We start from the raw sequence: 144,179 nt of genomic DNA on the forward strand, positions 1-144,179 counted from the left end.
TTTCCCTCTCACTGACCTCCTGCATATGCATGAGGCCCAGGCGGTGTGTGAGGCAGCTCACTGTCAGCCTGGGTTGAATGGGCAAGGACGTGGTGGAAGAGAGAGTTGCCGCATGTCAGTGAGTGTGTGTGTGTGTGTGTGTGTGTGTGTGTGTGTGTGTGTGTGTGTGTGTGTGTGTGTGTGTGTGTGTGTGTGTGTGTGTGTGTGTGTGTGCCAGCCTCTCCTCCTCAACACTACAGTATACCTGTCAGACCAAACATCCACATCACATCACACACACACACACACTTAGTGCAAGACAGTTAAACACATGGATATACTTGCAGAAATATGCACAGGAAAGAGCGTCCACACCCCAGGCTGCATACTCAAACACACAGATGTGTGCGCACATGCAGACACACTTTAATTCGATGATGTGAACTGTGATGATCACAGGAATTAAAATAGAAAAATCACATAAGGGGGGGCTGGGGATAATGAGATATGTCAACTTAAACAACCAAGGCTAATGTGTGAAATAAAAACATTTTCTATGGTCATACATTTCTAATCTGCTCTGCTGTGGGGTGCTCTGTGTACGAGACTGAGCAGAAAGAAGAGTCTTAGTACTCTAGAACAGATGTTCTCTGCCCATACAGATTCAGTCAAGCTGTAGAAAGATGACAGTTTGATCAGGTTGAACTGAAGGATGACTCCGCTCAGCTGTATCTAGACATCTGTCTTCCGTCTGATTGTGTTGTCACTTGCTTTCTTGTTGATTAGCAGAATGTTCAGTGATTAAAACAAAGCTGGTGGAGAGCTGAAGAAAATGTCTTTGGCCTTGAGAACTTAAAACTTTCTGCAGTTTAACTCCGATATGAAAACCCTGCTGCAGACGCAGCTGATCACATACAGTATGTAGATGTCAAATGCAGGCTGACAGCTAAATGCTGTCGGTGAGTATTAGCACTGACTGTGAGGAATATGAATAAATCTCCCACTTATAAATCTTGTGAATGATCTGTCTATAAATGCAAGGAACATCTGTCTGCTCCCCACATAACTGTCCAATAGTTCATCTAACAGGCTTCAAACATGGTGGGTGACTTACTTTGGGCACCAGTGTGTGCAGCGCCATCCAAGGTTACAACAGTTTTGGATTTTTCATTTTAAAATGAATGAGTTTTAATTCGTTTTTAGAGCAGGTTTGCTAGTTTTTTATTAGATTACATTACATGTCATTTGGCAGACGCTTTTATCCAAAGCGACTTACAATGGAATTGAGTACAATCAGCCAGAGACGAACTTGCGACCATTGCAACCATGATGTCTTTCGCACACAGAGTACCGGTCTTAACCACTGAGCCACTCCACCCCAATATTAGTTTTTATCTTTTGTAAATGCTTAGTTTTGGTTTAGTTTTTATTAGTTCTATTGTTAGGTTTAGTCTTTTGTAATATGGAGTATTTGCCAGGAGCAAGATTCAAAAAGGTGATCATAAGTATTGTGTCTCAAATACAACTTTTCACAAGAAAATATCGGTAATATTAAATGATAAATGCCTGTTTTTAGTTTTGATGACCACTCAAAGCTGCTTCACACTAGTTTTGCCATTCACTCATTCACTTCCACTCATCACACTTTCATACAGTGCACCTATGTACATCACTTTTTTTCTATCACGTTTCATTCTGCTATTCACACGCTGCCGGCCCAGCCATCAGAGTGTAGTGATGAAGTGTATTATCACAAGTGAAGTGGCGTGAAATAGCCATGTGTTATTATTCACTAATTCTTGCTTCAATAAATAAATGACTGACTTATCATCTTAGCTCTAATTCTCCAGATATGCATCTAACAAGATAACGTTTACATTTTTGCAAATCATCTTCTCAAGTTGGGTTAACATGTTAGTTTCAGTGTAGAGTTTCATTTATTGAATGAATAAATGAATGAATGAATCTTCAACTTTGTCATGTGGCATTTGCAGTTAAAAAGTAACAAAGTCTGACATTTGAGATTCAGTCTTTGTTTTGAAATAATGAAAAACACTCATTAACAGCAGGCCAGTGGGTCATCAGTTGGTCAGTGATGAAATTACACCTTACCCTCATTACAGTAATAGATTGAAAAAATAATTGCAACTGGAATCATGTTGATATTGAAACACACATGTGCGGCTGCAGGTGAGATAAAGAGTTTTGTTGAGTTTTGTGAGCTCATATTTTACAGTGTGTGTTCATCAAGAATGTTTTCCTGAATTCCTCTCTGAGGACATTCTCAACAAAACTTTGCAACTTCTCCTGCAACTAAACCTTGGAAAAAAAGTTTTCTGTCTCTCTTTCACTCTCTACTTCTCTTTCACACACACATGAATGTTCAAACATACAGAGGTACAGTGCTTCAGTCAAGCAAACACAAAATGACCATACACACGCACACATATCAGCCACACAGAAGCAGGTCAGCTTTGATCACTGACACACACACACACACACACACACACACACACACTGAGCTGTCCGCGTTCCCCAGTGCTGATATCTTCATATCTTGCCACAAAAGTGAGTGTTTCACCTTTCACCATTCGGCCTGGCTGATCTGGGAAGTGTTTTTTTTCATAGTTTGATGCTGTTGCTGCCCTTATTACTTTTCTGGTGCGCTGCCAAGCCAACCCCGTCAATCCTTGAATTTAGGTCACCTTCTGCAACAGTCCAGGGAGGAGGAAAAAGGACAGATAGCTTTCTTTCTTTCGAATCTTTCATTCTGTCTTCACTATAATAATGATAGTAAAGCAAGTGAAGATGCTGATGAGACAAAGTAATGATACACAGTCACTGTACATTTCATTGTTTTATTGTATTAGAATTTTAAACGACCCCATACTAATGACAGGAACAGGCTCATGTGATACTTTAAATTATTATTTTTTTGCCTGCCAAATGTTTTACAGTGACTTTTGTTGTTGGATAAAAGTTGTTTGTAAAATGGTTTTGATAGACTCTCGTTGGTTGTACTCAGTTGTTTCTTGTTAATTTTTGCAAAAACCTTTATTACATTGTGTTGACTTTTTGTGTGTTTGACCCTACAGTGCATATGTTATACAACATTTAAAATGTACGTCATGAATGTATATAGTAACAAAAAAAGATCCCGACACTACAGAATCACAACAGTCGGTTCATCAGGCCTTGTGTGTGAATTATTGTCGCAAAATAAATCACAAAGGCTTGATGAACACATGCACATGATGCAACCTACCCCTGGGTGTTTCTTCGCATGTTGGAGTATGGTCTTAAACATCTTTGTTGTCCTTGAAAAAGCAATCCACCAAAACTTAAATCGAAATCATGTAAGAAGAAAAACTGACCGCTAACGACCGATGTGAGTGAATGTCTGTTAGCTGGAGTACAGTGTACAGTGTACAGTGCAGTGCGGGGAAACCTGTTGCCAGTCTCTCGCTTTCTCCTCACTCCCTCCCATTGAATAAGCAGGAGGGTCAGAAGGGAGACGGAGAAGGGAGGGAGAGGGGGAGACACAGTCCTAATCCTTATAATCCTATTAGCTCAGGACACTGTAAGTTTCCAGTGTGGTTAATTTGGTACTCTAAAGTTTGCAGATGGGTTTTTTTTGTTGTTTTTTTATGCAACACTAAAGCTGCAGTCATTGCAAGTCCTATTTTTACTCACTCATCAGATACAGACAGATATTTTCTCAGCATTTCCTCAGCAGTAGAGCAGCCAGCTTCTATAATGGATTCACATTTAAACCACACACCACATTTTTTCAGACTCTTAAAGTCACTCTCAGACTTTCGAACCAAAAGAGGGGTCTTTATATGTGGTTGAGCATTTTTGTTCTGTGTAAAGTAGACACAATTGAAGCAGTGCCCCAACACGTCCCTTGGGTTGAGACCTTTGTCTCTGGTATGATAATGGAAATTGATTAGTCAGTAATGCAACATCTGCAGAACTTTCAGGTTCTTTAACAACACTCATGCCACCTAATGTAATTAACACCAGAATGCTACGCTGCTAAAATGGTGCAGGTCATTACTATTACTTATTTAAAGTACCCGTTGTTTTCCCACCATTTATCTTGCTTAAGTTGATTAGAGACATAGGAGTTTCACTCTTAGCCATGCTGGCCCGAGGCAACATGAGTCTGTTTTGGACGTGGCATGAATTTTGGTATGCACCTTCATCTACTCAAGATGGCCTACAAGAAATGATCTGCAAATCTAATAACCGTCAAATCTAAAATATGAGCATGTTGTATCCTCAATTGTCTGTGGTAGTAGGTAGTAGATGTTTGGTTGTATGTACCCTAACTCTGTCAGTGTGGACTTGAGGAAGAACAGGTTTTAGCCATTTAAGAAGGTTCACCACTATATACCACTTACTCCCAACAGCAGCTTCGTTTTCATTTACCTGTTATAAGACCAAGTGGCAGCCAGTCATGACATCACCCATAAGAATCTGAAGTTTGTTGATGTTTTCCAGGGGCGTCACCTGCAACCAGGCATCCATTGGACAACATCAACTGTCAACCACGCTGGAGTCCACACATATCTGTCATGCCTTGTCTAGTTTCTAGGAATATATTAATATTTAATGATTTAAATCAAGTGAAAAGTACACTCATTTTCCCACTGACTTCCATTCAAACTGACCTTTTCATGCAACCAGCGGAGTTGCTGTTCAGTATATTTTTACTTCCATATTTGCTTCCTCAGGAGAATTGGAAGACTACGCCCACTTTTTATATACAGTCTTTAAATTTGGGGGAAAAGCAATAGCTATAAACTGTATGTACAGCACAGCAGTTGCATTCTTTTTATTGGAGCTGTATCACCCTTATTCAAATACAATTCTATTCCACTTAATACATTGTTATGTCATTATTATTATTAGCCATTTGTGAGCCATCAGTGTAGCAATCAGCATGAGATTAATAACAGTTCCTTCATGTAGAAGTTCAGTTTGTACATCCTGCTTCATTTGGGATCATATTCCCCAACTTTTAACTCGTCTTTACTCCAGTATTTTGAGGTGATTAATGCATTGGTTCCTGCATCCTGCAGTCGTGTGAGTCACCCTAAGTTGTTTTACCTGACATTTGTCAGTGGAAGGACTGCTATTTCTGTATACCACATGACAAGGGTAATGGGTGCAATATTTCACCCAGCAAGGATAGAGAGATTGATGAAGGTTGATGGGGAAGGAAGGGTTTTCAACAAAAGAAGTTGGGGGGGGGATGAGGTACATTAAGACGAAATAGGGGAGAGAAAAAGTAATCCATTGTTCCCCATAACAGATTGCTGGCCGAGTGTTTAAAAGAAAAGACAGTGTAAGAGTGCAATATCGGAATCGGAATTTGGTGCAGCAAAGAGGAAGAGTGGCTGTAATGAGATTTTCTTTGTAAGTATGAAAACAGTAGACTCGAGTCCAGACTGGACCCAAAATCAAAGTGCCACAACATTTCTGCACTTGCGTGTTGCCTATAGTCCCTTTGCTCTGCTGCCCAGAACAAGGTTTCAGGCTGTTAAGATTCATATTTATCACACAATACCATCAGTGTAGTGTGGATGACATCATCCAATGGCACCACTGGGCCCAAACAATGTGGCAGCTACTTCCCAAGCACAGTCATAAAGAACATTCTGAAAGAGGGGTCCTGCAACAGGTCCCCACAGAGCCTTTATCTCATCATCGAGTCAGTCCGGGTTAGAATGAAGAGGCATAATCCACAGAGAAAGCCTAAATCCACAAATGGACTGTGGCAAGTTTAGCTTGGCTAATGTCTGACTGTATCTCTATCTCGCTTTGAATATATACAAAAGCTGCTGGAAGTCGCCTCTCTGTTGTCATCACGTTTAGCCTACCTCAAGCACACCACAGGTTTATCTGCAGAGTAAAATCAAATCCCTGACAGACTCTCCTCCCAGTACACCCAGGCTATGGCAAGTTCATAGACTAAAAATTGATTCAGTCTTACCATTTGAAAAGCGAAGCCCAGGAAGTAGGATGGAAGTAGCAGTTGGCCACCAAGGGGTGACTCTGGGTTAAAAATAACTGTGTTTGAATAGAAATATTTGGGAAAAGTAGCCCACTTCAAGAGGAGTTTATGGGCCCAGTTGCTAGATTCTTCTTTATTTGCCAATTTTATAATGTAGAATTTAATTCATCCCCTTAGGGAAAGTATTCCTCTGCATTTGACCCATCCTAGAATTAGGAGCAGTGGGCTGCCATACTGAGTAGCGCCTGGGTAGCATTGGGGGTTGGGTACCTTGCTCAGGGGTTCCCCAGCCCTTTTTGGCCAGGTGGGGATTTGAACCGGCGACCCTCCAGTTACAAGTTAAGTTCCCTTTCCACTTGGCCACGGGCTCCCCAAAGTAGCAGTAGTAATGTATAGAAACGGCTGAAAAATTACGGCACATATGAGTTGACACCAGTGTGGCTGGCACTAGGTGCAGTAACCTTTCAATAGGATCCCGGTTGCAAAAACCTATGCTGGTCAAATAGTGACTCTTGAGGCGTCAAAACTTTATTTTGCAACCATTTTTATATGTAGTCTATTGGCAAGTGCTACAAGATTCTTTGATCTGTATTTACACATTACGTGTTGCACTAAAGCATCATGTACCGTAATCAAATTTGCATTGTTGACAACAATTCCCAACCCTGTTTACAGATATATAGAGAACAGCATAGATGTAAACTTAGATGTCACATTTTTGTCACTGTTTCCATTGCAACATCTGCCAGTCAAACAGTCTTTGTGACTGAGGCTGCTGTCATCCCTGCCACAACAATGAACATGCTTTCAAAGACACTTAGATGGTTTCTTCTTGTCAACTTGACACACACACACACACACTCCTGCCCATGTGCACGTGCACACATGCGCACAAAAATAATGTGTTCTTTCAACCAGACATTAACAGTCTTAATGTAAATATAGGATTCATTAACAGCTCTTACCAGTGAGGCCAAGACACCTGTTGTGTTCCAAAAACCCACAGTGTCTTCACACACACACACACACACGCAGAATACATTTCCGACATGTTTTTCTTTCATCGAGTAGAGAGTAATAGCGAGTCCTCTCTGTGACACATGTGGCCCCGATACTCTCAGGAGTCTTGTCAATTCCTGTCTCCACCCCTGTACAAATAAGTGCTGACCCCAACGTGTGATCCCGCCAGGATAGCTTTCAAATAATAGATAGCTCTGTTACTGATTCCTCTTGTCTCATGACAATAGTTGATTTTGAATTTCAACGTCTATTTCCAGCGAGTAGACACAGGAACATTAAATGCTGGTCCTCATAAGAAGATGAGACACCTTTCTCTCGACTTTGACGTATGTAATTTTTACAAAAATGCACTGTCACTCAGTTATTATTTTGCTTATTTTAACCTGGAAAGAGTAAATGTTCTTAAAATATTTGATACTACGCTGCATTTTCTTACATGGACCACAGAGGCGTTTTTTCTCCTTCCACTCTTGGGAAATCATGTACTTTAAGGTGTAAGGTGTGTTTTGTTTTTTTTCACTTCTAATATCAGGTGCACGGTGTGTTGCAAAAGTTGCAATTTATTTTTAATATCAGATAACAAGGCTTAGTTGTGAAGACTTTGCAATGACTAATTAGAAATAAAACTTAGTACATAGAGAATGACAGAGAACAGTCTGGTCATTCATTAACATTACCTGGGTCTGTAGCTTTCACTAACCCTCGGAGCAGAAGAGCAAGTAGCAGTAAGCTAGTTTTTTCCAGTGGCTAATCCACAGACTCAATAATTAGGATTGTGTCCTACCTCCTTTAAACAAATGCAACAGACCTCATTGCAGTGAAAAAACTGATACGCCTTAGAGGCCACCTCTTCAGGTTGTCCTCCCATCCTGCAAACACTGTACATTTTACAGTGTTAAAGTAACACTAACCGTGTCAATTAAACACCAATTCTGATATGGACAAGGTACAACCAGGGTTTGTGTTAAATTGAATTGATTTAATATTAGCATGGCATTAAAAGTTAAATATAAAGAGTAAGATTGACTCTTTTTGTGTTACTTTAACACCAAAGTATTTAAGCTGTAGTAGATTTATTGATTAGTAGTTTCCTGCTTTTTTTTGTCATGTACAGTTGGGCTCTGGTTATTTTAAATGAATATCAGTCTATGGTATTAAGAACACTAGAGCAAGCACAGTGGGTGCAAACCTTGTCCACGGTCACTCAGTTTCCTACAGTGTTGATGCAGCCCCATGTGCCATTAGGTTCATTTTTCTAGAATCTAGATCCTTTTTAAAATTTTAAACTTATTCAGTCTCAGAATCTGGATCCGTATCCAGGTCACCAGGAAAATCTAACAGAATCTGCCTTGTGCCATGACCTACATCCACAGAAAATGTAATCAAAATCCACCCTTTCACTTTTTGAGTTGTGCTGCTCACAGTGAGACAGACAAACAAACATGGCCAAAAATATAACCTCCTTGGCAGAGGTAATAATAGCTGCAACAATCATGAAAATGATTCAGTTCCAGTCCTAGTTTTCATTTATGCATTCAAATAATACCTATCACAAAAAAAACATAATCACCTTAACAAGCAAACCATCTCCACTGAAAATATTGTGTATACTGCAGTGCTGCTAACAAGGAAGAGAACAGGTACAACAGTGGAAATGACAAGACTGTCTCTCAAAGTCTAGGCCAAGAATTATAAAGTTGAATGAAGTGCAAGACATCTGTGGTTAATTGTCCATCTGCAGTAAGTGCACGTGTAAAACGCGTCATATTGGACTGAGGCCATCGTTGTTTGTGCTTTCTCCGGGTGGAAGAGAACGTTGTTCTCAAAGCAGAAGGCATTTCAGCTGATAACCATGTGTGAATGTAAACACTAAAAACAACACAATCTGTTTCCAGGTTTGGAGGCATGGAAACTACCAGCACACACACATAAGCATGCACACGTTAACTCGGGAACATCGACAGACATTAGAGGAATCTGTGTTGCCATGGTGGGGCAGTGCACTCATTTTTATTATTAAGTGGCACAGTAGCACATTTCAAACCCTCCACTATGAGCAGCGGCTCCCTTCCACCCCTCACTAGCAGTGAGGTTTGGATGATGGTCACGACTTTGTGTGCCCAAACCCAGTCCCACGAGTTCTGCAAATGCTTTGATGCATTTTTCAAAAGGGCTGTGACATGAATGCCAAAAAACACATAGATTCCATTTTCTCCAGACAGCGCACAGTATCCCCACCATTTCTCCTTTGTCACACTTTCTTTGCCGTGCTGGAATTTTTGTTGCAATAATATAAGTTCTGTAGACTCCACTATACTGTACATCCACAGTAGCAGCTGACAGAATTGTGGCAGTGCAGAAGTTCTGTTTGGGTACACTGTTATAAAACTCTTCCCCCCCCTCCTCTTTTTCAGTTCTCAAACGTGTTTTGTAGTTGAGACTTACATTCTGTTCTTTCAAACCTCTGAACAAATATTGTTTCATCACAGTAACTAACATTCAGTGTCATTTTCTTTCTTTTTTTTTAAACTCATCATTCTAAGCCCATTTCCCACCATTTATTTTAGAGACATGGGTTTTATTTAAAACTGTTCTGATCAATATTATTTTTTTTTTCAACCATGCATCTTCTTTTACTTCTGGTTCTGGTATAACAGGCCAAATGAACCCCTGTCGACAATAAACCTGGGTATAGTTTGGCCAAGGCCAGAGTAATATAAACCATAATATACCTGGGGTATAATCTAGCATAGGCCGCTTTAACCCTGGGTTTATTCTGGACTGGGGGAATACTATGCCCTGTTACCAAAAAAAAAATACAATGTTCTACTTTACTGCCTGCAACTATTAATTGATTTAATCCACAACCGCACCAAAAAAAAGTTCTGTGATTTCATCTCCTTAAAGGTGAATAGCCGCTGGTTTCTTTGCTATTCCATATGACAAGTAAACTGACTCTGTGGTTTGATAAGAAAAACCAATTAAGAAACTAATTGATTAATCGAGAAAATAATTGACAAATTAATTGATAGCGAAAACAGTCGTTAGTTGCGGCAATTAAAGTCACTGAACTATGGCCAAACTCTGTAGCTGCTAAAACAAGAGTGAATATTAACTTATTAAGGGAACTATGTCCCGTGTGACCAGAAATATGATCAGTCAGTGCAATCTTCTTTGCCATGCGTTTGAAATGTTTGTGTTATTGTCTTGAAGAATGAAGAAGAGCAAATTCACACCTAGTTAAGGGAAGACTCTCACAGGTGGTGTTTGTTTGCAAATTCAGCACCAGCATTTTTAAAACCATATGTATGAACCCTTTAACGCCGAGTGTATCGCAAGTAAGCGCACTTTGTATTACTGTAATTATGCGACGGTTTGTGAAAACGTTCCCGTGGTTTCTGAAAGCTGAGAAGTTGTGCCGTTGCAGGAAGCCAGAGAATCAGCGTCCTTGTCTAAACAGATAAGAGATTTGAAAAAAACGCCTGTACATAAGTTTCAGTTCATTTTTTGGTGTTCATGTACAACTACCCTGTTTAAAATAATAAATAAAAAAAAAAATGTTAATACACTATTTTAACATGTAGTAAATTGTAAATAACTGCCATAAAAGTTATTCTAGAAAAAAAATGGGCAAACACACTTAGTTACAGGATATTGTCTGGTCCATTTATGGTTAAAATAAGCAAAAAAAAAAAAAGTCAAGACGGACATTTTAGGCTTAGGTGTTAAGGTGTTAAGACAAGGCAAAAATAATCATGTGAAATTGAAAGGTGGAAAAGAAGAGACTAAGTGAACTTCCATCTCCCCCTATCATCCTAATGTTAGGCTGCAGTTTGTGTGGTTTTGGGGGTTATTTCTAAAACCATAAATGTTTATCTCTGTGTGAGTTCAGCATGAAGCATGTTAAAAGTGTCTGGTTTTGTCAGTGGGGAAACACTACACCAGCCATATGGATTGACTTTAGTTGGCATAAATTCTGCCAAATGGCCTAATGTCATAATATTAGAGGCGACACCATATCTGAATATGAGAGGAATAATAGCTTTTCCTCCCTCTGTCAGCAGGTCTTGATGAAAACCTCATTTTATTGCCATAATCATAATGGAATTATCTCCAGGTGTGATGGGGGCATTTAATGAAATCAAAGGATTACTTGCTCTTTTTTTTTTTCATGGGCTTATTAAAAGGACCTATGTGATAAAAGGCGGCGTGAGAGAGGCTTTTTTCGAGAGACGTTTTGTTCCTCTCTGAGTGATTGTGTGTTTGTCAGTCTGGCAGTCGCACCATTTGTGGCTGGCATAAAAGCCTGCAGGGAGCCACAAGATCTGATTGGGAATCTTGGAGGGAAAGAAGAGGAGAGGAAAAAATGGAAAAAAAAAATACATTGGTTGGTGCAATTTTGTACTGATGTGTTTGACACACAGAGCTCTCATTTTCATGCCCTCAAAGCACACATAAAAATGTTTTTTTCAATAAACCCTGCACTTTGACGCATAGTTTCTGTGCAATAATGGACTTTCTCTTTCTTTCTTTCTTTCTTTCTTTCTTTCCTCTCCCTCTGTTTGGGTGCATCCGCTCTTTTGCTTCTCCCTGCTCTTCACTTTCTGTTTCTCTTCATCTCATCCCTCTTCTCTCCGTTCTTCTGCTTGGTTTCCAACAACCTCCTCAGGCTTGACCACCTTTATGAACTGTCATGTGACTCCACTTCTCTATGGTATTGAACTGTATTTAACCTGTCCCTGTAAATCTCATTGCTGGGGGGGGGGGGGCACACTATGGATGTTAAGTTTAATGAGCAACACAGGCAAATCACAGTAGTATTGCTGTCCATAATTCTCTTTGATTGAGTTCTGAATTGTAAAATCAATGCCACTTTGCCTCCTTTTCACTTGTAGTTAATATTTCTCCATATGGCAAAGCAACTTTGATTGTTCCTTCATCAACCAAAGGTGGCCTGAAGATCTTCAATACATCACCATGTGATGGCAAATAATAACTCAAAGTGTTCTCCTTTATTGTTGTTATCAGCATTGCTGTTATGTCCACCAGTATTTCTTTTCTCATCACACTTGAAGCGAAACTGCTCATGGAAAGTAACTAATGGCGCTTTTCCATTATAGAGTTCTAGCACTACTTGGCTCTACTCTACTTGACTCTACTCGCTTTGGTATCGGGCACGTCGTTTTCCATTACTATAGTACCTCCTCAACGTGAGCAGGGTCCTCATAGTGCGGCTGCGCGAAACTGCACACAAACACACAAACTAGTGACGAACAAAGCAGTTGTTTTCACTGTAACTGAATCATTAGAGTCCGTTAATTAAAAAGAGTAGTTCAGTACTTCCTGCATGACTGGAGTGCACAGTCACAACTGAAATATGGCTGAACGCCCATTGCCGGCTTTCAGCAGTGCTGTCGCTAAATACATACTAATTGTAGAAATGTCCATGCTAAATGTGGGTGATAAATGCATGTGTTCAGTGGTTTTTGAGTCTTTTTAACTGATCTACAGTTCGGCATTGTTCGGTTTGATCCCTGTGTTGGACGCCGTGCTCATGACTCTTTCACTGACACTCTCTGACCAGTCAGTGGCCGGCAGGGCACTAGGGTATTATCCCCAATGGAAAAGCAAAAAAACAACAAAAACAGTTGAGTCTAGTTGAGCCGAGTAGTGCTAGAACTGTATAATGGAAAAGCGGCATCAATATTATGTATACCAAAAGTGTCCGCCCTGCTGCTGTAACCCATCTGCTTCGAGATTTGACATGCTTTCAGAGATGATCTTCTGCATACATCGTCTGTAACGAGTGGTTACTTAAATGACTGTTGCCTTTTGTAATCTCAAACCAGACTGGTTATTCAGCTCTAATCCCTGGCTTCAACAAGCAATACTCGCCTCTCCTCTGCTCGGTTTGGTATCAGGACCATTCACTCATACTGTATGGATGCTTTATCATCTATTGTAACCTAAATGTTAAATCTTGAACACTGAGCGTTTCGCAGACGTACAAATCCAATGTATTATATGTAATTATATGACACTTGTTTCCTGCATAATTAGCCCTGTTAATTCTGAAGCTTTCTCAAACTTTTCTTCATTTCTGTAAAATCAAGTTGGGTGGCTGACTCCTATTGTGCCACTAAAGGGTAAACAATGGTTACTTTCATGGCTGTTGTCAAGCTGTGATGAATGGCCGCACCTTACGACTCCGGAAAAAAATGCTTAAAACAGAAAATTAATCCAAGTCGTGAATAAATGTATGAAACGTTTGTGTTGTGCCTGGTCAGCACTCATTCAAGTTCGCCAAAGGAAGGAGGGGAAAGTGAGGAATGGTGCGGGAGTGAAAAGACGAGCAAGGCGAGTGGCAGTGGTGTAGTGGCATAAAATCAAGCACTCAGCAGCTCCACAACACCCCATTAGTCTTCATTTTCAGCGGGACGTGCAACAAGGCTGTACGTCTTGGGGAACAAACTAAAATTTATTGGACCGACCAGTTTGGGCTAATTGAAAGAAATTGTGTGTCTGTTTGCTTTCTATTACATTTGTAAAAGGTGGCAGTTTGGGGCGGGGTGATGATCTGGGGCCTGAGCTTGTTGCCCTCCACTCCTCACCCCAGCCTGGGTTCCCGTGTTAATGGCTTGATCCATGAGCGCCCTCCACTGAGCAGACAGTCTGAGCTGTGGGAATCATTTAAGGAGGAATCGTTTAGGGAGGATTTATGAGATGCATTCATTATGAAGTGTGTAGAGGCAAAGAGATTTCGATCAGTAATGGCAGCTCAGTAATGGCTTACAACACCATGTCTGTAGTTGTTATTTTGGTTCACACCTTTCCTGGAGTACAACACGCTGATTATGACTGATCATCTCTGCCATAATTGGATCTTTTAACAAATGTCCATTTGGACTTATAGATTGTTTTAACTGCTTTTTGGCATGTTGCTTATCCTTATGTTAGTGTCCAAGTTAGAGCTGAATCAATTATTTGATTTATTTTTCATGATTAAAACAAGATTTCTGATTGTTTTAGCTTTTTAAATGTGAATATTTTCTTCATTTCTTTGCTCCGTATAACAAAGAAATCATTGAAACTTTTAAAACAAGACATCTGAGAATATCCTAATTTTTTGGTGTTTTCTGACATTTTATGGACCAATCGACAGATGAATCGATTATGAAAATAATCGTTATTTGCAGCTCTAGTCCAAGTTATTGGAGGCAATGTGTGAATGTTTTGTCTTACATTTCTGGCTTTATGACCTCCTCTGACACACTGTAGGATGCTGTAAAATGACCTGATGTTTCCGCATGGTCAAACATTATTCCAGTAAAAGTAAAATATGAACATTAAAGTAACACTTTAATATCTGGGTAAACGGTACTGTTTGTTACAACAGTCATAAAATAATATAATATATGTTGTGGTAGTGTGTGTTTTTGTTGACAAGCCAATGATACTGGTGAGCTCTGAATCAAGGCTTCAAATGTACAAACAACCGTGTATAGTAGCCTATGTTATGGGCGCCGTATGCCGTAAAGTAGAACGTTGCAGTTCTTTTTTTGTGCCATGGATCTGAAACCAGAAGTTACAGAATGCTAATGCAAGTGATGCAGACCTGCTCAGGCTTTGACAGAGGTGACGTTCACCCTGCTGTAAGTCTTGGAGGTTGAAATTCTACATGATGTTGCTTTAAAGCCAATTTTCTTTTAAAACCAGTCTATGTTTTTGTCTCTTCTTTGCCATTTTTGCAGAGAGCTACATAAACGATGACCCTGCACTGCACTTTTTACTTGTACTTCACTTTGTACTTCACCTTCACTGTTAACAGTACATGCAACAAAACCCTTCTGAAACCTACATAGTAAATAATTATTTAATTACTGATTTTTATTTACTTTTCACAGTGAAACATCTCAGACGCTCTCAAAAGGAAATGAGGGGAATAGGGTTGCTTGGCGGTGCCTTCCTTTTTGTCATTAAATCCTTATTTGGTCCTCATTTTTATCAGGAGACTTTATTTGTGGAACAAGCCGGCAAAAAAAATAATTTCCTGGCTCCACTTGCTTCCTCATTGCTGAGTCTCATGTCACACGCTCTGTATACAGTATTCTTGCAGCCTGAGATAAGTCGGACACAAAAGCCGCATTCAGGTGAGACGCCTTTACAATGCACATAAACATAATAAACATATGATAACTGATGACACGTGACGATGACACCGTAGGACATTATTGTACACAAATCTGGACGGAAATGCAGCCGCCACATGTAGGACATCTGGTTGTGTTTCTGTTTGAATTCAGACTGGCGTCTAATACCAGATATTGTGTTTTATGCTTGGTGAGAGTAAATCTTCACCAGAAAATGATTTGTAGAAAGAAATCCCATAAGCCCTTTAGTCGAATCATTGTTTCATTCCCAACATGTAAAACAATTTTGCCAATCCAGTGTCGGCAGTTTGACTGGAGGAGGGAACAGTGATGTTAATAGGACCTTTATCACTCAAAGAAAGCACAGAAAAAACGAGTGACCAAGTGACAGACATTCATCTGAGTTACAGCAACAGACAGTTGAAAACATTTCACTTCTGCCAAAAACACTTTGACAACTTGTGCCTGCTGCTGCCTCCTCTCCCTCCTCTTCTTCTCTGTCACAGGACAGATAAACTATGTCTCTCCCTCTCTGCTCACTTATAATTGCTCACATTTAACAGCTGAGATTCTGAATCCTGAGGAGAAATGACAAGAAGGCAACACATGCACACACACAAACATGCACGTGCGCGTACGCACGAAGGAAAATTAAATGCACGCAACTCCGGTGGAAAATGACTGGCACTGGTGTTTAAAATAATAAGATGCAGCTGTTGATAGTAGCGACTGTCTCCAGGTTTGCTTCCCTGTGGCCCCTGTGGCAGCAGAGGAGCCGTGATGAAGGCAGACAGCTGACAGGTGCTCCAAGATGATGCTGCCATCAGGTGCATCTGCTAAACTTAACTCCGAGAAAGGCAGAGGAGAGAGCTGCAGAGGGGGGGAGGGAAGAAGAGATGCTCCAGCGAAAGAAAGTTGTGGAGAAAGAGAGGAGTGGCCAAAAAATGTAAAGAAAAGAGATGACGAGAGAGAAGGAGAGGTTTGTTAGTTTGTGTATGCAGCGTGTTCCATTGTGTACGCCTTAAAAACTTCATGTCAGCCGTACCCTGCAAAGGATGCCTTTGAAGCGCCGAGGTTGACAAAATGTTTGTCGCTCCATCTCGACGCTGTCATTCTGTTGGTCTAACAAGTTTCCTGAGCAGGTCAGGAGGAGATGAGGAAGATGGTGGGAGGAAGGTAAATAAGGAGGGATGATGAGCAGGTGCAGGGGGGGGAGAAAAAAAGGGAGACGGAACAGTAAGAACTCTAAGAAATAAAATGAAGAAATTGAATAGAAGGGGGAAAAAATGCAGCCTGTCAGGAGGTGAGTTGGAGTGGATGTCAGGGAGAGGGAGTGTGTGCTTCTGCTGCCTTGTGTCTATGTATCATTGCGTGCATCAGCACTTTGCAAATACTATACACACACATGCCTTTCAAAGTCTTGCATCAGAGGTGGCACCCGTGTCTGGATACACACACACACACCCGTGTGTGTCACGCTGACTGAGGTGCAGCAGGCTCAGGGTAGGAGCTGAGGCAGGAGTCCTGACCCCTTGAACCCAATACATTTGGGGGGTGGGCGGGTCATCAAACTCAAGATGAAGTGTTCACAGGAATCATAATTCAATTCTCCTCAGTCCTTCCCCCCTCTGTCATGTGCATGTACACACCCCGGCCCTGCCCCACCCTCACACACACATACACACACACACTCTAATACACAAATGCACATTTGTGTGGATGGAGACAAGTCTTACACAGCCCAGTGCAGAGTAGGTATAGTCCGACAGAGTGGCTGGGAGCGCTGTCACCAATTTGTTCCTAGCCATGGGGGACATGCAGGGGATGGAGAGGCGATGGCAGCTCCCTGTCCTCATCATGGCTAATGAGGCCAAGGCTTCTCCTTCCTCCTCTGCAGATCTGTGTATGTGTGTGTGTGTGTGTGCGTGTGTGTGCGAGCGCATCAGTCTGTGTCACAGTGCTGCCAAAAGTCGTATTCCTGAAACACCTGGGTTGATATTTGGCATAGACCACCATGTTCTCTTAGTTTTCTCTTAGTTCACACCTCTCCTGGTTGAATTATTTACTGGGCCAGGAAATACACACACACACACACACATAAACACAAACATACAGAAAAGACTGGTCTTGTTCAAGGCAGCTACCGTTCAGTACACTGCAGCTCTTCAGGGACGCACCAGCTGAGGCTTGCTCTCGCTGTGCTAGCTGACCTGTCAAACCTTCAAGGTAGGAGAGAGAGGGAGGACAGCGAGGAGCGAGATGGCGCGGACGTGCTGCCGTCCAACAGAGCCAGAGAGTGATGAATACTTATGAAGAGTAAAATCTGGTCAGTGTGCGGTGACCCTCGCCCTTTGTGGAGCACACAGTGCACAGTCATTACCGCCTGATTATCTTTTTGTTAAAGTATCCTCCAGTTATGTGGAGTTTGTACAGTTTGAAACGGCACAAGAGTTCCACTCTGATTTAATCATCGCTGTGCGGTCATTGATCATCTCTTAAACATTCCGCGTGTCTTAGTGATGCATGAGGAGTGATTCTCATTCTCGCGTTTTGAAGCTGGCATCTATCTTGACGACACACTGAGATGTTCAGAGTGAGAAATGAGAGCTGTGTGATGTGGTCACACCAGGGGGACAAAGCGGGTAGTGGACATTTGTGGTTCAGGAGCTCCTCTGTGTGGTGAAAAGGGGAACTGCAGCCTTTATTTCTACACTCATACTCCATGTGTAGTGTGTTAAGTAACAGCTACTGATTTCTGTTAACTCTCAAAATAGAGCAATGTTCCCTTTTTCTCCACACAGCTTCTGTAGTTTAATCTCTCCTCCCACAGAAGAAAACATGGGTAACAGAATTGGGGAGATTTCTGTCAGTATTTTAGCCAATATTTGACTTTATGTTCTCTGGTTTATCTCCTGAGGGAAATGTTGGGCTGTTAATTGTTTTCCTAAGTGTTGACAAACTAGTTAATGAGCCGATATAACATTTGGCACTGACCAGGGACTGTACCAAGATTTTAAAACTCATTGGGGGAAAAAAAAAAGCTGCCAACTGTAGGGCATGAATCTCATGATTTTAATCTATTCAATGATTCATCATGGTATGATGCATCTTCGCTCAGTACAAGCAGTATAAATCAAATTAAATATGAATATAAAACATTTCCTTTGTTCGTTAAATTGAAATGTTGAAACAACTAATGCCTCTGCAGTCAGGCTGCAGCTTCTAGCAACTGAAAAAAATCATCACGCAACTTTACATGATGGCTGTATCTGCCTCGCTGCAGAATCTTCCATGCCCGCATCGCAGTGCGTCTCAATAATGTTGAACTATGAAAGGAGAATCATATTAAAACCAAATTAAGTGATAAAATATACTTCACGGGGAAAAAAACACCAAGTCTAAAAGACAAACTCCTTTTATTAGTCAAAGTCCAATCAGAAAAGAACCCCCCCCAAAAAACAACCTCATTCAGATGTTGCAATGAACTACAATCAGCCTCACTCAGAGATTAATGTGCTGGCAGCCCGGGTAGTGGCATTAGCAAAGAGAACGAGAGGCAGCGAATGAAGAGAAAATGGAAAAGAGGGAGAAGAAATTGAATGCCAGGAGAGATGCTGAGAAGAAGAATATTAGAGAGGTAAAACAATATCAGGAAACGGGAGAGAGTGTGAGCTGTGTAAGGAGAATGGATAGGACGGAGAGAGGATGGAGGTAGGAGACAGTGAACCTGAATATTCTGCTGATTCACACAACACCAGAACATGGCTTAGTCAGCTCTTGGGGAGCAGTGAAGAGGCATCAGCTTTTTTTTCCTGTTGTCCCTGTGGGCAACCTTCACAGCATTTGGACAAAAAACCTGCCCAGTGAAAAGAAGCTCAGTCCTGAAACTGAAAACCACCGCACTGCTCTGACTTCTAACCGGTTTATAAATATTTGAGCTTCCAGACTGTTTTGTGCTTTAGTTTCGGAGTTTCTAAATGCACACACACACACACACACATTAAGACACAACTCCAGATACACTGGTGTTTGGTGAGCAGTTACATTATTACTTTTTTTTTCTTCTTAAATCTCACAGAAAAAACTACGACTTGAAACATGTGATTCTGTCACAATTTGAGACGACGTTTCACCTGAATTCACAAATGCAATTAGAAAAAAAGAGAAATAGTATGTACAGATGTTTTTAATTGAACTCATCTGGATGCGTGTTGCTTAAATGAGGCAGAATAATGCACAGGTCTTCATGGTGTCGGTGTGGGTGGCTTGAAGAGACCAGTCTTTCTGAAGTAGCGCACGATAAGCGGGACGGACACCAGGGTGATGCTCATGCGGACCGGAGCGAAGAGCTTGTGGATGGCATAGGCCAGGACGAACGTGCTGGTCCCTGCTGCCATCTTTGAGCGGACGACTGTCTCGCTGAAGCCCACTTTGCACAGAATGGCGGCCATATCGATCCCACTGGGGAGACAAATACAGGTTTCTGGTTAAATAGTGTGTGGGATTCATACATTAGCCACTTACATTTTCTCCTTTGCATTTAGATTGTAGTTAGTTATCTTTAATCTTCAGCAGACAGATATGGATGAATGGATTAAATGCACAGTATGTGAGTTCTGCCGTTATGAAAAACAAAAGACTGGTTTGACAACATTGGGAAGCAGTGTGGGATCATGGGAATTGTTTTCTTATTTGGTTCACTCGTGCATTTGTGCTTTAAGAGGAGGTCTTTGTGAGTCAGTGACCCAGTATCATAACATGAAAGTAAAACAAGACACCGGCCAACTGGTGATACCACATATTTTCACTCTGAAGTTTCAGAAAGGTTTCACAGTCCATTGCCTTCAACAGTCATATGGATTCATGTGGCTTATCAACAAAATAAACACCAATAGTGTCATCACTTTTATGCAGAAAAGTTGCATATTTTGCCTTTAAATATAATTTTAATAACAAAATGCTAACAATAATAAAGTGTGTGTAAGTGAATTACAACTCACATGAACATACATCCTTTCAATAAAAGTAAAGGAAACTCTCCCTTTGTGTTGAGTTTCAGTGTATGATAATACAGGTGCAGGGCTCCTTTATCTCCACCAGATGGAGCTGTGTGCAATAACTCATGTTTCATAACAGTTTTGTTTATAGCCTATTGACCCATTTACAGTGGAGATAAGAATCATGAAAGTAAACAAACCAAAGTGGGGGGGGGGAGATTAACAAGCTCCATGCAACTCTGCATATATGAGACACTTAACTTATTTGAGATCTTTACCTTTGAGCTATTGAGGGGGAAAATATGCAAAGAATGTGAAAGCACCAGGCTTAAAGCAGCACTACCCTGCCCTCTTTATCCCCCCCACCCCCTCTTTCTCTCGCATTAACAGCTCTACTGCGCTCCATAAACTATACTCAGTTAAATATAAGGATCCATCTGAGCCGCGTGCCTGGCCTCTGTGGACAAAATGATAATACGCGGTGGTCGCTGGATGCTGAGTAACTTTTCAGCTCGAGGGTTGTAATGAGCTGTAGGAGGGAATCTCCAAGCTGTCAGAGAATCACTGCCAAGTCGCTCCAGTGTTCGAGGCCCTGGCATGTGGCTCAGACGAACACACGATGGATGTGCTGTTCTGCGCTACTCTGGCTTTCCTCTGTCCGTCGCCTTCATTAGAAGGTAATAAAAATGCAGGGCAGATGTCAAAAGATTTGAAATTCTGCAAATATTGTGGAAAAAGGTAAAGGTCTAATAAAAAAAAAATTAAAGCAAGAGAAGAAAATGACCTAATGTTTTATTCAGGCACTCCACATGATTTTAGTGTCTGCATCTGACTGAGCCAGCAGCAGCAGCAGCAGCAGCAGCAGCAGCAGCAGCAGCGGTGTCTCCACAACAGCAGGCCTGGTACAATATGGCCGACTGAGTGGGGCATTTCAAGAGGCTGCACTTGGCGTCCTTGCACATAAAGGTCCCATTTGCTGCCAATTTACAGCAGACATTTTGCATTCCTCCATCTATGGTGGAGTGGTTTGGAAATGTTACTCTCAGTAAGTGAAGTTTGATGCACTTCCCTCATTCACAGCCACATCAACTTTTACCCTTCATGATGCACTTTTGTGACGGTATCTTCTTTTATACAAAGACGTTGTCCTCTTCATCACGAGTCACCAGGCTTAGCCGCAGCTATTGTGCTGCTGATTATTATAAATAATCGAAACTTTGATCGATTATGAAAAGAATCGTCAGTTGCAGGAAATTGTTAATTATGTTCTCTTTTCTGTTATATTGACAAATATTATTTGGTTGCAACCTCTCAGCAAACTTGTTTTTTTTTGTGCTTGTTTTCGACTGTGTGTTGGTCAAATCAAGACATTTAAGTGTGTCTAAAGGATATTGATTAGCATGTTTAGTGATTTTATAGATCTAACGGTGAACAATCAGTGAATCAATAAAAACAATGGTTCATACTGGACTTAATTTGGTTCATTAAATGTATAAAAAGGTCCGGGGTATAACATTTAGAAGGGTTTAGTGGCAGAAATTGATTATTCTATCCCTAACTATGTTGCTGTTAGTGTATTATCCATTAAAACTAAAATAAAATGGCTTGGAGACATTTTTTCTGGTATCTGAAGGCCACCATCATTTCTTGCCATGCTTGGAATTAAATGCCACCTGTAGAACAACACCTGGTTACCTGGATATAAGGAGGTAGAACATTCCCAGAGACATGAGGGAGATCCCGATGTGAAAGGAAACTCCCACTGCTCCATACTCCTTGAAGACTTTCTTCAGCTGCTGCGTCTTGGAGGGCTTCCCTCCTTCTGGCTCGGGCTCCTCTGGGGCCTTTTCAGTCGACGAGGACGTAGCAGATGTTTCCTTGAACTTCTGCTCCTGTTGGAAAAAATGAGAGAGAGAAAATAAAATAGCAGGGACTGATCAGAACAGGAATAAAATGACAAAATTTCAACTTTAAAATTTACTCACAACTCCAGTTTAACTTCTTTTCAAGAAAATTAGGGCTGAATGATTTGAAAATAGAACAATTAAATTGCAGCCTGTGCAATTTGCTTAGTGCATTGTTTAAAATTGAAGGTTATTGTTCAGCCATAGCCAGGATGTTCCTTCTCTGATGCGTTCCACTCGTATGGGACAATTTGTACAAACTTGAGCTGCACCAAATATCCTTCTACAGAAACACATCATCAACATCATATAGAAGAATAAACATTTCATTCATCACAGCGGTAGATAATGGATGGATGGATGTTTTAAAGTGGAGTAATCTGAGTGGGTTCTTCATCCTGTACATGTTTATAATAAAGATGAGGCTACTGCTGTGTTATTTAGATAATTAACATCATTATGCAGCCTTGCACTCATGTACAAAGCAATAACTCTCTCTTACGCAGAGAGCCTCTCATTAGTGCACACACACACACACACACACAAAAACAGCATCACACCATCTGACACGTAGCAGGGGGCGAGCAGCTCACCCTCGTGCAAAACCCATCATACATTGACGGTGTAGACACGAGACCAAGATGGCAGAGGTTTGAGAGAAGCTAGCCTACGTTAGCAGAATGTAAATAAACCACATCCTCTACTGATCCTCGACTGAACTCATGCCTCCTGGGCTACGTTTCACAACGGTAGTCTCTTGCTTGTAATGCAGTCAAACCTGTGTAACCGGTTTAAAGCATAATAATAGTTGTAAAAGCAGTGATGATCTTTTTTTTTCCACTCCAATAATGATAGTTGACTGTTAGGAAAAGTCCATTTAAATACACTGAGCAGATAAAGTTTTCTGTGTGCTGAAATATTGATTTCTCTGTACTCATTCATTCAGTCAGATCCAGAGATAAACTAAACATTTACAGATCTCACACACACACAAGGCCGTTCAGTGTCACAGTGTCAATACAGCTGGATTTTGACCAAACTACACACTAACATAGACCATGAGGTGAGGTGCCCGTCTGTCTGTCCGTCCTCTTTCTGTCTTACTAAGCATCCATCCATCCATCTTCTACCGCTTTATCCTGCACATGAGGGTCGCGGTAGAACCACCAAGACAAACAATCACCCACTCTCACAATCCCACCTATGGTCAATTTAAAGTGTCCAATTTACCTAATCCCCATATCTGCATGTGACTGTGGGAGGAAGCCGGAGAACCCGGAGAAAACCCACGCAACACACGGGGAGAACAACTCCATGCAGAAAGTCTATTTCTAAGCAATATTGACATTTTTAACAGAATTATGTTAAAAATCTCACAGGTTAACAATCTATTAAATTTCTTCCTAGGGCCAGAACCCACATTCCCAGAAAGATTTATCAAAATTTGTTCTTTTAAATATTGAGTTATTCACCTCACGGACAGACAAAAAGCCAAAAAAAGTGTTTTCAAACTAAGAACCTGAAGCAAACAGGTTAAACATTTTAGAAACTGACTCAGACTATTGTCCTTGTCCCAGAATACAAGCACTAGCAAGGACTTGTGTCTCCTCCACTGCTTTAGTTGGTGGTGATGCGTCTCCTTTTCCTGTTTCTGGGTCAAAGTGCATTAACTGTACATGTAATTGTAATTCGACCCACAACCACATTATCTGGATGTGTTCGTCCAACTTACGCACTTTTCTTTAAAGCCAGACAAACAGAATCATTTGATTTCTTGCTTACATTATGTAGACTGTTGCTGTGTGTGTGTGTGTGTGTGTGTGTGTGTGTCCTTGCTCACAGACCTGCCACTCATTTGCCTGATCACTCTGCAGAGCTAATGCAATTACACCGTTTGTTTTATAGCACCCCTTCAGTTTAACCTCAGGGTTTTCATTTTCATTAAGCACACTGGGTGAAAAAACAATAACACTTTCAACTTCACTGACAGTTTTCTAATGTTTCTTTTTAATCAGGCTGGGGGTTTAGTATTAACTGGCAGTGGCTCCGATTGCCTTATTATTAAAAATCATAGTCTCTGCCAAGAGGAAGCACAATTCCACTGTGGGAAAACAGGAAATGGGGTTAGGCCTGAGTGGGATTTTATCTATTTTTAGTCAAACCACTGACATGCTGTCGTGCGTACAAAGTCCAGACAACTTATTCAGTGCAGGGAAAACTCTTCCACAGAGAAGTTCAAGTTCAAAGTCAACATGAACATTTAAGAGGACAACATGTAGGCTGATTATGGAATAGCATGAAACGAGAGAATGGAAAATACTTGATGAGCTTCTTACCTGCAAAACAAACATCAATCAACAGATCTGGGACTGCCTAAAGGCTGCGAATATAAAGTTGTTGTTTTTTGCTAAATAAACTGCCTTTTAATTTGCCGCTGATTTGTAACATCTTTCAGATGTGACTTCATAGTCTAGTTTTAAACCAGGGTTTCCCCTAAAAAGGCATTTAATTCATACATTTAAAAACAAGGCCTTAAATTAATATTAAAATGTCTAAAATTCCCCTTTCAAAAGTTTTGAAAATGTTAACACATAGGATGTAGGCTTTTATGATTATTATTTGCCAGTGTAAATCTCAAAATAATTGGTGATGGTTATTTAAGAGGCCCAAAAAGGTTTTGGGCAGCTTTGTTGTTTCTGTTTTTTGTAAAATTTGGTCTTAAATTTCACTCCTTAGTGGCATTTAAAAAGTCTTGAATTTATGAATTTAACTTACCTTAAGCTATAGGAACCCTGTAAACATGAAAGTGTCTCATTGTCTAAGATTCTTCGTGGCGTGTTTGTAAATGTGACATTCATACATTCATTCCAAACACAGTAGCTCTCATTCATATTTGAATGCCTTCACTCTTTTGTGCATATCCATCTCTGCCTTTCCTGCTGACATTTAATCGAGTGGACACCGAGACCGTGAAGAAGATAAAGAATTTAGGCCTAAACTCCCAGGATAAAGCCACAGGCTCACTGACGTATTCACTGGCCTGAAAACAATACACAATAGAAAGTCCAACGTGGGTGAGGGAGCAGGCCTTTGCTTTTCAGAGGCGAGTGAGGCCAAGCTTTAAGTAAAGGCAGGCAGCAGCATGGGAGGGTCATGTGAGCCAGCAGCCAAAAGGAGGAGGCACACAGTGAGACTGCTGTGTCTGATAACAGCTTTTCAGAGGCATGAAAACACATGCAAACGCTGACAGAGCCACTCACGTGCACGCAGGCAGAGCATGAGGCAAAAGATAGAGTGGTCAATCTGTCTGTCTCTTTCCACACGACCAGTCTTTTTCTGCTTTGTTATTGTGTGTAAGAAAAAAAAAAAAAAAAAAAAAGGTAGAAAATGAGGAATTTGAGGTATTTGTTGTTGTTCCACTTTCATGCAGGCAGCAGAATTTATCACAGAGTTGAATCAATGTCTGGGAACTGTCACGGTGGCATGGACACCAATGCTGGTGTGTTACATGTCACGCCGCTGACTTCCAATACAAACTGAGGCTGGTGTGAAATGAACGGTTTTAGTAGATTGTGTCAGTGGAGTGTTAGACTACAGAATATGACAACATTGGTGGCTCGTTGTTCTTAGGGATGGGACGATACCACTTTCTTTGTGTTCGATACCGATATCACAACCTGGAGTATCTACAGATACCGATATCGTCATTTCAAAGACACAATTCTCCAACTGCGTAACAAATCCTGTTCTTCCAAAGAGAAGAAATAAACGGCCCAAACAAACATGACTTATTTACATTTTTACAGTCTGTGCATAGTGAAGCATGCAATTATAAGATTATTCAATTGTATCGGAGCCTACATTTTTATCTGTCCGGTGATTTTGACCAGTATCTGACGATACAGACACTCAACGATACTGATTCCCATCCCTAATTATTCTTATGGTTTACAAAAGCAAAAGGGGGATTTGAAAAATGTCCTACACCAAGCCAACTTCACTGATACCAGAAATCTACATTCAGTGGCCAAAATGTGAGTTTAGCATTTTAGCACATCACTGTGGATAAGAAAGTCATTCACTAAATTCATCTCTTTGGTTTAAAGTCAAGTATTTAAACAGTTACTGGCTGATTTGCCATGAAACTCAGGTTCACGCACATCTGAAGTCAAGATGCTGACTGTTATGGCGTGTTTCCACTAACTCAAAGCACGGTTATTCTGCTTTTCCATTAGCGATAGTACCTGGCACTTTGTTTGGTACCTGCTCAGGTGAGGTTCCAGGCGAGCGGAGCCGATACTATGCGTGATGTCGTCAGACTGCCGTGCACTGATTGGTCAAAGTGTCGTCAATCAAAACGAACAACAATGCCGAACTGTAGCTCAGTTAAAAACATGGGTTAATCTCCAACATTTAGCAAAGGAAATCTCATCATTTAACAGTCAGCATGTTAGCATGCTAATGTGAGCTTTAAAGAAGCATGTCTCTCTTGTGTAATTACTTCTGCTTCTCCTCTGGACTCTGTTTACAGCCTAAAAACTAAATGTGTAGCGTCTGAGCGCAGGTGCCCATTGATCCTGCGTACTGCAGCTTTAAGTGTCTGAACGTTAGGCCTCTCGTTTATTTAGCAAGAATATCTTATAGCTAAATAAACAGAATATCTATTAGAATATCTGGTCCTAATGAGACAGGATGGGGTTAAAGTTAGGATTAAGATTTGAAATATGCACTGGTTAAGGTTAGTTATTTTGGCATCGAGTGGTTGTGGTTAGGCATAGCGCTTTGTTTAGGCTGTCTAAAAGTGTCCTGACAAGAATAGAAACACAAACCTGTGTGTGTGTGTGTTGCTGCTGAGTCAGGTTGTGAAGGCAGATCAATTATGTAATAATCTGCCTGTAAATGTAGACAGCTCGCTTTCACAGCTATATAACAAGGCTACACACACACACACACAGACAGGTAGAAAGACAGACATGTTGTTTCTTACACGGTCGCTGTGTAGTTACACAAACACTAGTTGAGTACTAAATTCACCGTTGTGTTGGGGTCAGTAATCGCGGGCTCCTCGCTGACGTCGCTCCTCTTGGTGGCTGCAGCCGTAGATGAAGCTCTGCTGTGCATGATCCTGGTGCTGGTCGTGGTGCTGGTCCTGGTGTTGAAGAGTTCGCGGTTACCTGGAAACAAACCATGACACAGCGGCTGCCCTCTGCTGCTGCTGCCGCCGCTGCTATGGAGCCTCTTCCACGTCCTGATAACATCTACATGACCGCCCTCACTTGATCTCCCGCTCCTGGACGCTCGGTCCAGGTGTCTCCAGTCCCAGACTGCACAGTCCCAGCTTTGGACGGGATGAGTTCCCTGTTGCTTCCTCGGGTGAACAAGTGCTGAGTCAGCAGGTCCACAGAGAGACCGGCTCCAGTGAAACGTGTGACCTTTGCGTAATGTCAGAGTGACGCACCTCAGTGTGTTTGCTTTGTGCGCCGCACACGAGCGGGGCGTCCTGAGCGTGTGCGCCGCGGCCGCCGCCGCGCACAGCCTCCCTGTGCCGCACCACCACGACAACATCGCCGTCGACCGAGTTCCGTGGCTTTGGTTAGATCAAGTAATGGCGTGAAATATTCACAGCATGTACATGAAGCGTGAGCAGCTGTAAACATGCTGCCCTGCTCTCCGCTGCCTCCTCCTCCTCCTCCTCCTCCTCTGTTGACCCATTATCAGCCGCAGCCAATGAGCGCTGACGCAGAGCGAAGCCTGAGAGAAGGGGAGGGGGCATTTAAAGGTGTAATCCGTGTCATGGAACCGTCTCTGTGGTGAATGTGACTGAACTCTTTACATAATTATGTTACACGGTAATAGTTTATAATATTTATATAAATTTGAATTTAAAGCTGCATTGCGTGTTTTTTGTTGATGTTTATTGTTCTGCCTCTGCTTGGTCTTTGTGATCAGAGATGATGTCACATTATTTGTTTGCTTCATCCTTCATTTGAAAAGAGGAAAACTTTTTTGTGGATACTTCTTTGTGTTTTGTCGTACTCTACAGTTTCGATACCACGTTTATGTGCGATACCGATACTATGAAGCTGTTAACTACACATGTGCCGAGTCATTTCCAGTGATTTTGAGACCGATACTGATTCCTATCCGTAATTGTTCAGCCGTTTACAGCCGTCTGATTTTAGTTGCCTCCGTCTGTCTTGTCATAAAAGCCATTTTTTTCTTTGTTGTTAGCGGCATTGTTCCAGGAGATGTGTGTAGTACATACTCTATGCCAGGCCTGTATGTGATGCTGTAGCCGCTGCTACAACAAAACAGGGAAATGCATATAATATCACAATATTATAACGCTTTTGAGACACCAAGTGCTGATTTTTTTTAGCATATAATAGTTTAACTGATTTTACTAAAAAAGTGCCAAGTGCTCAGTATATCGCAATATATGATTTTGTAAATACTCAGTACATCGCAATATTCTCATAATATCGTATTGTGGTGTTTCTGCCGATTTTTTTTTCTTTTTAAATAAAGCTTTATTCGAAGTACACAAGCACAGAAAGACAAGACATTTTCTGATAATGTCTTCATTATCAGTGTTAGGACGTGTCATGTGCTGTTCAGATAAGGACCATTGAACCAACTGATGAATGAAGGGGGAAAACAGACAAGAAGACTTAGACATCAACCGTTGATCTTGTGATCTACTGTTGCAGACCACACCCCACTCTTCGTATTAACATGTAAATATGCAAAGTCCATTTAAAGTGTCAACAAAAGCTCAATTGGAAAAGTGTTGTGAAAGCACAGGATCATGTCATTCTACTGTGTCGTTGTCATGTACATTTTAAAATACCAGTTTGAAGTGTCAACTACAGAAAAAAAAAGTGGTTCTAAAGCAAATATTGTACTATTTTCTGTCACTGAACACTGTGAATGCCATCTGGTTTGTGGTCACTGTTGCGTCACATGATAAACTTGCTTTCAGTTTGCACATGTGCAATCTTTTCTTTGACATTTGCACCTTTTTTCTTAAGAAGAAATGTAGATGGAAAAATGCACGCCCAAACTGAGAGACTGAGAAAATGAAGCAACAGTGAGTAGGAGGTGAGATAACAGAAGTAGAGATGATTTAGCAGGAAATCGTGTAAAAACAGTTCACAGTGAGTGCAGCAGCAGAGCCTGTAACCTTCTCTGCACCACACCACAAAAACAAAACTTAGTCCACTTAAACCTGCTTCAATAATCTCTTTGTTTATCAGTTTACAAAATACATTTTTATTTGCCATTTAGTGAAATAGTTCGATTTTCATATTTCGGTAAAATACAGATGAACATCTTTTCATTTATTTAGTTTTAGCTCAGAATTACTAACGTTGTACCATAATGACTGGGAGTTAAAACTGACAGAATGTCTACGTCTCACACTTTTATTTTTACATCTAATTCTTTAGTTTAAATTTTTTTTTTTTAACATAAAACATAGCCTTTTTTCTCCATGAAATACTACATAGTTGATGTCACAACTAAAATCCTGCGTACACGTTATAGAGCATAGTGTGATTATAATCACGCATACAGACAGCTGCGAAAACTACAACAGGACGTTATAATCTGATTAAAATGTGTACGTGTCGAAATAATCTGATATTAACCTGATTAAGACAAAGGTGTGAATAAGACACTGTCATCTAATTATTTTTGTTATTTTAGATTTAGGTAAAGAGAAAAGGCTTATTCACACATTTGTCTTAATTGGGTTAATATCAAACTATTGGTCTGTGTGTGTGTGTGTGTGTGAACATGCTGTATATGCCACTGACCTTAAATGACCTTCTGTCAATATACACTTTCATATTTGTCATACTTCATACGGCACATTTCAGTCAGAAATTGATAGTCACTTTAATAGGTGTCATATGTACCTCATAAAGTGGCAGGAACTTGCACTGTGATCTGCTTCTGACTGTGGTGACAAGTGGTTATTTGAGATATTGTTGCTTTACTATTATTATTATCATCATTATTATTATTATTATTATTATAAATAATAATAACAACAACAATGAAAACCAATCTGGTCCTTCTCTTTTGAAACAGGTGATGACTCAAACTGACCAGTGTTTACTTCAGAGGAATTCTTCAGTTTCACTGAATGATGCAGGAAGCAGATGTGTCAGACTGTTCTTTCTAATTTCTAATTCCTAGAACACAGTCGTTGTACTATTCATCATAGTATCGCTACAAAAGGTCCATGTCATCAATCCAACAGTTGAGATAATTTTTTTATTTGTGATGATCGATTTAGCCGCGTCTTGAGCGGACACTAGATGCATCACTGAGTCTTTGATCGACGCGTCGCAGAATGACTTAACTGACTTTGATTTTTGAGCGAGAATCCCTCAGCAGTTGGACAGCCACTCGTCGACTCAGGTCAGACACGACAGTGAGGCTCTGTTGAGTTCAGCAGATCCTGGGAACTGGGCAGACGTCCATCCATTTGTTCTTTCTGTGGAACTTTTCAATCCGTCTTCTGACAAACTGGCAGGATGGTCAATACCCTCTCCCCGGCGCCGGCCCTCCTCCATCCACCCTTCATTTGTATGCCATCCTCCTTTCATCGCTGAACACATCCCGTCTTCCATCGACGTGTCAGCGTATAAGCAACTCCTGGCATTGCTTCATTTTTTTTTCCTACTTTGTCCTTCACACTCCCCACTGTTCTTCAGTGTCCATCTGTTTATGTATTCAGCGTAGTGGTCAGCATGTGACTGCATCCTCTCTCTGGCACCGTTCCACTTCACCCTTCAGTGAAGAGGACTGAAGGACTGGGACCAGAGCCAGCTGGCCTGGACTCAGTACAGCTCAGGCACAATAGCAAAGCCCAGGCCATGAAGACGAGGTTAATGCAGTGTGGATCATGTGTTTTTCACCACTATTGTCCTTCTCTCTGTACGTCTATAGGCTTTAGACATACTGACACACTGTGCCCAGCAGGGAGCGTCACATAAAGGGTGCTTTTTTCTCTCCACAACATTTGCTGTAACCTGATGTAGATGTTTGACTAATTAAGTTCCTCTTTGTTCTGCCAGTGTGCCGTTCAGTGCCCTGTGCACTCACGTTAATGAGCAGGAGTGCTTAATACACAGTAAACAAGCAGATCTATGAAAGTATATCTGTGCCCAATAAGACACGCCCCCATAATTAGCAGGAATTAAATAGATTTATACACATATCAATAATATATGTGTATAAATATACACAAAATAAAACAAGTAAATAAAAAAGTCACAGTCCAACATGGCCATTCACTTTCCTGTTGTTAAGACAAACAAGCAAATTACAAAACTTCATCTGTTAATATGCAAGTTATTCAAGTTTAACACATGTCATTGTATTTCCTTAACATACTGGTTTAAATAGAATTTTTAAAAGTAATGTTTGATGTTTCTTTGGCAAAGTTTAAGCATTGTGACAAGATGGGGGCAATTTTCCCTGAATTGACCACAGGGACAAAAAAAGTAATATATATATATATATATATATATGTATATATATATATATATATATATATATATGTATATATATATATATATATACATACATATATGTGTATATATATATATATATATATATATATATATATATACGTATATATATATAAAATTAAAGCTTTGTTGTCTCTCTCTCCCACTGAGCTGGTGTATGTGTCTGAGCAACCACAGCTCAGTGTAGCTCTGTAAAAACATTGAACTCTGCTGACCTCAGAGCCAGTGAATGAGAGGAAGTTCAGGAAAAAGAGGAGGGAGGAAAAGGGAAAAAAAAAAAAAAAGAAGCTGGAAGAGCTGACAGGCCGAGGCTGGAACATCCTTCACCACACAACTGTTAAAGAAGATGTAGAGGCGCAGAGAGAGCAGCTGTCTCTCACTGTGAAAGACATCGCTACTTATCTTCTTATGGAGTACAGCTTTATTTAGCTATTTATATCTACTGTATATTATTATTATATCTGGAACAGTGGTCATCATGACTAGAAAAGTGCTAAATGAATACAGACCATTTACCATTGGACAGAACAAAGCGACGTTACAAATTCAAAAGAGTCTTGTGTAAAATTCTCAAAATATACAATTTATTCAAAATATGTTAATGCAACCATCAATATATTCCAGTAATTACAAAATCAGTAGTTTCTTCTTCTTCTTCTTCATAATCTTATCATTAATAGACAGTGAGGCTCGCAGTCAAACACAAGCCTTTGACCTTTACACCGTGACGACACAGGTTTACTCGTTTCAAAACGCTCCCTTTCTGACGCAAACTGACCACGCTGCACTTCAGTTTGACTGAATCGCTTCAGGAGGCAGATGTGAGAGTTTAAATTTAGCAACTGGAGCAGATGTGAGCCGGCGTGACTTCAGCAGCTGACTTTCTGCTGACTCACGACAAACATGATGATGTCAGAGCACAAAAAAACCAGGGGAAGTAGCACAATCTGACTTAAACGGTACTTCCTGAAAAATTGAGCTGAGGTCAAACACAAATGTGTCTTGTAATACGACACGTGTGTTAATACCAAATACCAGTAACTGCGTCTAAACACCGACATGTAAATGCAGGAGATCATGGAAACCGACACAAATACAAACTTATTCACAAACTAATGTGTATAAATATTTGACACTGCACAGCAGATGTTACAGGTGATCACATCACAATGACGGTGCTACAACATTTTTCATTTAATTTTTTTTAAAATCATTGAAGACTCTTTGGCACTCACGGGAAGATCAGAGATCAGAGGAATCATATTTAGGATTATTCTGCTTATTCGCTGTCTTGTCAGGTTTGATCAGGAGGTTATTTGATTTGTTTGGAGCCAGTAATCTGTTAGTTTAGCACAAAGACTGCGGCTATTCCACCTAGTTTTTGTTTAATCTGTGCCAAACCAGATAACACAGACAGGATTGCGGCAACAATCTCTTTGTCTAATCCAGATTTTTGGAAGAAGAAAATAAATTATTGCGGTGATTATTTTTGGCCTTACTGATTTATATAATTTGTGTGTGAGAGACTGTGACACAGTGTACTAATCCAAAAAATAACACAACTGAGTCCATGTGTGTGTGTGTGTGTATCAGAAACTTCATACTATACTTATACAGTAATTAGTTACAAAACATTTACATCTTCTGTTAATGAGACAAATACAGTGACTGAGAGAGCGTAGAGCCACACAATGGCCACAAGGGGGGGAGAAAACAACAACAACAACAACACAAAACAAATAACACTGTTATTTGTAGTGACACAATTATGAATAATCTACAACAACCCTTTACTTGACTTCATCGGTTTGGATTCTCCACGTCTGAAGGTGCTTTTGCTCATCATACGCTGCATTCATACCATCCAAATAATAAATACACTCAAGTTAATAGAACCGCAATGTTTTCTTGTTGTTTTTTCCTTTTACACATTACATTATTTTCATAAATAATAATAATAATAATAGAAAAAAAACATACAGTAATTTTCACACAAAGTGGATTCTGTATAAAACTGTCAGTTTTAGGCTTTGATATGAGGAGGAGGGCGAGGAGGTGACGCGTAGTTGACAGAATATAGTGAGTTTTAAACACAAGTGCAGTACTATACTCTTATCTCTCATGATTAATAAAAAAAAAAAAACACACTTCCTGAATATGTTAACACTGTTTTATGGCGTTCCTTCCCTTTACCTATGCAGGCAGCATTTTTAACATGAAGGAGACTCGAGAAGAGATCTCTCTGTGCTACGTTTGTAATACAACACTGAATCTGCACAGCTCTGGCACCGTCTTCTTCTTCTTCTTCTTCTTCTTCTTCCACATAATGAACGTGACGAGAATAATGGCCCGAGAAGCAGAGAATCGTGGTGTGACGGAGGAATTAAATACAAGATGATCGTCCACTTGTAGGCTTCATCTGAGGGCAGAACATGCAGTACCTCGAGACAGACTCTCCTGATTTTTAAATCTTTTCCAAGTGAAAAGCGTTAAAAAAAACTTGTCCAAGCTTTCATTCTTGTAGGGACAGACAAACAGCTGTTGCCGGGACTTGTATGAAAACACATAAAAATCCAAGCGTCCCCTGAAGGAAAAGACCGTTTTCCCTTCTCTGCTACGTTGGAGAACGCCTCCGTTTCTGCGGAACCTCCTTCAGGCTGTTCATCTTCTCTGAACTAAGTGTGAAAGAGGTGGAGGAACAGCTTAAAGACAAGAACACTCCCTCTTTCTTTCCTGTGTCCTACAGCACATTCCTTGCTTCCTTCTTCTTTGTGCGAACCCATAGCGCGACCACAGCGCTACGACACACAGCAGCAGGTCCGCGTCTTGGGCTGCTCCTCCTCTATTGGCTGCTTCAGTTTCAGGAGGGGCGGGTCGCCGCTGGCTGGCGTGTAGTAAACAGCACTGCCATTGGACGAGACCAGCGGCATGCGAGGGTCCTCAGTGTTGATTTTGGCATCGGCAAAGGAGTCGGTGGAGCCGTTGCCTAGGTGACCGTTAAACAAGGGGTGGCTCAGCAGTTTGGCGGCGGCCCTCTGTTTCTTCAGCTCCGACAGAGTCTGCGCTCGCTCCCTGGGCCAGGCTTCCTCCTGGGTCGGCTGCGTGGAGACGGTCCCGCCTTTGTCGGAGGACGGCGCGTTGCCGTTCGAGGGTGGCTGGGGCGGCACGGACGTCGTCGTGGAGATGAGGCCGTTGTGCTTGTTGCTGCCATCTTTGAGGATGGTAGGCAGCTTGGGCTTGTCTGGCAGCTCCACAGCCACAACTGGCTTAACCTGCGGGACATCAACAGTGACCGCTTTAATTGCATTAATGGGCTTTTCAATTAGACAATTAAATACACAAGGGCCTGACAATAGTATTATTATGTCTTACTCACACAAAGCAGGAGCAGGCTAACCCTGAATATTGATGTTCAATAGTGCTGTAAGTACAGCAGTGGTTGCAGAGTTATGTGAAATCTAAAAGAAGAATAAATACAGTAAGGTATTCAGATGACTTACATGAACTACTTGATTATTCTCCTGATCACACTCCTTCTCCTTCTCGTCCTGCTCCTCTCGTCCTCCCCTCCACACGATGGCCTCCGTCTCGTACTCCTTGCGACACAAGTTGTGTCTGTCCGACAGACTCGCCCGCCGCACCACTTTTCTGTCGACACAGATCAACGGTGACGCAAAGCAACGACTAAAATAAACACGTCGGTCAGTAAATTAAAGTGAGAATAAAACTTTTATTCAAATATAATAATACTCTATTGTTAATTCCATGGATCAGGGCTCTGCTCTGTTTTTTCGTACAGCACCAGCAGATGTCAGCACTCACCCACGGCTGCCTGCGCTGGACGTCCGCCTGCACAGCGAGGTCTTGTGTTTCAGCTGCGACTTCATGATGATGTCATGCTTGTGTTTAAGGTCCAGCAGCATGGCTCTGAACTCCTCATCCTCACACAGATCTGTGACAGAAGGACAGAACGTCAGTTTGTCAGGGATTGTCGTTCTTAGTGAGGCCTTTTTTGTCTCTAATAGTGGTTGTTTCATACTTTTAAACATTTCTAAAATGTGCTACAGAAAAATGGAACATCTGGCATTGATGAGGTCTAATTTCATAAATCAGCACGAGGAGGAAATAACCCTTGATGAAAATGCTGACTAAATAAGTTGGAGGGTAGGTCGTGCTGTTTTTAGACAGAGAGAGAGAGAGAGAGAGGTACCGATTGGCGTCTCGTCCAGGAAGGTCTTGGCATTGAGACTGGCTCCGTGAGACACCAGCAGCTCAGCCACATGCATCTGAAACCACAACATCAGAGAATTGCATCAGCGCTTTTTAAGAAACCTGTGTGTGTGTGTGTGTGTGTGTGTGTTTCCTGCTTCCTGCTGTGTTTACCTTACCTGACCCCAGCACGCCGCGGCGTGGAGAGGCTGCCACCCGTCCGAGTCTCTCAGGTCCATGCGACCTCCCCCCTCCAGCAGCAGCTCTGCAGCCTGCACGTAGCCGTTTGCTGCTGCGACGTGGAGCTACAAGGATGGAGGAAGAAACAAGTGTTGGGATTTAAAGTAAAGTCACTTTACTTCAGTCGTTCAATTACGTCCAAGTTTGAGGATGTTTGTCTGTCAGTGGGCACCTTCACATGCTGGTATTGTGTCAGATAACGTTTTAAAAAAAACAACCTCTGCCTTCACTTCACGCTTGATTGGGTGCTTAATCTCACTGGAGCTGAAATGCACAAGCAGGTAAAATGGATCCTGCAGGTGTGAGAGAGGCTTCTCTAGCTCTGCAGGAAAACATCCAATTACACAGGAGCTAAGACAAGCGAATCCCTGCAAACATTTTTAATTCATATCATGTACGAGAGGAACTGTACTCTGGAAATCTTAAACCACAACTCAACCCTGCAGTTTTATTTTTTACTTAAAATTCTAGAGGAGATTCTCAAGTTTCCCAAGATATCAGTAACTGAAATTCTCAGAGGCTGTAATTTGCAACTACAATGTTTTCATTGACTGGATTATGCTGTGTAATGAAAAAGTTAAAAATACATTATGTTCCTTCCCAAAACTTTACCGAAAACAATTCACCTGCCAATTTAACCCTTTAACACCAAGTGTATCGTTCGCACAAGTCATTACGCAGCGGTTTGTGCATCAGTACCACATTTTTGACGGTTTCTGAAAGCGGGGAAGTTGCCTGTTAAAGCCAATTACAGTCATTTCACTCACGCTGTTGCAGGAGGCAGCGAATCAGTGTCTTTGTTGCCAGAAAGGGATAAAAGTGGGAAAAACGCCTGTGCACAGTTTCCATTTTTGGACAGTTTTACATTGAGACAAAAACTCAGACATTTTTTTATTTTAAATATGTGTTTTTTCACATTTTATTTCACACGAAAAAATCTGGTGTTCATGTCCAGTGTTTTTCCTAAATAAAACTTTGTTTTTCTTCATTTTAAAAATGTTAAAATAGTATTGTATCATGCAGTGAATTGTAAATAACTGCCAGATATTGAAAGTTATTCTGGAAAAATGGGCAAAAGCACTTAGTTACAGGAAATTTTTTGGCCCTTTTATGGTTAAAATAAGTCCAGACGGACATTTAGAGGCTTAGTTTAAACAGAACTGGTAGATCATGAATCTACTTTACAAAAAGGAAACAAGGAAGGAAAAACTACAGAGGGTTTTAATCATAAGACATAATGCCATTTTTAGTGTTTTTGAAATATTTCTTTTTCACTTCCTGTAAATAACCATCAGTCAGTCTGTCTGTCTGTAACAACCTCAACACAGCAGAGCCGGCAACCCCGCTAATCTGAGATTGTGATAATGCCAGTTGAGCAGAAAAAACATTTTGGTCTAAAATAACAATCAGGTCAGACTCCACTCCCGTCTGTGGAGGAGTGAGTTAGAGCAACTCGCGATGTTCATCTCTGAATGTGTACACGGTGAAATCTGTTCCGTTATCACTCCACGTGTTCCACACTAGAGTGTTTCTGAGGAGACGTACAGATGTTATGTATCTGACACATGCACTTTAATATTAACTGGCTATAATAATATAATACTACTGACTCACTGGATTAAATGCAGCCACTGATGAGAGTAGAGATAAAGTATTGTCTCCCTAATGTTCTCTTACAAAGCAGAAACAAGAGCATGAAGCGACATGAGCTGCGTGTACAGACAAATCCATTCATTTTGGTATTTATTTATTTATTTATTTTAAAAAACCTGTTGTACGTCTGTGACAATGTTTACACTCCACACTACAGCAAAAACATGCAGCACCTTTGAATTAAGGCTTCACAGCACATCAGTTATGTCCCTGGCTTCTTGATCTCTGAAGGACGCATATAAGGGGATGTTTATCAGAGATTCTTAGGAATTTGAGCAATGTGCAGGGTTTCCAGCTTCTGGTTTTTACCCTCTCTTGACTGCATGCTACTGAGAAACAAACGAGACCCACTGCTGCAGGACAAGGAGACATTTACCCCAATTTAAAAAAAAAAAACAACCTTTAAGAGGAACAAGCAATAACAACACCTCTCACTGTCACAAACAAAAGATGGACCATGCATGCAACGTCCAACCAGTCCCAGGTCTCGTCCTCCGGCCTTTTGCGGGCGGTTTTAATAAGATACGCTCTAGTTTGTTGCTCCATGTGCGAATGAAGATTATCAGGAAGCATAAAGTACAGGGACAAGCGGCTCAATCACACAATCTGTGAACAGACTTTGCAGCTTAACAGGGTTATTTTTGGGCAACTACCGTGTAATTGTCCCATAGCTGTTTTCACCCTGTGATCTGGAGCTAAGTCCCTGATACATGATGATGACTTTTAGAACCATGTGAAATCATACACTTATACAACGATGTTTTTTTGTTGTTAGTGTCACTGAATGCATCGCCAGTCTGTACCTGTAAACATTGAATCTAATCTATTTGACCATATTAAAAACAGACGTAATCTTACAGGTTCCTCTTGAAACCAACCAGGGAATAAATATTATTGAAAAGCCACCAGGGGGCGACTTGGCTAGTTGCAAAAATTGCAAAAATTAGCTTCCTTCCTGCTTGATTTATAACGTCAGTTAATGGTCTAAGTTGCTAATTTAAAGCAAATCTTCTTCAGCTCCTGTGGGGTTTTGGTTTTATTTCAGATAATTTTCTAATCTGACATTTGGATTTTATGATTTCTGATCACTTCCAAATTTAGATATTTATTTCTGCACTGCAGGCCTAAAACATTTCTTTTAATTACTATGACAACAGGTGTAATCAGATAAGTTTAATATCTGTGAAGCATTTTCATAGGCGTGTTTTGCCCTCAAATACATGAGTAAACGCCTGCTAAGCTTTGAAGGCTTTACAGCCTCAAGAGTCAGTGATGCACAGCACATACTCTTTAAAAGGAGGGACTCTTAATTCTATGAATATTTACACACCTTTTCACTGCACTCTCCGCTCCACTGCAGAGCTGTGAGGCCTGATCATCGCACTTAAATCACATCTGTAACAGCTTACTCACTCCTCAACACAACAACCACTAACTATGGCAGAGCTCACAAATGGCTACAACGCTACAAGAACAGTCAAATCTGGCTACATGAAATCTGTTAAAATGCATAATTTCCTCATGTTGCATGTTTTTTTAATCACGGCTGCTTATGATGACAGAGAGAAGAGTCTCCTACCAGCGTGGCTCCCTGAGAGTCCTGCTGGTTGACCTCTTCTCCAAGTCTCAACAGTTCCTGAATGTCCTCCAGCATCCTCCTCTCTGTCGATGCTCGCGTCTCATTGATCATCTCCTGGGTGATACCTGTCACACACACACACACACACACACACACACACAAGAGTACACAGTTTATAATCTGAGGCACATGAAAGACTAAGAAACACAAACTATAAAAGTGGCCACAGCTTTGCTGAATTTGCAGGTTTTGTATTTGAAAGAAATAATTGTCACTATCATGTAGTTTTATTTCAGTTGTTGTTGAGGATCAGGTGATTCTGAAGCACTTGACATTCTGATCCACTCTTAAGTTTGTCCTCTGATATAATTGTCCTGCTACACGGCAGAATTCAAAACTGTGACTGTCACACTCGAGTGGGAAACTTGACTCAGCAGTAATGGACTGCACTGTTCAGCAAATGTACGGAAATATCAGATTAACGATCATAAAAAACAGAAGTGGAAATGAAGCACAGAGCAAAACATCCAATAAACAGTAGTTCCCGGCAAATGTTCAAAGCTTGGCTGCAAATGTGCTATTTTCCTCGCACAAGATTAAAAGATAATGAACTTAAATACAGATGAAAAAGTGTTTCATTGCTTTTACAAAACGTTAAATCATTTCCCATTAAACCAATGTAAGTCATTTCAGCAGTGAACTCAAACCTTCCCTCTAACACTGTGTGAATTTGACCTGACATCATGCACATTCTGGACTTTCTCTTTCTGCACCAGTTCAGCTCCAGGTAGACATTTTCCCCTCATGTACAGAGAAGGATCAGATCAGTGACGTGCTGTGTGTGCATGAGAGAGAGAGAGAGAGTGAGTGTGTGTAAAAGAGAGAGGTGCCCATTGTTTTATTGTCTTTGGAGAGAACAATCTTATCCAACAGTACAGAACTGGGACCATTACAGGAGCAATTAGCGGTGCTGCTCTCCCTTTGATCAGCTTAATAATCTTTCTTCTTACCTACTGTACCGCTATCTGCATCCTGCAGCGCCACAGAGCCGACTGTGAGCCGAGGACCTCATTTTCTAAACTGTGTTACCGATATTGTCTCACATCCAGGAAGCAGCTCACACAATATGTGTCCCATTTGCACCAATAAATCTATCAAAATCATTAACGCTGTACATGTCTACATTATATAACAGGGATGTCTGGACTTTTAACTCTATCTGGGAAATAGGATTGTTTTCTGCTGTTTAACACAGAGCAGTTCCACTGAGGCATGTAGGGATTTATTGTAATATTGAAAGACACATTGGTTAATAAAAAAAAAAAAGGAAAATCCAGTATATGTCAGCCTTCTCTGCTTTGCTGTAACTTCTCTTCCACGTAAACATTGATGAGGGAATATGGGACTACCCTCAGAAGTAGGCTGGGAGCTCGGGAGCTGCGTTCTCTTCTAACTTTCGATGACATTCAGGCACAAGTGCCAGAAATATGCAGTGTAGGAGGCTTGTTTGAGTTGATATAACAACACTAAAATGGATTGTATGTGTAGTGCTGTTAAAGCAGAGGTGTGTACCTTTTAAATGTTACATTCAGTCGAATTAGTTCACACAATGCTGATACCAATAATATCACAATACAACGTGATAATCAACAGCGTTACATCACGATATCTGTCTGACTGAAGAAAACAAAACGTCCCTGAAGAGTTAAAAGTGCAGGATTTCTTCAGGATTTCTTCACAACATAGAGAACAAAGTGCATAAAGTCTAAGTATTGAACGCCAGGTAACTTCCGCCCAAGTTTCCCTCATTCATTTGAGCAGCGATGCCCGGCGAGTGAAACTGGCAGGGACTGTTTACTTTAGAGCGCCTTCATTCTTTAATGAACATATCGATATTTGCTCTAGCGTATCCATTAGCGCATTACACAAGGAAGGACAACGATATATCACCGAATCCATATTTTCGATCCACACCTGCTGTCGCGTTGTTGTAAACAAAAAGAGGCAAAAGAGCATATATACTGTATATAAATGTAAAACTAAAGCTGCGTGTGTGTCAGACAAACACAAATGCAAACATCTGACCTCTTTCATCACAGACGTGCCGTTTACAGTGACACAGCAGGAATACATATACAGTACACAACCACAATCTGTTTCCCATTGGGAGGAAAGGAGTACTGTGAATCTCTCAGAGACACTAAGTGCTTTCTGAGGTCACATCAGCGCTGCCATTTCATTCTCGGCAATCTTCAAACACACAGCTGGAGACGTTATATTGTGTTTTACACAGAGAGGAAAGTGTGTGAGGTGTCAAAGATCGACGTGGGACAGCAGAAAAAAGCTCTCTAATCGTGTCTAATATTAGAAGCCCTTCTGTCTCGCTTTGGATTTCCTCACATGCTGAAGAGAACTTTAAGGTCCAAGTGTGACTTTAACAAACAGAGGACTCCTCTGCGCATCCCTCCCTGTCAGGGAACCATTGTGGCCTTTGCTCACCAGAAAAGATGTTCATCATAAGCTTTGAAAATGCAAAACAACCTGGCTGGTTTGTTCTGTTCAGCTGCTCTAAGAGTTCTTATTCTAAGGCTATGAAAACCAAATCATTTTTATTTTTAAAGCAATTATTGGTAGTATATTCAAGGTCTGCATGTAAACCATCCTAAAGTTTACACAGGATAAAAGCAAAAACACATGATCAAATGTTACGAGCTGGTTTAAACTGGTGCAGGTAGAAGAAGCCGGCTGCTGAAACTAAGGTGGCAGTTGTGTGACAACGTTGCATGAGCACATGTCCTTGTGAACCTCCTGAAGGTGAATTTAGACTAGATTAGCGTTGGGAAAAACAACATGAATCATTCCAAGCTGAACATGTTGTGAGTCTTCTGTGAAATCATGAGATTTTAGAAATGCCCTCGTTTAATGTTGGAGATTAATGCACTTTTTTTGGGGAATTGTAAGTATTTATAAATGGTCTACAGTTACTTCATTATTCTTGCATTTGCTGAGGCTGATTCTGACAGTTTAAGCTGCTGAATCACACAGGGCGCACCTTCTGTGTACTAGCTCGCTGATTCATGCACAGTGCACACCATTTCCTCACAGTGAGAGAACCAGAGAGGTCTCAGCCCTTTTATATTGTAGGTTTCAACATGCAGTAGTGGAAACTATGAAAGGTGGCGAGATCCTTTGAAAAATAATTAAATCTTGCACTAAATAATCACTAAAACGTCTTTATAAAGCACCTTTTTACACTCAGTATCGACTTGAAATCCAATAACTTAACTACACGTATCGCTCGGACACACAGGGATTCCATCACTGAGTGACTGACTCTTCTGCTCGCTGTCAAAGCTCAGTTCAGCTCAGCAGAAGTAAACAAATATTCTTTAACCATGAGATTCAGTGCCTTCAAACATTTACACTGTACCTCTGTTGGCCATCGCCGTCTCAATAATGTCCAGGGTTGGGTCGTCTTCACACAGGTCATAGGGCATGTTCCCATCAGAGTTGACTGCCAGCAGATCTGCACCACTTTGGGAGAAGAGTGGATAAATAAAATGAAACAAGTCTAAAAGATTGTTTAAAAGTTGAGTATCAATGGCCACGAGTAGAAAAAAAAAATTGATACTGAATGGGAATGGATCTAATTTTATTTTATTTTTTTTAGGTAAAGCTCAGTTTACAGTAGCATTTTCATCAATCACAGCAGAAACAGAATGAATGTGCTTCAACTCTTCAGACTGATTTGACTGACTCGGCACTAATGAATGAGCCTCGTGCTCCAATTCCTTCAAGTTAATCAGCATTACTCTGCGTTTATTTTTATTATTTTTTTAATCATCAGTCATCATTTCACTGAGGGTAATGAGTCCAGAATTTGACAGTATCTGCCAACAGATGGCAGCACTGTGTCTGTATATATGCTGTGTTTACTGCTCTGCATGTCAGGGCAAATTCGTTGTGTGTGTGTGTGTGTGTGTGTGTGTGTGTGTTTGTGTGTTCATATGTCTTATTGTAATATCAGTACATCAAATGAAATGTCAACAATATGTGAGCTCCTATTTCTATATTCATTACATATGTGAAGGTTTTTCATAGAAAGAGAACATCACCCCTAGAAAATCCTATTGTTGTTGTTATTATTTTTATTATGATATCAAGTTATAGTTTTGTTTTTTTCTAAATCTGCTGTAGAAAATGAAGGATCCCAAATTGACGACGTGAGAGACTGTAGGAAGGAAAAGAAAGTTATTTCTTTATCACCTTGACTGTGTCCTCTGTTGTTTTGTGACATAAAAGTCTTCTTGTTTCCAGAAATCAATTAAGAAAACAACATACTGTATATATGAAAGAAAAACAGCAATAATCCCTACAATTCCCACAGCGGTGGAACTTCTTCCTCAATAACAGTAGCGGTTCGCTGTCGACTGTTGTATTTCCTTAAGTTCTCTCTGCTGCGTCTTCTAATGACAACCATTAATTGATATTAAGTCCAGCTGATAAAAACCTCACTGACCTGCAGAGCTAAATCAAACTGATCCCAGTGCATCTCATCTTGTTATTCATTTACTTTCTATCCCTCATTAAAGATGTGGCCTTTGCTGTATGAGGTACCACCATCGCTCATTTTCCCAGAGGTCGAATTAGCCTGATACTACATTTCATAAAAATGAAAAGAGCCTCTTACGCCGTCTGCGGAGCGAGCGGCTCTTATTTTTTTTCTCTTTCAGACGAGGCCAGGAAGTCTGTGGTGAAGTGCATCTGCATGACTTACTGTGCAATAAGTATCTTGACCAGTCCTGCGTGGCCACAGGTCGCGGCGGCGTGCAGAGGCGTCCACAGCTCGTTGTCTTGAGCGTTAACGCTGGCTCCTCGGTCGAGCAGGATCTTCACCATCTCTTCATAGTTATCGATACAACACTGTGTAAGAGATTGAGGACGGAAGGAGGGTGAGAAAAGTAATATTCTATTTATTTGGTAAAAGGTAATAAAAATCAGCGGTAACACTTTAGATTAGGGAACACATATTCTACATAACCTTATTCTACCTCTATTATGATATGAATTAAGATTTATCCTGATTAAGGTGTTAATATGTGCTTAATAATTACTAATAAAGGTCTGGTATGCTACTTATATGCATGTTAGTAAGCACCTAGTTAATGGTGAATATGTGTTCCCTAATCTAAAGTGATACCAAATCAGCAAAAGCATTTTAACTAGTCATGTTTGGGCTGTTTATTTCTTTGTTTTTGGAGAACAATATTTGTTCCACAGTTGGAGAAATGACTCGGCACAAATGTGGTATGGTATGATATTTTATAACAACCCGTGTTCAGGATTTAGTCACATTTACATTTAGCAAAAAAAACTGAAAACAACTTGGAAGAGCAACTGTAATATGAACAAAAACTTAATTTTAAATCCCTCCAAAAGGCTACACACTGGGCCTGACATGCTGATTTAAACACCATCCAATAAACGTGTTAACTGTGGCGGCAACACATCTACAGTTTGCTCTTGTCTGAGGAAAAGCAGCATTTATCGCGTGAGTAATCAGCTGCTACTTCACTGAAACACACTCATCATTGCAAGAAAATGATGGAAAGAGAGACTCATTTGTAAGCAGCGGCACAGACAAACGGGGGAGTCCATAAAGAAGCCACACTGCATCTCCTCAGGAGCATATCACAGAGTGCAACAGTGAAAACACACAGTCAGTCTGACATCGCAGCCATTGTGTGGGTTTGTTTCCTGGATGCGAGACAAAACTCACACCCATCCACAGAGACGGAGAGACAAAGACACGGAGGGACCAAAAGTATTTTCCTCGCTGAGCTGAACTGGGTGTGATTACATGGTGGGAAGGAAGGAGAGGTTTTCCATGAAAACGATCCTCCTGTCACACTCCTGTCAGCAACAGCAGTTTTCTCCATCACAGCTAATTGGTGTGAGTGTGGCAGCTGCATGAGGCTAAACAAAGGCAAATGACCAAGAATACAGGAGACAAAACAGCACAGAGAGAAAAGAGGACACAGGCTTAAAGAATGGTGTCATAAAGTAATGTATGAATTTAGTTTAAAAGCTACACTATTCTATTATATATTTCCTTCAGCAAATATTCCCCCCTTATTCATTAAGTATTTTACGACCATTGCTTTTACTCAAGAGGCATTAACCTCGACAATTTTATGGAAAGACAACATCAGCAAAAATCTCCAACACAGCGGAGATCCAGAGCCAAAACACAAAACAAGCCTGAGGAGCAAAGAGAAAGACCATAATTACTGACTTTAGCATCTCGCTGACATTATTATTAGGATGTGACTAAATGCTCAATGTTTTTCTCTGTCCTTGAAGTTATTCTTTCTATAGATTATGGATAGACTACCAACACAGAACCTATAGAACCTGACGAGTCGGTCCACTTGTAATAAAACGGAGAGAATAGTGTCTGATGTTTACTGACAATACCACATACATCTCCTCCAGACCTCAAATCAAAGATCTCTCTTCTCAGTCACCTGTTCTCCATTTCTGTCTCTGCATACCTACCGTCACAAAAAAGAAAGAAAAAAATAGACCACACTGATGTGAGGAGAGGTCGCTGAGATAATTGGACAGCAGTGTGCGCAGAGTATGTACATTAATACACGACGCAAGACAGGAAATGAAATTACTGCACAGATGCAGAGGACAGATAGCAGGAAGATGGATAAGAGGTGAAAAAGAAAACATAGACGCACGCCGACTGACTGCAAATTTAAAACTGAGTGACAAACATCCTGTCAATGAGGTAGAACTCTTTTTTCTTTTAGCTTTAATTCAAGTCATGAAACGATTGAGAATGACACTTCCATTTCACAAATTAAAGAACACAACCTTGTTCAAGATGACACACTGAGCGCTTTTCCTGCTATAGGTTAATGGGCCACTTTATATAATGCAGTATGACTCTTCTGCACTCGTGCTGCTTCTATATATCTCCAGGAGACAGAAGAGCATAAATCACACATTAAGCTCCACCATATTCAATTAAATTTAAATTCAAAGAACTTTATTTCTCCATTAGGAACGGCACATGTGGAGGAGCAGCACGAGACACCGACAGCCCACAATAAGCCCCTTTTCCACTAGTGTGGCACGCCTCACCTCGCACAGCACAGAGCACAGCACGGTTATTTTGTGCTTCCATTAGTGATAGTACCTGGTACTTTTGTTAGTACCTGTTCTGGAGGTTCCAGGTGAGCTGAGCCGATACTATGCGTGACGTCGTCAGACTGAGTGCCGTCACAGGAAGAGACGTCCAACACAAGAATCAAACTGAACAATGGCGAACTGTAGATCAGTTAAAAAGACTTAACAATCCTAAAAACGTCCAACAATTACCAAGGAAATGTCTAAAATAAAAAGTACTGAACTAGTCTTTTTAATTAACTGATTCTAATGATTCAGTACATCGAAAATAACTGCTTTACTAGTCACTAGTCACTAGTTTGGTTGTGTCGCGTATAAAACAAAGTCGCGGCAGTTTCATGCAGCCGTGCAGAGATGACTCCGCCCACGTTGAGGAGAAATTATATTGTAATGGAAAACCAACCAAACCGTGAAGAGGCGAGGCGAGCTGGGACCATGTAGTGGAAACACGGCATTAGACACACATGTTGGTTAGATAAATAGTTAAATGAATAATACCTCGTTAATGGAGGGGCAATAAAGAGACCAAATATTAAAAAGACAAGTGGGGTTAAATCATTCAATAGTCAATAATTCAATGGGCACTTGACTGTTAGTCTGTAGGGAGCTGTATCTGTGGTCTGAGAGTAAAGGGGCAATCCTGGCTGTGTAGACCGGTGTGATGTCCACGGTGATTTGTGCCAGTGTCACATAATGTACACTGAATTGCCAGATCATATTTCTTGTCAGACGGCGATTGTAATTCAAAGGGAGCAATTTATGGATTTCCCCTTTTTTTTGACAGTCTGGTAATTGGCAAGCTTGAAGATGTAATTCAGGGAAAAAATGAGCAGCCTCATAAAACCGACAAGAACAAGACTCATGCGAGAGACACACACACACACACATGCTTGTCAAAGAGAAATGATACACGGACGGATTAGCTCACATATAACGCTGCAGTGGCATGACACGATGTCTTTGGAAAAACCCAAGAGACTCGCTAATCCCCCTCGCTCCTCGCGTCCTTCTGAACAAAACCATACTCACTCCAGTCGAGCTAAGACTAATGTTGAAATATTCACACTCACAATCTTGTCACCGAATTAAACTCTTTCACTTCCCCTATAAATTTCACGTAAACCACCTCCATTTCTCTTGTGCTGGCAGCAAGACAAGGAAGCGAGCAATGAAATAATGCGTCTTTCATGACAGCTATTCTCACAACGATGCGAGTGTGGTGCCAAACAAAGGCCCAGATTATGTCGGCGTGGTTGGGAAACAACAGCAACAGTTATACTGGGATCCATCAGTGGGCAGAGAGGACAGAATCTCAGGTTGAGGAGCAATACGACCAGGAAGTCAGGCAGAGGTTTTGGCTCAGTCCCATTTCTCGTGTCAACCCCTAGCCCTTGCCACTTGGCGGTGAATGTAGTGATTTATCGCAAGATTTTCAAATCGCAGGAGGCGCAACATTTGTTTAAGACAAAATGTGTGTCCAAATATCATTTTAGATGAATTATTGTCTTGCCCTATACACATCATAGTGTACAGACTGAAGAGAACATCTTAGTTTCTCACAGATCTGCACAAATATCACACAGTAAATCATTTTAAATATGTTTTTTGAATGAAAATGAGAATAATAATGTAAAAATGACCATTCCCTCTGACATCGCAATTAAAAAAAATTCCATTCAAAGTTTGCCCCCGAATAATCTCCATTATCAAGGGCTATTTAGACTTTATACTTCACCTTACGCCTCTGCTTAAACAAGAACCCTGCGTCTAAACGTGAACAAACTAAATGGTATTGACCCTTTAAGTGACCAGCTGAAATCCGATCAGGGCTCTGACGGCAGGCGTGCTGCTAACACTGAACCTCACATGGTGACTTTAAATCCAACAAGATGACAACCAGCTGAGACTGCTGGAGGTTAAAGGTTAAAAGAGGTTTTACATTTAACATGAGCCCAAGTCCCTGATGCAAATCATATGAAGAGTGAAGTAGGAGTAGACAGACCGTGTTGCCAAATTCAGCTGTTAGTAATTAAACTAAAACAGCCAAATGAATTGAATCTGAGCTGTGACGAGCAGCTGGGACTTCACTGAAGAATGGTATGTATCCTCTGTTAATGAGTTTCTGTTTCTATTTCAATTGCTATTACACACAATATCCTCTTCTTTTTTCTTTTTTCTATCGCTCCTGTCATTCTACTTTTATACCAGGATGCCAGTGTGTTGTGAAAAACCCTCAGATTAACATATTTTTAGCATCTGTGCCACACTCTCCCTCCCTGTTATACAGAAAATGATTTGGCTCTGTGACAAAATCTGCTGTCGAGCAAGAGGTGCATTGGTTCTGCATTGGTTCTTTTTATACAGAACATCACAGCATAATAAAAGGGGCAACATTTTCACCTGCATTCACTCATATGTCTGAATAACAATTGAAAGTCCACTGGGACTCACATCACCCTGCAGATGAACATCAAAGCACAAGATGAATCCATCTGCACACATTTTTGAGAGGTTGAATCACTTCTAAGTATATGTTTTGAAAATGTGACGGAACAGAAAGTCTGTGGATGTTCTTAGTCACAAGGTCCTAATGACAACACTGCTGAAGCAACATGCCAGAGCACAGAGCCAGATAACAGCTGGGACTTGACCTTCTACTTTATTGAAAAAGTCCCAATGTCCACAAAGTGAAACCAATGGTGTATTCTCTTAAATGACCATCAGGGGGCGGTGAATTATGGGCCCAATTTGAGTAAAATTATTGAAGGCGTGGCTATGGTTTTGTCCAGTCCTTGCTCTGTCAGTAAGATCCACCCCTCACTTCTTCCCCAGCTCACCTCTAACCCCGTCACCATAACATGGTCTCGCAGAGATGGCACCGGCCAAACTGTAAACCCCAAGGCTTCAAAAACAAATATGGGACTTGGTGGTGTGTTGCCACTTGGACTTGAGGTGGGTTTGTTTTAAAGACCATCACACAAACACTTTTGGTTTCAGTTGCAGAGATGCAGCAGGGTGTATTTCGTTCCTCAACAAATCTCTGCTTTAATGTTGAGTCTTTCTGAAGAAAAAAATAATTAACCAAAAACAATAACAGTGAAGGAGACATGACATTTTCCACTTTCTTATGAGATGGACTCTATTAACCTTTGTACTTGGCTGAGCACCACTTACCTAAGAGTGGCTGTGGTTACATTAGGGAATACAAAAATATCTTGTCTTTATGGTGAAAAAACCCTAACATTTTATTTTGGTACACTTGAAGCAGTTCCCTTTTTCTTTTTCAGTCCTAAGCTAAGGGGCTATCTGCTGACTACAGCTGCACATGAGAGTGATACCAATCTTCTCTCACACACACACAGAAAAGGTTTGTGTAGCTACTCATCTCTGGAGTGTTTGGATGCATTCATTTCTATTCATTTTGAACAGCCTAAACAAAGTGTTACGTAGAGCTGCAACTAACTATCATATGAATCCGTCGATTATTTTCACGATTAATCAAGTATTAGGGCCATATTTTAAGTAATCGTTTGTTCCATAAAATGTCAGAAAACGTGAAACATGTTGATCTGTGTTTGTCAAACCTGGAAATGATGATGTTCTTGATTGTCTCGTTTAGTCCACAAAACAAAATGATTCACTTCAATGATTTCTTTGTTATATGGAGCAAAGAAATGAAGAAAATATTCACATTTAAGAAATCTTGTTTTAATCATGAAAAATGCTTCAAATCAAAATAGTTGACGATTCATTTAGTAATAGATCAATAATCGATTAATCAAGTAATTGTTTCAGCTCTAGTGTTTATGCCTAAACTAGACCATAACCACAATTCAAATCTTATACCCTTAACATAACCAGCCCCTTCAGAAATGAGGTTTTATTTGCTGGTCCTGACAAGGTCAGTGTCCACATGAGGCAACACACAACCTTTGTTATTGAGCAACAATGATACAGACAATCATACACCTGTATCAGGACCATGAGCTATCAGGGTCCTTTCATGACGCAGTGACTTCTTCTCGAAGGTTGACATATTATATACTGAAGTAAGCATAGGTGTGAGTTTGTCAGCGTGTGTGTATGTGTGTGTGTGTGTTTGTGCGGCACAGACTATGTCCCTGCAAGCCACTTATTGATTAATGTCTCACTTCAGTGAGGTGAAACCAATCCTAGATAGGTATGACATCTCATTTAGAGGAAGATCAACACTACTTTTCCTTCATCTATCTTCTCCTCTACCTCATGGTATTTGTTAAATTGCAGCAAAAGTAAAAAAAAAAAAAAAGATCCTAAAGAGGTAACAAATACAAACTCACACAAATGAAACCAACACACACACGCACACACACAATCAAGACTGAAAGGTCAATTTGGCCTCTGTGCAGCCGCTGGCCCACAGCGTTAAAAACAGCAGCCACAAAGGTGGTGACTGATGGACAATCTTTCTTCTTCCTGTGCTCATTTCTCTGCCTCACAGCATGAGCCTGAACATTAGGTTCCGAGCAGCCGAGAGTGAAAGAGAGATGAGAGAGGAATATTACAACTGTACAGAGAGGGAGAGACAGATGAGACACTAGGAGGCAAGAAGGATGAGTAGTTAACAAAGAGGTCCAGTGTGTAACATTTAGCATAAATCCAATATACTACCAATACACTATATAATAATAATCGCTTTAAAATAACAATTGTGTGAGTTTTTTTTAGAGAAAAATAGCCTTTCATGTATGTACTTTAGGACAAGAGCTCTGTTTTATAGAGGCCACCATCTCGCTCCACAGAGTACAGCAGTGAGATCGAAATTGCATTTTTTAAAGCGGAAGCTTATTATGCAAACGAGGAAGAACAGCTCTGCTAACATAAATCCAATACATAAACTTACAAGGGCAAAGAAGGAAGATGCAGAGGAAGAGGGAGAGTGGACAGAGCTGCTAAAGAATGTTTACATCCTTTCTGGTACACAAAGGACACCATAGTTCTTTGATACGCATGGGAAATGGAGGGATGAGTGGAGGAACCCTCCGTTTCCATCTCTTTGGGAGACAACGAAAACAGACGGACAGACTTTTATGTCAGATCAAACTGTGACTCTGTGTTGTGTCTTAGATTGTTTTAACATTTCCAGTTTGTAGAGACGCTGTCCAGAACTCAGTGTGACAGAAGAAGACAAGAGTTTACACTTAATTAAGGATTGCTCATCTTTTCATCAGCTTCTCCCGCCTCTAATCACTGCACCGTCTTCACGGACGTCCTGCTGCTTGAGAAACCATTATCTAAAAATCAAATATCCCTCTCCACTGGAGTCTTTTGTTTTAAAGCGGAGGAAAGAAACAACTTCTCAAATCAAAGGCTTGTTGATTCAGACGCACACAATTATCTGCACTGACAGCTGAGCCGTGGATGAGGTGGAAGCTTTGATTGTCACAGCAGTATTGGCTCTAATTAACGGAATAAAAATTGGCCTAATTTAATTAATTCATTTCTGACATTAAAATGGACTAATTTCCCAAATACTGAACTAACTTCCTCTCTATTAAACTATTCTAATGGAAACTTGTAAGATGAAAAACTAAGCCCTTAAAATCTTAAAGACGTTGTACTGCTCAGCAATGACCAAGAGTCATAACCAGAAGCTCTGCAGTATTTGAGTTTTCAAAATGACACACAATTAACACCATTTAAAGGGCAGGTCAGGCACTAGAGCTGAAACAATTAATAAATTAATCGATTACTAAATTGATCGACAACTATTTTGATAATCAATGAATCGGTTAAAAGCTTTTTCCATGATTAAAACAAGATTTCCGATTGTTTAAGCTTCTTAAATGTGTAATATAATCTGTGGGGAACGATGAGATGAGGTCCTGTGGACGCCAAACTCAAATTTGTGTTCCTGCTACAATAAACATTTTAACTAAAATACATAATTTGACTAAAATATACTCAAAATTTAATATATGTAGATTGTGCAGTGATGACCTCTGCTGAATCATAGGTTAAACTAAAAGTAAAAAAAAAAATTCTAATCTATTGCTCATTTAACCACATTTTCATAGAAAAAGACAATAATGTGAGTTATTTCAACTATTTTGATAATCAAGTATTTGTTTTTTTTATAATTAAAACAAGCTTTCTGATTGTTCAACTTCTTAAAAGTGAATTGTTTTTGGTTTCAAATCATTAAAACTGAAACATTGTGGACAAAACAAGACATTGGAGGACATCATCATTTCCATTTGGCAAACAAATCAACATTTTCTGGACCAAACTCTAAACAAACACTAAATTGATTGACTGATTATGAAAAGAGTCGTTATACCAACTTCTGCACCGTCCTAAATGGAATATTTCAGGATCTGTGTTTCTATTCAGGTGTTTTATGCACAGATTTAAAATACATATTAAAACCGGTTTGCTGGAAGTGAACCTAATATACAAGGTAATCACTGTAGTGGAACCACATGTCTTGCCACATTTGTTTGATGGGACTTAAGACAGAGTGGGACAGTCTTACCTGATGCAGGGCAGTGAGGCCGTCTTCATTGCAGAGGTCTGGACTCACATTGTTCCTCAGCAGGTAACGGACTGTTGAGAAGAGGTGAAGAAGAAAATGTGAAGACTTGCATAACTTAAGGCAATCATTTAAAAATAATATGTAAATGAACGTTTGACTCTTTTGGCTTCTGCAAAGGAAACCAGATTTAAAGTTTTGCACACCTCATATCAAGAAAATAAATAAATAAAACAAAACTGGTGGGTGAAAAATGAAGCATTTTCACATTTTCATTTTTGCTGTTCCCACACATGTTTACTTATGATGCAGCTTTTTAGGTATAATCAACATTTCAGAGAGAACGAGATGTTCTGGCTGCTCCAAAACAGAACAGATGCGGGACAAAGGCATTATGACATTCTCTAATACCTCTGTCTCTAATACCTCTTAACCACTCACACAGCTTCCAGCTGAAATCAGGTTAGTGCTTCAGCTAACCAGGGACCAATCGATCCGTGTGATCCACTAATCAATCACGCAGCTATTACTGAGGATGATGATGATGCTCCTTCCCTCTCAAATTATAAAGCTTGCCAGGATTAAGTTTTACCAACCAATCTATGAAATGTGAGTGAATGGTGGGGTAAGCAGAGGAAGGGAGGCTTAGTGATAAAGAATGACTCAATCATACTTAGGATTACACTAGTTGTGTGTCTCATGGTCCAAACAGATAAACCCTAATTCAGAATACAGCCGTGCTCGCAGTCTGCACACTGGACAGCTGCCTGATTGCTAAAACTGCTAAATCTACTGGCAGGAAGTGGCTGTGCCGCACATGCATCATTATCGCCTGTGTTTGGCCAACACAGAGCATATGGAAGTATCACGTTATGACGGTGAGAACTGTGATAGATGAGAGAGAGAGATCTGGGATGATAATAATCACATTTGTCCATCAGGGAGACAAAAAAAAAAGGTCACTTAAATGTCACAGAATGGGGAACACAGATACAGACCAGTCCTCTATGTTTACGCAGCTGGATACATGATACAGAGCAATACAGACACACAAGATAAAATTAGGTTATTGTACAAGAACCTCAAATTCTGAGTTGTTTGCAGTGAAAGATGACCTTCCATCTTACCTAGTAATTAACTTCAGTGATATATTAGATTTAGAGATTAAAAAACACACATGATTTAATGATATTTTGCTAAAATGATAAGGATAAGGATGTTTTTCAGACCTGAGCAGCACCTGTAGTCTTTTTTCTTAGATGGAAAAAGGTGCTGGAAAAGCACAGTGATATAGTAGCTTGCAGAGGTGGAAGTAATGAGTTACATTAACTCACGTCACTGTAATTGAGTAGGTTTTTTGTGTACTTGTACTTTATAAAGTAATTTTTTAAATGTGTTATTTTACTTTTACTCAAGTATGTATTTTTTGGAAGTACTGAAACTGAACCTTGCTACATTTTAAATCACACCCATTACTGAGTAAAAAGAAAAAAAAATGTTGGCCTGAATTTAAGAAACAATAAATTGAATTCACGCACCGGAAACAGGTGAATTTATGCTAATTAAGGCGAGAAAGTGAGTGAGTGAGAAAGTTAAAGTGTGTGACCTTTGACCCATTTTGACTGATACATTATGTGTTTACATGTTTTATTTTGTCAGCACTTTAATTTGTAAAGTAATTAAACACAATTCTTGTGAGATTTGTGTCTCCTTGTCATTTGTGCACGACACAAGAAAGAACCCCAACAAGCTACTTTTTCACTTTAACTTGAGTACATTTTTGGACCCGTACTGTTTTATTGTGTTGACTGTGTATTAAGATTGACATTTTTCTCTTGATATATTTGTGTTTAGCAAACAAATCATTTGATGACATGACCCTGTGCAGCAGACCTTATCAACATGATCAGCAGATGAATCAATAATGAAAGAACACATCGGCAAAGCACAACCTTCTGTGTGAATCAAAATAAAAATATGAAGGGGTGCTGGCGCATGTGAATGAATCCACCGTCGTAATCTTTTCACTGTATTATTCATTTGTATGGCTCTTTGAAATCACCACACGCAGCTGTAGGCACCTTCTCTTTGAGTCAGTCGGTTATAGAGAGCAGGAGCAGAGCCTCCCTCGTATTTTGGCAGACATTTCTACAAAGTAAAGAACACTTTGAGCTCCCTGGGGAGTTTCTGTGATATGAATTGCCTTTTTATGAGACAGTTAAAAAAAGGAAGGATGGGGTAATGTTAGAAAGACGGGTCATTAAAACACACAAGGACAATGTTTCCTTTGAGTAAGGGTTACATGGAGGTGCATTACTGACAACTTAGAATGTATTTCCCACTTCCAAAACAACTTAGAAATCAAAACAAATCTTAGGTTGTCACAGGTTTGATGCATCAGGAGTTACACGAAGTACAACTTCAACTTTGAATCCTGAAACTAAATTACGTGACTCTCTGGTCCTGGTGTGGAAAGAATGACTAAATATGTGCCGTGTGCTGTAAGCTTGAACAAAACTGTATTTAAATATGACTAAAACCAATACAGAGGGCAGCAGTTTCATGGTAATGTAAAAAAAAAAGGGTGAATTAGGGGAATTGTGGTGAATCTGCATGAACACAGCACTAAAACACTTCCCTGTCAGTGTACACTTCCTCTGCTGCAAAACCCTGCAATTAATCTCTTTAAGACACACTGCAGTCAGAGCAGGTGTGTGTGAGTGCCTCAGTATACTAGTTAGAAATGTTTGTCTACTACACACGTTGTGTGTTTTCCCCACTGAAAAAAAGAGGGCAACAGCAGTCAAGGGATGGAAATCCTACATTTGACATTATCAGCAGGAAAACCTGTATGAGATTAACAGATGCAGGCAACACAGACACACTCACCACCACCAAATAGCCTGATATTTGATTGTTTTTGTTTTTTAAGCAGCCATGCATCACAATTTCTTTGTTATAGTGTGCGGTAATGTATCCGATGATATGAAGAATAGATAATAATACACAGAGACGTGTCAACACAGCTTTTATATTAACAAAAAAAACATTCACATTATTATAGTTGTGTTCTTAATATTGATGCATGTCTCGATTTGTCTGTCTTTTAATACATATTTTATATTGTCAGTTCCTTTTTTCTTCATATCTGACTGGAATATTGGGTCTGCCATACGGGTAAATTTTGTGTAAAATACTTAATACTTTAAAATATTACCAATTTGTATCTTTTAAAAATAAGGGAACTCGCAGACGAGCTACATTTACAGTCAGTCCATTCGTGTGCTAGAAAATTATTTTCATTTATTTGTTGTGCAAGCTGCAAGCACTGTCAGGACATCAGATATTTTAAGAGATTTTCCACTCATTCAACTAATAAACCAACCAACTATATTGTATTTATTTATTTATTTATTGATTGATTTATTATAATAAGAAAACGTTTTTCTGGCCTGTTCATGCCTGATTAGCAGCTTGTAGAATCAGACAATTAATGAGAACTTGTGCTTAAATATCTGCCACTTTTTCCACCTTTATCTCACTCATTGCAGCATTAGTTTTGTGATTAAGGAAAGTGGGGGGGGATCTTAAAAGAAAGAAAGCTTAAAGGGTGATGCGGGGATAAAATATTGTTATTCAGCACACACACACACACACAGACAGACAGACAGACAGACAGACAGGCAGACAGACAGACGCTAAGATGAAGAGAAATACAGTTGCCGCAAGTGAGACACACCATGAAGGTGATTCCCCTGTGTCTGTACCATCACCCTATGGGACCAGACAAACACACGCACAAGACTAAAGAAACATCTTTAAAAATCAATCTGTTACATCGAGTCACCATGGTGGTTATCTAACACAGCACAACCCAGTAGCTCAGTGGCAGAGAAAGCGTATGCACGTCTTCCTGGGCAGGTCCCATAAATTAGCAGTGAGGGAGGAGATGGAGCTGGACGAGATAAAAAGTTACATTAACAAACAACAGCACAGGAAGAGAAGCCCACCCTTCCTTCCTGTTATCTCAGATCGCCTCGGCAATACTGCGTGTGTATGTGGGTTTGATTGTGTCAGAGATGGAAAAGGAAAAAAAAATCCCAAGTGAATTATCTAATTTTCCTGAATGTTGATTGAAGACACTAACGAGAGCAGTGTCTCTGTGGTTTTCTGTGTCTCCTCTCAATACAACTGCAAACAGGGGCTGGGTGACAACTTCACAACGATAGGAGCAAATATCAATATTTATCGTCTTGCCTCACACTTAATGACAAGTTCACTCATCACCAACTGCTATAAATACCTGGCAACATTTGAATTTTGACTTCAATGCGTCTGCAATCTGCTAAGACTTTAAATGTTTTATTTTATAAATCTTTATTGAGTCCATTTTAACGTTCTGTATCATTTCTTGGTATTGGAACCTCACGGTGTGTAGAACAAGAGTCGTTGATTTTCTTCTACCTTCTGGGCAGAGACAGGTTTAAATTCTACTCTGTCCCTCGTACAATAAATGCATTTAATTCGCACCGAGACTCGACTTGAACAGTGATTTGAACAGAAGATCATATTCTTTTTTTATTCTATTTATTCCTTGTATCCTTGTGGTTGTTTTGTTGCCATTGTGGTTGTATGTTGTGTTATATTGTGCTGCTGCAAATCAGAAGGACAATAACTCTGACGCTGAACTACATCATCTGTTTATACTGCTCGGTCCCCTATAGAAGTAGAAGCCTCACTTGCACTATGTCACTCTCTTCGACGCTGGGAAAGGTGTCACAAATGAAATTGTCCACATCCACAACAACAGAGAGAACAACATTCAGCCAACATTCACGCAAGTACAGGTTTTTTTTTTTTACACAATATATTTATTACAACACAACAGCAGCTCTATGGAGAAGAACCCGTGTCCTTATCGATGCCTTCTTGCACTCGCATCATGTGACATTTATGGGATTTACAATGACTGATACCACCAGATTTGACATTTTTGATCATGACACATCACCCAGTCCTAGCTACAAATAAATTAATTAAAAGTATTTTAATGTTTATTGTACGCGACAAGTACACTTGTCATGTCATGTTTTAAGAGCTTGGCTTGTGCTGCACATAATCACACTGTGATTGAATGAGACTCTTATTAATATATACCTATAACCTTCCACAACAGCTCTGACTAACCAAGATCTTCCAGAGTTCATTTTAGGATTCATCTTCAGACAGTGCCTGGCTCATAAAAGATGATGCATCCTTATATTACAGCATATCACATGCACTAATGCTCAGCTGAGGATGTTCAAATCTTAAGCACTATTTCGGATGGGATTAGTTTTACATGGGTAGGCGGAGTAATGTAAATTTTACCACAGGACATTTGTTATATTAATGGCCAATTCGTACGGGATAAGAAATCTCAGTAAGACTACTACAAGTGGGAGGGGGTGAATGGATACAAGCGCCACTGTCACCTCCTGTCGTCATGTGCGTACTGTGTGTCCTCCTCATATCTCGAGTGCAGACACATATCAACATAACACCGACAAAAGCTAAAAAGGCTACAACTTGAAACTTGATCAGGGAGGAAACGCTGTGTTTCAGAGGCAGTTTGAGTCCATGGTGCATAACTGCACAATTTGGGAAGAGATTTATCAAATAGATAAATGTCCTTCTTTTTGTTCGTCTTATGCCAGAAACACCCAAGATTTTGAAAATCCGTGGAAAACTACTTGTAAACAGAATATGACGGAATATTTACACAAATATTTGCTGCTGGTCAATTCGCACGGGATTAGATTCACCTGGTGCAATTTCTCCAAAGCTTTTTTTTTATCCACATTCAGCACATTCAGACGGGGAATAAAATCACTGAGAAGCTCTGGTAATAATTACTTTACCCCACCTCCTCAAGTAAATCTAATCCCGTATAAATAGGGCTTAAAACTACAGAAATAGTGTGCAACATTTGCATGTGATAGAGGAACTGAACAATACGCCAGAACAGCGTGGCTGTTCTTTAGTCAGGGTTGAGTTGGGATGGATGCTGACTCATAACAATCCCCCTATAGGTTCATATCTCACAGCCACTGAGCAGTGATAAGAGAGGGAAACGGCCAGTGAAGTGAGGATCAAGTAAAGACTGTGATATGAGAGGAGCTGTGTGAAATGCATGAAGCTTCCCAGCGCAGTGTTTGTTTTCCCCTCCAATGATCGCTGCCATGGAAGAAGCCCTTAAATCACACAGACTACCTCAAACATGATGGGACAGGATGAGTTATATAATGTACATGTGCCTTAAATGTCACCATGGTTTATAATCACAGTGGAACAGTGATATACTGGTGTGGGCGCAGCTTCTAATGTGCTGAACTGAGCTATAAAGTCATAGGTACAGAGTGTAACATTTTAAGACCATTCAAATAAAAACTGACAGCACATCATACGCCGAGCTGATAACAGAGAGTAATGTTGTTTAATTAAACGCTCAGTCAAATCTGAATTCTCACATTTAATAAACCTACAGCATCCTTCAGAAGAAGATGGCGTTTCTAGATTAAAAGTCAATTAAAAAACTAAGGGTACATTACTGTGGCGTGTGAAGTCTATATTATTACTAACTCACATGACACAAAGCCGGTGTTTTTCATATTTTTTATGGAAAAATTAATCACAAGAAGATTTTTATGTGGATGAATGGAGAAAATTATCGCTTTTTCCTGCAGATGCCTCCGTTCCCCCAAGTTTTCCAAGTCGTCAGCTGACAAAATTATTGTAAATATCTAACGTTTGTCAGATAGTAAATGTTAGATACTTTCTTTTGTTGGATGTCAACTGGACAACAAAATACAACTAGAAAGATTCCGATCATGCCTGCTTCTTGGGGGGATTGAACCTTTAAAACTTGAAGCTTTGAGACCGGGGGTGTCCAAACTTTTTTTAAAGGGGGCTGGATTTGATAATGTGAAGACGGGGGTCACTTCACACCTTTTTAAAACACTAACTTTTACATACAAATGCAAATGTTTAATTAACATAAGTCGTCTTACTATGCCATTTTTGTCACATTTTGGACGACATACTAAACTATGACATTTTTTTTCACATTTTGGACGACATACTAAACTATGACATTTTTGTCACATTTTGGACGACATACTAAACTATGTCATTTTTGTCACATTTTGGACGACATACTAAACTATGACATTTTGTCAAATTTTGGACGACATACTAAACTATGACATTTTTGTCAGATTTTGGACGACATACTAAACTATGACATTTTTGTCACATTTTGGACGACATACTAAACTATGACATTTTTGTCAAATTTTGGACGACATACTAAACTATGTCATTTTTGTCACATTTTGGACGACATACTAAACTATGACATTTTGGTGACTTTTTGGACGACATACTAAACTATGACATTTTTGTCAAATTTTGGACGACATACTAAACTATGACATTTTTGTCACATTTTGGACGACATACTAAACTATGACATTTTTGTCAAATTTTGGACGACATACTAAACTATGTCATTTTTGTCAAATTTCTGACGACATACTAAACTATGACATTTTTTTTCAAATTTTGGACGACATACTAAACTATGAAATTTTTTTTCAGATTTTGGACGACATACTAAACTATGACATTTTGGTGACTTTTTGGACGACATACTAAACTATGACATTTTGGTGACTTTTTGGACGACATACTAAACTATGACATATTTGTCAAATTTTGGATGACATACTAAACTATGACATTTTGGTGACTTTTTGGACGACATACTAAACTTAAACTATGACATATTTGTTAGATTTTGGACGACATACTAAACTATGACATATTTGTCAGATTTTGGACGACATACTAAACTATGACATATTTGTCAGATTTTTGACGACATACTAAACTATGTAATTTTTGTCAAATTTTGGACGACATTCTAAACTATGTCATTTTTGTCAATTTCTGACGACATACTAAACTATGACATTTTTTTTCAAATTTTGGACGACATACTAAACTATGACATTTTTTTTCAGATTTTGGACGACATACTAAACTATGACATTTTGGTGACTTTTTGGACGACATACTAAACTATGACATTTTGGTGACTTTTTGGACGACATACTAAACTATGACATATTTGTCAGATTTTTGACGACATACTAAACTATGACATTTTTGTCAAATTTTGGACGACATACTAAACTATGGCATTTTTGTCAAATTTTGGACGACATACTAAACTATGTCATTTTTGTCACATTTTGGAAGACATACTAAACTATGACATTTTTGTCACCTTTTGGACGACATACTAAACTATGACATTTTGGTGACTTTTTGGACGACATACTAAACGATGACTTTTGTCACATTTTGGACGACATACTAAACTATGACATTTTGGTGACTTTTTGGACGACATACTAAACTATGACATTTTTGTCAAATTTTGGACGACATACTAAACTATGACAATTTGGTGACTTTTTGGACGACATACTAAACTATGACATATTTGTCAGATTTTTGACGACATACTAAACTATGTCATTTTTGTCACATTTTGGACGACATACTAAACTATGACATTTTTGTCACATTTTGGACGACATACTAAAATAAGACATTTTGGTGACTTTTTGGACGACATACTAAACTATGACTTTTTTTCAAATTTTGGATGACATACTAAACTATGACATTTTGGTGACTTTTTGGATGACATACTAAACTTAAACTATGACATATTTGTTAGATTTTGGACGACATACTAAACTATGACATATTTGTCAGATTTTTGACGACATACTAAACTATGACATTTTTTTCAGATTTTTGACGACATACTAAACTATGTCATTTTTGTCAGATTTTTGACGACATACTAAACTATGTCATTTTTGTCACATTTTGGACGACATACTAAACTATGACATTTTTGTCAAATTTTGGACGACATACTAAACTATGACATTTTTGTGACTTTTTGGACGACATACTAAACTATGACTTTTTTTCAAATTTTGGATGACATACTAAACTATGACATTTTGGTGACTTTTTGGACGACATACTAAACTTAAACTATGTCATTTTTGTCACATTTTGGACGACATACTAAACTATGTCATTTTTGTCACATTTTGGACGACATACTAAAGTATGAAATTTTTTTTCACATTTTGGACAACATACTAAACTATGACATTTTTGTCACATTTTGGACGACATACTAAACTATGACATATTTGTCAGATTTTTGATGACATACTAAACTATGACATTTTTTTCAGATTTTTGACGACATACTAAACTATGTCATTTTTGTCAGATTTTTGACGACATACTAAACTATGTCATTTTTGTCACATTTTGGACGACATACTAAACTATGACATTTTTGTCAAATTTTGGACGACATACTAAACTATGACATTTTGGTGACTTTTTGGACGACATACTAAACTATGACTTTTTTTCAAATTTTGGATGACATACTAAACTATGACATTTTGGTGACTTTTTGGACGACATACTAAACTTAAACTATGACATATTTGTCAGATTTTGGACGACATACTAAACTATGACATATTTGTCAGATTTTTGACGACATACTAAACTATGACATTTTTGTCACATTTTGGACGACATACTAAACTATGTCATTTTTGTCACATTTTGGACAACATACTAAACTATGACATTTTGGTGACTTTTTGGACGACATACTAAACTATGACTTTTTTTCAAATTTTGGATGACATACTAAACTATGTCATTTTTGTCACATTTTGGACGACATACTAAACTATGTCATTTTTGTCACATTTTGGACGACATACTAAACTATGACATTTTGTCAAATTTTGCACGACATACTAAACTATGACATTTTTGTAAAATTTTGGACGACATACTAAACTATGACATTTTTGTCAAATTTTGGACGACATACTAAACTATGTCATTTTGGTCACATTTTGGACGACATTCTAAACTATGACATTTTGGTGACTTTTTTGGCGACATACTTAACTATGTCATTTTGGTCACATTTTGGACGACATACTAAACTATGACATTTTTGTCAAATTTTGGACGACATACTAAATTATGTCATTTTGGTCACATTTTGGACGACATACTAAACTATGACATTTTGTCAAATTTTGCACGACATACTAAACTATGACATTTTTGTAAAATTTTGGACGACATACTAAACTATGACATTTTTGTCAAATTTTGGACGACATACTAAACTATGACTTTTGTCACATTTTGGACGACATACTAAACTATGACATTTTGTCAAATTTTGGACGACATACTAAACTATGACATTTTGGTGACTTTTTGGACGACATACTAAACTATGTCATTTTGGTCACATTTTGGACGACATACTAAACTATGACATTTTTGTCAAATTTTGGACGACATACTAAATTATGTCATTTTGGTCACATTTTGGACGACATACTAAACTATGACATTTTTGTCACATTTTGGACGACGTACTAAACTATGACATTTTGGTGACTTTTTGGACGACATACTAAACTATGACTTTTTTTCAAATTTTGGATGACATACTAAACTATGACATATTTGTCAGATTTTTGACGACATACTAAACTATGACATTTTTTTCAGATATTTGACGACATACTAAACTATGTCATTTTTGTCACATTTTGGACGACATACTAAACTATGACATTTTGGTGACTTTTTTTTGTCGTTATAAGGTATCGGAGCGACAGGGAGTACATACAAAAAAACACCGCACAAGATTCCAGACCTGGAGTCGAACCTTGTAGCTCCTGACAACTGTAACAACAGTGACATGCACTAACCACTACACCACCATGCCACTCACATCTAGTAGTCGAATGTCCTATAAGACACTAAATGTCATAGTTAGACAACATACTAAACTATGTCATTTTTGTCACATTTTGGACGACATACTAAACTATGTCATTTTTGTCACATTTTGGACGACATACTAAAGTATGACATTTTTTTTCACATTTTGGACGACATACTAAACTATGACATTTTGGTGACTTTTTGGACGACATACTTAACTATGACATTTTGGTGACTTTTTGGACGACATACTAAACTATGACATATTTGTCAGATTTTGGACGACATACTAAACTATGACATATTTGTCAGATTTTTGACGACATACTAAACTATGACATTTTTGTCACATTTTGGACGACATACTAAACTATGACATTTTGGTGACTTTTTGGACGACATACTAAACTATGACATTTTTTTTCAAATTTTGGACGACATACTAAACTATGTCATTTTTTTCACATTTTGGACAACATACTAAACTGTGTCATTTTTGTCAAATTTCTGATGACATACTAAACTATGACATTTTGGTGACTTTTTTTTGTCATTGTAAGGTATCGGAGCGACAGGGAGTACATACAAAAAAACACTGCACAAGATTCCAGACCTGGAGTCGAACCTTGTAGCTCCTGACAACTGTAACAACAGTGACATGCACTAACCACTACACCACCATGCCACTCACATCTAGTAGTCGAATGTCCTACAAGACACTAAATGTCATAGTTAGACGACATACTAAACTATGACATATTTGTCACATTTTGGACGACATACTAAACTATGACATTTTGGTGACTTTTTGGACGACATACTAAACTATGACATATTTGTCAGATTTTGGACGACATACTAAACTATGACATATTTGTCAGATTTTTGACGACATACTAAACTATGACATTTTTTTCAGATTTTTGACGACATACTAAACTATGTCATTTTTGTCACATTTTGGACGACATACTAAACTATGACATTTTGGTGACTTTTTGGACGACATACTAAACTATGACATTTTTTTTCAAATTTTGGACGACATACTAAACTATGTCATTTTTGTCACATTTTGGACAACATACTAAACTATGACATTTGGTGACTTTTTTTTGTCATTGTAAGGTATCGGAGCGACAGGGAGTACATACAAAAAAACACCACACAAGATTCCAGACCTGGAGTCGAACCTTGTAGCTCCTGACAACTGTAACAACAGTGACATGCACTAACCACTACACCACCATGCCACTGACACTAGTAGTCGAATGTCCTACAAGACACTAAATGTCATAGTTAGACGACATACTAAACTATGACATTTTTGTCACATTTTGGTCAACATACTAAACTAGGTCAATTTTGTCACATTTTGGACGACATACTAAACTATGACATTTTTGTCACATTTTGGACAACATACTAAACTATGACTTTTTTTTCACATTTTGGACGACATACTAAACTATGACATTTTTGTCAGATTTTTGACGACATACTAAACTATGACATTTTTGTCACATTTTGGACGACATACTAAACTATGACATTTTTGTCAAATTTTGGACGACATACTAAACTACGTCATTTTGGTCACATTTTGGACGACATACTAAACTATGTCATTTTGGTCACATTTTGGACGACATACTATAAACTATGACATTTTTGTCAAATTTTGGACGACATACTAAACTATGACATTTTGGTGACTTTTTGGACGACATACTAACTATGACTTTTTTTCAAATTTTGGATGACATACTAAACTATGACATTTTGGTGACTTCTTGGACGACATACTAAACTATGACATATTTGTCAGATTTTGGACGACATACTAAGCTATGACATATTTGTCAGATTTTTGACGACATACTAAACTATGACATTTTTTTCAGATTTTTGACGACATACTAAACTATGTCATTTTTGTCACATTTTTGACGACATACTAAACTATGTCATTTTTGTCACATTTTGGACGACATACTAAACTATGACATTTTTGTCACATTTTGGACGACATACTAAACTATGACATTTTTGTCAAATTTTGGACGACATACTAAACTATGTCATTTTGGTCACATTTTGGACGACATACTAAACTATGACATTTTTGTCAAATTTTGGACGACATACTAAACTATGTCATTTTGGTCACATTTTGGACGACATACTAAACTATGAAATTTTTGTCAAATTTTGGACGACATACTAAACTATGACATTTTGGTGACTTTTTGGACGACATACTAAACTACGACTTTTTTTCAAATTTTGGATGACATACTAAACTATGACATTTTGGTGACTTTTTGGACGACATACTAAAACTATGACATTTTGGTGACTTTTTGGACGACATACTGAACTATGACTTTTTTCAAATTTTGGATGACATACTAAACTATGTCATTTTTGTCACATTTTGGACGACATACTAAACTATGACATTTTTGTCAAATTTTGGACGACATACTAAATTATGTCATTTTGGTCACATTTTGGACGACATACTAAACTATGACATTTTTGTCACATTTTGGACGACGTACTAAACTATGACATTTTGGTGACTTTTTGGACGACATACTAAACTATGTCATTTTTGTCACATTTTGGACGACATACTAAACTATGACATTTTTGTCACATTTTGGACGACATACTAAACTATGTCATTTTTGTCACATTTTGGACGACATACTAAACTATGACATTTTGTCAAATTTTGGACGACATACTAAACTATGACATTTTTGTCAAATTTTGGACGACATACTAAACTATGACATTTTGTCAAATTTTGGACGACATACTAAACTATGACATTTTGGTGACTTTTTTTTTTCATTGTAAGGTATCGGAGCGACAGGGAGTACATACAAAAAAACACCGCACAAGATTCCAGACCTGGAGTCGAACCTTGTGGCTCCTGACAACTGTAACAACAGTGACATGCACTAACCACTACACCACCATGCCACTCATATCTAGTAGTCAAATGTCCTACAAGACACTAAATGTTAGACGACATACTAAACTATGACATTTTTGTCACATTTTGGACGTCATACTAAACTATGACATTTTGTCAAATTTTGGACGACATACTAAACTATGACATTTTTGTCAAATTTTGGACGACATACAAACTATGACATTTTGGTGACTTTTTGGACGACATACTAAACTGACATTTTTGTCAAATTTTGGACGACATACAAAACTATGACATTTTGGTGACTTTTTGGACGACATACTAAACGATGACTTTTGTCACATTTTGGACGACATACTAAACTATGACATTTTGGTGCCTTTTTTGACGACATACTAAACTATGTCATTTTGGTCACATTTTGGACGACATACTAAACTATGACATTTTTGTCAAATTTTGGACGACATACTAAACTATGTCATTTTGGTCACATTTTGGACGACATACTAAACTATGACATTTTTGTGACTTTTTGGATGACATACTAAATTATGACATTTTTTTTCAAATTTTGGACGACATACTAAACTATGACATTTTTGTCACATTTTGGACGACATACTAAACTATGACATTTTTGTCAAATTTTGGACGACATACTAAACTATGTCATTTTTGTCACATTTTGGACGACATACTAAACTATGACATTTTTGTCACATTTTGGACGACATACTAACTATGACATTTTTGTCACATTTTGGACTAAATACTAAACTATGACATTTTTTTCACATTTTGGACGACATACTAAACTATGACATTTTTGTCACATTTTGGACGACATACTAAACTATGTCATTTTTTTCACATTTTGGACGACATACTAAACTATGTAATTTTTGTCACATTTTGGACGTCATACTAAACTATGACATTTTGTCAAATTTTGGACGACATACTAAACTATGAGATTTGGTGACTTTTGGATGAAATACTAAACTATGACATTTTTGTCACATTTTGGACGACATACTAAACTATGTCATTTTTGTCACATTTTGGACGACATACTAAACTATGACATTTTTGTCACATTTTGGACGACATACTAACTATGACATTTTTGTCACATTTTGGACTAAATACTAAACTATGACATTTTTTTCACATTTTGGACGACATACTAAACTATGACATTTTTGTCACATTTTGGACGACATACTAAACTATGACATTTTGTCAAATTTTGGACGACATACTAAACTATGAGATTTGGTGACTTTTGGATGAAATACTAAACTATGACATTTTTGTCACATTTTGGACGACATACTAAACTATGTCATTTTTGTCACATTTTGGACAACATACTAAACTATGTCATTTTTGTCACATTTTGGACGACATACTAAACTATGTCATTTTTGTCACATTTTGGACGACATACTAAACTATGACATTCTGTCACATTTTGGACGACATACTAAACTATGACATTTTTGTCAAATTTTGGACGACTTACTAAACTATGTCATTTTTGTCATACTAAACTATGACATTTTTGTCAAATTTTGGACGACTTACTAAACTATGTCATTTTTTGTCAGATTTTGGACGACATACTAAACTATGACATTTTTGTCAAATTTTGGACGACATACTAAACTATGACATTTTGGTGACTTTTTGGACGACATACTAAACTATGACTTTTTTTCAAATTTTGGATGACATACTAAACTATGACATTTTGGTGACTTTTTGGACGACATACTAAATTATGTCATTTTGGTCACATTTTGGACGACATACTAAACTATGACATTTTTGTCACATTTTGGACGACGTACTAAACTATGACATTTTTGTCACATTTTGGACAACGTACTAAACTATGACTTTTTTTCAAATTTTGGATGACATACTAAACTATGACATTTTGGTGACTTTTTGGACGACATACTAAATTATGTCATTTTGGTCACATTTTGGACGACATACTAAACTATGACATTTTTGTCACATTTTGGACGACGTACTAAACTATGACATTTTGGTGACTTTTTGGACGACATACTAAACTATGACTTTTTTTCAAATTTTGGATGACATACTAAACTATGACATATTTGTCAGATTTTTGACGACATACTAAACTATGACATTTTTTCAAATTTTGGATGACATACTAAACTATGACATATTTGTCAGATTTTTGACGACATACTAAACTATGACATTTTTTTCAGATTTTTGACGACATACTAAACTATGTCATTTTTGTCACATTTTGGATGACATACTAAACTATGACATTTTGGTGACTTTTTTTTGTCGTTATAAGGTATCGGAGCGACAGGGAGTACATACAAAAAAACACCGCACAAGATTCCAGACCTGGAGTCGAACCTTGTAGCTCCTGACAACTGTAACAACAGTGACATGCACTAACCACTACACCACCATGCCACTCACATCTAGTAGTCGAATGTCCTATAAGACACTAAATGTCATAGTTAGACAACATACTAAACTATGACATATTTGTCAGATTTTGGACGACATACTAAACTATGACATATTTGTCAGATTTTTGACGACATACTAAACTATGACATTTTTGTCACATTTTGGACGACATACTAAACTATGACATTTTGGTGACTTTTTGGACGACATACTAAACTATGACATTTTTTTTCAAATTTTGGACGACATACTAAACTATGTCATTTTTTTCACATTTTGGACAACATACTAAACTATGTCATTTTTGTCAAATTTCTGATGACATACTAAACTATGTCATTTTGGTGACTTTTTTTTGTCATTGTAAGGTATCGGAGCGACAGGGAGTACATACAAAAAAACACTGCACAAGATTCCAGACCTGGAGTCGAACCTTGTAGCTCCTGACAACTGTAACAACAGTGACATGCACTAACCACTACACCACCATGCCACTCGCATCTAGTAGTCGAATGTCCTACAAGACACTAAATGTCATAGTTAGACGACATACTAAACTATGACATTTTTGTCACATTTTGGACGACATATTAAACTATGACATTTTGTCACATTTTGGACGACATACTAAACTATGACATTTTTGTCAAATTTTGGACGACATACTAAACTATGACATTTTTGTCACATTTTGGACGACATACTAAACTATGACATTTTTGTCACATTTTGGACGACATACTCAACTATGTCATTTTTGTCAGATTTTGGACGACATACTAAACTATGAAATTTTTGTGACTTTTTGGACGACATACTAAACTATGTCATTTTTGTCACATTTTGGACAACATACTAAACTAAGACATATTTGTCAGATTTTTGTCGACATACTAAACTATGTCATTTTGGTCACATTTTGGACGACATACTAAACTATGTCATTTTTGTCACATTTTGGACAACATACTAAACTAAGACATATTTGTCAGATTTTTGTCGACATACTAAACTATGTCATTTTGGTCACATTTTGGACGACATACTAAACTATGTCATTTTTGTCACATTTTGGACGACATACTAAACTATGACATTTTTGTCACATTGTGGACGACATACTAACTATGACATTTTTGTCACATTTTGGACTAAATACTAAGCTATGACTTTTTTTTCACATTTTGGACGACATACTAAACTATGACATTTTTGTCACATTTTGGACGACATACTAAACTATGACTTTTTTTTCAAATTTTGGATGACATACTAAACTATGTCATTTTTTTCAGATTTTTGACGACATACTAAACTATGTCATTTTTGTCACATTTTGGACGACATACTAAACTATGACATTTTGGTGACTTTTTTTTGTCGTTATAAGGTATCGGAGCGACAGGGAGTACATACAAAAAAACACCGCACAAGATTCCAGACCTGGAGTCGAACCTTGTAGCTCCTGACAACTGTAACAACAGTGACATGCACTAACCACTACACCACCATGCCACTCACATCTAGTAGTCGAATGTCCTATAAGACACTAAATGTCATAGTTAGACAACATACTAAACTATGTCATTTTTGTCACATTTTGGACGACATACTAAACTATGTCGTTTTTGTCACATTTTGGACGACATACTAAAGTATGAAATTTTTTTTCACATTTTGGACAACATACTAAACTATGACATTTTGGTGACTTTTTGGACGACATACTTAACTATGACATTTTGGTGACTTTTTGGATGACATACTAAACTATGACATTTTTGTCAAATTTTGGAAGACATACTAAACTATGACATTTTGTCAAATTTTGGACGACATACTAAACTATGACATTTTGGTGACTTTTTTTTTCATTGTAAGGTATCTGAGTGACAGGGAGTACATACAAAAAAACACCGCACAAGATTCCAGACCTGGAGTCGAACCTTGTGGCTCCTGACAACTGTAACAACAGTGACATGCACTAACCACTACACCACCATGCCACTCATATCTAGTAGTCGAATGTCCTACAAGACACTAAATGTCATAGTTAGACGACATACTAAACTATGACATTTTTGTCACATTTTGGACGTCATACTAAACTATGACATTTTGTCAAATTTTGGACGACATACTAAACTATGACATTTTTTTCAAATTTTGGACGACATACTAAACTATGACATTTTGGTGACTTTTTGGACGACATACTAAACTATGACATTTTTGTCACATTTTGGACGACATACTAAACTATGACATTTTGATGACTTTTTGGACGACATACTAAACTATGACATTTTTGTCACATTTTGGACGACATACTAAACTATGGCATTTTGTTCACATTTTGGACGACATACTAAACTATGACATTTTTTTTCAAATTTTGGACGACATACTAAACTATGACATTTTTGTCACATTTTGGACGACATACTAAACTATGACATTTTTGTCAAATTTTGGACGACATACTAAACTATGTCATTTTTGTCACATTTTGGACGACATACTAAACTATGACATTTTTGTCACATTTTGGACGACATACTAAACTATGACATTTTGGGGACTTTTTGGACGACATACTAAACGATGACTTTTGTCACATTTTGGACGACATACTAAACTATGACATTTTTGTCAAATTTTGGACGACACACTAAACTATGTCATTTTGGTCACATTTTGGACGACATACTAAACTATGTCATTTTTGTCACATTTTGGACGACATACTAAACTATGACATTTTTGTCACATTTTGGACGACATACTAACTATGACATTTTTGTCACATTTTGGACTAAATACTAAACTATGACATTTTTTTTCACATTTTGGACGACATACTAAACTATGACATTTTTGTCACATTTTGGACGACATACTAAACTATGACATTTTGTCAAATTTTGGACGACATACTAAACTATGACATTTTTTTCAAATTTTGGACGACATACTAAACTATGACATTTTTGTCACATTTTGGACGACATACTAAACTATGTCATTTTTGTCACATTTTGGACGACATACTAAACTATGTCATTTTTGTCACATTTTGGACGACATACTAAACTATGACATTTTTTTTCACATTTTGGACGACATTCTAAACTATGTCATTTTTGTCACATTTTGGACGACATACTAAACTATGTCATTTTTGTCACATTTTTGACGACATACTAAACTATGTCATTTTGTCACATTTTGGACGACATACTAAACTATGACATTTTTGTCAAATTTTGGACGACATACTAAACTATGTCATTTTTGTCAAATTTTGGACGACATACTAAACTATGACATTTTTTTTCAAATTTTGGACGACATACTAAACTATGTCATTTTTGTCACATTTTGGACGACATACTAAACTATGACATTTTGGTGACTTTTTGGACGACATACTAAACTATGACATTTTGGTGACTTTTTGGACGACATACTAAACTATGAAATTTTTTTTCAGATTTTGGACGACATACTAAACTATGTCATTTTGGTTGACTTTTTGGACGACATACTAAACTATGACATTTTGGTGACTTTTTTTTGTCATTGTAAGGTATCGGAGCGACAGGGAGTACATACAAAAAAACACCGCACAAGATTCCAGACCTGGAGTCAAACCTTGTAGCTCCTGACAACTGTAACAACAGTGACATGCACTAACCACTACACCACCATGCCACTCACATCTAGTAGTCGAATGTCCTACAAGACACTAAATGTCATAGTTAGACGACATACTAAACTATGACATATTTGTCAGATTTTGGACGACATACTAAACTATGACATATTTGTCAGATTTTTGACGACATACTAAACTATGACATCTTTTTCAGATTTTTGACAACATACTAAACTATGTCTTTTTGTCACATTTTGGACGACATACTAAACTATGACTTTTTTTCAAATTTTGGACAACATCATAAACTATGTAATTTTTGTCACATTTGGACGACATACTAAACTATGACATTTTTTTTCAAATTTTGGACAACATACTAAACTATGTCATTTTTGTCACATTTTGGACGACATAGTAAACTATGACATTTTTGTCAAATTTTGGAGGACATACTAAACTATGACATTTTTGTCAAATGTTGGACGACATACTAAACTATGACATTTTTGTCAGATTTTTGTCGACATACTAAACTATGTCATTTTGGTGACATTTTGGACGACATACTAAACTATGACATTTTTGTCAAATTTTGGACGACATACTAAACTATGACATTTTGGTGACTTTTTGGACGACATACTAAACTATGACTTTATTCAAATTTTGGACGACATACTAAACTATGACATTTTTGTCACATTTTGGACGATATACTAAATATGACATTTTTGTCAAATTTTGGACGACATACTAAACTATGACATTTTTGTCACATTTTGGACGACATACTAAACTATGACATTTTTGTCACATTTTGGACGACATACTAAACTATGACATTTTTGTCAAATTTTGGACGACATACAAACTATGTCATTTTTGTCACATTTTGGACAACATACTAAACTATGACATTTTGGTGACATTTTGGACGACATACTAAACTATGACTTTTTTTTTAAATTTTGGACATCATAAACTATGTAATTTTTGTCACATTTTGGACGACAAGAAACTATGACATTTCTGTCAAACTTTGGACGACATACTAAACTATGACATTTTGTCACATTTTGGACGACATACTAAACTATGTCATTTTTGTCAAATTTTGGACGACACAAACTATGTCATTTTTGTCAAATTTTGGACGACACAAACTATGTCATTTTTGTCACATTTTGGTTTAAAGTTTGAACCACGTCTCTACATTAAAGTATGACGACACAGGAGTTGTAAGGAACTGCTCGTATGACGACACTGTGAGGCTCCAAACTGGGCTGGGTTGTGATAATTTCTTGGTCATTCATGTGTATGTGGAAATTATTAGCAGTTTTTTGCAATTTTTCTCGCTATGGTTGATCGGCACACTTAGAAAACTAATAGCATGCTATTCCTGATCAAACCGCACGTTTTGATATAGGATGTGTGGGGATGTTTTAAAGTTGTCATATTTCAAGAACGGTTGATGATAGAGAGAATTGACAGAGAAATCTAGTGACTAGTGAGAACTCTAGGTTCACTAGTAGATGAGTAGTAGATGCACATTTTAGCAAAATAGATGGTTCAGCTAATTAAATGATAACATGCTGGAGCTGTCGTTAGGGCTTCTTTAGCGCTCCCTTACTGCAAGATGAACTCATTGTATATCTATAAAAATAAATATACATTTTAGTTTACTTTAGTTTAAGAAGAACAAAACATTGTACATTAAGGTAATGAGTCTCAGTTTCTCTAAATTCTAGTTGACAGATGTTTTGTTTTCAGCATTCAAGAGCACTGAATGATCAAAATACTGCTATCATTCACTTCTGTCATCATTACGTTCTGTCGCGTCTTATTCAATTACAAATAATTTATGGCAAAGGGGGAAAAAAATTGCCTCATAATTCACACACTCATATCTCACATATCTTCACATATCTCTATCTAATGAGACATGTTATTTTTCACTTTCAATAACATTAGTGCAGCCATTTTCAGAATAAAACAATTACACACTGAGCACTTTTGACTCAATGTCTCGTCTTCCTCTCGACTGTGCAGAAAGAAGGCCACTCGGCAGGTCCGTAAATGACATTAGATTTAGTAGGACATTATGACAGAGGATCATATGTATAATTAGTATTCCACTGTGTGTTATAATTATCCTCCACATGATGAGCTGTTACGGGGCCTTAATTGTATGCTCGGCGAGTTGAACAGATGTAGTTAGACAGCACAGCAGGAAAGGAAACTCAAAGACACAACAAGCTGGAGAAGGAGATGCAGCAGGCATTTATTTTCTGGGTCACTGTCAGTGAACTTAACACTGAAGTAGAATAATCATACATGCACAAGCTGTATGTACACTGCCTGGCCAAAAAAAAAGCCGCCACCTGGATATAACTAAGCAAATAGGTAAGGGGTTGCTGCAGAATGAGGTCAGCTGACTACCTGAATATAATGAATGACCAGATTATTCCATCAATGCATTTTTTTCTTCCCTGATGACATGGGCATATTCCAAGATGACAATGCCAGGATTCCTCAGGCTCAAATTGTGAAAGAGTGGTTCAGGGAGCATGAGACATCATTTTCACACATTGGCCACCACAGAGTCCAGACCTTAAACCCATTGAGAATCTTTGGGATGTGCTGGAGAAGGCTTTGCTCAGTGGCCCGACTCTCCCACCATCAATACAAGATCTTTGTGAAAAATGAATGCAACACTGGATGGAAATAAATCTTGTGACATTGCAGTAGCTTATGGAAACAATGCCACAGTGAATGAGTGCCGTAATCAAAGCTAAAAGCGGTCCAACGATGTGACCCTTTTTTTAGGAAGCAACACTTAATGAATTGTGCAAACAAAAATTTATGACAAAATCAAAATACACAAATTGCAAATAAAACCTGGATTTATCATTCAAAAATATTGTATTGTATTAGTTTGAAAATACACTTTTGTTTTCAATGATCGGAATTTTGCTTGAAATTCTGACCATGGGCGGGCCTTAGGGAGCTGCCTGCTGATTGACTACCAGACGTAGTCACAGGCTTTGAGTCTCTGTCCATCTGGAACTCGTATCCCAAGTTTTTCCCGTCAGCTTTCGACAAAATAATTGTAAATATCTAATGTTTGTTAAATGCTCAATTCATAAAGTGTTGCTTGCTTCATGAAAATATTGACAAATCAAATTCCATATTCAGGTACACTGGGCATACAGTGAATGCTGGTGTATACATTAAGTTCATCTTCTCCTCTCTCGTTTGTTTAGTTGCAGAGAAATATGGATACTTTAAAGGATCCACCTTATACCTATCCCCCATGATACCTTGCATGATTTATGGACACAACTGCACTTCGTGAAGATGAAGCAGAAATAGTATTTTCCATGATCAATGGACGCAATTGGGAAATATTGTGTTGACAAGAAAAGAGTGGGCAGGCAGATAGCCAATCGTAATATCAAGCCACAGCTATCAATATTATTGCATGGAGGCATAAAAGAGAACTTTTACACAAAGTGAATTACTATTTTAATTTGATAAAATGTAATTTACAATCCACACAATCCTTGATAGTAATATACACAGACTTCATTTTGATGACTTGTTTGTAGTCCACAGCAGTACTGGCAGCTACGTGGTTTGTACTTCCTGATTGTGGTTCTTTGAGCTAAACACTAATGTTAGCATTCACTCTAGTTCCTAAAACTCTTGGATGTAATTTGGTGAACAGGAAAAATATCCAGTGTATATTCATCTCTAGGAAAAAAACAGACTGAGACATTTAATTCTTGCGTGCCTTGGTGGGAAACACTGAAATTACAGTATCGTTTACATCCTGCAGAGCTGTCAGTCAAGGCAAACAGCTTGACTGACAGCTCTGCAGGATATGAAAAGCTGCAGTGGTTTGCCATTTGTTCCTCCCAGCTCATCTCCATTTCACAGCTCCATTTTGGTTTTATGGCTTCAGTCATAACCGATAACGATGGCTGTGGGTCACGCTGGTTAAGTACGAGTCATTTTTATCAAATGACGGTCTAGTTTTGACCACTGAACCTTGTTTTCTTTTCTTTCCAAATCCATTGTCAGAACTATTAAGATTTAAAGACGCATGGTAGTTAGATTTCTCAGCTCACAATATATTACCGTACGTAATCATCCCAGTTTAAAAGTCTCTGTTGTTAATGATGCAGTTGTCTATGTTTGGCCTAATCCTCAACGAATAATCCTGAATCCTACTGCAAGATTTATGGTGGCGGCTTATTATGGTGGGTGGAGGGTAAGCAGGTGGATGAGTTGGGGAGATGGTTTAGAAAGAGAGGGGGAGAAAGAGGGTGCTGAACAGGCATTTAGGGGATTGACAGAGGTAGCCACTTAAAGGGCTGCAGCAGGCCAGCACGCGAAATCAGTGCGCATGAGAGGGATGAAGGACGGCTGACAAGCTGCTTGAGATGTAGACATGCAGCACAGTCCCTGGCACAAATAAGTAGGGGCTTGGGGGGGGAGATTGCAATATAGAGTGAATTATAACAGCTAAAAGCCAATTTTTACCTCAAAATGAAATAAAAGTTCTCTTTGTTATTGTTATCTGCAATCCAGGGTTTTGAAAAGACATTATTCAGTTTAATTTGAAGCATGTTAATTTGATAACTCACATTTGTGCCATGAAAGGCTCAATTCATTTTGGCCAGGCATTTCTTTTTATCTTATTTTGTTTTATTTTATTACAGGACAAGCTCAGTGAACACTGTATAGGCAAAAAAAATAACGCTTTATTTTCTACTTGGCTTGATTGTATTTATTTTATTATTAGCAGGGACAAACGTGTTTTGTGTTTCTATACATTTTCTATTTGGATTTACTGTAGCAATGCAGAATATCAACATCATTATTTTCCGACACATTTTATCTACTTCTTTTTACTTAATGAATGCACCTGGTCATGTTGCACTTTTGATTATTTTGCAATTAATAGTACAACCCCTACCACTTACTATTCCATGCAGCGGTGGCAATGATAATGCACAATTAGCACGTTGGCAGTTGAGTGGCTCTGGGCTGTGGCTGCCTGGACCTCTCTATATCTGCCTCCGTTACCATGGAAATAAGAGTTAACTTGAGAGTCTGGCTTCTCCCAGGAGATCTGACTGATGTGGAAATGGGGATGAGAGGGGAGGAGAGAGAAAGGGGTATCTCAGCAAGCTTGTTGGCAAACTACCACTTAGTTTAGTATGGTTCACTTAAGACTGCATGTGACCCAGCAAAGAATAATAATAATAATAATAATGCTTTTATGAGAGCAGAATATGAGGAGAATCACGTAAGTGTAGGCACAAGGTGAAGCAGAGATAATCACTGAAAGTTCTAGTTCAAATAAATGGCCATTTGTGGTAGTTGGGCAGTTACGCACACTAGGCGACTTGCTCAGTTATCAAGCAACATTTCTGACATTTTATTGGCCCTGTAAATCCTGCTTTGTCAGCTGCTAGATATGAAACACTTTCACTCCACATAACATTGAGCAAACAAAGCGTCTTCTGTTTTTGTATGAGCTCTATATTTGTTTGGAGGGTTTTATTGTTTGTTTGTTTTCTCTGTGTTGTTAATCTCCAATGATGACTAGGATAAGCCAGTCACCTCTGGCCGGGCTGTGGCAAGTGAAATAGCATGTGGCAGGGGTTAGAGACAGCAGTGTCAATGCGTGCCAGGCTGAGCAGCAATGCCTGGAGGAGGAGCCCACTCTGAAAGGCCCATGGAATAAAAAAAATTTTGTTTTGGAGAGATAAAGCAAGTTTCAGAGTGTGACATGAAATGTGACATACGTAGAAATGAATATAGTTCTGTTGACCTCTAGACTCCATGAAAATGGCCCTAATCACAGCAGACTGTCATAAAAAACAAAGTAGAGAAAAATGCCCCAAAACCAAAAAAGGACAACATTAAAAACCGGCTGAAGTCTGGAGCAAACGTCGACTCCTCCTAATCACAGAAGCACTCGATGAACACTGCCAGCATGACAATAAACTACTACTGTAGCCCTCGGTCCTGTCATTGTTGCAGGCCTGCTTAGGGTGTAAAATGTCAAACCCCACTTAAGTAATCAGTACCTACGAAATGCTGCATAAAATCATTGATGATTCGCACAAGTGGAAAAAGCTAAATTGCAAAGAGCTGGTGGTGAAGGATCCTCAAATGAAGCGCCTCACTGTTGTCAAGAGGAAAGATGCAGAGGTGGTATAAATGATCGCATTAAGGGATTAATGAATAAAATACCTAGAAAACAAAAAAATGTTAGCATTTTGTAAGGTTGGCAGATTAGATGCAATAAACACAGATGCACATTTTATACGGATTTTCTGCTTGATGGATCTGATTGAGAGAGAGAATTAATTTAAGCTAGGGAAGGCAATTTCTGAGGAAATTGCAGTGGGATTGCTGCCTCCCGCCCAAGCTAAAGCCAATCTAGCATGCCACCTTGTGAATTCAACTTTCAAATTGAATGTGTGACTGTTTAGAAAGAAACATTTGTGCTAAACGAGGGAGTGAAAGTAGGAAATATATATATTATGCAAAATGTGAATACATCCATCAGGGCTGTTGTGACGATCGCAAAAAAAGTGCAATCACAGAGGAAGACACAACTGCATGACATCACTTCATATTAAGACTGGTTCCAGTGGAAACAAACCTAACATCCACAATGTCCTAAATGAGCTGCCGTCACTGTGCATGTGTGGGCAGTCTAATCCTGGTGTGTGGCACCTGCATTTAGTGGTTGCTAGTGGAGCAGGTCCATTAAAAATACACAGAGAGCTCCACTGATGCACCTGCCATACTACTCATTGTAAAGATCATAGGTTATATGGCATAGATTTTTTTAAATTGGGGACTTTGAAGTATTTGCCTACTGTCTACGTCCTGGTAGAAAATCATGTATGAAGAGTGTGAATTACGTGTGAATTGGAGAGCATGTTGAAGAGATTTTAGTGTGACGTCATCCACTCAGGGAGTGAAAACGTTCATGCCAATATAAAATTCTGGAATAGGCTGAAGGATTTTCAAATCTGACTTGATTTTAAAAACGTGGGAGACCACAGACACAACGGATTCTGTAATCAATCCGCGTCCGTGTACATTTGAACTCCCAGAGGCGTAAACACAGAGACATTTTGTCAGTGGTCAAATGTAAGAAAGCCAAGCTCCAGGCAGCTTTTATAAGCCATCCTTTCATGTCCTTGAGAGCAAATCGTTTGAAGTTTGCACATTTTCCTTTGTCTTTGTTTCGAGATTATCACTGCAATCTAACACAAAGTGCAGCAACATTAAATGACCTACATTATCCATGGAGCAATACTGTTCCCTCTCTTATAAGATGACCTGAGATTACTTAACTGTGTCATGTAACTGATAACAAGAGGGCGATCTGAGTGAGCTTCTCCATTACTACCATAGACACTTTTTTCCTTACAGTAAATAACAAGATGTGTGTTCAGTCTCTCAGTCAAACATAGTTTTTAATTATCTACATCAATTGATTAGTTTTTTGTGAGCAGTAAATAAGGAGGTGGGGTGTCTCTCTGATTGAAATGATCCTTGACTGAGGAGTTTATATAACTGGATTTTTGACCCCACAAAGAGTCCTGAGTAGGGCTGTTACTTTTCTCTAAAATCGTACACAAACATTATTATATTACATTGACACATTACACCATTGAATATGTTCAGATAAACCCCCTGAGCTGATATCATTGGCGCAGATATGAAGAGAAAAAAGTAAAACCCTATATGATTGATAATTTCAAATAAATATTAGATATAAATTAAATATCTATTCTAAAGGTTAACATCTTATTTCATGTTAGAGGAGCTTTAGTAGTGCTTTGATTCTCTCTCTCCATACCTCTCCACAGACTGTCCCCTCCTGAAACCAGACAAGCTTAGCTTTGCCGTTTTGTTTCTATCAAATGTTCAAACACGAGGAGTTGGATAAATCTCCCCACTGACATTTGAAACAAAGACAAAAGCTTAAGGTGAATAACAGGAAGTATAATGCTATTTCAACACCACATTTTTCTAGTGAAGATTGATTTGCAGTAAACCTTGGGAGGACTGTAATTATCTCTCCCCAAACTACCAGCACCACCTCTATTTTGATGAGTCTTCCATATAATTATCCCTTTCAACAAATGTTTTATTGCAGGAGATGTAGCACCTTTCTTTGACTGCCAACACCCAAAATTGTTTTGGCAGTTTTTAAAATTCCTCTGTCACCATAGGGGGAATCTAGCTGGATTTGCACTCATCATTAAAACAGAAAAATGGTTTAAATGTTATGGCTGATTGGTTCTGATCATATGTTTTTATCATAATGACACATGAGAAAGCAGAGAGAGAATGGAAGAAAGACAGAGCAGTCACTGCCACTGAAAAGTGGTTTTCTTGAAAACTCGTTGGATCCAATGAGATGTGCTTCATCTTTGTTGTTGTTTGTTGACTTGTCACTTAGCCAGTGCTTTGTATGTGTGTGTTCTTGTATATATAACGTCCTGTGAGTAAGTGCTTTGGTCCGTCTTTCTCAGAATAACTTTCAATATCTGGCAGTTATTTACAATTTAAAATGAAGAAAAACAAAAACCTTTTATTTAGAAGAAACATTGTAGTTGTACACACAAAATAACCACTGAAACGATGTACAGGCGTTTTTCCAACTCTTTCCTCTCTGGTGACAAAGATTTGCCGTTGCGTAATTACGGTAATGCAAAACGTGTCTTCTTCAATACACTCAGTGTTAAAGGGTTAAGACCTGGTTTTAGGGTTAGGGTTAGAATAAGGTTAGGCATTTAGTTGTGACAGTTAAGGTAAGGGGTTAGGCAACACATTATGTCTATGAGTGTCCACACAAAGAATGCTAAACCAGTGTGTGTGTGTGTGTGTGTTGTTGCCATATGCCAGTGAGCAGCTAAGTCTGTCTCTGGACTCTGAAGGAGAAGGACTCACCACTCTGATAAGACAGCATGAGAAGACAAAGAGCTCCTCTGAGACCTCATTTGCACACGAATGTCTAAAAAAGGTTTTTTTTTTTTCTATCTTTAAATCAAGAGTTCTTTCTCCCCTGTATTTGTAGCATGATGATGATATGGCAGAAAAAACCCAGATGGTGAACCAAAGACAAAAGCCACAGCAGCTAAAAATGGAATGCAGATTGTGGTGTCGGTGACATCGACTTACAAGTTATGATTTTGAGCTGGGGAATAAGTGGTAATTAGTGCTCTGAGTGACGCCACTGGTGAGGGTGAAACAACAGAGTGTAGGAGTGGGAAAATGAAAAAGAAAAAACACTAACCAAGTTCATGGAGGGTTAACACCCCTGGTTAAGCCACAGCTGATCAAAGTCTGTGACCTTGTTTTGTTGCTTGGTCTTTCTGATTTATTTATGTACGATATAGAATTCTTATTGCAACTTGTTAAATAAAATGCCAAAATATCACACTTAAACATCAATATCAAAGAACGTACATATATATAGGAAAGGTATTACAGGTCTTTCCTCCCTGCTGCAGTCAGACTGTACAATCAGCACTGTCAATAGACCACACCTGCACCAAAACCACTCCAAAACTGCCTCATTCCCTGTGCAATACTGCTTATTATAACACCGTCTTCCCTGGGTTCACTGTTTAGTATTTAATAGTCTTTAATCTTATTTCTATTTCTCTACACTGTTGTGATTGTATGTTGCTGTAACACTGCAAATTTCCCCATGCGGGACGAATAAAGGATTATCTTATCTCATCTTATCTTATGCCCCTGTTCAACAAACATGTACTGTAGAGAGGCAATATTTTTCACTTTTGTCACAGTTTATGGAGTTGTTGAACACAGTCACAGAGTTGGTTTAACAAACAGTGAGCTGGTGACATCCCCACCCTCCCTCTCCTGTTTCCTCTACCAGTGGTATCTGCAGCCTCACAGCAGGAGTCTATTCTTCTTTCTGTTTTTCTCTCTCCAAACGTCAGTCAGGTGAGTGCACTGAACATTTTGTCAGGTAAATACTTGGGTCGAGCCTCAATATCGGCAGATACTCAATGGTAAAAAGTTCAGAACAGGATCAGGAAAATGCATCGGGACATCTATAAATGGAAACATGAAACCAAGCGATGCTGTAGGTACAGTAGGTACATGTGTTGTCTGTACCTTCTGACCCCAATGGCAGCTCCTCTGCAGGAGACCAACACTATAGGAAGAGAAAAAACAGACTCAGAGGCCAGAGAGCTGCGCAGAGAGACACTGGGGTGCTTTACAGTTTAATTTCACAGTCATCAGCCCTCATCACCGAAAGGGCAGAGGGCGAAGAAATCATTCTCAGGATGCATCCCTTTCCATCCAATACTCTCCTACCTCTACTTTTTAATCCCTGCTTTTTCCACTGGCCAAAAAAAAACCCACATACACCTACTTCTTGCTTTTGTTTGCAAATGCAATGAAACAATCAGTGTCCCCTGCATTTGGCACAGGGTTTTATCGGCTCTGGCTCCAAATGGCAGAGATGGAATGGAAACACCCAGCTAAACTACTACATTTTGGATATGTAGATGCAGCAGCTGTGTCTACGCTTCTGATGTGCACACAAGTAAAGCACTGATCTACTGTGCACTTGTGTAGTTCATGCATGCTGAGTGTGTAAGAGGAGACTAAATGACAGATATGATTATCGCTGCTTTCCATCTATTGTGTGTTGCATTCAGAAACAGAAGAGGCAAACCTCTCTATCAACAATGGGGAGGGAGTCATCATCATCACTTTTAGCAGGTTTGAGAAACACTAGTAAACCCACTAATATTGATGTAAAAGAGGTGCACGCCTCTTCAGGTTTCCTCTGGGTTTCTTTCCACTGAGAAGTTTCTTTAATGCAATATCAAATATTCACATGAAAACTGTCCATCTCTTTTCTCTCATGCATACACGCAGCACCAGTGCACACTGTGTCTGACTTCCTCAAAGCCTGGTGAGTCTGCTCCCACAGTTCTCAGAGAGAAAGTTATAATGACAGAGGCACCAGTGCAGACGAGACAAAACACACACACACTTACACGCAAGCACATAACAAACATCTCATCTGTGGATTATCTATGTACTGTATTCTACATTATTTTAACTTTGGTGTATGTGTGTGGTATAATGCCCATATTTGGTGACCTCAGGTACATTCTAATGCTGCAAATCCATTACATGCACTGATCTTGATCACTACATAATACATGATATTCTATTTATAAATTATCAGACTTAATACCTGTCTCTAGAGTGGCTACAAACATATTCACAAAGTCAAGTTACTATTAAAAAAAAAGTGTATAACAATTAAGACACAAAATGTAAATTAAAAAAAAGTATATTGATTGATTGATGGTTGATTGATGCCGTTGAAGAACAAAGTACACAGAGAAACAGCAGATATTCCATCTTTACAACATGGATATCACACATACTGTCACATTCCCTTCACTCAACGCAACACAACACTATGGCAGCAATCACACACTGTAGAAGAAAGCAGTATAACTTATTCATCCACACCAACCAATAAACCAATAAGAGTCAGTCCAGCCAATCTAACCCTTCATCTAATTATAGCCTTGATGTTGGTCGAGTCAGCCTCAGGTCAAAGTCGGTCAAACTGCATCTCTCTCTGAACGTTATTTTAGCATCTCCTTTCATCGCTCACAAAAAAGGGTGAAAGGTAGCTTTTTTTGTAATTACCATCACTGCCTGTGACGTGGAACCTTAATTCTGTCATGAGTAATAAGCATTTGTTTTTCTTTCCTCTCTTTAAAAAAATGAGTGAGCTGCAGCAGCATAGCGTGTAGAGTCATGATGCCTGTTGGAGCATTCGGGGACCAGAGGGAATGAGATAGGAGATTATCAGGCTACTGAGCATGCCAGCTGCCACTGGAGCTGTGTGGCCAACACGACATCCTGTCCCCCTTTCTGTTTCATGTCTCTGCTTCTTTCCTTGTCATCCTCGTACAACAGCACTGCGAGCAAATGTGTCGATGTACAGCAGCGATTGGTGTGGGTTTCTGCATATAAAGCTATCTGCATTCAGTCAAAACCAAGTGGTGCATATTCAGATTTGTGAAACTAAGCTGTCCTAAAAAAACAAAGTAAAATTGTTTAAATCAATTGGTTTCACAATAACACAGGCTGGAGATTTTTTATTTATGATTATTTTCATTTATGACAAATGAAATGGACACTGTAACCTACAATATAGTATATACTATACAGCTGCGCAAATACCAATGGTTAGTGTCATGACAATGTTATTTAATTAAAAGGCCTATGCAAGAAGATTTAAGACTCATGATTCAAAAAACAAGAAATAACTCAGCATACGATTGGGTCCGTGTCTAAAAAGTTAATAATCTAAATGAGAATCAGAAAATGAACACAATATGTATGTCAATATCAGTTTGACACTAATGTGTCTGAGGACTGTCTGAGGACAGAGAGCTGCACAATATCACAATAAATGACCAAAGTCATATTTTGTAGTGATCCTGTCAAGTGCAGCTTCCATTACAAAGGTTTCTAAATTAGTGTTTATACTTAATACAAATGTCCTGATGATTAATGATGGCAGATTACATCGATCTGCACACAGATGATAATTAATATGGAGATGAAAACATTTTGTCATTTATCAAAGTTACTTTCAGGCACTCTTTGGTGATGAAATTGTGTTACTCTTTAGCTCCAAAAAACTACAGTCAGTTACTTTGTGTATTCAAATCAGGGAGCAATCAAACTCTTGACTTTTGTCTTTTTAGTAAACGCCGTCATGTTTCTCTTCTGCACAGCTTCTTGAGGAGCCTTTCTGAACACACTTGTATTTATAGACCCACTTATTCCCTCTCTTCCTCATGATTAATGCACTCATGCAGCCCAATATCAGCATACTCCCTGCTGACCAGGTCCATGCTGAATCCCATCTGATACAAACAAATTCCTTTTCAGCTCATTTAACCAGAGAATGGTATAAAAAAACACTGCTGTCTGACACTGTATGTGTGCCATGAATAACTAATGTATGGCTGCTACTTAATAATCATTTTCATAATTGATAAAGTTGTTGATTTTTCTCTTGATAAATCAAGCAATCATTCGGAAAATGTTGGAAAGTGTTGATCATTGTTTTCAAAAAGCTCAAAATGATGATGATGATTCTCAAATGAATCCGTTTTAATGATTTCTTTGTGTAGCACAAAGAAACACTCAATTATCAAAACGTGTATTGGCAGGGTTTTCAATGCTCCACTATGCAATCACTCATGCTCCGATTCTAAAGGATTTTACCAGCACCAGAAGGCAGGACCTGAATCTGGGACGTGCAGTGAGAAGAAGTGCGGATACATTGTCTATCTTATTATAGAGCCAACGCCTGCAACTGACTACACACTATAAATAAAATGTGTGTTCCTGGTCACCTCATGGTTTGTTGTTTGTTTTCACATGATTCCCAACAACCACAGTGTCCTAGTTAAAAGTCCAAGTGGCAACTTTTTGGTGACCACACAGCAGTAAAAGCTTTTTAATGCTGTTACAACCACTTCTGAAACCTTTGACGCAACAACACGAAATTGCAACTGAATCGCCAAAGGCAGCAAAATAACTGATGAAATTTCAATGCTTTTAAGTTCAAAAACAGTCAGATGATATATCCTGTTATATCACACTGGAGCTGTGTGGCCAACACGACATCCTGTCCCCCTTTCTGTTTCATGTCTCTGCTTCTTTCCTTGTCATCCTCGTACAACAGCACTGCGAGCAAATGTGTCGATGTACAGGAGCGATTGGTGTGGGTTTCTGCATATAAAGCTATCTGCATTCAGTCAAAACCAAGTGGTGCATATTCAGATTTGTGAAACTAAGCTGTCCTAAAAAAACAAAGTAAAATTGTTTAAATCAATTGGTTTCACAATAACACAGGCTGGAGATTTTTTATTTATGATTATTTTCATTTATGACATATAAAATGGACACTGTAACCTACAATATATTATATACTATACAGCCGCGCAAATACCAATGGTTAGTGTCATGACAATGTTATTTAATTAAAAGGCCTATGCAAGAAAATTTAAGACTCATGATTCAAAAAACAAGAAATAACTCATACAATTGGGTCTGTGTCTAAAAAGTTAATAATCTAAATGAGAATCAGAAAATGAACACAATATGTATGTCAATATCAGTTTGACACTAATGTGTCTGAGGACTGTCTGAGGACAGAGAGCTGCACAATATCACAATATATGACCAAAGTCATATTTTGTAGTGATCCTGTCAAGTGCAGCTTCCATTACAAAGGTTTCCAAATGAGTGTTTATACTTAATACAAATGTCCTGATGATTAATGATGGCAGATTACATCGATCTGCACACAGATGATAATTAATATGGAGATGAAAACATTTTGTCATTTATCAAAGTTACTTTCAGGCACTCTTTGGTGATGAAATTGTGTTACTCTTTAGCTCCAAAAAACTACAGTCTACAGTATGAATTTCTCTGTGAGATGAATAAAGTATCTATCTATCTATCTGTTACTGCTTGCTATTTTTATTTTTAATCAACTCTCTATTTAGGTTATGCATCACGGTAAAATCCATCCAAAACACCATCGAGACAACACTAATCCCAAGGCTTCCACTGACTCTCACTCCAGCTGGGGCTTACACAATGCCAGTTCACGTGTGTGTGTGTGTGTTTGTGTGTGTTCATTCACAACTTACTATTAAAATAAATGCCCCTTTGTGGTGGTTTCCATCTGTAAAGAGGACGCACGGCAGTATAGACGTGGGCTGAATTTGGTATGATTAAAAAACCTAATTTCAAGTTAAGGTGAAGTTAAATTAGATGCTTAATCTAAAAGATAATCAGTCAGTTATCATATCTGCATCACTGTCACATTGATAGAGCAGCCAGATCATTCCAAGGACTGTTTGTACTGAAGGAAAACAATTATTATCTACAAATAGGGGGACACCATCCATAGAGATTTTAATTAAAAGACTGACAGAGTCTCATCTCACTGTGACAATTCCATTATTTCCCAATGATAAAACTTTGTGCAGAACAAATTCAGTTCAAATGGAGAGACTAGCCCGAGCAGCTTAAGTGGGCAGGCCCAGCTAATCGTTTCCCTGACCTTGGCATTTTGATATCCAGCTGAAATAGTGAGGTGGGGCTGAAATTAAAGTAATTATTCAAATGTGTCATCACTGAGCCTTGCACTCAGTTTCTCAATCAGCATATGAATGAAACACCTGCACATATTTTTTTTTTACTTTAAGAACATAAATAAATCCCCAGTAGATAGAGTTTGTTTGCCAGTTTGCCATGTGTTTCAAATGTACTTCATATTCTTCATATGTAGCTTGTGTGATTCATTTTAAAACACAAATCTACACTTCCAATTTCCTTATTTACCTTCGTCTGGATCATTCCTGGCAGATGCCTCCAGAAGCGCCACGCTGGCGGCAAACGACACGTGCTTCTTGGACTCTCCATGCTGAAGGTGGTAAGCGCTGCGTCCTTTCTTTTCTGCCTTTCGCTTCTTGCTCTGCATCTCCTTCTCGTACACGGCCCATCTCTTCAGCTGCTGCGTGCGTCGCTTCTGGGCCGCCCGCAGCCTCTCCAGACTGGGCACTTTGTCCAGCTGCTGCAGCTCCTGGATCAGCTCCAGATGGTTGGCCATGACGCTGGGGGACGGAACAGCAGTGATGGGGTGGTGAAAATGAGGCGCGAGGGTGTATTTTTTCTAGCGCGGGCTGCACCTTCGTCTGTGGTCTCCTCCCGCCTTCTGCATCATCCTTTCAGCAGTGGTCAACCTCCTGAGTGAGCAAAGAGAAAGAATTGAGCTACTGCAAACACAAACCTTTATTCCGTGAAACTTTAATACATCAGTGAATACAATGTGGATGTACTTTAATGCAGTGTAAAACCTAGACTAAATCTTTGGCCACTGGGGAAATATGGACATTTATATAGACAGTGCACAGAGATGCATTTTGGAGACCTGGCGTTCACGCTACCATGTCACCCAGTGCTGTGGTTTGTGTTGTCTTCTTGTCTGACCTTTTTTCTTTTCATCCGTGTACTGTGATAGATGTAACAGTTTCCAACAGAGAGGTTTACATCAAGGTGAAACAATAATGTACAAATGCACCTCAAAGGAAATGAAAACCAATAACTATTTTTATCTAAACGACTGAGCGTGGGTCACAGTTCTCAGTTTTCCATTTGCTACTAACTTCTATCTGCCATCCGCCATGAAAGTTAACCGCTTCCTGGATACTTCAAGTGTGTACCAGTATGATGGTAAAACAAAAAAAACTGATTAAGAGGGGGGAAAAGTACCCAGACACTGAGTTGAAGAGGGGATGTTTCATGTCACTGTTACATCGATTTACTTTAGCTGAATGTAAGAGCTTTACTTTTCTGTGCGATGATCTGAGGCTACACGATAATTGAAGAAATCAAAAGTGTAGCATAATGTGCAGATAATCATCTACAATAGTGATTCCCAGAGACTGGCTGTTTTGGGCAGTTTAAGGCCATATTTAAGATTCCTATCTGCAATACAGCTTATAGTTATATAGTTTACCTATAGAAAACATTACAACATGGAAAAGTAACATTATTCACAAATGTGCTCATCACAAATAACATTGTGAATTGGTTCATGGGGATTTGATGCAAAAATTTCATTATGTCTCATAATGACAATAAAACTTCTTGAAATCTTGAAATCTTGAAATCTTGATTTGTATCTTTAATAAGTGAATCACTGGCTGAAACATTAAGTTAACACTGACATACAGCTTTGGTCCGAGTGATACGTTTAAATGCAGAACCACTCATACTTAAAATAATGCTAGTAAGCACATTATATACAGAAAAGAGCTGAACAACTAAATATTTACAATGTGAAACAACTTTTTATTGTTCTATGCAGTGCTACAAGTGGGCCAACACTTCTTCCGTTCTGTCCAGTTTGTTAGTATGTTAGAGTTTATATTTTTATTTTTATTGTTAAATAAGAACAATATCAACCGTATAATATAGTCCGAAAAACTGTTATTACATCACTTCCGCGTATCATTCAGTGCACCGAGGTCCACTAGGGGCCGCACTATGCGCCCATTTTCGCGTTGGTTCAAAAACATGCGGAGCCTAGACGGACAAATTCACACACACACCTCCAGTTTGGTTTCATATGGATCACATGTGTCAACTGTGCACGCTCCCTGTAGCACTATACTTTCCGGTCCAGTTGTGGCGCACTCTTGTTTTGGTCAAAAGAGGCAGTAGATGGAGACGGTAATCATGGAAATTTGCTTGAGGTTTTTTGATAAGTCAGCAGTCAACGAATACAAGGTAATACAAATGAGGGTGCAATGCAACTGCAATGGAATATGAGATGTGTACGCATGCATGGAACACTTGACTGGCACGGATCCTTGTTTAAGTATGAACCTGCACCACAGGCTGGACACACACGCTGAAATGCAACACAGCCACAGAACACAATAAATACTGCATTTTAACACAGTGTTAAAATGCAGTATTTATTGTGTCCAGATAAAATTCCAGCTAGAGGTGGGCGATATGGCAAAAATTGGCCCACCCTTAAGTCCAGCACTCCATAATGCTGAGAACAAATACACTAAATCAAATTATATGTCATGATTTACATAAAACGGATGTATGTTGTTTTACAAATGACAGACAATATTCCACGCAAACAGATATAAATATGCTTATGTCTGCAACCTTCAGCTACAGAAACCCTGCAGTTGTTGAAACTAATACTCCATTGTGCTGCTGCTGCTGCTGCTACTACATTTAGTCGGTCTGCCACCAAACCTACATTACATTTCCTGCTGAAAATCAGGGGCCGGAAGCAAGCAGTACAATCAATTCTTACAGTGTTACTTTCAGTCCTGAGTCAACTCAGTGTCAACTCAGAGGCAGGCGAGTGCAGCACCCTAACTTTTAAGACTCTTCCAACTTCTAGATGCATATGTAAAAGTTTCCAGCAGAGTGATGTGAGTACATTCATGACCTTCCCCTGCTGAGAGATGTGTTTAACACAGCAAATTGGTTTCAGGCAAATTATATGTAAAGACTTGCTGAGGATCCAAATGTCACTCACAAGAATTTCAAATTAATACCATCAGCAGTTTTTATCTCGTTTTTATAACCTTTCAAGGAAGACAGATGGCAGAAGCATTAGGGAGTGGGAAACGGTCTATGGGGGTTTAATTTTGGAGAGTGAGAAAAATATCAACAATTTATGTGAATTTCCATTAATCTAACACATTTTTCAAGTATGACAAATTTTTCGTTGAAAACTTTCGATTGCCTTTTCCATTACTTTTGTAAATCAGGATATGAAACATTTCAGAAAATATCACAAAGGCAGCTGTCAAGACAACACGCACATTGACTGACCAAACACAATCTACAGATCACTACAACTTCAAACCGCTGACACTTCAAAAACACTTTTCCTTAAATATTTTATTTCACAACAGGCTGACATGATTTCTAATGGTAAAGGTTCCACTGGTGTACAATGAATAGTCCCCAGAAAATATAAACCTTCTCTCGCTCTTTTCCTCTGGGATATGACCACAGCATGCAAACCACAAAAACAAACACCATTAGTCAAATGGGGTGGACGTGGAAAGAGCACTGTCCTGGACCTACCACACTGACTTCATCTGTGAAGATTGTTAAACTGGACAGGACTCACGCAGGGCCATTTAAATCCAGTAAAGGAAAACACTAAAAGTGTTATGGAGACTAATTTGGGTTCAGTTGCCAAAATCTCATGGCTGCAGGGGATCTGCCACAAAGTGGTGCATCACTCCCACAGTTCCAACAAATTGACTTTGATCATACTCCTCCAATACCTACATTTCCGCTGAGAAATGGGCCACGCAAACAGTCAAATAAGTCAATGTCTGCTACATGTGCTCTTTTATGTTTTAGTGTCATAAATCTGGTGATGGTAAGGGATGAATGAGCTTGTGATTGCAGGACAGAATATGAACGGACAACGTTTTATCTAATCGTAAACTGAATTATCTACAGGCAGGACCTGCGACTAACAAGAAACATCCAGGGTTTCCTTTAGCTGCCTTTGATGGTCAATGGCATCAGCAGCAGGAATATGAAACCCAGGAGCCTCTGCTGATTAAATCGGGGGAATCAAAGCGGAGGTAATGACATTATTCACCCACATGCACATGGACACAAATACAAACAATTAAAATAAGACGGAGACAAGACAGCAACACACAAGCGTTTATCAACAACTGATTATCAAAATCATTTTCTCCGCCAGGTTTCACATTCTGTCAAAGACTGGACTCTCCACGACACAGACGAACACCACGAATTCTTCAAAACTTCCCTCAAAGAGCTTTGCAACATACACACACATATACTGTATTTAATGGACTTTACATTGTCTGCCTGTTTGTGAGCAGCATAACTCAAAAAGCAAAGGATAGATTTGGATGACACTTTCTAGGTTATGATCCAAGGAAGACATGGTAATATTTTCATGATGATCCATGATTTTCATGATTTGGATTCAGGGTTGTTTTGTCAAGTGGCCTCAGTGGAGGTTTGCACGCTCCGAGTACTTCGTCTAGTTTTTAAGGATCTCAAGTTCTTAAAGGTATGACCAAATTGTTGAAAAACTCAAAGTATCTACTCTCATGATTGCATCTACTTCATAGTTGAATATGTTGTTCCTTAGCCTGACCCTCACATTAAATCAAAATAAGTAAATAAATATACCTGTTCAGTAGTTTTTAGTAATCCTGACAGACAAAGCTGCACAGAAAACACAACCTTCTTAGTGAAGGAAAACAGGGACAATTACCTTTTGGGCACCATCACTATTCTCATACAACTGTTCCTCATTTCTGCCTCCACCTCTCCTTCACCCTCCCTCAACAGGAACCAACCAGCAAAAGCAGATGGCTGCACACTCTGAAGCCTGGTTTATACTCGTCAGAGTACATTTGGTGCTACGGCCAGAAACAACATCACTGTGCCCCGAGTGCCATGCGGTACCTCCTGAGGTCCGCACCTCGGCATGTTGTGTGAGCATAAACCATGTAAACTATGAAAAGTTTAGTACTTTGTGAAAAAATACGTTGTTATTTGACAATACGGTGAATTTGATATAAATAATGCTGACAGTGGCCGAGCAAGCACGGAACTGCCTCAGCCAAACTGGCTGCCTATGCAGTCCATGACCTCACACGTTGTTCACACATGGCTGCTGTTGTGTTTTACATTAGATTTGCCCTTTAAAAATGGCCAGAAATGAATTACTTAATATAACTAAATACCAGAACTCTTTAGTATGAAGCCATGCGAATATTTCACAATCAAAGCCTTGTTGAGAAACATTAATGGACTACATAATAAAAATGCTGGAGTGCTTCTGCTTTTAAATGACACGAAAAAAAACAGTGGGGAAAGATTGTTTCCACTGTCTGTTTCTGTGGTGAACTGCACACGGCACAAAAAGGTGAGAGCTTTACTCGCAGCACGTGAGCCTAAATTAAATGCAAGATGTTCCATGACACAGACGCATTGCAGTAATTTCAGTGTTTTTGTCATGTCCTGCCAGCTTAGGTTGTTAGCATGCATTATTCAGAGCGCAGTGAGACAAGAAGTTTTGATGTTTATCTGGATGACTCGTCGTCTAGTGGCAATTTTTGACGGATGAGAATAACCACCATTTTTTGTCAGTGAGCTGACAAAGGAGTCTCGCTCCTGTAACCTTAACAACTGGTGAAGAAGACAATGATATTGGCACAGTTTGGCTTTTCTGAACAGTGCAAACGCTCGGTGTACCATGGTATTTCAGGCCTATCATGTCCTTAGCAGGAGGCAGAAGACACAGAGTTCGAAGAAGTGTTAAACATGAGGAACTTGAGCAACTATAATCCCTCTGGTGATATCGCAGCCACTCCCCAGGGCAGCAAATCACAGATTGACCTCAATCAGCTCTCTGACTGCAGATAAGAATGTTACACTTTGGATTTCCATGGCTAAAAATGGCACTGCCCAAATGTTATACAGATTCTTTAGGTCAGCTCTTGATCATGAAATAGTTTTCTATGTATAAAATGGAAAAGAAAAACACTACCACAGAGAAAAAATTACTGCCAAATGTTTATTTCGAAGAGATTATAAAACATGATTCCAGTGACACAACTATGTCTCTCACACTTCTAAATATCAATTATCTGCCATGTAAAATCATCACAATATCAAGAAACTGTTTAATATAAAATGTAGAGACACCACACCACACCACAAAATCTGACCCCTGACCACTTGTAAGTGCAGGTGTGAACCACTGGGAGGTGGTTGGAGATGCATTGTGACCATGCTGAAGAGAAGTGTACATGTACTGTGCAGTACAGCTGACCGTGTGCGGAACAACCACTAATCTGTATTGTTAATTCAAGTAAAAATAATGTCTGTAAAAATAAGTTTTGTTTTCTCTTCCCCTTTTTTACTATTCAGTTTCACTGTTAATCTTTTTTTTTGTCTTCATTCCCATGTCTGAAGTCACTGAGTATTGAAAGTAACTAACGACAGCTTGGAAAGACACACTGCCAAACAATCTCTTTAAACACAAGGGTATGATTACGAAAACGGCGACAAAGAGAGCGGTGGGACTACGTTTTCCCAAAGTAGTGTATTCTTGTCTACGGCTGCTTTTGAAATGCTCCCACTCAAGGACCCATTTTGAAAAAATACTCTTTCAGTGCTCCCAAAACACCATTTCCATGTGGATGAAAAGCCAATTTAATAAAAAAAATATATATATAAAAAAACAAAACGATGCAGATTCACCTAAACTTGTTTCTGTGTGGACAGGCCCTAAGGTTCCATCACTAAGCATTTGGATATTTATGATCAATTCTCTCCTTTTCATACTGATAATTATAATATGCCAGTGTGAGTTTATGAGTTTCCACACTCATGAGGAATAAATTCTCACTAACGGACGGAAAATGAAACACATTATCTGCCATCACTCAGTGAAATGAGCTGTCGGTTTTCCGAATGCCTAAATGTGGGAACGAATGCTCCAGTGAAGGCCCTAAAAGAGTTTCACAGGTGAGACTGTGTGTGTATGTGTGTATGTACCCGTTATTCCTTATGGTGTGGGGACCTAAATCTGTTCACACAGTCACATTATGCAGACGTGTCTTCCTTATGGGGACAAAAGTCAAGTCCCAATATCATAAATTACTACTTTTTAAGGTGAAGACATGTTTTAAAGTGAGGCTGAGGTCAGGGTTAGGGTCATTTTAGGGTCAGGGTTAGGATTAGGATTAGACCAGTAGTAATTAAGGTTAAGGTCAGAGTAAGTCTTCAGGAAATGAATGTAAGTCAATGTAATGTCCTTTGAAGTCATGGAAACATGGTGTGTGTCTGCGTGTGTGCGTGTGTGTAGCAGTGCTGACATTGACTTCATTCACTGATGTTTTTTTAAAAGCAGACAGATTGAGGTCATTCAAATAATGACATCATTACTGAAAGTGATTTGGCAGCTCACTACAGATAATGACGGCACAGGGCATCATACCACAGTACATCGTATTATACAGCATGGGCAGGATTTCGTCAACATCTCTTACTAATATCAAATGTCCTGATTTTGTGCATGTTCACTGCATCAGCGTACAAGCGTTCTGATTTATTTCAACAACAACTGACCACATGAAACTCATTGAATGCTTATATAATTGCCACTAATGAAATAACCGAGCCCCTACATGCACAACAGTCACAGGATCCATCAGCCACTGATGTGGCCACTGAGTTTGAGAGCTTGAGAACGGAAATAGGTGGTGAAGCCTAGTTCACACTTTGTTGGTTTTTGCTTGTGATTTAACTGTTATGTAAAGAATCTGACTCATAGTTTAATAAATTACAAACATATAAATAAATAAATGAATAAATGGCCAGGTCACACCTGCTCAGCTGCTTGCAGTACTGTTTAAATAGTGAGGTGTATTTGCTAAAGTGGCCACACACACACACACACACACACATCATCCATGCAGTCATCTGGAGCTCTGTGAGAAAAATCCATGAAAAGTTAAACAAGTCAATAGAAGGTTAATCACTCATGCATGAGGGTGGTGGAAGGTAAACAAGTCTCACCAATTTGAAAATGTCTTTAATATTAATTTCATAGAATTACAAAATATATTTTGAGCAGAATCAGTGTACAGATTCTATTTTGGAGAGAGAGAGAGAGCGAGAGAGAGAATTCCTTGTTACTAATGTACCTGAAGCTCTAAATGAGGCTTGACACCAAAAGGCTTTTACTTGTACCTCTGCCTCAAGAGAACACTAAACATGTTCTCACGTCTTTCAAGAGTTTTGTTATTCTGCAATTCATGAAAACCCACTCAGCGGCTCACCCAGAAGAAGGCCTGAAAATTGGGCCACAAAAGAGTCAATGTTTGTGCCTGTGCTGCTGGTGGTGACAGTTTTACAGTCACCTCTTCTCCTCATCACAGTACATCATCTGCTGCTACGAGGAGACAAGTGAATGCTGTTATCAGTCTCTGCCTGGCACGAAGACAAACAAGACAAAGACACACATGGCCGCGTTGTTGAGTCAGACAGCAACAATTTGGATGAATACTTCGGTGCAAAAAATGTAATTTGTAGGCTGGCTCCTTTTTCATTGTCTTATATGATGATTAAATGCTTGTGGAGGAATTTCCGGGGGGGGGGGGGTAGAAAATGCCACATTTGAGCTCTGTGATTATTTTTCTCTCTTTTTTTTTATTTCATTCATGTTAATTAACCTTACAGTGCAGCACTAAAAACTAAAAGAATGAAATGTTAATGGCTGAGCATTATTTTACTTCATTTTGATTCATTGCTTTGACTCTAAAGTGTCTATGGCCAAGATGACAAAATAAAATGTCTGGTGTCCAGAAGTCTACAACCCAATGACACTCGCTCACACCGATATAGAACATTAAAATATTTAATGAGCGGACACACAGACAAACACACACTTGCTCCGCTCTGCATCACCAATAATGTCAGAATTAGTGCGTGACATTTAGGTGTGAGGAGGCGTGTGCTGCTGTGTCAGGACGCAGTACACGGCGACACAGTGGCAGCAGTGTCACACACAATGGCCCACTGTGTCTGACAGAGCGTGTCTGTGTTTTATCTTTGTGTGTGTGTGAGTGTGTATGCGTGTGAGTTGTACAAACCCCTCTATGTCATGAGAAAGTGTGTTTGTATACACTGTGTGTACACATGCCTGCGTTTTGTAACAGTGGCCTCATCAAAAGTGCATGAAACTTTGTCCCCTTTCGCTCGGTCCTCTCCACCCTGACCGTGCCCCCCCCCCCCAGTCCGAGGGCTCGACACCCTGTGCTTCAGCCCCGCGCTCGTGTCTCCAGCTCCCACCGATTTATATAATGACCTACTAATACCAAAAGGCGGACCAAGCTGATTAAAAAGCTCAGTGAGTCCTTTCAGCCAAATAGCAGCAGCAGTAACAGCTATGGTAGCGGTGATACGGGCCATCACTCACTGCACAGATACAAGCACTCCACTCGCGGCAGGAACCTTGAATCACACCAAGGTCTTAAATCTCCCACCTGGTTTCACGGCGCCTGAAGTATAGGAGACAATTTCACCATCAATTACAGTGAAACAGTGGAGGAGTTTATTACAGGTTCTCTTCGATGTGAAATCGAGTGCTGAGTGTTACGCAGCTATACAAAGTTTCTCTTTCTGGTATATTTTTATGCAGCTTTTGGACGATTCCAGTGGGATTGTTTTGTGAAGACATTTGCAATGAAAGTGCTTAATACAATTTCATGTTCAAACTGAGCAATGTGGCCTCGTGAAATGGAAATAATTGACATCTTCCTGGTTTGGCAGAACCAATAAAGGTTCTTGCAAAGTTGCTCTGGTTTCATTACTAAGGCTCACAACAGTGAAAGGGCATCAGAGACAAAAGCAAATCCATAACTTTGCAAGCTGTGCAGTAATTGTTGATTGTGTCCATCACTGGTGCCGGTGAAGGTGATGCCTTCAGCTGGGACACTGCACTCTGAGAAAATCAATTGATTGCATATGTCGTCTCTTTGCATAAAATAGACAGCTTGACAGTGCGTTGCATTTAATGACATGCTAATAGGCACCAATAAATCTGAAGGATCAGAGTGTTTCTCATTGCGGGAATAAAAAAGCTGGGGTAGGCAACTTGTTTTTGGCGTTAGTGATCAATAATTTCATAATAATAAAAAAATATTGACACTGAGCAGTCATAGAGCAGCTCAGAGAGTGAGGGGGAGCCTGTTGGCTCGTCTACAAAGCAGCTGCTTACAAACATACAGAGTCTTAAGAAACATGATGTGTTGTGTGGCTGTGTCCCTGCAAATGTGTCCACACATTTTTAAAACATAGTCAGTTTTGAGCCGGGTTCCGTCTTATGTGCATAAGTGTTGGCTACAGAGTACTGCTGAACAAAGAATCGAAATTTTATCGGCATCGCAATACAGCCTACTGCCATTTTCAAATCGCAGGCGGTGCAGTGTTTTTTAGAGCTAACATGCGTGTCAAAATATCATTTTGGATTCATTATAGTCTTGATCTATACACATCTTATTCTACAGACTGAGGAAAACATTGTTGTTTCTCACAGATCTGCACAACTATCACACAGCAATCATTTGAAATAATGATTTTCAAATTAAAATGAGAATAATGGTATAAAAATGACCCTCGCCTCAGAAATCGCAATCGCGATTCCTGTCAAAATAATTAGATATTCATTCCAAATCGTTCAGCACTAACACAGAGCTTGGTGCTCTCGATGGTACCAACAGAATTCCTTTTCTAAAATCCCTCAAAACATTCATTTGATACAAGATGAGAAACTTGGCACTTAGAGGTTTTAATACTGTGAGCCGACAAGTTTCCTTCTACATTTTCCTACATATATCATTTAAATATTGTTCCTTCATAATATAAATGAAGTACCATCATATGTTTATGTTCTTCTTGTGCCAGCAGACGATAATAAGTGTCACATACATATTGACAGATGTTTTAAGGTAACGCTTTCACATAAACTTGCTATGGGCAAGTGTGTGGGCTTGATTAACGGATTGAGACAATTATTTAATTAAGTATCATAAAAGGAATTTAAAGGTTTTGCCAATTGCCTTTGCCTAAGCTGCATTATAATTAAACTGGTATTATTATGATCTACCTGCCCATGCTTCTTTATTTTGTCATTGTTGCCGTGTTCCCAGGTCTCATCAATTAACTAAGTAAGTCAATTACAGCTCCTGTAATCTTTAAATTTATCCTGAGGCATGTTTTGAAAATGGTTTAAAGTCCTCCGTGTGAAACACCAGCAAATATTTAAGCCTCAAGCCACTTGTGATGAAAGAAAAAAGGCTAATATATCGGGAAGTGGTTGGTTATGCCATTTGACATTCGACATGTGACCTTTCTGACCACTGCAGCAATTGGCCACCACACGACCCCAGGCCGTGTCAAACACTGGTGTCAACCTGACAGAAGGCAGGTCTGTGTGTGGAGAACCAGGAGCACACACATACACACGACATTACAAGTTATCAAGTACTTTTTCATTAAGATTGGTGTATTACATTGATTTAATGAAACACTAAACCATTTTCCATAACTGTTTGTTCTGAATGTTAATCTTTGAATAATGCATTATCTAGTTTTACTTTAAAATTAATTTGGAAGGTTTTCATGGCCTTGCCCCATTGAACTTTGCTTTTAAAAGTAGAAATACAAAATTTAGACTCAATGAAAATGCTAATTCTATTATTTGGGACTCGATTAAATCAGCATTTCATTCAAACAGGACTATTTGTTTTAAACATATTAGCGACTGTATGTTCTGTCTGTTTTCGACTCCCTCCGCAGCCCCAGCAGCAGTTTCCTTCCTTCAACAGAAAAAGAGACTTGAAAGGAAACCTTCTGTGGCAGAGGAGAGCAGAGAAGTGGGGGTGAAAAAAGACAGTAGCAGCAGCTGTTGCAGCATCTTAACACATCAAGAGAAAAAGCAATTCATACACATACACACAAACATGTGGTTGGAGGCACGCACCATTTACTTTGAAGAAAATGTCATAATGGATGTTTCGTGTCGAAATTGTGCAACGTGTGGTAACACCATAAAGGGCCAACTCTACATGTCTGAAGACAAAACCCAGCAAATACACACTTCATATAGTATATTATACATTATTAGCAGGGTATTGTTTTCTATTTTTCAATACTTAGAATGATGTAGTAGTAGTACAAATATCCATATTGCACTATTTGACACTTAAAACTTCTTTTTTGCAGTTTTAACGACACAATAGCACTCTCGTCTCTGTAGAGTAAATATAAATCTACTGCCAGCAGCCTGTTAGCTTAGCTTAGCTCAACACATAGACAAGGAACTACCCGGGCTCTGCACAAAGGTTTAAAAAAAAAAAAATATGCAGCTGCATCCAGCACTTTTCAAGTTTACCGACTAATATGTTACTCGTTTGTTAGTCACATGAATGCTTCAGTGAAAAAAACCCAAGTATTACAGTTCAACAGGGTCTGTGATGTTATGATCAATCTCTCAAACTAAACACTTCATCATTAAGAGATTATTTTTAAAATTTTAAACAGAAATTTGACCCAGCACTTCTTAAACATTCAGGTATGCAGCCTCTGCTCAAACAAACATAACCTTGAGTTAAAATGTTCCGCTATCAGTCCAGTCCATCGCAAAATTACCATTCCTTTCAAATACAAACGGAGAACAACTGCAACCTTTCCTACACACCTTGATTCATTTAAATCAGGATTCGGAAGCCCTTCACAGCGCTGAAACAGCCTTGTCAGAAATGACAAGTGATACATGGACTCTGGGGGAAAAGTGATGCTGCAGTGCAGCCTTTTATTTGGATCATGATGACATCCCTTTGACACTTTCCAAGCTGTGGGGTTTGTATTATAAGTGCAGCAATGAAAGGGGGTTTAATCCCAAACTCAAACACAGGATAAAGGGCAATTGTTATCAATGCTAATATGACCCTAAATCTAAATGTCCCATTTTGTACTATAGACCTTATTTTTAGGTCTCGTGTCTCAAAGGTCTGACAGATCTCTGTACGTCATGTGTCAATCAGGGATTTTGTGAACAGCAAATATCCTGAACAAAAATTGATGCAAAAGCAACTCATCTTTTAATCACAAGGCCACCACTTTAACTCCTTCCTCCCTTTGCGTAACAAGTCTTCCCTCCTCCATCCCTCTCTCCCTAGGCGTCCTTTAAGAGGACATTTTTATTCTGTCTGGATTACTTGTCCTAGTTGGCACTAGGCTAGGAAGAGAATTTATTTCTTCCCGTGGAGCCTTGATTTAAAGCACTCAGGTCAACTGGATTCTGGGTCATTGTCTCCCCTGTCGTAATGAACCAGGCCAGTGTTAGCGACAGCTCACTGCAGATCGACAAGAACAAGGTGTGTTGAGGTGTTGCGGGAAGCAACAGCTGGTCAGCAGAGATCAGAACTGAGCAGGGACAGGTCAACACTATTACTTGTGGGTTTAGATGTCGCTTCCAAATGTGATGCAGTGTTCTCACAGTGACCATGAAGCATTCAGCTCAACACAAGTCATAAGCATCCAAATTACACTGCCCGATATCCGCATAAGTCACGCGTGAGTGACCAACTTATTAATCACTGCGACACAACACATCATGGCCCTGCAGTCATGCACAGTCCACATTATAATTCCTATAGCGTTATTCATAGTTAGATGCTCCGTTCTGCCTAAAAAAGCCAGTCAACATTACTACAACTGTTTCTAAATGTGAGTACTTAGTCTTTCCATTGATTATCTAAGCTGTGGCAGTATGCCATGTTTTAATTTGTCCCACCACAGTTTCAGAATGAAAAAATACACTTCGGATAACATCATCTCTAAGTAGTGTTTTGCTCTGATGCTTCTTTGTACAGCTGAGTGTGGCACTATTTGCAGCACTGCTTCCCTTGTGCTCTCAAGCCGTCTTTTGGCTCTTTTCCCATATTCCCATATACAGTTCCAGCTCGGCTCAGCTTGACTCTGCTCTACCTGTTGCTTTTTTGGTACCCGCTCTGGGCAAGGTTCCACGTGAGCCGAGGCGATACTAAAATATGTCTGACACAACACTCAGACTGAACAATGCAGAACTGTAGATCAGTCAAAAAGACTTAAAAATCCTAATCCTCTAATCTCCAACATTTAGCAAGGAAATCTCATTACTTAACACAGGAGTCTGGTGTATTTAGCGACAGCACTGCTCAAAGTCGGCGATCATGAGCCGAATCACAACAAGTTCAGCCATATTTTAATTCAGTAACTGTGTCTTTTTAATGAACTGATTCTAATGATTCAGTGCCCTGAGAAGAACTGCTTTTCTCATCACTAGTTTGTGATGAGATGTCACAGCCCTTTCGTGCAGCCGCTATGACCATCCCGCCCACGCTGAGGAGGTACTTTAGCAATGGAAAACTACATGCAGAGTCAAGCCGAGTCGGGCTAGAACTGTATAGTGGAAAGCGCAGTGTTTCTTTCCCCATCACCCTTGTTTTGTTGTTTTTCCGTTCTCTCTCTTCTCTTCAACTCTCTGCCCTGTGTACCGTACCTGTCACTCAAGCTCTGTTGCATGTGGCAGCAGGTGCACCCCTGCAACCACTATAGATTGAAAAATAACTTTGTGGGAAACACTGATTTAGCCAATGTGTGTGTGTGTGTGGGGGGGGGGAGACCAGAGCAGGTCTCAATAAAAAGCCCAAATGGGAAAATACAGGTCAAGTCAAGTCCAGCTGTAAATCCTAAGGGGAAGTAAAGATTCAACCAGGATGATAATTCAGATTTAGAACCTTTTCATATTTTCATTAAGAACCAAATTAAGTAGCATAACCATATGTTTTCACCTTCTGTTAATTTAAGTTTGTGTCATTTCTCACATCATAATGGCAGCGTTTTATCTCTGACAAGCAGCAGTTGGTCTTTACACTCTCTTTGTATGGAGCAATTTCAATAATTCTACCTTATTAATTAGAAAGTCTGAGAAACAGCATTTGTTTGTCGTCCTTGCACCAACGGTGCGTTTTATGACTGTGCTTGTTAGAGCGTGTTTTCAAAACAAGAAGTCTTTGTAGAAAATGTTCAGTCTCTCTCTCTCATTATCCTGCCTTTCCAACTTTGTGTTTCTCTCTTTTGTTTTCTTTAGTTTTGAGTCAGGGCAGGCAGCACCTCAGGAAAATAAACCATGTAGATACTTAAATACACAGATTAAAAAAGCCTGGAACACCCAAGAGATTTTGAAATTACACTTCCATTCATATGCCAGCCCCATTTAAGGACACATTAAAACAGTCATAGACATTACTTGGACATACATTATAATACTGAACCTAAACACTAGAAATTCAATAATCAATTGATTGTTTTCTCGATTAATCGAGTAATCACTTGGTCGTTTTGTCAGCAAACCGAAATGATTCAGTTTTTAATGATTTGTTATCTGGAGCAAAGAAACTAGAAAATATTCTAAGCTTAAACAATCAGAAATCGTGTATTAATCATGAAAAAAGCTTCCAACCGATTATCAAAATAGTAGACGATTAATTTAGTAATCGATTAATTATCGATTAATCAAGTAATTGTTTCAGCTCTAAAACAAACTGATTTATTGGGAAGCAAAGCTCATTTCATTGGGGTAAATTTAAAAAAAGGAGTAATTTATATATTACAATAGAAAAAAAATGAACAGTATGAATGGTAAACACGACATCTTGATGAACACACTGAAATCAAAAAAGCAAACAACAACACACGGTGAGATACGCTGTCAATCTGTTACTGTTCTTCTGTGTGAATAAATATGAAGCAGCCTAATGTGGGAAAAAAAGAAAGCAATGGAAAAAACCTTGGCACACACCACTGCTGTGTTTCTAAGCCTTTATAAACATTCACACTCAGAGGATTATATTATTTAATTAAGACTAATAGATTAATTTGCATATCTCCACGGTCGGTTGAACGGCCCAGGATGGTAATAATGTAAGAGAGGACAGCCATAACTTTACAACAGGTAAATGGAAAACATGCACTCCAACGCCATGTGCAAATGATTACACAAAGATTGACAGCAGGGGGACATAAATGCAGCAGTATATTCCTTTACAGCACAAACCCATCGAGATCTCCTGGTTTATTTTATACAGCTACTACCAAGTATCCTATTTTGACGCCAAAAACAGTTAAGAGCTTGGGAGAGGCGGAAGTCTACAATCACGTCTGTAAACTCAGTGCTTTAAATCAGAAAGAAACCGAGATACAGAGGAAAACTGACTCGTATACGACCAAGATGGCCTCACATAGTATCGTCCATATTACCATGTGTCAACACATAGCATGATGTGAAACAAAACCGGCAAAACAAAACAAAAATGTTGGCAGAGTGTTTGGCATATCTGCTAAAGAAATAATGCTGCGATTGATCAATTATTAAAATAGCTGCCAATTACTTTGTCAGCCATTTCACTGACTGATCTATTTACAGTGCTATTTATTACACAGCACTATAATGCATTTCCTCTCTCATAAAAACTTCATGAAGGCAATTTCTATTTCCCACATCGGACTTGATAACTCAGCAATAACACAATCAGTGTACTGCTTAATTTAGGACCACATTTAAAAAAAAAAACATTCAAGTAAAAAGCTCTGGTGTGTTGTGTCTTACACAAATATTAAATAATCTGTTCAACACACACGACACAAGACGTGACATACATGTTCTAACTATGTTCAGCAGAATAAACAACCTCTAATTGTCTAATCTTCATCTTCATTTATGCGCCACTCGGTCAGGAAGGAACACTTATTATAATCAAACCAATAATTGAACCATTTATTGCCAAAGAAAAAAAGAAAATGCAAATTCAGTTTGACATGATAGACACTGATGGCTCTGCTCTTAAGATGCAGCCACTGAATTACATTTAAAAATGTTGCGTCCGTTAGACTCTGGTCTAGAAAAGTGGAAGCTGGGGTGATGGTGTTAAAGCTTTGCCAGTGACAGCAGAGTGAGGCAGCGTTTGTGTAGCAAGAAATGAGTGACGGAGGAGTGTTATTTAAATGGACTGCGTTGGTGTGAGGGTGACTGTGATTGGAGAGTGATTAATAGATTATGGTCAGCTTGCTGTCAGCTAATTCTAGCTGGGGCGAAAGACTACCATGAACTGACGCAAGGCCGCGTTAGCTCTTTTTATTCTCCCATTTCTTTTCAGCTGCTGACCGTGTTTTCTGCTACATCAGCAAAACACAGTGCAGGTCTGAGGTAGCAGGTTGACAACCAGGTTAACAGCTTTGAAAAAATATCTGTCCATCCAACCATTCCCTAGAAGACACCACACACTAGGGGTGGGAATCTTTAGTTTACCATTCAGGGGCCACGATTGGATTAAGAAACGATTATCGATGGATCTCGCTGCATCTTGAATTGATACATCTTGATGCACGTTCTACTGCATTGTAAAGAAGTAACATCTTAAATCACAATTCACATATTTAAGACAAAATGTAAACAGAATTGTGCTTTTACATGCAATGTTTTTTACCAGCTCAGCATCATTAGCACCCGTGTGGCTCTCATTCATTGCTCTTGTTTGGAGCACATGTGACGTTAGCCTCCAGTCCTCGGTGATAAAGTGTGCAGTTATAGTGATGTACGACGTCCAAGCACCACATGTCATTTCTATCCTGTCAGCTTTCACCCATGAGGCTGTGACTTCTGTTTTGGTTTCTTTGTTGAGTGTCGCGATCAGCCACGTCCGTGAAAAAGTGTTGCTGTATCACGGCTCTGTGCATCTTTGTTATGTGTTTCCTATAATGTGTCTGGGTGCCTTTTCGTACCATCTATTTTATGTTATTTAACATTTAAATCATCAGAATTCAGACATTTGTGAATCAATTCAGAATCGTCCATGTCTGAATCGTGATGCATCTAAGAATCAATATTTTTCCCCACCCCTACACAACACAAGAACAAGAACAAATGTCCTGACTGGTTGGTTTCTGCAGATGTTCCTGTGTGGGAGGGTTTTAAACCTGCCGTGTGTCCTGTCTGCACAACAGCAGCAGCAGCAGCAGCAGCAGCAACAACCCGTGTTTAGGGCCCAGTGTCCTGTCCTGGTCCTGGGTGGGGTTATACGTCCATCTGCTCCACACTGACATGAGCGACTTCTGTTTATTTTAGACCAATCTGTCTGTTTATTTATAAAAAGGGTTTGACCACAGTACGCCCTGACCTCCTGGTTCCAACTACACCCCCTGCTGCAGTCATCCGGTTCAGTCTATTGCCAGACAATTTCAGGAGTAGCCTCTTTTTCTGAGTGGTTTGTTGTACTCTTTTCCCTCTTGGGCTTCTCTCTCTTCTCTCTCTGGGGCTCAGTGTCTCACTGTGGAGTCATTTCACTGTCTAATGATGGTTTGAGTCCACGGCTAAGACTGTGCCAGAGTAAACAAGGCTTAGACTCAGCCAGTCTGCAGGACGTGTCTCTTCTAATCCAACACTGCACAAAGATGTGTCTGAAGGCATGGACAGTTTAGGAACTGTGCATTCTGATTTCCACAAAATAAAAGATCTGTCAGTGTTTGTTGGATACAAAGAAGTAGAGACAGACAAAAAGGATGAGGACACAGTTGATCTCAACAATCTGCTCCACAATCTGTTCTTCCTGCTGGACAGTTCAGTGATACTCCGTGAGTGTAAGCTGCCTCAGCTAATTTGTTTGTATAAAATGAAGGTCGAAAAAAAAACATAAGTTGCATCTATGCAAATACTTTCTGAGGGTCATCTAGTTTCTGCACTTGAAACTTAGTTAAAACACTTTCTTCACAACCCCACTTTCAACTTGCATGACTTTGGATTTGCATTAATGAGCATCAGAAAAGTGCTCAGAAAAACCCATCATACTGACAGGACAGATGCAAACTTGATTAAAAGGAGTAAGTCAGATAGCTGGACTAAAAAGAAAAAATCATTGTATTGGACCTGGTGTAGTTCAACAATCAAGAGTGTTGTCATAACTTTCCTCTTACAAGTACTTTCTGTTTCTTTTGTAAATGAATGCAGTAACTGTCGCTGAAGAGCATCAGTCATTGAGACGCATGTATGTTCATAATCATAATCATTAATCTTGCTTGGTCCAAAAAATGTGAGAAAAGGTTAAAAAAAATGGTGATGTTCTCAAATGTGTCTTCAGTTTTACTGAATTCTTTGTTATATGGAGCAAAGAAAAATAGTTGGCAATGCATTTAGTAATTGACTGACAATCCATTGTTGCAGCTCTAATTGAGATCTTGAAATGTTGACTTCAGAAACGAGCAAAAGCACTTGCAGAAACTGTACACACACATTCATACGTAGGCCTACAGGAACAACACTAACCACAAAAATATTAACACACACACACACACACACAAAAACTTGTTTTTTTCTTAGTGAGGACACATCATCATTGACATAATGCATTCCCTTGCCCCTTACCCTAGTGCCTAACCTTAACCCTTACCCTATTTACCCCTTTAAAGTTGAAGGGCCCAGACAAAATGTCAAAAAGAGTTTTTGGACCTCACAAAGATATGAATAACAAGTAGACACACACACACACACACACACACACCAACAACCACTGCCGTGGTACAACCAGGCACCAGGCTGTGCCATCAATTTCAGACCAATGGGTGCAGAGCTGGCTGGAGACGTAAGACAGAGCAGACCAGACATTAAAGTGCACATCTTAAACAGCACAGGGGGAATTCATAAAAACAGAGAGAGGGACTGTTTCAACACTACTGTCAATGTTGGCCGAATGTCAACAGCTGTGTGCATCTAATCTAAAAGGCATTTTGCTCGTGAGGCGAGAGAGAGGTTCTTTATAGACATCAAGGGCCGTATATACAAAATCTGTTTCCCATAGATCGTCTGAAGAAGACATGGAAAGTAGTGCTGCACAGTATATTGTGCAACGTCAGGATCACCGCTGCTAAACTTTCACACGATGATTCACAAACTCAAATGTTACCTCGACCATTTATTCAGAGCAATATTTCTTTCATTCCAGTTCAGTGTTGTTCTTTTTCTCTCTTCTCTTCCTGCTTCTGCTCAGTCTCATGTGTGAGCAGTGGCAGAGTGTCTCTCTCTCTCTCTCTCTCCCTCACACACACACACACACACACACACACACATAGCGGAGGTGAGATGAGCACCGCTGTTGTGTTTTTTATGCTGCTTTGATGAAGTTTCTGGCTTTACAGCACATATATAGTGAAGGTTTTATGATAAATCTTCAATCTAGTTTGTTTCTGTCCGTTTAAGACGTCTTCATTTCATATTTGTTACTGTAAATCAATACATATCAAAACAAATGTTTTTATTTGTATTTGTTCATTTATCGCACTCGATATCTTCTGCAAAATATTCAACATTATCTCATATGGCATGATTTCCTCATATCGTGCAAGGTCTTCAATGCCTGGTTGAAAAGACACGCCGCGTTCTTCTTGCATTATGGCGACAACTTTAACAGGACACCAGGAAATCCTGGGATTTGTCGTGTTTCTCTGGAATAAAGTGTTTAAGTCAGACTGGACCAGGCTTTCTGTGCTTTCCTCAACAATGTTTACAATGCCCCCTCCCCTCAGTCAAACATCTTCCTGAACCCAGAGTGTGAGCTCACTTCCTGGTCACAATAATTCACCAATTGGTTGCTCTGCTTCACAAGACACAATCTGCAGGAGAGGCTGGGCTTTAACACAGACGCCAGAAATCTAAAGGAGGGGTGAACATCAAAATGTTCCCTTTGTAAATCTAAGAAAAGAACATTTTTGAGATAATGTAGTGAGGTTCTTCAAGAACTGTATGAGGCACAACAAAGTCAATTTAAACGGCTACACTCTCACTATAACACTCCAGCACTTTATAGGCTTTATGGCAGAGTAGACAGATGGATATATGTAAGCTTGGTTGTGGTTTGTTAAACAGCCTTTTTATGGATTGTAAGAGACAAGGTTTTCTGTTCTGATGAGACTAAAATATAACTGTTCACTTCAAGGCATCAAGTCTGAAGGTAACTGGGCACCTGCCCAATACCATCCCAAAAGGGTGGCCCAAGTAGGGACATGAAGACTGGTCGGGGTTCGTGAAGCCAAATTAGCTAAATTGGCCGAAGTACAGAGATATCGTTAATGAAAACCTGGAGTAGATCCCTCAGGACCTCCAACTGGACTGTGACCCTAGTGACACAGCCACAGGCATGCTTGAGGGACAGCTCTATGAATGTCCTTGAGTGGCTCGGACTCAGTCCTGACTTTAACCCAGTCAAACATCCCTGGAGACCTAAAACATGGCTGACCGCAGATGGAATCGCAATCGCTGAAAGCTTCAGGTGCTACAACTAAATACTAAATACAAGTCCTGGATACTTTGATATTCTAATTATGTTTGTTTGTTTTTACACATTTTAAAGAAAGTTAAAGTTCGTTTTTCAATTTGTCATTTGTGTTATCCTATAAACTGAAAATGTATTTAAATAATTAGCATTTTAGCAACACAACATCTGAAAAGGTCTGATAACTGGGACAAATGGGAAAAAAACAGATGAAGGACGAACTCATCTATCACAAATTAACATTTTGGCAGTGCTGTAAAGACGGTTTACCATGGTAAAACATCCAACCAGATCACTGCACAAATTCTCCAATTCATCACAGTGATTTCACAGAAAATGTTTCTGTGGTATAAATAGTGGTATGTTTCTGGTAGCTGAGGGGTAAAGATGCATATAACCCATTGCAACGTTGCTGGTTTAACTTCAGCTTGGAAGCCGTCCCACTGTTTTTTATTATGCAAATTGAATTGAACTACATGTGAAATGATTCCAAAAAAAAGTGGTGATTCAGCCCTGCGAAGGAGGACTGCCTTACAATTAGCCTGATCCCTTTAAAAGAAAATCACATTTGGTGATAAATGGATTTAAGAACAAAGACCATTTGCAAATTAAGATTCTCACCAACAAATACACACACACACACAAGACTGATCGATTTGCATTGTACTAAAGCTCCTCTCTAGAAAACAATGTTTGTGGCTTTTCCCCACTCGGTGAGTGGTCACACGAGGGACTCCCAGCATCCATCAGCAGGGGTTCAAACTTACATCCACTGATCATTTAAGTCTCAGTAGCCTTGATAGTTGCCCCGAGATTTGCCTGTCTCAGTATTTAGACCCCAGATTAGCAGGCAGCACCCAGTCGGGTGGCTGATCTCGTATAATCACTTTTCAACAGTAAACAAGCGCAGTGCGTTCAGGTGAGGCTCATAGACGATGCCTTAAACAGCAGGAGGTCAGGAAACAGATTTCCAACTCATATCATAAAGAAACTGAGGACTGCTGAAGGGAGGCTGTATTTTTCAATCAAAATGTAATAAATTATTAGTCGTGTGTGTCTGTGTTGACTGTTGTCTGCTAGTGTTAGTTAAGGATAAAGATTTCAGAGAGCCTCCCGCACAGTTTTTATTTCACTGCTATAAAGGAAAAAATCAGACCATCAGACTAAGTTTCATCCAGGTCCAGATTTTAATTTGACATAAAAAAATGTACTTGTAACAAATATGATAAAAAGAAATGATGCACTTAAGCTTGAACTCTGCATGAAAAGGACAAAATGATTCCTGTTCAAGGTTTGATTTTGGAGGAAGAACTGATGCTGCTGGGGTTTTTTTTTCAGATTAACTTAACACCATTTCAGAAAACACTCCTGTATCAATGAATCTAATGCATCATCAGCACAAATTCGCTGAAGCTCAAGTCAAAGGTACGGGACCAAAAATACCCGTGAAAAGTTAATTTCACTATTATGCAAGGAAATACGAAAACAGGAAATCCTCAATATAAAGGAGATGATGTGAGATTTTGTTTGTTTTTTCTTTTTAAATTGATTAATGGTCTAAAATATACACCGAATATCAAAATTGTAACATTAGTTTTACTTTGTGTTGGCACAAAATGAACTGAGAAGAAACAGACTATGACATGAAAGCAACAAGTGATGGATGAAAAGGGTTTGGTGAGTCAAAGCCTTATCAATCACCTTTTTAACTGATGGATTTGTATCTCAGAAAGACGACTTGTCAACAAAACAGTCTTTGCTAAGCTGGTTGTTTTGCTTTTGAAAACACCTGGGGCTTTACTGCTACGTACATTGACACCACACACATGTTGCCTCTAAAGCCTTTCTAATGAACATAGATTGTACGAATGATTATATTGTATGTAGAGTGGCAGTGTTTAGGCTGACGGGCCCTGGTGTGTTTTTCAGGTCACTTGTATGATTCAGCCCTAAACATTATCCATGAAACACAATATGCACAGCAGACATGGCGTTAATGCCATCCCACATCACAGTCAAGATGTAAATGCATATGTGTACTATACTGTGTGCATGGCAGATCGTCTCTAACGGCCCATTTCTACAGTATACCAAGAGCTGACAGGAGGAGCAGATGCTGAGAGAAAACAGCAGGAGAAAAGCGCTCAGAAGTCTTTGCACATAAAACAGGCTGACAGACAGGGATACCACCTGCATCTGCCACCAAAAGAGACACGCACATCATTTTGTGCGCTGGTCCGTGAAACATCAAACAGCGGATGAGAAAACCTGCAGAGACGGAGACTTTACATGCTGCAGTTCTGCTGTCATTTCAGATTTGTGTTTGATGTGGCCCAGTGTAATTTAAAGGACTGAGGATACTGTTGATTATTCAATAATCAAATGTATTGCTTCAGGATTTCCAGGTCTTCTCTGTTTATATGCGATTGACAGTTAAATCTCTTTGGCTTTAAAACAGTTTGACTGAAACTAGATCTGTTCAATTGTGAAGGACCATTTTATTATCAATCCAAATAATAACTCAAAATGACAATTAAAAAATCTGGCACAGCCCAGTTTCTGTTTGCAAAGGTAGTTAATCCAATTTTATTGATAATCAAGTTGCAAAATGAATGCAGCGTTAATGTATTTTACAATGATGTGTCATAGATTAATGATAGCATTACTCAGCGCCTGTTTTAAACATCAACTTGAGTCATTTATCAATCAAAAATATCAAAAATCTTGACATTTTCTCATTTTCTATGTTTAGTAAAAAAAAAAAAAAAAATCAATTTGAATTCAGCTGTACATAAAATAAATATTGGCAGCTTAATTCCAGTACTGACTTAAGTAAAAAACTTTACTAAGATAATTCAGACTGTATATTACTCAGATCTCTGCACTAAATGTCAGTTAATTGGTTCATTTTTTTATTGCCATGACGGACTGTCTTCACATTCAGCAAAACTGGAGGGCAATTATTCATCATCTCAACAAAACCTTCAAACGCACTTTGTGTCTTGGTGCAAGGATCAGCTTAAGCGGAAAATTGATATTCAGAGTTAGAGCCCTTTACATATTCTCTCATGCTGCTAGGAAATGCATTTCAGTCCAGTGATGCTCCCTTTTTAAAACCAATGGCTGAATACTGTAGCAAATATCATCCCTTATCAAGCTTTCTCCATGGCCTAAAAAAAGAGAGAGACCTGGTATCATCTCTGTGAATATTTAGGGGACATTAAAGCTCAAAGGATGAAATGGAGACATATACATCTGACCTGGAAGAAAAATAGAGATACTGTAAAGTGACACAGTGGTCACTGCATTGTCTCTCTGACATTTAAAATGTTACTTTTATGTGAGGATGTTGTTCATATCTGTTGTGTGTTTGAATATGTTATATGGGGGGTATAATATAGCACTTTGAGATTTGTTGTTCGAATGTAAAGTGCAATACAAATACAATCTGTTATTATTATTATTATTATTATTATTATCATCATTATCATCATCATCATCATCAATATATGAGTATATTAAACAGTAAATATCAGTCCAGATATGTAAGAATTGGTTTGTACAGGTCTGGATGTGTATAATAGTGAAAAAAAATATTAACTTGTTCAGTTCAGTCCTTATGTCTGCTTCGTAAAAAGGAAAAAGGTTGAATAAAAGCAAAGTTTTGTAGCCCACACATGAAATCAATCATACTCCACATGGTAACAGAAACTGAAGGTTTCCATTCAAAGTTTGGGATTAGACACAGCTCCTCAGTTACAAAAGCCTGAACCTCTACAGTGGTGATTATGAGCTCTTCCTTCTCTTGTGTACAGAGACTTTGAAAGTAAATCCCTGCATCAAAAACACATTTCAAACTGTGTCCAAGTGTCCCAGCAGCAGAAGCAGTGGTGTTATTTTAGTGTGTTGTAGCAAACAGCCATGTGTGTGTGTGTGTTTGTGTGTGGGTGCGTAGCGGTTTAACAGCGGCAACATCCCGGGGAGGATGTTGAAGCAGCTCGGCTAATCTCAGGCTCAATGTGCAGGCGCCAGCGGCGGAAACGACGCCGTTCGCCGGGTGTAACTGCGGGTTGTTGGGGCGGTAAAGCCAAAAAAAAACTACTGGAAGATGAGTGAGAGCTCTGTTTGCCGCTTTTACCTCCACAGAACAGCCCCCCCGTCTTCTCCTTCATTTAGTTACAACCAGCTCACTTCCCCACCTAAAAACTGTCAACATGTCTACATTTTTGCACTCACCTCACTCCGGGTCGAGATGTTCACACCGAGGGGAGAGAAAAGCGAAGGACCGTCCGTGGTATCCCAGAATTTTAAACTTGTCCCGTTAGTGCAGACACTGATAGGCTGGAAACGAAACGCTTCACGTTAAACTGAGTGAGTCCGTTATCGTACGTGTGTGTGTGTGTGTGTATATGCACTCTGCAGAACCTCTATCTCTCTCTCTCCCCCTCTTTCTCACTCCTTGAGGGAGGAGCTGAGCGGGAGGAGGAGTCTGAGGGCGGATGCAGCCGCACTGAAGCAGCAGGAGCGCAAAAAAGTGGGGCCCCGTCGCACTGTAGTTGCCCCTGCACCTCACAAAATGTTTATCTGTGAATAGTATAACTCAAAAAGTAAAGTAAATGTGGGTAATATTTTCTGGGAGTGTCAATGTGAATGTGATACAGATCCATTGGGTGCATGATGCTGATCTGATGCATACACAGTTTAATCGAGCAAAGGCCATTGTCCGACTAAGACAGGGGGGGGTCAGAGGGAGGAAAAAAATCGAGTTATTGGCCGCGCACATCTGCCTCCGCCTCCATAGGTGGCGCTGTATCTCTCTATAAATTAGTGCACAATGAATCAGTTGGAATGGCGAGGTGGAGCGTGCTGTGGTTCCCTATGTTTCGTACCTGCCGTATACATGCAGGAGTAATCAAACTCGTGAATCACATTATCTAGGTATGTTAGTCCAACTGAGACTAGCTCGAACAGTATGTGGTGAAAGATCATTTTTGCTAAAAGAATATGCAGCCCATGGGAAAAACTTTACCTGAGGGGAGTGTAGCTGTGCTAATCTGTTAACATGTGTGAAATGAAAAGCCAGACAGATGCACCACACTATCCTATATGATAAATTAAAATGTTTGCTACGTTATCTCATGGATAGACATTATTCTGGAAACTACACATTGTAAATGGCTTACTCTCCAGCACTAAGAGTTTTTATCTCGCAGGACAGAGGAGCTGCTAGTTTACGGCCGTTTGTTTGGTGAGTTTGTGTCAGTTATGTAAATCTAAACCAAGGGTTTCAAATGCCAAAGTTACAAGCTAACACATTTGATCTTACTGATGTAGGAAACTGCAGTTTAACAACTTATTGTTATCAAGTATCAGGTTTCAAGTGCTGTCACCTCTGTCACTGTGAGCCTTTTGGAGTTCATTCGTCCTTAAATTGAAGCTGCAGGACTTTCTGGAGACTGGTGTAAAATATTTTGCTGCCACAGAGGAAATAAAATCATGACAAATCCTAAAAGTAGGAGAGACTCTTGAATAAATCTCAAATTTCAAAAAGTCTTACATGAGTGCGGACTCCAGACTACAGCAGATATCTTCACAGATGTCTGGCCATATATTTTATACAGCAAGCACATGGTTGACACAGGCCTTTGTAGACATGAGCAGACGACAAACTTTCCATCACACAGTCCTTCACAGACATGTGGCATCTGGAGGAAACTGTAAATTAAGCTTCCTTGTGATAGAAGGAAGTGGAAGTGTGCACCATGTCTGAGCCTGAGATTTACAAAGAAACACACGTAAAACCTTCTCCTTGAATTATGCAACTACAAATACATTTGTAAATGCTTCTGCATGTTTCTACATGCACGTATAAAAAACAGCCACCTGAATATATTTGGAACAATCCTCATGCAGCGATCGCTTCAACCCCTCTGGCTGCCCTGGGCCGGCACACTCTCTTTTAGTGTCGGGTTCTTTCTGCCAGTACACCAGCCTGCACTCACCTGAAGGCCTTCATTAATTCTGACCTGTGGAAAACCACAAGAGGAGACTTTCAGTCTGAAAGTGACCTGTAGTCAGACAGGTTCCAAAAATAGACCTGAATAAGACCCAATAGTGTGGTTTGGATAATAAGACCCACAGCAGAATTCACCCGACCTGAAGAGACAGAGAGAGCAAATACCAAAATTGGCTGAATTGTGATCCTGCCACCAAATGATGAGCTGTATGAGTATAGAGCCACAGTACATGTTATTCCCTCTGCACATCACAGATCAAACTTGGTAACGGAACCAGCCAGTACAAACGTTAGACATAAATAATATTTGGACCTGACCTGTGACTGATCATCCAGATTGCAGCTCAGTTATTAGACTGAGCCCGTTTTCATTCCCAAAACATCATATACCACTTTGTCATGTCCCTCAGCATTACACAAGATGCCCCTCCACATCTGAAAGAGGCTTTTATCTGACTTCCATTGAACCCGAAGGCAGAAGGGTTCCTTGTGCATCTGTAAGACAACACTGAGGGATGTGACAGAGCGGTGGTATATGATGTTTCTTGAATGGGCCCTTTGCACAGGTCACAATACTATAATAGCTCTATCTCTTTTGGACTACATGCTGATTCATTGTCACACTGTATAAACGTACATGAACTCAAAATAGCTGCTGTGCAAAAGGCCCATTGCGGTTAATCTGCCCATAAACTAGCTGAGTTTGCTGACCTATGTTAAAAACATTTGTATGTGGATGTACATTTGTGTGCCTTTATTTGCACTGTTTACAAGCATTGACAACTTGTGTGTGATGCACTTTGCCAGTTAAGTTGATTTTACTGTGCTACAGTACAGTCATTAGCACTTGGGACCTGAACTAAACAATTACATTAATGTGGTCACCTGACAATAAAACATTGTTGTTTTATTTATGTGCCACCAACTCACTCAGAAACATTTTCATTACATTAAAGCAGTATTATGCATTACAGTTGACAATAAAAGTAAAACATTTCCCATAGCATACTTGCACTAGCAGTTAGCACGCTAGCCAGCGGTTAGCACGCTAGCCAGCGGTTAGCACGCTAGCCAGCGGTTAGCACGATAGCCAGCGGTTAGCACGCTAGCCAGCGGTTAGCACGCTAGCCAGCGGTTAGCACACTAGCTGGCTAACATGTCATTTGCTGTTGTGTTCTATAATATTGGTTCGCTAACATGTTTAATATTATGTTGCGTTTATGCTGTTTGATGTCAAGTGTAATAGGTCAGCTCTCATCAACTAGCAATACTCGTGTACATGCTGTGTATTCTGATTGTGTTTGTGCAATGACGCTGTGCTGGTTGTGTCATTGCTGTCACACTGTTCCTGATTATTATTTCTTTATTGTTATATTCAGACCGTACTTGTATACACACATGCTGAGTTGGAAGTTGCTGCTCTGATTGGAAGTAAAGTGACGCTCAAGGGAGAACTGCTTCCCCTTGTCACTTAAGACCTCAAGGACTCGCGCCATTTTCTCAACTCCAGCACAAAGCTCTGCTTCCTGATACAAGGTAATAGTACTGTATTCATAGAGGATTACAGAAATTCAGGAAAACTGTTTTGTCTTCCACAATTTGAAATTATATTTCTTTCATATTTCACCCAAATGACTAATAAATGACTCATGCTGCAACTTAAAAATAAAAGACTGGTTACACTGTGTTCATATTTAGGTGTGCAATAATGAATAACAAAACACATGAAAACAAGGGAAATGACTGTACGGCGCATTACTAAAGTATTTAAATGTTTAAGTGCATATTTGGGGCTGTGCATTTTATTCAGTAGGTGAAAATGCTAAATAAACACATTACAGACAAATCACAAATGCAAAGGTTTCCCTGAGGAGGATGCACTCTTTTACATCTCCTATAAATTACTTTTTCATCTGAAGTTTAGCTCTGAAATTGGGTGTGTCCTCACGTCCTGCAGTTATACTGTGCATCAATCTCTGTGGGTGCAGTCCTGAGTGGGCAAATACATGTATTAAGGTACAATGTAATAGGCAATATTCAGTGTTAATAGAAAACATTCATTTAAAAAATGACAGGACAAGCTGAGACATTCATTAGAGTAACAACACAGTGAGAGGAACCACCAGAAAGAAAAAAACAAATGCTGGTTAAGTTTATGAAGTTCACAATAGTGCAGCAGTTGAGTTTGAGTTAGAGATTTTAGAGACCAGACCAGCTCATGCTCGTATGCCAGACCCAACCAGAAAGCTTTTAGGAGTGATTCAGAAAGTAAATGAGCTGCCCCACCTTCCTTCTCGCTTTCAATTATTTATCATCCAATACTTTAATTATTGTTGTTGTCCAAAGGAGAAAAACACTGTCTACTCCGTGAGTCAATGTGGAATTATCTCATAGAGCTTTTAAAACATGACAGGTAAAGAAGGCACAGCAATGCCCAATGTAACATTCTGCTACCAAACAAAGTCTCCTGGGCAAAAAGGGTAAACAAAAGTTTTAACATTATATCACGCAGATTTTAGAATCTGGGTCAACAGCCATTTTCAGAGAAACAAAGTATTTGTCCCCCCCCCCCATTGAAGCTGGAAATGGCAGACAGGCTTTAATCTTTACATATTTCATGGATTTGCACTTGCCCCACTTCTGCCAGGCAGAAGAAAGGGGGTGGTTAGTGTTGTTTTGGGAGTGGCATGACTCAACAAAGCCCACAAATAAAAGAAGAAGGTTGGGTCTCTGCCCATGTCCCTCAAGCTGACACGAGAGACTATTTTAGAGCAATGGAATTTGGTTATAAAGAGGCTGGAGTCTTTGGTGCTTAAAAATGATTAAGATGCTCATTACACCCTACATTGCAAAGTCAATTTATAAGTCACAACGCTCCATCACCAGCTGTTACAGGCAAATAGAGTCGATCTTGTTGACTAATGCTGTCTCTCTCTCTGAGTTATGCTGTTAAAAATCACATTATAAATATGCTCAGAGATACTTGTCTACATTGATCCACCCTCTTCTTTCTGTGTCAATCTCTCTCTCGCTCTCTTTTATCTCCGTGGTGAAGAGTGGATCTTTGCCAAGTAGCTGCTGCCAGCTATGATGAGCCCATGTTGTCAAATCCTGCAATTAAGATATTAGCACATCAACGAGAATGGAGCGTACTCATATTACCGACAAAGTCCCTCTTTTTACTACTAAGTTGTACATTAATCATTAATCAGACGTAACATTTTAAGTGTTATGTATCGCAGTGTAATTTTAACTATTAATGAACTTGTGAATAAACAGTGTGCTGTCAAATAATAACGAGTCTTTCTCACAGTGTACAGCCCACCAATTATTTCAAGCAGCCCGTCACTTAATTAATGTTTTTTTTAATTAATACTAGATACATTTTTACATCATCGATAAGTGTGTATTGTGACATATTTTCATCATAAATTTTTTTTTTTCCAAATGACCGGCCCCCCACTGACCAAACTAGACACTAGGTGGCCCCCAGGTCATTTGAGTTTATGACCCCTGCTCTATATGCATTTGTATTTCAGTGTTATAGCAAGTTTTACTTTTACTTTGATCACATTTTAGAGGGAAATGTACATTTCACTACATATTTCATTGATTGCTATGGTTACTATTATTCCACAGATTTAGTTTGTCAAATAAAACAATCCACAATGTTAAATATTTAACTGCTTGGCTCATGAGAATCCAATAATCTTAGAGTAATGGTTGTACTAGTAAGATTATAGTAAAAGTAGTAGTATATAACAGTAATATAACACCTATCTAATATATACTGAGTAAGTAGATTTGATTATTTACACAAGATTTTGATTTTTTTCCCCCGATTTCTTTTATATTTTGTTAAAATCATGATTATCTTAGTTTAAGGTGTTTGTCACATATGTTTTCCTGGGTCCACATGTAATTGCTGTGCTATTTGATTTTCTCTACAATAACAAGTCTTTATGCCATTCTGCCATTCTGCCTTCCATTATCCTAGGGTAGTCATTTTCACTTTGACGAAAATAAAAAACTGCCCGTCATGAATGGAAGCAAATGAATCCAGACGGGATCCTGTGTTTCTGAAGTGTTATTACTATAAACTGACCCAATTATCTTATTACACACTTTAAAGTTCCAAAATGTGTGTTGAAATTGTGATGTGTCGCTGATGTCTCGCTGTAACATTTGCTAACAACTGTGACTGAGAAAAACAACAATCAAAGTTGAGAACTCACCACAAAATAATCAAAAGGACTCACAGTGACAAGCTGATTAACCCTCTGTGCCAACACGGCACGGATCTGTGCCACAGGTGCACCCATGGTCATTTGCAGTGGAAATAATACACAACTCCAAATATGGACATCCTGGGGGTGTGTGTTTATAGGTCACATATTCAGGCTTTTAAAAATCCTTTTTTTTCTTCTTCTTATGTGTTGTTGAGTCAAAATTCTGATTCATTTCATATCACATTTTTAATAGTGATATAAAGTAGCAATAATTGTGCAGTAATTGCACAAAATAGACAGTTTTTTTTGTTTTTGTTCATAAAAAAACGAGCCAAGTCAACTATGAACTGTGACGTATTTCCAAATTTCACAAATTCAATCTGATTTTTAACATTTTGAGCACTTTTTGCTCAGGTGTGTTTATGTAGTTGGTGAAAAAGATTTTTTTCCCCATCAGATTGCCTAGGTTGTGCTGAGAAAAAAGGATATACAGTAAGACACTCTATATTACACATTCTTATATCCTCTGTATATATTGTATGTTTAAACATAGTAATGGAAAAAAAGCAGCCAAACTCTGTTGGAGGTTTTAAAGCAACAATAATGTCAATTTTACTGTAACAAACCGTCCACGATGCAGCTAAGTTATTCTTTAGCTGTTTAAGTTGCTTTCAGTTGTTATTGCAACAGTTGCAATGTGTAAGTTGCATGTTGTGGCTGAGGTGAGCACAGACAGACTATGTACATACAAACAGGAGACAGTGATTGGACACAGCTGATAATAGCTAAAACATATTTCTGAATGGAGGGTGTGGATTGAATCAGAGTGTTGCATTTAAATGCTCTACTCCATGCACTGAAGTCGACAATGATTCATAAAGATGCAAACAGAACAGCTGCAAATGACACACGCTGCCTCTTAGTTCATTCAGCTGGTAAATAAGAACACTTTGCTGCCGCCATATAAAACTGAAACAGTGTCTGCGGTTGAATTATTACTAATGGGGTATATAATGCAATACATATACATATATATATATATATATATATATATATATATATATATATATATATATATATACGTAGATATATATGTATTTCCCTATAGTGAGACAGTATGTCTCTCTATATGTGACAATATGTGACAATAGATCTCCATGTTCACTTTAACCAGGCTGTTAAAGATGTTTCCCTGTGGATGTTTTCCACTCCTGCACGGAAGGAAAAGCGGCATCAGCCGTCGAGCTAAAATCCAAAACCTGCATGACATATTTTACTCTGTGATAAGAGCCCTGCTGTGTCAGTGATTCTCCAGGGAACTTAAAAAGACTACGTCATAATGACAGTCTAAGAGAGAAGAGAAATCACAAATAACAGTTTACAGCACTTCCTCCAGCATTATTTGCATATTGCTGACGTCTCAGTCGAAAGGAGAAGTTGTGCATTTAGAAGCCGGAACAAACCCTCGTGCTGCAAAATACCTCGGCTGACTGGTTTTGGGCAATTTGATTATTTTATTTAATACTTTAATCTTTCTTTTAGAGAATACTAAGTATTAGAATGACATCAAATAACCTTAAAAGTATTTTCAGAAATACTCTTAATGTAAAAATACAGGGGCGTCAAACTCAAATGACCCTGGGGGCCAGTGAGTGTCTGGTGACCCTATAATTAGAACACAGTATTTCATCGGGATAACACAGTTACCAATTTCAAAATAATGCACTTGTTTTGATATGGAATCATGTACAGCATACACTAAAAAACATATTTATAATACAACTAAGGCTGCAACTAATGATTATTTTCATAATCGATCAATCTGTCCATTATTTTCTCGATTCATCGAGTGATCGTTTGGTCCGTAAAATGTCAGAAAACGTTAAAAATGTTGATCAGTGTTCAGATGATGTTCCCAAATGTCTTGTTTTGTCCACCAACCAAAATGATTCACTTTTAATGACTTCTTTGTTTTATGGAGCAAAGAAAACAGAAAATATTCACATTTAAAAAGCTGAAACAATCAGAAATCTTGCTTTAATAATAAAAAAAAATTCTAACAGATGAATCGATTATCAAAATAGTTGATTTATTTAGTAATCAATTAATAATCGAGTAATTGTTTCACCTCTAGGTGCAACATAAATGTGTTACCATTATAAAAAATATTGCTAGCAAACAATATCAAGTATTATATTCTACCACCTCGTTCCAGGTACGGTAAGTAAGTGCTGGGCCTATCATTGAAACAGTCTCAGTGTGAAGAAAAAAGACCTTTTACTGGTTTCTGAAAGCACAAGGCAACAAAACAGGTAAAAAGGCTACTAGAAATTAATCTTTAGATAATGACAAAGATGCTTACTGGTCAGCAGACAAGACGAACTGGCAACAGACACAGGAAACACGCGGGCTAAATACACAGGTGAAACACATCAGGGCGGGGCAGGTAATCACAGAGGAGGGAAACTTTACAGGAAGCAGGCTCTGAAACGAGAGGCAATGGTAATTATTTCAAAATAAAACAGGAAACACAAGACTCCTCAGGGATGTTACACCGTCACTTTGACACCTCTGCTCTATCACATAAGAGTACTTCATTCAAATACTAATCAAGCAAAGTATTCGATTTTTAATCATAAATACTTTCGTTACAGTTAGTTACTGCGGTTTGTGCGGTATTATGGTTATCATGCATTATAGTATAATATGCAGTAATTTGCAGTAGTTATTTAATTGCTGAAAAATACTAGTTAATACTTTTGCAGTAATATTTTCAGCAAAATGTTGAGATGTTAAATTATTTTATTCGGGGCTGTTTATACTATCAGGTGGAATATTTTGAGGACATCTGAAGGACCAAACAACATTGGGTACAACGTGTCACGTCTTCTTGCATTGGCTTGAGCTGTAAGTGCTTATTTAGCTGTTTTTCCACCCCTGATTGCAGGCAGGTTATTCAGCCGGTGTCAAGTTGTGCCTCTCAAACAGAGACGTATATTGAGCTCCTCTCCATCCCACTGTAGCAGACATCGATTATCACACATGTCGTGCTGACAGGAGCGATATTGTGGCTCTGAAGGCCTCGAGCTCTGAGTGTTCCTTTGAAGAATCTGACAGTAAACCAGACAATGCCCTGATTCCCCTTTTTGGCATCACAATGTCATTCTCTTTCATTCTCTGGACTTCTTTTTTTTTCCTCTAGTCTCATTCTTTTCTTGGCGTTGCATCACTGTCCATGTCATACTGGACCTGACTTGGCTTTTAATGTACATACAAAGCTGGGTTTTGTCTATCGTTTGAAGAAATGTTTTCCCCTAGAGGCAAGAAGGAGAATTGTACAGTGTAGATTATGGTGATGTGATTTGCACGCATGCAGCTTCATCTCATTTTATATTGTATTTTATATGAATCTGTAGGCTGGTTGTCTCTTAACCAGAGGAGGAAAATGCATATGCATATTTTTGTTTACTATCAAGGCCTTGTTAGGTATGTTTCTAGCCTCCTGTCAGCAACTAGCACCAGGGTTTTTTTTTTAAATATTCCCAGAATGAACTCTGAATTCAGTGAAACTGCTTTTTCCTTCTACGCACCATGGACATGGACATGAGCTGCAAAACACAATTTCACTACAGACACAGCCTTCTTCAAACATGTTGAAAGGCATTTTATGGACCGTCATGAAATAAATATGTTGTTGATTTACATAACCTGTTTGAGCACTTTACTTTATTATCTCTCTCTTTTTTTTATCTTCTTTTAAAGGGACCCTTCACCAAAAAAGATACTGCACACACGCTCTAAGACACATGTCCCATTCCCAAAAGAACAGAGGAAGTCGGGATTGAAAGAAAATAATATAAAATTGACTATTAGTCGATGTTAAAGTGACTTCAGTATGTTGCTCTTCACTGAGTTTTATGTGTTATGAGGGAAGGATCTTCATTAAGCAAGAATAAATAATATGCCAGCTCTGTAAGACAATGTGAAATAAAGAAGGATCTTAGGTTTATTCTGGAAAAAAAAAGGGTGAAACAGCCATTTAACTTTTATATTCTGTTGTGAGTTTTATATCTGAAATTGTCTCGTTTTATGTAACTATTTGTTTTATCTGTGCTGCTATCTTGACCAGGACTCCCTGGAAGAGGAGATCTTGTATCTCAATGGGAAACTTCCTGGCTAAATAAAGGATGAATAAAATTCACCTTGCATCTATAAAAGCAGTGAGGTATTAACTCTCTGCTGAGATTCTCGGACTCTGCTGGAGCTCCACGGTGGGTTTAGGCTGGAGAGCAGACACTGACCGTGGGGATTTAATTGAGCTTTGAAGACTGCACTTGAATGAGGTCAACACCCATTACCTGAGCAATTCTTGTAAGTCACATCTACACGTAAAATAATTGTATTTATTACAATTTTGTCTCTGAATAAGGAGAAACCACTCCATGTATTAAAAAAGATTAGATGTATTTATATATATACTCTCTCTTCTCTACATTTGCAGCTTTCCATACAGAAAGCAAGACTGCTCCCTTGTGGTTGATCTTTGCAATTACATATGAAGCAACAATTTTAATATAAAGCTGTTGAGCTGCTGTGAACAAAACCACAAAGGTTTTGTATTTATAATATTTATATTTAAAATCATATTTACTATCACTGCCTGTGTGTCTCTGTGTCCCAGTCAATATTTTCGAATTTTTCCTACTGACAACAATGTGGAAGAAGACGTGTAGTACACGCATAATGACATAGAGGGGCGCTGGTGTGGTGTTATGATCTGTCAAGAAATCAATCTACACCTGTGCAAAAGCATGGCAGGAAATATAGTCTCTGTATAGTCTGATAACAGTCTTTATATGTTATTCTAGTAAACAAAACAAATGTGTTTATACATGGAAAAATAGGTCTTATAATCACACAATTTATAACAAACCTCCATGTTGTGTTTTTTTATCATTTATTGTACTGTTGTGCCTCTTGGCCAGGAAAAAGAGATTTAATCTCTAGGCTTAAATACAGCTTAAATGAAAATATAAGCATGTGTATTCAATTTTGTATCATAGACAATCACTTTCACTGGGAACTAATTAAGAAAACAAAGTTTTAGGCTGCCTTCAGTGTAGCTGCTCCCAATACTTTTCTTCCTGGTCAGAAAAACCACGATCCAACGGATGTTTGATTGAGCTTTATTGTCTTCCTTTTACACTTTACACAGCTCCAAACACCGTGAAAAACTGAAATAACACAAAACATAACATAACCACATTTTAACATAAATATGGCTTCTCTACATCAGTTTTATCACACATACAAAACAAATATAAAATGCACAAAAAAAAGACCACACTCTCTTACCGTGTGCGCCTTCCAACCAGTAAATCAGGAGCTGCCAAGGCTCCACGGTCGAACTCCGCTCATATACCGTAGCTCCAAAAAACAGACTGCCCATTTTTCCCACCATTCCGTGCGCCCATCACATGACCAGCAGGGGTCATCATAATCACAACTCAATATACATCGTCAACTACATAAACAAAAACATCCATACACAAAACCATCAAAACAACAAAAATTAAATAAATAAACAAACAATACCCTCAGCGACAGCTACACTGCCACCAAAATTACAAAGATTTATGTTACCTCTATGTTAAACCAATGAAATACATCTTGTAATTTTCCCCAAATAAGAAAATAACTATCACACCTATTTTGTGTAACAGCTTAACCCTTAACAGCAGCGCTAAACGCTATTGTGATACTAGCCTATGTATTCTGCTCAACTAGCACCACTAGTTTTTGAACTGGACGTTCAAGAAAGGTTGGTTGTGTTAAGCGTTCACCTTGCTTACCTAATTTACTGTGGCCTATTTGAATTTTGACCTTGCGCACCAGACCATCATCCTCCTTCCTTGCTTCGACCACTCTGGCAAGTCTCCATTCGTTTCTGGGAACATTGTCCTCCTTGACAATAACTACGTCTCCCACCCTCACATTCCTTCTGGGCACATGCCATCGCTGTCTCAGGCTTATGTTAGCCAGGTATTCTTTGCGCCACCTGCTCCAAAATTGCTCCGATAAGTATTGCACCCTACGCCACCGTTTTCTGGCATATAAATCTTCCCTTACAAAATTGCCTGGTGGTGGGAGGGGCACAATAGACTTCATTGTGAGCAAATGATTAGGCGTTAAAGGCTCAACACTCTTAGGATCACTGATAGTGTCTGTGGTGAGGGGACGACTATTTACAATCGACATAGCCTCATAGAAAAATGTCCTCAATGAGGTGTCATCAAGTCTTCCATTAGCTTGTGCCAGAACAGTGCTCATGACGCTCCTAACCGTCCGTATCTGGCGTTCCCAAATGCCCCCCATGTGGCTTGCTTCAGGAACATTCATGAGGAAGTCACACTGCTTTCTTGCAAGGAAAGTCACAATCCGGTCCTTGTCTAGAGCCATTAGACCCTTCTTCAATTCATTCTTTGCTCCAAGGAAATTTGTACCCTGGTCAGAGCGAATCTGTCTTACTGCTCCTCTGATTGCTATAAAGCATCTCAAAGCATTTAAAAATGCATCAGTGGTGAGGTCCTCCAACATTTCTATGTGGATGGCTCTAGAGATGAGGCATGTAAACAATAGACCATACCTCTTATGTTCTTTACGACCCTGTTTGGTGTAGAAAGGGCCGAAACAATCAATCCCAGCGTATGAGAACGGAGGAGAGGGTTCAACTCGGTCACTGGGCAGGTCTGCCATACGTTGTTGTTCTGTCGGCCCACAAACCTTTCTGCAAGTGACACAGTTCTTAATATACTTGGCCACTAACTTGCTAGCACCTAATATCCAAAAACCATTGGCTCTGAGCTCATTCAATGTTTGCCCTCGGCCTTGGTGCTGTGTCTTCTTATGACAATGGTCAAGTATAAGCTGTGTGACGATGCCTTCCTTAGGTAAAATCACTGGATGCCTTAATTCCAGGGATGCAGAAGAAATTCTTAATCTGCCTCCTACCCTGAGCAATCCATTCTCAAATATTGGATCAAGTTGATGCATCTTGTGAGTTTTTGGCAATTTCATGGACTTTTGGCTAAACCATTTGAGTTCTACTTCGAAGGCCTCTCTCTGTGCTGCTCTGATGAGCACAAGCGTAGCTTCTCTTCGTTCCTCAACACTGATGGGTCCAGTTTTGTCTTTATGTGCCAGTCTTTGGATACGAGCAATGACATTGAGGGCTGTGTTCCAATCAGAAATTCTTGACAGCCTTTTCAAGAAGCTGTCCTGTTCAACAGTATCAGTTTTTAAGACCTTTACTTCTGGGTCGCCCACAAGAAGCTCTGGTGTTCTTTGATCTGTAAAAATTTCTGGTTCCCATAAGAACTCTGGTCCTCTCAGCCAACTTGATTCTAGAAGATCTGCCACCTTGAGACCTCTAGATGCATGGTCTGCTGGATTCTGACCCGTCTCAACATAGAACCATCGACTAGGATCAGTAGAGTCTCTTATCTTCTGAACACGGTTGGCTACAAATACATGAAATCGTCTGGCTTCATTTTTAATGTACCCGAGCACCACCTGTGAATCGGTCCAGAAAAACTCTTGATCTATTTCCAGCTCCAGTTCTTCTCGGAGGGTATTACTAACAGAAGCAGACACCGTAGCTGCTGTTAGCTCAAGTCGGGGTATGCTGACAACCCTTATGGGTGCCACTCTGGCCTTACCCATTACTAATGTACAGTGCACTTGCTCATCTGCAACGATCCTGATATATGAGCACTGCCCATAGCCGTTGTTGCTGGCATCTGAAAAATGATGCAGCTCAATTTTTTGGATCGTGCCAAGGGTTTCAGGAATGAAGCACCTTGGAACTTCAATTTTTTGAAGACTCTCTAAGTCATGGAGCCATGCTTCCCATCTTGACTTTAGTTCAGGGGGAACAGGTTCATCCCATCCCATACCCTGTTTGCACATCTCTTGCAGCACTCTTTTACCATTCAAGAGGTAGGGAGCAAGAAATCCCAGTGGGTCATAAACACTGGCGACTGTTGATAGGATTCCTCTCCGTGTGGCTGTCTTTTCTGTGCGGACGACATTGAATGAAAATGCATCTCGCTCAACGTTCCACTTTACTCCCAATACACTCTGTATTGGAAGCTCACTGTAGTTCAGGTCTACATCTTCCACAGTTCTAGCACGTTCACTCTCTGGTATTGCATTCAAAACATCTCTGTTGTTGGAGACAAATTTATGTAGACGCAGCTGTGCCTTACTACAGAGTTCTCGCGCTTCAGTAATGAGCTGGTTGGCTATTTCAACCGAATTGACACTGACCAGCCCGTCATCCACATAAAAATTCTTGCGAATGAAACTTGCTGCCAGTGTATGGCTCTTCTCATATTTACTGGCAAGGTGTTTCATGCCATAATTAGCACATCCCGGTGATGACGCAGCACCGAATATGTGCACTCGCATGTGGTATTCTTTGGGCTCACTTTCCGTGTTCCCATTGTCCCACCACAGGAACCTCATGAAATCCCGATCTTCTGGGCTGACGTGAAAGCGATGAAACATTTTTTCCACATCGCAATTGATTGCAATCTTGTGTTGTCGAAATCTACACAGGACTCCAGTCAAAGTGTTCGTTAAATCTGGGCCTGTGAGCAGGTGGTCGTTCAGAGAGGTGCCCTCGAATTTGGCGGAGCAATCGAATACGACCCTTATTTTTTCAGGCTTCCTAGGGTGATACACCCCGTGGTGTGGAATGTACCATATGTTGCCTTCTTCAGGGACCACACTTGTCTCCTCTGCATCACCATCTCTAAAAACATTGCCCATGAATTTAATGTAATCCTCCCTGTATTTAGGATTCTTCTCCATCTTTCTTCTTAAATGCTTCAGACGCACTGTAGCAAGCTGCTTATTGCTTGGAAGCTGAGGACGCGCTTTAAATGGCAGAGGCATCTCTAGATGTCCCTCTTCATTGTGCTTGATTTTCTCATTCAAAACATTTAGAAATTGAATATCTTCTTGCGATATTGTCTTGTCTTTTGGATTTGTGTCCAGAAAATCCATCTCTAATGCCTTAATCACAGAGGTGGGTGTGATGGGTGGTAGTTCTTTCACAGAAATGCGATGGCAGAATCCGGTCTCATTTCTTGTATTAGTGCAAGGCATAGTGGCTCCAACTATACTCCAGCCCAACGCCGTCTTGACTGCATAGGGTTCATGCTCTTCCCCTGACATCACTTCTTTTGGTTTCAGAGCCCTTGCACAGTCATAGCCAATCAGTAGTCCTACAGGACAATTCAACAAATCTGGCATCTCTTCGGCCACACTGAGAAGGTGAACCCATCTTGATGCTGTATCACGAGTTGGAATACTATTTTTCTCCAGCGGGATGTATTCCTGCGTGTAGGCTGGTGGTAGTTCAATGCACTCTTGTGAACAATACCCTCTCACCTTCAATCCAACTGCTCTGTGACAATTCACTATTGAACTCTTGTCAGTCATTGTTGACAGCTTTAATTTGACAGGTTCTGTGTGCGCTTGAATTTTTTGGCAGACATCTTGGTCTATGAAGGTATTACTGCTCTGTGTATCTAGTAATGCATAAACCAAGATTTCTCGGCTATTCTTAGCTGTGCTAGAAAGCCACACTGGGACAATCATTGAAGTGCGATCACCACTGTTCTTTCTCACACTGCATAAGTTAGTGGAAGAACTTTCCTTTTGCGGTGGTACTTCTTGTCTTTCACCTGGAGCTCGTTCCTCATGGAGTGGAGATGGATGATTCCGCCTGCAGATGTTACAAATAGCCCTCTTTCGACAGTTTTTGGCAACATGACCTACTCTGAGGCAACCGAAACACATATTGTTACTGATGACAAATTTTTTCTTCTCTTCTAGAGGCATTGCTGCAAATTTTCCACATTTGTAAATAAAGTGATTTTCTTGACAGCAGATACATTCTATGAACCTTTTGGTTTGAGAGGCAGAAGGGTTGGCTGTAGAACCCTCTGATTGGCTTGAGCTCTTCTTAGTGAAGTTTTCCTTCTGGTGCACCTTTGTTGTTGTCACCAGAGAGTTGGCCTTGGGACGCTTCTGTTCCTTATCAGTTTTCTCATCTATATGTTTCAGTGCATGAAGAGATGAGACTGGGTTACACGCAATACGTGCCTCTTCTGCCACAAAACCTGAAAACTCCTTGAAGCCAGGATATAATTTCCCTTCGTCTAATGCTTTAGTCACATGTCGGTTCCAGCGGGTTGTTAACCAGTCAGGAAGCTTCTGTAGCAGTTTTTGATTTTCCTCACAATCATCTAACACCATTAGACCAGCTACGTGAGGCATTGCGTTCTTGCATGAGATGAGGAAATCACTGAATTCTCTTAATTTCAGAGATTCCTTTGGTCCAATTTTAGGCCAGTTGCTCAGCTTCCCGCGGAATGCTCTTTGGACAACGAAGGGGTGGCCATAACGTTTGTTCAGGGCGTCCCAAGCCTGTGTATAAGCTTCTTCGTCACTCCGATAGAATGTCCCTTCTAACACACAAAGCGCTTCTCCACTAATGTATTTTTTCAAATAGTAGAGCCTGTGTGCTGGGTTTAAGCAACTTGTTTCAATTAAGGCTTTGAAGCTAGTGCGCCACTCAGTGAATTTGAGTGGGTCTCCTGTAAACGTGAATGGCTCTGGTGCTGGAAGTCTAGTCATTACCAGGGACTCTTTTAAGGCTTGAACTAGCGTGGCTTCATTTGATGTTGGTGCTACTTTGCTTTCAGAGCTTAGCGGGCCTGAGAGATCTTGGGAAGCCTGAATGCATGATATGCGGTTATGCTGTATTGGAAGCTGACGGGGAGGCATTGGGAATATTTCTCTAGTATCTCCTATTTCAGCATTTAATTTTGATTCCTCTTCAGCATACACCTTGTATTCAGCCTCCATGGCCTCAAGATCCCTTTGATCCTCCATAATTTTTAACCTCTCTTGCTGTGCCAACACTTCTTTCCTTTGTGCAGATATTTCCTTTTCCCTGGTAACTTCAGCACGTTTTGAAGCCAATCGCGCTGCCACCTCTGCCTTCTTTAGTGACACCTGACTACCTTGCAGACTACTCCCTGCAGCTCTTGACACAGTTGAGCCATAAATTGACCTGGCATCTTCTCTTTGGAGTAATTTCAAGAGTCCTTCTTTCACAGTCTCTGGATCAAACTCTTTATCTGCTTCTGAGTAGCGTATTTTCAGGAGTGAAATAATTTCTGTTGTCACTGAAGTGCAGCTATCCATTCTTCTCCTGATATCTGGAGATGGTGTGGTCAGTACGCGCAAACTCTCATATTCTTGCTTTAGTATTGGCTCATATTTACTTAAAGCTAGAATCATTTCACCTAATTCTGCTTTAGAGCATTCTTCCTTTAATTTAGTCCTAGTATACTGAACCTCAGCCTTGAAGTTGACATATGTAAACATAAACTTCTTTTCCTTTTTTGAACTCTCCTCTTTTATGTATTCAAGCCCCTTTTCTGTAGGATGCTTCTTTCTTTCTGATCGCCTCACTGTTCCTTCAGTCTGAGGTGCTGGCTCCTTGAGCACTATTTTATGGATTTGAAGATCTGTATTAATTTCAGCTATGCGTTCTTCAATATCTTGTCTTTCTGACTCATCAATTTCAGTTTCTAATTTTTCCTCTAACTCTTCTTTTTCTTTTTCCAGAGCCTCTAGTACTCCCTCTAGTACAAAAGTATCTGGTCCGAACTGTTCCATTTTGTTACACTAGTATGACGGCTTACAACAATACAGAACTGTCATGAAAACACTCAATATGAAATGCAAACACGTTACGTATTTCGGTTAAATTTACACTTTTTCAAAATGTAAGTCCTTTCTTTTCTTTTCTAATAATAACTTGAAGTGTAAAAAACATTCAGTTCAATCAACCAAAAACACAATGGAAAATATACAGTCTGACCTGTTGTCCTTTGCAATAATATTCGTTAGCTGAATTGTTCATGTGACGCTGCTGCTACCCTGTGGCCTCTTGTAGCATCTGCAGCGCCGTCATCTTCTTGCGCTTTGCTCGCACTGGTCTGCCGCTCGCGGTGTCGCGCTGGATGAATGCCAGAGGGAAATTAGGTCCTCACACAGGCCTACTATGCGTAGAGAATGCTTCAGAGGTGCAGTCCTTCGGATCTTCACAGGAAGGCTGGCGAACCTCGTTGCCCTTACTCCCGCTGTCCACGTCGTTTTCTTTCGTGGATCGCTTCTCCTTCTTCCGGGTTCCACTGCATGAACACGTTCACTTCGCGTGGACACCTTTTCAAAGGTGGGTCACGTTTTTCACTGTAGCTGCTCCCAATACTTTTCTTCCTGGTCAGAAAAACCACGATCCAACGGATGTTTGATTGAGCTTTATTGTCTTCCTTTTACACTTTACACAGCTCCAAACACCGTGAAAAACTGAAATAACACAAAACATAACATAACCACATTTTAACATAAATATGGCTTCTCTACATCAGTTTTATCACACATACAAAACAAATATAAAATGCACAAAAAAAAGACCACACTCTCTTACCGTGTGCGCCTTCCAACCAGTAAATCAGGAGCTGCCAAGGCTCCACGGTCGAACTCCGCTCATATACCGTAGCTCCAAAAAACAGACTGCCCATTTTTCCCACCATTCCGTGCGCCCATCACATGACCAGCAGGGGTCATCATAATCACAACTCAATATACATCGTCAACTACATAAACAAAAACATCCATACACAAAACCATCAAAACAACAAAAATTAAATAAATAAACAAACAATACCCTCAGCGACAGCTACATTCAGAAAATGTATCACACTGGTCACAGTCTTATCTTTTCTCGCCTCATGTAATTCCTTTGTCAAACGCCATCACAACTTGTGCCGCTCTGTGATACTAAATTGCCCGGTTTCCAATCAGGGTTAATCCCAAAAGCAGGATATTGCTTTGAATGAGGGAGAAGTGGTTAAATATAGCAAGCATTTCCAGCCTCGCTTGAATAGTGTGCATTGTCTGTGAGTTCATGTAATCGCTGTGCTCACGTTGAACCTCTGCCCTGTAATCAAACCAGCAGAAGCAATAATTCACAAGTTCAGGGAAATAAAAGCTTGGCCGCTACAGGATTGATAATGACATGAGCACATGAGCATTAAAGCAACGCTATACAGCCCCAGAATGATTGGAATTGGTTAGCAACTCAACTTCTGCAGGAAATAAGTTGAAATAAGGTAAGTCTGCAGGAAATGTGAGAAGTTCCTTTCTTTCTTTCTTTCTTTCTTTTTTTTTATTTGGGAGCTCTGCAGACAAAGATTGGAAGCCGCTGCATTAACCTCCAACAGCTACAGGTAATGATGAATAATATTTGTGGTGGCACACACTTGATAGTGTGGGTCAACCAACTGCAGCTGATTAAAACTGTGGCTTAAACTGATTTTAAACATGAAAGTTTTAGGATAAAAACTGCAGACTTGTAAATATCAGCCTCAGTGTAGAAATCAGATGTTAATTTTAACCAAAAAAAAATGTAATTATCTTTTGGGACCTAGACAATCTCATAGTTCTCACCTGAAGAGAACCACTGAATCTTTAAGAGGATTCAAAAGTGTATTCAAAGTGTCTGACATCAAAATCATGGCCATCCAACACCTGATATAGGGTGAAAAATGTGATTCATTTAGTTATTTTATCTGCTGTGTGACATTTCCCTCATCTTCTGGGCACTGAGGCACTCACAAATGTGAATGTCAGTCAGAAATAACCACACATTTGAGCTTTCTTTATACTCGTACGGTGCAAGTTCACTTCATCATGACCAGGTGTCTATTGTCGCTGGGCAGCTTTCACGTGCTTTGGTGGCACGACATCAAGTAAACAAGAGAGCAGATGTCTTGGCCCTTTTCCCCCAGGTTTACTACAGTAAAGCAGCTGAAGGCCTTAAGGACGTTAGGAATCCAGCTTAATGCACACTTGTCCGAATGTGCACCAGCCTCTCTCTGTGCGACTTACACAGGGTTCACTGTGTGAAAGTGTGAGTGAATGAGTGAATGGCAACAACAGCTTTGAGTGAAATATGTGCATAAAAAAAAAGCATAATTAGTAGCACCGTTCTCTTCCGTGCTACACTTTAAACAGTCAGAATATCAGGCTGTGCATGACTATTTCCTCCATGACTGTCTTTCAGCGGGGGATGCAATCATCATCTGCAGGCATATTCTCTGTCTCCATGGAAACACAAAGCAGGAGGTGTGGCCTACGAAAACCTCACATGGGTCCCCGAGATGAAAACAATGGCAGGAAGAGAGAGGGCCGCTCTACTGGACCTCTGTGTCGCTCATGTCTCTTATTTTGTTGTTTTTTCTCTCTGTCTCTTTCTGTCTATCTGTGCGTTTCTCCCACACACTCAGTTTCACCCAGACACACACACACACTCGCTCACATACGCAGCATGAAGTGGACTGTCTGCAAGAAAGCTGAGAAGACAATGAAAACAAAAACAGGATGCCAGAGAGAATTTATCTGTACCAGGAGGAATGATCTTTCCACTTCAGAACTGCAACAAGACAAAATGCAGGGGTGGAGTGGACGAGTCAGGCGGCGTTTACAGTATGTTTGGAATGGGATATTTCCAAATAAATGACTGCGGCATGACTGTGTCTACAGTGAGAGACTTCATAACAACGTCGTAATTGAATTTCACGCATTCGGTTTAACATTTCACCCACACACTAAACATAATTTAACAAGACAAATAGTCTATGCTTTAAAAAAGTCGTAAAATGAAGGATTTAAACAGGAAGTTAAATCCAAAATCAGTAAAAATCCACTTTTATTTTTTAATCAAATTTTTAATCCCAATCTGTTGAAGTGGATTTTGAAAGATTTTCACTCTCTGGACCAAACTCTTTAATTCACTTTTATTCATATTTGTATACCAACTCTTACACTGCTTTTCCAGTACTATTCTGGAGCTCTGTAACAAAATAATTTTCCTCCGAGGATCAATTAAGTTGCCTCTGGTGGAGGATAAAGCGGTAGATGATGACTGATTAAGACAATAGTGTGAATAAGACACTGTCGTGCTAATGCCACACAGTCCCATTAATAATTACAAATCACCACTTCTTTTACAATCTCCTATCTCACGTTTTCACAAATATCAATCCTCAAGTTACTTAGATTGATCTATAACTCTATTTTTAAACAATCTCTCTCTTAAAAATCTAACAGTTGTTAACATCTTTCCTTTTTATTGACACACATTTACTCCTCATATTGGTTTTTGCCCTTCTTTGTTTGAACAAAAACAACTCTTTAAGGTCATGTCTGCTTTCTCATTCACCAATAGTCTGTGTGGTTTCATGTACACAGGAACATGGATGGATTGTTTTCATAATAAATCATGGAAACGTCATCATCTGAATGACATTCTATTCAGAATAAGATCAATGTGTGATTATCTCTGTGCATGTAAATGTATATATAATTATATAATATATAATATAATAATATACAAATACAAACATGCATACAATATAAGTAATAATGCCTGATTACTGGTGTAAATCATGAAAAAATAACAACTTTTTAAAAATAAATAAAGTAAAGGAAGGTGCAGGGCAGAGAGTTTTGTTGTTTGTGTGTTTAATGGGTCAATGCCAGTAGATTTAATTATTTAATTATATAATAAATTTCAAGAAGGACATGTGTAACAATAACAACACAAGACTAGTGAATGTGAAATAAATTAACAAAGACTAATAAAGAACTTCATTGAGAAGAATTAAAATTTAACAGAGAAGTACATAAAAATAATTCACGAGAAAGGGGGAGAGACTTATAAGATGTTATATATATTATATACTATATTATATTCTTGAAATCTACCCAGAAATTAATTTGTAATTTGTAATTTTTTTACAGTGTAATTTACAGCGTGTATGAACTCATCATTGTTGTTGTGCTGTGGTGACGTCACGTCAGCCGCGCGTTGAGGAGGATAACGTGGGAGCATCAGACTCTCCTGTCCTCTCCTCTGTCCTCTACTCTGTCTCCTCTGTCCTCTCCTCTGTCCTCCTGATAGTTTGGACAGTGTTCAAAGTCAGACTCACACGCGTCACTGTTGCTAAACTTCATGGAAAACTCTTCTTTCACGGGGCTGGCGACGCTGTTTTCTCGGGTAAGAAGAAAACATATGGTGTGGTTGTTTTTGGTGAACTTGTTCACTGTTTAGTTTAAAGTAATTAAACGTTCCACTCGCGTGTTTTTTTAATGTTTACTAGTGTAGTAGTGTTTCTTGTGTAGTTTGCCTTTGCGTGTCTCTTGTCCATGCGTCTCTGGTTGCTAAGGTGTCAGGTCAGGTTTCTATGGGCGTCATTGTTTCCTGCCTGCACGTGCAGAACGGTTTACTCGAATTTGTTTTGAATTTGTTATTTGAGAAACTGGAAATCAGTATATTTTCACATTTAAATGACATAAGATAATGAAAGTGCATGCCTGTAAAACAACAACCAATGGTTTGTGGTCAGTGTGTTTGTTTTTTAGTTGAACTAGTAAGAGTCACAGCACAGTAATGGTGGTGTTGTAATCCACTTTTACTCCATATGGCAAGAAAAGTGGAGGCTCCCCAGCGTTCATTGCTTAAACCCTGCACAGCTCAGGTGGACACAGCTGCTGTGTGGGACTTTACCCTGAGGTCATGTGGGTCGTTGTGACTTACACACAGTGTTTGATTTGTTCACAGCACTGTGAACAAATCAGTGAGCAAGTACTTGGCTTGATTTGAGAGAACAATCACCTGGAGAAGACCTGAAGCTTAGAATGAAATCCTCAGAAAAAAAATGTTTACTGATGCTATGAATCAAGAGAGAAGTAGACTTATTTTCCCACAGACCTCCATTCAAACACAGTTCTTGTAAAGAGCATCGTATTCACAAAGGACTGAAGGAGTTTGTGAAATCGTAGTGATATGGTTATATGCTGCAAATTATGTGATCAGCGTTATTAATTCATTCATTCATTCATATTCTACTGCTTTTTGTACAGTACAGCATGAGTGCAGAGGGAATGAAAAAGAGCCAGGATTTTTTTAGAGAGTATGAGCTGTTTCTGGTTTTTATCTTAAAAGCGGTGTATGTAAGATTATTCATGCATTAAATATTTTTAGAACACAAATGAATGAACACACTCTTGCCCTCATAGCAAGAAGACCCGGGTTTGCGACACAGTCGGAACAAGGATCTTTCTGCAAGGAGTTTGCATGTCCTCCCCATGTGTGCATGGGTTTTCTCTCCAGTTTCCTCCCACAGTCTAAAAACATGCAATATGGGGATAAGGTAAATTATACAACTCTAAATTGACCGTAGGTGTGAGTGAGAATGGGTGGTTGTTTGTGTATGTGGCCCTGTGATGGACTGGAGACTTGTCCAGGGTGTGACCGTGCCATTCACCCTATGGCACGAACCTCATGTGGAGGATAAAGCGGTAGAAGATGGATGGATGGGTGGATGAATGAACATATAACATGACTTCAAAAATGAGATGCATCCTCTTCTGTTGCCAACAGCGGCCTTCAGATTCTTTTTCTGCCAAAAATCGAAACGTTATGTGAAGTTATGTAGCTCCTGTATGCCTCAGGCAAACAGCAGTGGCTGCTCCCAAAGCAGTGCGTAGCCAGTGAGTTGTTATTAGCATATGGATGCTAATGCTAATAAGAACAAAGCTGTGTATGAGACACTGGTCGCAATGGAGTGGCGCTTTTCTGTCGCCCAATCAGCTGACTGACGTGGGTCGAGGTCCACTCTTATTGTACCATACCACTTTTCTGGTAAAAATGTAACGAAAAATATGTACTGTACCGAACTGTTCCACTTGGTAGAAACATGGCTTTTAGCTACTTCATTGTCCATGAGTCAAATACCGCAGTCTCCTCTGTCACCAGTGAGCCCCGGGTTGGACGCTGGCAGCTGTCGTGAGCCCCTGCGAGCGCAAACATAGCATTGAGGCGGCGCTTCAGTGATGGCCACACGTGTCACTAGGGGGAACAACTGTTTTTGGAGCTTATGTTTAACCCCTGCAACAAACTCTCCCGGTGTACTCTGTGTCTTTAAGTCTAACTATAGTCGTCGCTGTCAGTGATGCTCTGTTAGGAACGGGGAATACACTGCTTGGACCCAAATGCACGAGACATGAGGCATGATGACTGATTTCAAGAGGCTTTATTCTCCTCTTGAAAAGGCAGGCAAAAACAAAATCACTTATTTACAGAAGGAAAACACTAAACTAGACTATTCTAGAAGAAAAACAAAAGGAGGACAAACAAGACTTGCCGCTTGCGCTAAGACGACACAAACTCTAGGAGCATAAAGGACGCACTGGCAAAAGGCAAAGGAACTGGGGACACTATATAGGGGAGAGGGAATCAAGGGCAGGTGCGAATTATTACTTAAAGATCACCAGGTGAAGTGCATGAGGGAATTAGGGGAGAGGAAACTACGAGACAGGAAGACATGACATTTACCAAAATAAAAGGGGAAGTGAAAATCAAACTTCAAGAACTTAACGTGACTTTAAATCTAAACTAACACGAGAACTAATTCAGCTTAAGAATGCACCAAACTACTTGTGTCGTTGTCAGAATGATGCTGGGATTTCACCACGGCTGTACACTTTGAACCACGCGTTTGTAGACGGAGCAAATTCCACACGCATGACTTATGATTTGTTGAATGTTCCGTACTCATGAGGACACTGTTGATGTATGTTTATTTTATGAGTTGGTTTTGATGGCACCGTGATACAGTCAGCTCCTTTGTTTTGTCTGTTTTGGTGGCTCTTCACCGGCGAGCATGCTGACATGCTGGTTTTTAATCATGTCTGGTATGAGTGGCATGTTGCTTATTTGTGAGCGTCGATCGGCACAGGCCTCGTGTTTCTCCTCAGCCAGGATCAGATTTGACATTGACATAGTTGCAGGTTAACACGGTCGGACACAAAAACATCGGCTTGTGATTCTAATATACTGAAATCTAGCAGTGTGGCTTTTGTGTATTTTTTTCTCCACTCTCTGCACACATCCTCCCTCCTCTCCTCTAATCCTTTATTGTCCCCTTTGCTCTCTTTTCTCATGCATCTTGTCTCCCTCTCCTGTTCTACTCCTGTCCTCCCAGCGCTTCCTCTGCTGTCGCCACAGGCTCTGTGCCCTGCTTGCCAAGATATGGATGAGCGGGGCACAAGGCTGAGCTGGCTGTCACATGACATGCGCAGGGTCACGCTGAGACGCGCCGTCACGTTCTCTACTCATCCTCTCCTCCTGGCATATATATTGTAAGTGAGCTAAGGAGGATTGTCAGAGAAGGTGAGGGAGGGCATGAGAATCAGAGCATCGGCCTTGACTGAAAGGGAAGGAGAAGAAATGTTCAAACTTTTTTTTTTTTTTTATGGTTTAAGAAGGATTAGATCAGAGAGTACGGATGTTCTGCAAGTCTTAATATAATGACTACGCTAGTGTGAGAAGAGAAATCTGGCGAGAGAGGCATCGGCGCCGTCTCCTTAATCTGTGTTGATCTGGTTAAAGACAAACTGTGTCTAACAAGTGGCTCATAAACTGCCAGAAACCTGACACTGCAGCAGCACCAAGGCGAATGGGATTTCACCCACACTGAATGAATATTTCAATTGATTCCTGTATTTAATTTACTAGTTATACGCCACAGTGGCTGAACATTGATCTTGGTTTGGTCTTTTGTGTATCCCCGAAAAATTGAGATCAGGTTGCTTTTTTTACAGTTTACCTTGATCCTAAAAGGGTCCAGTGGGCAACAATTAGTGATAAATGACTCCTTCACTCACCCCCTCCTCTTTTTTTTGGTTTACACACCATATGTACATTTGTGGGCAGAGGTGCTCTTCTTTATTTCCTATTCAAAACCAGAAAAATGCACGGTCTGGCTGGTCTGTTTATTCAGGCTGCTGTAGAAAGATGGTGACTCAAAGGTGGCGGCCTCCATAAAAATCTTTTCTAAAGTCTATATAACCCACTCCAAAGGCAATGAACACAAATGTTATCAATGTCTGCCTATCAAACCTCCTAAAGGCTGCACACTGGATATTTAAAATCGCAATCAACACTGTGGTTTTTGTCCACTTCATGTAGACGAGTACTCTGAGAACACGAGATCGGTCAAAATTTCTGCAGCCAGTAAGCTGTAGGTGAGGACAAATTTAAAAAGTACATCAAAAAGTGCAATATAAATGTTGTATTGCATAAAAAAGTGCACAGTAGTAGCTGTAACTATTTTAAATTTAAAAAATGAGGGCAGCATTTCTAGTGAGTGTGTTTGGGTTAGGGTAAACCTATGTCGTCCATAACTGTTCGTCTGGAAATAATGCAGGCCAGTGTAACTTTATCCAAACATGTAGTTAAGCCATCCAGCTAGGAGGGCACACAGTCAGACATGCAGCTGTGCCCTTACTGTATTTCCATGCAGTCAGAGTCCATTCATCTTCTCCCGTCTGTCTGTGTCTCAGCGCCGTCCAGCTATTCAACCACTCAGCTCCTCTCCTTCACTGCCCCCCACATGCAGACCTCCTTTTTCCTGCCTCAGGATGCGATGTAGTGACGTTGCCTGCCAGCGCACTCAGATTGTCCTTGTCCTAAAGTGTTTGTGCACTGAAGAGGTTCCAGGGAAGCAGCTTGCCACTGGCAGGCAGCTGCCGTTTCCTACAGCCTGTGGCAGTTTTGGGGGGACAACAGCAGAATGCCGTGGCGGAGAAGTGGCTCGGCGGTCCTGCTGCTGCTGTCGGGCAGAGCCATCGGACGGGCCAAGGCCAGGTAGGATCAGGTCTTTGCAGCTGCTTTGGACTCAGGGTTCTCCTGAGCAAAAGGTCCATGTATGAATTAGTTTTTCTTGTCTAATTCAGTTTTTCTTCTTGGGGTGCAGCAAGTACACTTGCTATACTTGACTGAGATGTTTTGTGTCTTTTACAGTTTTTGATTCTTAGTTTTTGCAACGATTTCACGGTGCAATGGTTTTGATGCTTCTTTGTGTCCTTGGTTGTTGGAATGCTCAACGTTTGGGATTTTCACTGGGCCGATCTTAAACTTCTGTGAAAGAACCTTGGAGACAAACGCTTTCTTGAGGCCCCCACGCAGGAGCTCACTGCTGCATTCTCTGCAAGCTAAGAGGCTTGCGGTGGAATTCAGCCACAAGGATTAAACACTGTGTTGCTTCCAACAAAAGCTGCTTTTGCAAGTGGATTACTGTATTCCTTGACCCAAGTTATTGGCCCGAGTTATTTCTGTGTTATTCGCCGCGAGTGCTGAAGATAACAGTTTGACATTTTGTCCATTCTTCTCGCACAGTGGACATTTTCCTGTTGATACTCTCTCTTTATGGGAAGTCCATTCAACAAGAAACAATTCAAACACCTTGACATTTTCCATAATCCTTGTTCTTTTGTTTTTTTTTAGTTGTGCATTGACAGTAGTAGCGTGGAACACTGGCTTTGTTTCGTGGCTGAGCTTTTCAAATAGCTGGCCAGGATTCAAGGTATTATTAGCTGGTTTGAAAATCAGACAACGCTGTTTACTTCTGGGGGGGAGGGGGGCGCATATGCCCTGTGTCAGCTGGGATTGAATCCAACTCCCCGCAACCTCATGTGGAGGATAATGAATGAATGATTGTTTACTTCTGGGTTCATGGAAGACTATGAAAAACAGATCCAAAGCACCCGTGTGAAAGTCACTGGAATCTTTAACCTGAGGGTACTTTTGTGATGATTTCAATTGTTGTGAGTTTGGCTCAGGGATTTGCATAATCTGGATGTAATACTATATGCAGAGAGAGCAGAGTCACACACTGCAGATTCTGATGTCAGTGGTTTGGCGACAGAGTGACAGAGAAATATTGCATTCCGAAATACTTTCTTGACAGTTTCATTTAACAGACAAGGCTGATCTGTGCATTAGGGAACTGTGCACGTGTACACAGATACACATCTGTACGTGCTGCAGGTGGAATGTGTCACTCTACTCACCTCAAAATCAGGCTGTGTGTTCATCCTCATACGATAATGTATCGGCAAGACAAGAGGTAACGAAAACGTGACAATTTGCTGAGGGCCTGCAGCTGGGAATGTCACAGTTCTGGTTACATGTATTGTAGGTAAATGTATTGTAACAATGTCGAGCAGGACTATTCAATTACAAACTCAGTTCAAGAAATCTAGCTGGGCCGGGACATTTTCTGCAGTCAGTATGCTGCAGGTGAGGACAAATTTATAAAGTACATCAAAAAGTGCAATACAAATGTAATAAAAGAACTAGCAATAAAATTGTTTTTTATTGCATAAAAAAGTGCACAGTAGTAGCTGTAACTATTTTAAATAAAAAATAAATAAAAGTGCACAAAATTTAAAAAAAAAGGTGCACAGTATTAGCATTTGTTTCTCCTCGAAATAAGATAAACACATGTCATATATGACCCACAAACATCTTAAAGTGCCTTTAACAGAATACAAAAGAACCAACACTGATATCAAACCTATCAGGAATTGACGTAGGAATCTTTGAGGGCCAAGTGAAAAGTGTCTCTCTAGTTATTTCTCAGTGTTTCCGGTAGAACCACAGGCTGGGCCACTATGAAGTTGGTTGTGGGCCAAATGTGGCCCACGGGCCGCCATTTGAAATGACCGGATGTAGAATAACGGAATAATATGCGTGTTGCACCTTCTCTTACTGTTCATGTGCCGGAGGCTCATGAATTTGTGATTGGTGCAATAGGCAGATGTTTTCTACTTATAAGGGCATTGTTTGGTTCAGCTCACCGTGTCATTGGCTGTCACACCACAAGCAGGAGATAGCTGATTTGAGGTAAACACGTTTGCGGCCACAGTTTGAATAGGAAGAAAACAACTCCATTCCTTTTGAGCCACTTGATTAACTTATTTCTTTTTCATACAGTGACAGCAGTTTCAAAGAGGCGATCACGTGTCTCATCTCGTCTCGTCGACAAAGAACTCTTGATTAATTAGCTCAAACAGAGTCGACGAGTTTGTGAGTAGACATTGCAGTTCGTCAGCTGCCACTTAGCATCGAACCTCACTGGAAATTAAGCTTTTTAAATTTGGAATTTAAACGTACAGCAGGTCATAGATTCCTGTTTGAGCCAAAGAGGAAGCTGAGGGCTGTCAGGCGTGACAGCAGGGTGTGTCACCCCAGAGTGGCAAGGGAGGGGACAGGTGTGAATGATGTGTTAATGTTCAGGGAGTTGTCACTCCCTCATGCATTCCACCCCAGGTTGACCGCCATTCGGCTCACAAACACGTCACACAGCCTTGAGCCCCAGTGGACTGACAACGTCCCTTACCGTCACTGCACAGAAAACTTGGACGTGTGTACACAGATTTAGTCCCAGATTTGCGGTGTGGAACCACCACGACTGGATAGAGTTAGTTTGCTGGACTGTAAATTCCTGGTTGGATTTGGCCCAGTGGATATGGGAGGCAGAGAGGAGGTAGAGGTGAGCACGCTCAGGTCCAACATGCAGTCTCCACGCAGCAGGCTGAGCCGTTTCAGGCTCCGTCCTTCCCTGAGCCCCCTGGGAGGCAAACGCAAGAAGTCGTCCTACAAGAAAAAATCCAGGTACGTGTAGCATTTGATGTGGATCAGCGAGTTCTGAATCTGTGTTTTATGGAAACCACGTTGTTGCAGTTTGTGCAGTCGATGTCGTAAAGTCTGAAAGATGGTTGACAATTGTTTCATCATTTAAAAATGAGGATGATTGTCGACTGCTGAGTCAGCTGCCCCCGCAGACATCTGATCTGTCTCAAAAGTCATGCACTTAATGTATGTGATGAAGGAGCAGATTGTGAGCACATGTTTTGGCTTTGGACAGCTGCATTTCTCTGTGTACAGCCTGCCAGAAATTATTATTAGAAGAAGAAGAAAAAGAAGAAGAAGCTGTGTGTGATAGATCCAGTGAGTGTGTGTGAGAGAAGTAGTGAAAAACAGTCGTCATAGTGTCAACACTGCAAAAATAGAAAAAAGCATCAATACCATATTTATATCCTTGGACTGAAACTCAGTCATCGTTCTGTGGCCAATGCTGATCTCGAGCTTTAGAAAAGAGGTTTTTCACCAGTATGTTTAGGTGTTTTTCATTTTTCCCTCCATTTTATGAAACATAACAGTTTAATAATAGCAAATGATGCACAAAATGATTTTTGTCTGCAGTGCACTTAGTGTCTGTATTTAAGATGAAAATAATGTCCAAAGAACAATA

The 144,179-nt window shown here is 39.4% G+C and overlaps 4 protein-coding genes across 4 annotated transcripts in view; 1 reads left to right on the plus strand and 3 right to left on the minus strand.

Annotated features, from left to right (window-relative positions):
• Positions 1 to 3,402, minus strand: part of LOC131461199 (cytochrome c oxidase subunit NDUFA4) — a 6,961-nt gene extending 3,559 nt beyond the window's left edge. The window contains exon 1 of the mRNA XM_058632267.1: positions 3,245 to 3,402. Coding sequence (XP_058488250.1) covers positions 3,245 to 3,286 — 42 coding nt within the window. The 5' untranslated portion in view covers positions 3,287 to 3,402. The remainder of the gene's footprint in view (positions 1 to 3,244) is intronic.
• Positions 3,403 to 18,570: 15,168 nt separating this feature from the next.
• Positions 18,571 to 27,753, minus strand: fam210b (family with sequence similarity 210 member B). The gene is made up of 3 exons (XM_058632703.1): positions 27,107 to 27,753; positions 21,864 to 22,060; positions 18,571 to 19,632 (listed from the first exon to the last, which is right to left on the minus strand). Exons 1-3 carry the CDS (start codon positions 27,635 to 27,637, stop codon positions 19,416 to 19,418), a joined length of 945 nt encoding a protein of 314 aa, XP_058488686.1. The 5' UTR covers positions 27,638 to 27,753; the 3' UTR covers positions 18,571 to 19,415.
• Positions 27,754 to 32,177: 4,424 nt separating this feature from the next.
• ppp1r16b (protein phosphatase 1, regulatory subunit 16B) lies at positions 32,178 to 114,054 on the minus strand. Its single transcript, XM_058632614.1, has 11 exons — positions 113,863 to 114,054; positions 88,490 to 88,893; positions 53,010 to 53,080; positions 44,073 to 44,218; positions 42,726 to 42,829; positions 39,296 to 39,420; positions 36,003 to 36,128; positions 35,825 to 35,900; positions 35,437 to 35,566; positions 35,115 to 35,262; positions 32,178 to 34,886 (listed from the first exon to the last, which is right to left on the minus strand). Exons 2-11 carry the CDS (start codon positions 88,755 to 88,757, stop codon positions 34,413 to 34,415), a joined length of 1,668 nt encoding a protein of 555 aa, XP_058488597.1. The 5' UTR covers positions 88,758 to 88,893; positions 113,863 to 114,054; the 3' UTR covers positions 32,178 to 34,412.
• Positions 114,055 to 140,654: 26,600 nt separating this feature from the next.
• The window catches only part of LOC131460570 (rho GTPase-activating protein 40), a 17,729-nt gene continuing 14,204 nt past the window's right edge, over positions 140,655 to 144,179 (plus strand). The window contains exons 1-2 of the mRNA XM_058631171.1: positions 140,655 to 140,728; positions 143,389 to 143,539. Of these exons, the coding sequence (XP_058487154.1) occupies positions 140,655 to 140,728; positions 143,389 to 143,539 (225 nt within the window). The remainder of the gene's footprint in view (positions 140,729 to 143,388; positions 143,540 to 144,179) is intronic.

This window comes from Solea solea, chromosome 6, assembly GCF_958295425.1.
Source record: "Solea solea chromosome 6, fSolSol10.1, whole genome shotgun sequence".
NCBI lineage: Eukaryota > Metazoa > Chordata > Actinopteri > Pleuronectiformes > Soleidae > Solea > Solea solea.

What these genes read in the sequence shown, in the direction of transcription:
- ppp1r16b (XM_058632614.1), bottom strand. Translation starts at nt 88,757, where the DNA reads ATGGCCAACCATCTGGAGCTGATCCAGGAGCTGCAGCAGCTGGACAAA. An exon ending in GACGGCGATGGCCAACAGAG is followed by an intron (nt 39,421 to 42,725) that starts GTACAGTGTAAA and finishes TGTGTGTGACAG; the next exon opens with GTATCACCCAGGAGATGATC. An exon ending in AGAATAATCAAGTAGTTCAT is followed by an intron (nt 34,887 to 35,114) that starts GTAAGTCATCTG and finishes GATGTCCCGCAG; the next exon opens with GTTAAGCCAGTTGTGGCTGT.
- fam210b (XM_058632703.1), bottom strand. Translation starts at nt 27,637, where the DNA reads ATGTTGTCGTGGTGGTGCGGCACAGGGAGGCTGTGCGCGGCGGCGGCC. An exon ending in TTACTGACCCCAACACAACG is followed by an intron (nt 22,061 to 27,106) that starts GTGAATTTAGTA and finishes TTTTTCCAACAG; the next exon opens with GAGCAGAAGTTCAAGGAAAC. An exon ending in TTCTACCTCCTTATATCCAG is followed by an intron (nt 19,633 to 21,863) that starts GTAACCAGGTGT and finishes TTGTCTCCCCAG; the next exon opens with TGGGATCGATATGGCCGCCA.